At 43.2% G+C, this 144179-nt stretch overlaps 2 protein-coding genes across 7 annotated transcripts in view; one reads left to right on the top strand and one right to left on the bottom strand.

Annotated features, from left to right (window-relative positions):
• LOC144499270 (uncharacterized) overlaps positions 1-17915 on the top strand; it is a 22076-nt gene extending 4161 nt beyond the window's left edge. Inside the window, exons 3-8 of the mRNA XM_078221385.1 lie at positions 1295-1413; positions 4121-4175; positions 5587-5740; positions 6121-6266; positions 14140-14250; positions 17371-17915. Coding sequence (XP_078077511.1) covers positions 1295-1413; positions 4121-4175; positions 5587-5740; positions 6121-6266; positions 14140-14250; positions 17371-17574 — 789 coding nt within the window. The 3' untranslated portion in view covers positions 17575-17915. The remainder of the gene's footprint in view (positions 1-1294; positions 1414-4120; positions 4176-5586; positions 5741-6120; positions 6267-14139; positions 14251-17370) is intronic.
• A 62674-nt stretch (positions 17916-80589) lies between these two features.
• LOC144498905 (nucleobindin-2-like) lies at positions 80590-140512 on the bottom strand. Of its 6 annotated transcripts, none has more exons than XM_078220785.1 (13): positions 140165-140512; positions 130575-130712; positions 111329-111436; positions 106043-106175; positions 105032-105135; positions 104651-104836; positions 100901-100991; positions 99297-99355; positions 96968-97060; positions 93532-93621; positions 90069-90239; positions 87950-88034; positions 80590-84813 (listed from the first exon to the last, which is right to left on the bottom strand). In XM_078220785.1, exons 2-13 carry the CDS (start codon positions 130710-130712, stop codon positions 84713-84715), a joined length of 1359 nt encoding a protein of 452 aa, XP_078076911.1. In that variant the 5' UTR covers positions 140165-140512; the 3' UTR covers positions 80590-84712. The 6 variants fall into 6 exon arrangements, with proteins under 6 accessions (XP_078076911.1, XP_078076913.1, XP_078076912.1 ...); XM_078220787.1 differs by having other exon boundaries at positions 106049-106175; XM_078220786.1 differs by having other exon boundaries at positions 140270-140512.
• Positions 140513-144179: the final 3667 nt, after the last annotated feature.

Below are 144179 nucleotides of genomic sequence, written 5' to 3'. Positions count from 1 at the left end.
CAGCTAAGATACAGCAATATAAAAGCTGTGTGGATTTATTGGTAGAAAGGGCTTATAAAAATTCAGGTAAGGAGGAACAAGCACAAACAGGAGTAGATATCAAGTGAATTTGACTCACATTTCTCTAATGGGGTTGTGTACTGAAAAGAAGCTGAAATGACTGTGAATGCAGTTTCTCAAATGGAGGTTTTCAGTAAAAGTACAGGCCACCTTGACTACTGTCTATATCTATTCTCCCTCTCATGCTGTTGCTGCCTTTCCATGGGGAAAGGGACATAGCCTCAGTGGCCTGAATTGTGAACTGAAGTCTGATTAATGAGGCAAATCCACACAGCTTTTATATTGATGTATCTTAGCTGAGTTAATTTGTGATGCTTTTATATAAATATTTGAGTCAATCTGATGAAATTGTGACATTTTATATATGTGGTATTTGTGTGTGTGACTTGGTTAAATGTTGCATTTGAGGCACGATGGAATGTGTGTCATTGTTGTTAACCATGTTAAGTACAAAACCTTTAATTATCGATAAAATAACTTAAAATGATCTGGTGGTGTGAAGGTTCATTGCTGTGGCAACAGAAAGGCCTGAGTCTGTAAAAGATCTTGATTGTGGATCAGGTTCAAACAAGCAATGTAACTTTGTCCCAGCTTCCTTGTGAGGAAAAGGTGACCAATTAGATGGACATAGGTTGGGGAATCCAGTTAATTCATCAGTTGCAGCTCAGCAGCATCAGATAATAATCTTCTTCTGCCACAGAATCAATGGTGGTGCAGCCTGCTAGGTGCGCTGGATTTGAGGGGCGCTCCCAAGTATTAAATTAAGCCTACAACTGGTTGTGTCACTCTTTTTTCCATTTTGAGAGTCGCTGACCTGTCTTTGTAATTTAATAAAATTCTAAACAATTCCTAATTCGCTGGAAACATTGAGAGAAGAAATATTTCACAAACTCATTTTCAATATCGCTATGCTATCTAGAGCAACTAAAGATTTTTTATGTCCTACAATTTCCCTTTTCCTATTCTTGATGGATCTTGCTTTTGCCTAAAAGCAGAGAAGATGAAAATTTAAGGCAGTGGTGGGGAATGTTAAAATAGCTGGAAAACGGAAAAACCACAAGAAAACCAAAAAAAATCACAGAGCAGAAAAAGATGAGCTGAAAGAGATAATAAAGTAATCAGGGTCTTGTGCTTATAAAAGTGCAAATGCTAAAGTTTATCAATGCTGTGAAATCTCAGTCTACGTGAAAGATAGAGCACGTATTTTATACAATTCCAAACAATTGCTCCTCAGGTATTTAAAGTGATGGACATCAGCAGGAGATTCTTTCAGCTTCCAAGGGACATTAAACAACAGTATGTCCGTTCAACAGACTCTGAGACTCCAAGTCAAGGGTGGATTGAAACAGAAATGTAAGGTTCCCTGAAAAGCTTCATCCAGTGCAACCCAAATATACATCAATCCCAAGTGCACAATCTTAAAATAAAGAGCCTTGAATAGAAGTTGCATTAAGCTGTTCCCTGAAGATTACTTTGTCATCATATGGGCCGGGATTCTCCCAAGAAAATTCTAAGTACCCTATTCGCGTGAAAGTGGGAGTAACTCCTGCTGGTTTTTTTAGTAGGATTTTCAGATTGAATCTCCGACACTCTGAACATTGCAGAGTGCCCTAGTGGAATTCCCTCTGAAAATCAGGGGCGGGGCCTATTCCTCCTGGAGAGGGCGACAGCATAGCATTGAGCGGACCACTGCACATGCGCTGATCTGTCAGAGCGAAGATCGGCGCATGCGCAGTAGTCCCGTAATGTCGGCCTCCAGATCGTTGGCCAGCACCGCGACCTCCCATCGCTGGCCTACCAATCCCCCCACCCACTGATCGCTTGTCTCCAGGACCTCTCCGGGCCAACCCCAATGACCCCCCCACCCAGGCCAGCCCTGATTGCCCCAACCACCCCCCAGCAGTCCTGACCACTCCCTACCTGGATAACCAGCCCCATTGTCTTCTCCCTCCCTCTGACACCGATCCCAGTGCAGAGTGGCAGCAGGATCCCACAATGATCTCCCACCTATAGGCCCTGCCCCCAATAGGCCCTGTCCGCTCTGTCCCCGCCCCCTTGGCACTGCCCGATGCCCAGTGGGCAGTGCCAAGATGCCCTTTGGCCATTGCTGGTTTGCCCCTTGGGCAGTGCCAGAGGGCCAGGCTGGCACTTCCCAGAGGGCACCACCCCTTACCCCTGACCTCCTGAAGGGGCCTCTATGGCCTCTGTCCCTCCAGTGGGATCGGCCGCTTGTTCCCCATCAGTGGGGAGCAGTAGTAAATCCCACTGGAGAGAACCACTGCTGGTAGGGGCAGGAGGGGGGGTGCCGAACGCTAGTGGGCCCAGAGACTTCAGTCCTGGGGCCCGCTAATGAAATGCAAATAGAGATTTCAATATTGAAATCAGCTCCACGCTGATTTCTAGCACCGGGCTGAATACTCTAAAAAGCTTTGCCACGGAGATGCACGGAGGCTCGGGTGCCCAGCAAGAAGTCCTTGAAACGGTCTCCACTGATGTTTCCTGCCCATTGTGCTGATAGAACAGCGCAGCAGTCTGGGAGAATTGCCCTCATGAACTTTAGCGTTTTTTAACAATGGAGGCCAAGCAATATTAATGCAGGACTGTTCCCTCAGTGAACTACTTTAAATTGAGTAGTTTATTGATGGGTTTAAATTTTGTCATGGTAAATGAAAGGAGTAGGCTTGAAGATGAACTGAATAATAATTCTCCATGATTGTTTAATAAATGAATGGTTCTGTTCTTCACAGCTTAAATTCAACATATTTTGGGGTGGGGGAGCGGTGTCCTCAAAATACATTGGACAATCGTCCTCAGAAGTTCCCTGGTAAACATTAGCAACACAATCTCCAGAGAAAAATTGGTTGCGCCGTAATCCATCAGACAAAATTATTTGAATTACCAGCATTTGATCGTTCCACCACAAGAATCCCCACAATCCTCCGAACATCCAGGGAGATCCCCCATACCTGATTAACCAACCCAGTGCACCAACTGTATGCTTAACCTCCAAAGCAAAATGGATTCTCTTCATAAAAACACCTCCTCCTCCACCCCCACACGGAATCCCCAATATCATCCTGCGGACCCAAAGCCTGGTCTGGCTGCCTCATTTATATGGCCGAATACAGAGCAAAGACTACACGCTCCGTGAAGGCAACGCGAAATACCGATCCACAAAACCCAATTCCACCATTCACTACACTGAAACGCACCACTCACAGTTCACAATTTCCACCTTCCAACATCCACCGAACTCGCACGTAACCACAGATCAAATTCCCGTCATCTGGAGTCCCAGTCGGAACAGGCATTTTAGTGTGACACTACCACAGTCCACCCAAACACTGGACAACATCGTCTCGACCTGAGATCTCCCCTCACCCGCCGCTTTCCGTCCATTAACAAAGAGTACGCTGTCCTGGGGTAATAACGGTCGAGCACATTTCTTTGGAATGAGAGACAATGGATTCGAAAGTTCAGATGGAAATTTCGACGTCAGTGAAAATTGCAACACAAATATCAACTTAGATATGGCACAGTACCTAGTAAAATATTGAGTAAGAATAAAAAAGTGGTGACAATCCAAATTAACTGGAATAAGAATAGGCCTGTGTTGTTCACGCCGTCAACAAAGGATTAGCAGGAATAAAGTGTCACTGGAGAACAGTCGACCTTCAGAGATGGGATAACTACAAGAAGTTCATGACGCAGAAAAGAAATGGAATGGAATAGCAACTGAATTGACATCTTCCTGAACAAACAAAAGCGAAAGAAAATGGGAGGAGGATAGCAGCGTGCCTCATAGTGCCAGGTTTCAATTTGAGCCTTGGGTCACTATCCGTGTGGAGTTTGCACGTCTCTCCCTGTGTGCGTGTGTTTGGTCCATTTGCTCCGTTTTCCCCCACAGCCCAAAGAAGTGCAGGTAAGATGGTTTGGCCAGGCTACAATTCACCTTAGTGCCCAGGATGCGTAGCTTTGGAGAAGTCACCATGGTAAATGGTTCGGCACAGACAAGAAGGGCCAAAAGGCCTGTTTCTGAGCTGTAATTTTCTATGGTTCTATATTCTGGAGACCTGAAGGAAGTCTTTAATCTAACAACAATATCTACAAGTGATGTAAGATCTCTAAATGTAGATTGATTTTTTTTTCCTGTTATATCTTATCTCTCTGACGGGAATGAGATTTGTAGATGCAGTTTATTTCTCGTACAGATTTATAGGAGATTCTTACAGATGGCACAGACAATGATGTGGAGGCTTCAGGAAGTCTCAGATTTTATTAGCAGTGAGGCCAAACCTCAACTTTCCTGGCTTTATTTTGCAATAATCTATTATCTCCTTAGCCTGGAACCATTAAATACTGTACCTTTGATGACATTTACCTTCAGTTTATATTAACTTCTATTAGCTCAGCATGCCAGAGGCTCGCTATCTCTGCAGAAGAGATTAATAGTCTTCACTCATGGAAGTCTATGGTGGGAGTGTAAGCTGCCTGCCTAACCACATTTAAAAAGGGTAAAAGCAACCTCTTATATGGTTTGGCACAGGTCGATTATTTGGCTAAAAAGTCAGAAGTACACAAAGAACAATAACTTTCTTGATGATTCCAGGATGTATCGGCCATGAAGAAGATTTGTTGGTCTGAGTTGATCTGGACATGTTCCAGATGCCACACGCCCCTCCCCCCCCCCCCCCCCCCACCCTTACTTTAGCAGTGTGCTGCAATAACATAATGGAGTCATTTGCAGAGGTTGGAACCCAACCCAACATAGTGTAGTTTCTATAACACTGAACAGTAAAGAGAATTCACAAATGGACTTCAAAAGGACATATACAAGCTGGTGGAATGGGAAAACACACCGGAAATGATGGTTTGATACAGGGAGGTGTGCAGTGAAACATTTTGGCAGAAAGAATGAGGAGAGGCAAAATGAAATAAAAGATACAGTTTTAAGGGAGGTGCAAGAACAGAGGCCTGCGAGTGTATGTGCACATATCATTGAAAGTGGCAGGATGGGTTGAGAAAGTGTTGAAAAGGCTTTAAGGACTCTGGAATTCACAAAAAGAACAGAGTTCAAAAACAACAAAGATACGATTAACTTTAGAAAAGACTGGTTTAACCTCAACTGGAGTAACGTGTCCAATTCTGAATACTGCACATTAGGTTGGATGTGGAGTGTTGAAGCACTGAAAAGATTTACGAGAAATGGTTCCTGGGATGAGCTACTTCAGTTACATGGATAGTTTGGAGAAATTGAGGTTTTTCTGCTTCGAGAAAAAAAAGGTGTTCAAACTCATGAATGATCTAACCTAGTCAAAGTGGTTCGAGAGAAACTGTTCCCATTAGCAGAAGGATTGAAAATCAGAGAACACCAATTTAAGATGATTGGCAAAAAAAAAACAATGGCATGAGGAAAAACATATTTAACACAAGTGAAGTGGCTTGGATGGATTGTGCATGATATATTTCTTTTTGTTTCAATGAAGACAATTTGAATGAAAAAGTCCCTTTTTTCATTTATATTAGAATTGGCCTATCAAACATGCTCCTGAGTTTACAAAATGTATGGAATCATTCTTCAAATCCTGCCACCAGCTGACCATTCGAATTCTGAAAGCGATTGCAATGGGCCTGGGTCTTGAGTCTGATTTCTTTATCAACAAGCACAAAAAGATAGGCAGTAAGTACCTGTTTTGACAATAGTAAAATCTACTGCGATTTCCTCCATGGTTAAATATCCTGTAAAAGCTTTCACAATCATGGCTGACACGAGTACACATGAACAGTGGCCACTCAATCAACATATATGAATGTGCCTGGCACCAGACCCCAATAAGGAATCAACAGCTTCAAGAGATATGGGAAGCAGTAGGAATAGAGAGAAAATTGGTGAAAAGAGATAGTGTAATTATATGTCAAAAATTCAGCAGGAAGTAGAAGAGTGACAAATATCATCTGTTTTAGATTTTGCTGGTGGAAAACAGTTTTTTAAGATATAACTTAGCCTTTCAGCATGATTAATAATTTCTACATTATAACCTATTGTGTAATCTCTCAAAGGTAATCAAAATCCTACAACCCTGAGAACTGCATTCTACCCACCAATACAGAAATCCTCTGTGAAAGAACATCAGACACGATGTGCAGAGCATTCCGATTTTGGAACATTCACTTTACTTTTCCAGGATGAAAGTGGAGGTTTAGAGGTAAATGTAAATCATTAAAATATGATCCTGTTTTCACAGAATCATAAAATCCCTACAGTGCAGAAGTAGGCCATTCAGCCCATCAAGCCTGCACAACAACGATCCCTATAACCCCACGTAGCTTTCAGATTCCATTTTTCTATGGGCTGATTTTATGGTCAAAAAACTACACTCCCAGTTCTTGTTTAAAATACGGTGTGATGATGTTGGGTCGGCAATCCAATATTGTTGTGTCAGTCTCCAATTATGTGGAAGGCAAATGGGCACTGAAATCAGAAGCCTGCCTGCTATCTGGGGGAAAAAAAACAGTTAGGGGGCTATTGAGCTTGTTAAAAAGGCAATTGAATGCAATTTTATAATCCATGGTGGGATTCACTGACGCCGTTCACTGTTGTGGGAATCCAGACACCCCGTAGAATGGGGGTCCCAGATCGGACGGGAACTCAATGATCATGCAAATCCGGTGATTTGCATTTCATTAGCGGGCTGGAAGCAGTGAAAGGCAACCCAGTCTGAATGTGAACACTGGTTTAAGTGAAATTTAACTTTCTGTGTCCAGTTCTCCCTAACTAAAGCCATGAGACTACACCCATGCCACCGCAGTGGTTCTGCATCTTCCTAATCTTATGCTCCCTCCCACCCCTTCAGAAGTGGAAGCGGCCTGCTGCTTCGCACCCTCTGTCCTGTGATGCCCTCGGCCTGTGAGGGCCACGGCTGACTTTCATGTGTCACCGTGTCACCCTGTTCTGCCTGCTGCCTAGGAGATGATGTGTGTCAGGAGAGGAAGAATTCAGTAGGGCTGGGGATTGGCAAAGTCTTCCTGGTGGAAGGCCCCAGGTTGGGCTCCCGCACTTCTTTGTCCTGTTGGGTGCTTGGTGGCCCCCAAGTCACTCCATGGGACGGAGGCGCAACCAGAATGAGCTCCAAAAGCTTCAACATTACCTGGCAATGCCAGTCACGGAGGCCCACCCTTGTCTGGAACATGCTGACGATGTCCCGAGCCACGGTCCGGTGTGACTGGTCCAAGCTCTGGAGCGTTGCTGCAATGTCCAGCTGCATCTGCAACATGTCCATGTGTGACGGGGCCTTTCTGTCCTGTGCCTCAGTCATGGACATCACAGAGTGGGCCAAGCTTTGGAAGTTGTCAGACATGGCTCGAACCACTGCGTCGCCACCCTCGCAGTGTTGGTCTGGGTACTGCAGGTTGCTAGCACCATCTCCTTTGAGAGAAGGATTCTAGACTCCTCCAGATGGCCTTGCACTTTTTGGAAGGTTGCTCCTGTAAAGCGTGGCATTGCTTGTACATCTGTACCAGTGCTTCGATGACCTTTTACAGTGGATCAACATCTACCTTGGAGGCAGCTGGTTCCTGGGAGCCAGCAGACCGCTGAATGCCAGCTCACTTGGAAGCTCCTACCTCCACCTGATGTGCAATGGCAGCTGTGTGGTGCTCACCAGAGAATGTCCCAGGAGCCTGACTGCTAACTTGTCCCACTGAGGTGAGTGTCTCAATGCTGGTGGGTGGTGCTGGTGAAAGCAGTGCCAAGAATTTGGTGTCCTCTCCGGGGTTCTCAGGGGGAGAAGGAGGGTCATGGGGGGGGGGGGGGGGGGGGGGGGTTGCGAGCCCAGATGGCCCGTCCTCATCTGATGGCAATCCTGGAAGAGAAATAGCATGGGGTCAGCTTTTGGGAATATCAAGGGCGTGCAAAATGAGAAACTCACTTAAGATAGGTCATCTGGATAAAGATGCGTTGGACTCTCCCTACTTTGGGCATTCCGACCTCGCTGTCAGCCAGTGCTCGTTCAAGAACGTCCCTCATGATTACCAGGGCCCTTTCCTCAAAGGATGTGAGGACCCATAGCTCAGGAATGTCTCCACCCATCTTCCCACACTCCCTCCTGTTGTGGGCTATCTTGTTCAATGGGGACACGAAGAGGATATTGTGAGATGATGGCCTGGCAGCTTTTGGGGGACTTCACACCAGTGGACATGTGTGGGCACAGCAACTAGCCTATGAGAGGTAGAACATAAAACATAGAAAAAATACAGCACAAACTGGCCCTTCGGCCCACAAGTTGCACCGGTCATATCCCTACCTACCTAGGCTTATATATAGGCTTACTTATAACCCTCAATCCTATTAAGTTCCATGTACTCATCCAGAAGTCTCTTAAAAGACCCTATCGAGTTTGCCTCCACCACCACTGACGGCAGCCGATTCCACTCACCCACCACCCTCTGAGTGAAAAACTTACCCCTGACATCTCCTCTGTACCTACTCCCCAGCACCTTAAACCTGTGTCCTCTCGTAGCAGCCATTTCAGCCCTGGGAAAAAGCCTCCGAGAATCCACCCGACCTGTACCTCTCAACATCTTGTACACCTCTATCAGGTCACCTCTCATCCTTCGTCTCTCCAAGGAGAAAAGACCGAGCTCCCTCAACCTATCCTCATAAGGCATGCCAACCAATCCAGGCAACATCCTCGTAAATCTTCTCTGCCCCCTTTCAATAATTTCCACATCCCTCCTGTAATGAGGCGACCAGAACTGAGCACAGTACTCTAAGTGGGGTCTGACAAGGATCTTATAAAGCTGCATCATTATCTCCTGACTCCTAAACTCAATCCCTCGATTGATGAAGGCCAGCATACCATACGCCTTCTTAACCAACTCCTCTACCTGCGAGGCCGATTTAAGAGTCCTATGGACCCGGACCCCAAGGTCCTTCTGATCCTCTACACTGCTAAGAATCTTACCCTTGATATTATACTCCTTCATCCCATTTGACCTGCCAAAATGGACCACTACACATTTATCCGGGTTGAAGTCCATCTGCCACTTCTCCGCCCAGTCTTGCATCCTATCTATGTCACGCTACAGCTTCTGACATCCCTCCAAACTATCCACAACACCACCAACCTCCCACATTGGGAACAACAGACTGGCCTCACACTCATAATTTCCCTTCTTATTTCAAGGAACACAGAGAAACGTACTTAAGAATTAAACTTACCCAGCCTTGCCCTTTCCGCCTAAGCCCTTAGAGCCAAAGCCCTTCAGCTCTCACTCTGCTCCCTTCTCACTCCGCTGCCCGCTCTCAACGCTGCCCGCTGGATACTGTGGCCTGCTTTTTAAACCTCCCGCGCGCTTAAAATAAGATTCAAAAACCCTTCCCACAACACCCCGCGCAGAACTGTGTAGTTCGGGTATTAGAATGTTTAAAGTTTAAGTTTGTTTTATTAGTCTCACAAATAGGTTTACATTAACACTGCAATGAAGTTACTATGAAAATCTCCTAGCTGCCACACCTTTGGCACCTACTGAGGGAGAATTTAGCTTTAACCAGCACATCTTTTGGACTGTGGGAGGAAACCAGAGTACCCGGAAGAAACCCACGCAGACACGTGGAGAAAGTGCAGAATCCGCAAAGACAGTGACCCAGGCTGAGAATCGAACCCGGATCCCTGGCACAGCAGTGCTAACCACTATGCCGCCCCGAAAGGTTGTAAAGGTTGAAGGTGAGAAGCCAGAGGTTAGAGATGGGAGTGGTGTCAGGGGCAGACAGGCAGGTACTCATCCTTGCAGCTCAGAGCAGGTCATTCAGCTTATTTCAGCATTGATGTGTGGTCCTCCTTGTGACGCTGTTGCTACTGACTGCCTGCTAATCACATTTAAATTACATTAAAATTAGATTAAAATAACTTACCTAGTGTTCCCACCCGTTTTCAGCGTGAATCAAACTGCGCCGGATATCCCGCCCGGGAAGATGCGTGTGTGGCGGGAACACATGCGTGAATCCCGTGAATTGGTCAAAACACGATTCTCCCGGCCCGCTGCGCTAAATAATTAGTGTGGTGGAATGGGAGAATCACCCCTGATTTCTGCAGCTCACAGCTTCAGTGGTTTCTTAGCTCTCAGCTTCAGTGATGTCATTGTTGCCAACTTGACTAGAATTGTCCTTTTATTGCTTCTTAAGTTTCTTAAACGGGGTTGTTTATGTTTACTCTGGGATTAGTTTTACTATCCTGCATTGTTGGGAGAAAAGGTCATGTGTATATGGACAGTTGTTTTTCTTTCCAGTGAGTATTCGCGCATGCGTTCCCACCACACGTGCATCTTCCAGCGCGGGATATCCGGTCCAGTTTGATTCACGTTGAAAAAGGTTTCAGTTATGAGAGTTCTGAGGCTGCAGTTTAGTTTTTAGTTTTAGCAGGGGCATCAAGCAAGAAAGAAACTGAAGTCTCTCTCTCTCTGTCTCCCTGTTTTATTTGGAAATTCTGTTGGTTATCTCAAGGAAATGTTTTGCCTTCTGGAAGGAAAGTGCAGGCTTCGAAAAGACTCAATTCTAGTCAAATGAGATTTTAATCTATGCTGTGTTAAACCTGTGAAAAGGGTTTTGTCTATGAAAGGTTTTGGTTTGTTGGAACAGCTTTAATATTCCATTAAGGGTTAATAAATAAAATAACCAGAGTAGTGTATGTTTTTTTGTTTACAATTGATAAAAGATATTGCTAATTTTCTTTCTATACATGTTAACAATATTCCTAAATAAACTTTGTCTGATAAAAATCTTTGGAAGGTTGTTGAATCATATCTGAAGTGAAACATATCATGCTCACCCTAGCCAAATTCAAGATGCAAAACTTATGGTTCGGGCAGTCTCCATAAACTACTTTGGAGTTTATAACCTGGCCTATAACATTAATACATGTGACAATAATAAATCAAATGAAATCAAATCCAGTGAGGCGAAGCAGACAGAAAAGGCCAATTATCTGGTAATAGCTGCTTCCTGTGATCCAGGCAGGTGAAGGACCTGCTGTTGTGTAAGAGCCAGAACAAGATCGACAATAACAACAGCTAGTTTGTGGTAGGATCAGACACCAGCATGTAAGAGAGTCTACAGGCAAAGGATGAATTACCTTCAGTTCTCACAGTATCAGTGTTTTCTAACACAGTGGTCAGGATTCTCCAATCTCACCCACAACTGGGATTCCCCAATCCCACTTCTGTGAATGGAGAATTGGCTGAGCGCCAGATTCTTCTTTCTCACTAGCAGAGGTGATGGGGCATACAACATTGGAGAATTCCGGCCACTGCTTCTCCAAGGACGTAGTGAACTCTCTGAGCAGGATTTTACCAGTTTGCCCCGACCATCAATGGGTATAGCGAGCTGGTAAAATTGCATGAGAGCCGAGAAATCAGGATCGCGCCTGATTTCTTGGCTCTCACGATCTTACCAAATCTGGATTTTAGGCGAGATCAGCCGCTAGCACATTTCCGGCAAGAGGCAGAATAAATTATTTAACTTAATTAAAATCTTCATTTGCATGGCATTTTCAAGCCCGGCACTCAATCATCCAGGCTGACTTGCCTTTGCTGCCTCGCCAGGAGAGGTTCTGTCAGGCGAGGAAAACACCTGCTCTCCATGAATGGGGAACAGTCCTGTTGGCCTCACCAGTAGAACTGAAGGCCATTGAGGCCCCCTGGGGAGGCCGAGGGCAAGTGGGGTGCCCATTGGTCAGTGCCAGCCTGGCACCTTGGCAATGCCCACCGGGCACCTTGGTAATGCCCAGCAGGGCCAGGGTGGGGGCGGTCCGATCACAGAAGCGGGTTCTGCTGCCAGTCTGCCTGCAATCGGTGGTGTGAGGGGGGGGGGGGGGGGGGTAGCTCACTGCCGCTCTGCATCAGATCGGTGCGGGCCAGGGGTGCACGATCGGTCTAGGTGGTGGTGGGCGGCACGGCAGGGGCTGCATTTCATTTCTGGGTGTTGTGGGGCTCACAATTGGCCGTGGTGAGGGGGAGGGGGGTTGGGGTGGTGGAGTTGATTGAGGCAGGCTGCCACAGTAGAGGCCTCACAGCTCTCTCTCTGTCAGGCCTCTGCTGTTGTGATTGCGCATATGCAGCATCAGAGGTCTGCACATGTTCAATAGCTCACTCTGCTGCTGGCTGGCGATTTAAACCCATCCACTGCCTGCAGCAACTAGAAACAGTCTAGCCCATTTTATCATGCACTATTTGCAAAAGACTGGGTGTAAAATCTCACCAAAAAACAGATCAGCAACTCTCCCATTTTCACGCTAGCTGGACACTTAGAATTATTCTTGTAAAATTCTGCCCTCTGTGAATTGCTGGCTGGGAAGATCAGCTCAAATTACAATGGTGGCCACTCTCTGTCTCTCTCAAAATGACAGTGGTCTTGATCGTTTATGCACCTGAGGCATTCCAGACCTCTGTGTCATATTCCAAGCTTCAGCTCACCATTGCATAAAGATAGTCACAGATCCAGTGTTTAAACAAGCAATGACTTGAGTTAATTCACCATTAGGCTGAAAGAGCCAGAGGCTTTTTGTATATTGTTGGATTCCCGAAAGTTCACGATGTAATAGATTGTGACCATCAAAATTCCACTGAGTCATTTGTCAATATTAAAGGTTTTTATTCCATCAATGTCCATCTTGTGTGTGATCACGGTCAAAAGATCGGGTAGGTGTGTGCCCACTTTCCTCGAAGTAATTACGACATTTACATCCTTAGACATTTCTCCATGCCACAGGCTGGAGATGGATGGTTTCTTGGAGATGAGCAATACCCATTGAAGCATTGGCTCATGCCACTGCTGAGAATTCCGCAGACTGAGGCTGAGATGCGTTACAACACAAACAACACATCTTCCGGGCCATCACTGGGCAGATCACTGCTCTGCTCAAATTGAGATTTTGATGCTTTTGACCATGCAACATTCTCCAGCTTGTGTCTCACTCTGCCACATGGCCTGTTGTTCCTTACACAACCTGAGAGGGGAGGCCATGGCTGAGCCTAATCTAATGAAGTCAGTCACATCCTCTGACAATGAGACTCAAGACTAGATTGAGGAGACATGCCATTCAGCAGCAGAACCTAGTGTGTTCAATTACATAAATGCAATACATGTTGCCATTGTTGGCACCGCAAAGTCTGAGACTTCATATAATCAAACCAGATGTTCGCTGTCAAACACTAATTTAAAATGCATTCTCCTATTTCTTCCCTGGTGTAAATAAATATAGATAAGTGAATGATATTCTGCCGCTCAAGTGCCACTTGCATTGATTATGTTGGTGCCTTATTGCTTGTAACTTGAGAGCAAAATTATTCATAGTGTAACAGATGTTGATTTCCACTACACATGTTGGAATTATTCATATCAAGGCAGTTTGACAGGAAATATTGTCAAAGCGAGACCTAAGCTCAGTACTCCTGAAATTGTAATGGTAGGTAGGACGCAAATAATATGGAGATTCTGAATCACTTATGGTGCCCAGAGTTTCTTGAGCGTGATGCTACCTTTATTCAAAATAAAGATTCATTGTTGTGTTATTAATATTGTGGTGAACCATGCAATTTCCAATTTACCAAGTATTTAGTGTATTCATCAACAGATGTTCTAAGGCTGCAATGTCTGCAACAAGGTATTTTTTTTAAATGGAAAAAGTGGAACTTGCAAGATTATGCAATGGTTCAGAGAAAATGTGGCAACGAATCATACAAGGCCAGGAATGTCCCAAATTCAATCCCTTGTCTGTTAGGTGACAATGGGGACATTGCAATTAGTCACAGAAATAACGGCCGAGAAAGAAGTAGTCAGCCTCACTTTACTGCTATACAATGGCCTCTACTGGAAATTTGGATTGGATAAGAAAACAATTGAACTTGACCCTAATGCCTTCCAAAACAAAATTACCCATTATTTCTCAGTGTCCAGATTGAAACTTAAGGAATTGTATGAGGATTGGCAGTATCCTTCCCCAAATTGGGAAAAAAGGATGAACCAAACATGAAATGATGTGATTGCTGATGGTGTTCTAACACTTTACAACATTTGTATTTTAGGTTATGCATAAATCAGGCCAATACATTGCTGCTCCTTACGTTCCAAACACAGTTCTACTCAACATAGCTAACCTTCTGCAGAGGTGGACATCTGATGCGTTGATTTCCACGGTGAGGTGACACTCATTTTAGTAAAATAATGAAAATTAAAATCATAGCAATTTACTCATATTCATTTTATGCATTGAATTATTAATTAACAGTGGATAGTGTTATAAAGTGGAGGTTGATCCCCCCTCTGAGAACTAACATCGAAACACTCAAAGAGGAGTACCTTGCTCTATAATCTGTAAAAAGCGTGTGAGAAGCGGTGCAACCTGCTCTTCAGCAACTGCTAGTGGTTAAATAAAAGTAAATCCCTGACACTCTCTCTAAAATCAACATGTAACAATTTATTTATCTAACAGTGAACAAATTAAACTATTAACAAACCGAATAAATCCCTTCTAACTATGAACTATTCCTGAATAAAACAAGATTCTAATGGTAAGCTGTTCCAATAAATACAATTTCCACTCATTAACAAAAATAGAATTTAGCCACTCTCTAAATTACAACCAGGTTTTGTGTCTTCCGGAATATTCTGGGCTTTCTCTGTTGATTCTTCTGTCTGCAACATCTTTCTTCTTTGGTACCTTTGCTATCTAAATGATGCTTTCTCTAAGACATAGATGAAGCTATGTGAGCCAGCGATTATCTCTCTCTCAAGAGTTGAGAGCTGTGAGCTGTTATCTCTGGCAGGTGGCAATTGCTCTTTTCTCTTTATTCCACTGCCCCCTTCTTTTATACCCATGATGACATATCAATTGTTCCCACAATAAGATTGGTCCTAGGTTGTCAAAACTATCAGATTTAAATTTAATAGGTTTTTGGTATCTAAGTGCCTGATTCAAATTGATTGCCTAAATTCAAAAGCCTGTTGTCTTGATAAAGGCTGCTGCATGGCCTTTCAATACTAATGTTTCAGTTTGGGGCTCTCTATGTACTTGCATTTTTAAAAATCTTTAAGTACAGAAAAAGCACCATAATTTGAAGGGACCGTGCAATGCTTTCCCCCCTAGCACTTTACAATTTTACAATTTTTACAACCACTAAAATTCTAACTTCCTGTCTCCCAATCTACAATTACCCAACTTCGCAACAGTAGCACACTGCCTTTGAGCCAGAAGCTCAGGGATCAAATTACACTCCAGGACTCCAGGCAAGGAAGGTGTTTTTGCTGGATGTCATGATGTGGAGATGCCGGCGTTGGACTGGGGTAAGCACAGTAAGAAGTCTCACAACACCAGGTTAAAGTCCAACAGGTTTATTTGGTAGCAAATACCATAAGCTTTCGGAGCACAGCTCCTTCGTCAGATGGGGTCGATATCTGTTCTCCAACAGTGCACAGACACAGAAATCAAGTTACAGAATACTAATTAGAATGCATCTACAGCCAGCCAGGTCTTAAAGGTACAGATAACGTGGGTGGAGGGAGCATTCAACACAGGTTAAAGAGATGTGTATTGTCTCCAGACAGAACAGCTAGTGAGATTCTACAAGCCCAGGAGGCAAGCTGTGGGGGTTACTGATAATGTGACATAAATCCAACATCCCGGTTTAGGCCGTCCTCAAACCAGGATGTTGGATTTATGTCACATTATCAGTAACCCCCACAGCTTGCCTCCTGGGCTTGTAGAATCTCACTAGCTGTTCTGTCTGGAGACAATACACATCTCTTTAACCTGTGTTGAATGCTCCCTCCACCCACATTATCTATACCTTTAAGACCTGGCTGGCTGTAGAGATTTGCATTCTAATTAGTATTCTGTAACTTGATTTCTGTGTCTGTGCACTGTTGGAGAACAGATATCCACCCCATCTGACGAAGGAGCTGTGCTCCAAAAGCTTATGGTATTTGCTACTAAATAAACCTGTTGGACTTTAACCTGGTGTTGTGAGACTTCTTACTTTGCTGGATGGCCAGTGTAGACCAGATTGGCACCAGCGGCCTGGGGATTGAATCCCTGTTTCTGGCTGGGGTGGACCTGCTGATTTACCATATCTGTGGTGGGCAATGTGGACTGAACCTGTCTTTGCCTGGAGAACTGAAGGAAATTACCAGAAGTTGAAAGGTTAGGCGCAAGGAATTATAATGAAAGACAAAATGCTGTTAGTTTTGTGGTATGAGAACGTTTTTGAATTGGTCTGAATTGGACAAAATAGGGGTTGAAATTAAGAGAAGGGCCAGTGGACACATAAATTCAATGAGTTAAATGGCCTTTCTGTGCATTTCACTTTATCTTATGCCTTTACAGTGTGACTTGCAAGTTAAAAAACCACCAATATAGAGCTTAGAATTTCCCAAGACCTACTGTTGCACTGAAGGTTATGCCAATAAATTAATGCAGTAAGAAGTTTAACAACACCAGGTTAAAGTCCAACAAGTTTATTTGGTAGCAAAAGCCACACAAGCTTTCGGAGCTCCAAGCCCCTTCTTCAGGTGTGTTTACCCCAGTCCAACGCCGGCATCTCCACATCAATAAATTAATGTACAGACACACCAACCTAAAAAAACATGGAATTATAGAGCAATAGCACAGAAGGAAACCATTCAGCTCATTGCATTACTGGTTTTTGCTAGAGCTATCCAATTAGTCCTATTTCCCTGCCCTTTCCACATTGTCCTGTTTTCCTTTTCAAGTATTTATCCAATTCCCATTCAAATCTACTTCCACCGCCCTTCCAAGCAGAATATTCCAGATCCGAACAGCTTACACCATCTTGCCTCTCATTCTTTTACCATTTACCCGTGGCTACCAATCTTTTTGCCACTAGAAACAGTTTCTCCTTATTTACATAGAAACATAGAAAATAGGTGCAGGAACAATAATCATAGTTTCTCTCCTCTCTCCATGGAGTTGAAGTCCCACATCCCTGCCAGCCTTCCAGTAAATTTATTTGCACCCTCTCTAAAATCTCTCCATGAACAGCTTCTAGTTAATTATTTCACATGACTCCAATGGCCTCCTTTCAACCATCCTCCCTGATACCTTCTTCGATGTTTGATCTCTGAATGGATACTGCTTCACATCTATCCTAGGTTTGCCTTTTACAATCCTGAGCCCACTCCTGTGCCCTGATGCTTCTGAAAGAATTGAATTTCTCACTGCATACTCACATTATTATAGAGATCTTTATGCATATATTATATGGAATATACAAGTCAAGTAAATTGTTTCTTTTCCTCAGAAACATAGAGTTCCACTTCCGCAGACTGATGACATGTTGAACAGCCCTAGACAGTCAGTGGCCTTTTTTGTTCATCCAGATCATAATGCAATACTTGCATGCTGTGATGGATCGGACAAATACCCAGTGATCAGTTCTATTCAGTACCTAAAGGAGATTCACGGTGACCTATTTCAGAGGGAATCCTATCCAACTGGTGATTGAACAGATTGCCAGCTAGCAGAGAAACATGAATACTTTCCAAACTGCAGATTCAAATTGATTAAAAAGATTTATCAAAATATTAATGAGTTTATTAGTGGAGTTGAAGCAATGTCTTTTATCTCGTAGTAGGTTCTATCTTTTATTTCCTAAATTCCCAATGTGCAGAGCATTGTGTGCAGAACGTAATTAGGAAAATCAGAGAAAATGAGTAATTCTGCCATGGCTAGGTAACTCCTGGCTGCAAGGAGAAGGCTGCCATGATGGCTACAGTTGAGAAAAATAAATTAAAAGGCAATATCTCTCTGAATACACTCAGAGTAATACACTCTGATTTTCTGGAAATCAATTCCCCGCTCTTAGCATCTCATTTAAAAGTTTGTATTATTTTTGTATTCAAGAATACCTTCTTCCTTGCTGCCATCAGACTTTTGAATGGACCTAACATATATTAAACTGATCGTTCTCTATATCCCAGCTACGACTGTAACACTATATTCTGCACCCCTCCTTTCCTTCTCCTGTGTACTCTATGAACGGTATGTTTCGTCTGTATAGCATGCAAGAAACAATACTTTTCACTGTATTCCAATTCATGTGACAATAATAAATCAAATCAATTAATAAAAATTCAGTTTTGAAAGGAAATATTTTGTGCATTTTTGAACAAATTACTTTAAAACAGCAATACTATGATTTCTTTGAATGCAATCAACTGTTTAAATGTCCCAGGAAAGTATTTTTGTTTTATTCATTCATGGGTTGGAGATGTTACTAGACAACATTATAGTCTAATGATACTCTCAATGTTCTGACTTGTACATGAATGTTAAGTTAACCTTCATGATACTGAAGATTTGAAATGCAGAAGGGAGAAATGAGAAAAAAAATTGAAACATGCCAGTGTCATTGGCATCCTGTCTTGAGTGAACCCAAAACATAATTCAAAGAAACTTTCATATCAACCAAAAAGCTGGCATTGTAAGCTAACAGAACATAAAGCTATTAAGGCTGGTGCTGCTTTTAAGGCTGGTGCTGCTTTTACTATACATTCCACATTCACTAACATTTTTTTGTCATGCTGGAATTTTTTTTCTCCCTCTGGATGTAAACAAGGCTAGTACAATCTCATTTATTGGCCTAAGCAAGTGATGGTGAGTCTTTCCCTTGAACCACTCATGTCTGTGGGTGACCGCGCTTTCTCCTCCATTGGAATTAAGTAAGGAATTACAGTTAGTAATCAGATAATAAAAAGCACTATGTGTGTACCTACACCACAGGGACTGCAATGGTTCAAGAAGGCAGCTCACCACCACTTTCTCAAGGGCAATTAGGGATCGGCAATAAATACTGGCCCAGCCAGCAACATTAATCCCTATCAATGCATCTTTAAGAAAAAAATGAAACAATGGGCCCGATTTTACCATTGCGTCACACCCGTTTTCGGGCACGAAAACTTTGGTAAAGTCGGGCGTGAGGCAATTAGCACGATCCGCGCAGATGCCCACTTTACCAAGGCCCGAAAATGGCTGCATTCTGAACCGCGCCCGAAACGTGCGGAACGTCAATTCAAATGCGTTTGCATGCATTTAAATTGCCTTAATGAGAGGGACGCCCAATCTTATCGGCAATTCCCCCTTTACCATCGCATTCGCTCATCCAGATTCGGCACAAAAGACATGCTCAGCAAAGGTCTGTTTTGGGCGCTCCAGCTTCTGAAGAGGTAAGTTCAGAGCTTCTAATGGCTCTTTAACTCAGGTCGGTGGTGGTGGTGGTGAGGGGGGGGAGGCGGGTCAGATCGCTTTCTGGTGGGGGGGGGAAAAGAGGAGGAGGAAGGGAGGCGGCCCAGGTGTATCTCTGGTGGAGAGGAGGGGGTGGGAAGAGGATGGAGGCCAGCTCGCTCTCTGGTGGGGGTGGAGGAGGGTGGGCCAGATTGCTCTGTGTGGAGGGGGAGGGCGGGGAGAAGAGGCCAAATGGATCTCTGGTGGGGGGAGCGGGGAGGGGTCCGCTGCCACTTTGTGGGCGATCAGTGGAGGGGGGAGAAAAGGGGGCAGGGGTCGCAATCAGTATGGGTAGCAGGTGGTGGGTGGATAAGGGGGACAGTTATGTTGTGGGGGTGGGACGATACCTGTGGGGGCGATTGCTCCCAGGCCGCTTTATCCACTTTTTGCAGCCCAGGAGCGATGTGACAGGGGAGTGTTTTTCAATTTTTTTTTATTGTGCATGCGCAGTTCAAAGCTCCGATCGGTGCAGCAGTGTTTCAGGTGCGATAAGCCCCGCCCACAGCGCGATTATGGCTCGCGATTTTTATTCCAGGCTAAGTGCATATGGAGGCACCTGTGAACAGGTTTCCAAGTCAGATATGAATTGTGCCCAGATTCAGCACTTCGAATCAAAATGATAAAATTGCCCCCAATATGTCCAAACCAGATCATGGTGCTTCCATGCCATTGTTACCAAAAAGGACAAGAGCAGTAAAAGTAGAAGGGAGAGAAGTGTTAACCCTAATGCAGAGATCTAGTGCATCCTGTAGGTTATACATTTGGTAGCAAAAATGTGCAGTTGGAGGATGTTCCAACCAAAACTGCTTTGTTCTGAATGGTGTTGAGCTTGGACTGCAGAAGATGTATCTGTCATGTTAATTTTGCGCATTTTAATGACTTCACCCCTGTCCATGATGGATAAGCTTTGAGGGGTTATGGAAGTGAGCACTTACTGCACAGCACTAGGTTTCTGTCCTGCTCTTCCATGCAGTTATATGTACAGTTAATGATAACCCCCAGATTGTGCATGGTGGAGATTTCAAGATGGTGGTGCAATTGAAAAAGACAGACAGTTGAGTTTTCTTTTATATAAACTTAACATTATCTGGCATTGCTCAAGACCTGCTGTAGGCCTGCTCGAGTCGCTTCATTACCGGAAAATGGAGCAAAGCGTAATGGAATAGTCAATCCCACCTTGGCTCTACAATGAAGAGAAGTCATTGAGGTAACTGATGGTTGGGTGTTAAGGATGTATCGTTGGTAACTGGCCTCAGAGAACTCTGTTGTTGTTAGCCTATCTTCACACCCATACTGTTTCTTACCCTTTGGGGAATAGTGGAGGAAGTGGTGGAAGGATTTCCAAGCTGATTATCAGCCTGTTGAACCACGTTGAACACTCTTTTCATGGCCAACAAATTCTGCCATTGGACTCAAACCTGGAACTTCTGGTCCAGAGTTACAGGGGCTACAACTGCACCACATGGCATCCTAACTGACAACACCACATTCCTATAAACACATATCTTTTATTCTCTTGAGTCAGACATGACACCAGCCTTTGGGAGGTTTTCCCTTTGACTGTCCCTCATTGGTTTCAATTTTGCTAGGGCTCCTGGGTACCGGATTCAGGACACTGTGGTGATAAAGAACAACAACTCTCATCTTTCCTCAGACATTCAGATCTTGAGTCAATGTCTGAATCCAATGCTTGATGAACAAAAGGATGTTGATGGAACACAAACAGAGCATTGATGAGCATGTGTAGGTGTAATTCAATGACTTGTTAATTAATCTTTCCATCCATTTACAAATTTTTTGGGGAAAAGCTGATGACAAAGTAATTTGTAAGCGTTATCATTTCTTTATAAAGGATATACCTGGCAAACTTACACGTTGTTGTGCAGAAGCCAATATCATAATTAGACCAAACCAGCTGAGTGAGAAGAGCATTCTATATTCAGCATTACTGCTTGTTTTTAGTGCATTTAGCAGCTTCTTAATGTTGCAAAAGAAACTGGAATAGGTCATTTGGCCCCTCAAACTGGGTCCGCCATTCACTAACATCATGACCAATCTGATCATGGTCACAACTACACTTTCCTACCTATGCCCTAACATGAACTTTAACATGGATTAAATCATATCAGCTGGACACTGGTATTTGTTATGGTAGCAAATTAGGATAGACTTTCAGCGCATTTCGTTGAAGGCTTCTGCAACCACTTCAGCTTTGTCACTTGAACTCATGTAGTATATTTCACCATAGTTGAGGATGGAGATTTTCACAGAATTGTCTCTCTCCTGTTAGTTGCCTAGTTGTTCATCACGAACTGGAGCTAGTTGCTTTAGAGATCTTTGCTCTGATCTGTTGATCAGAGCTTAACTCTGTTTGTAAATTATTTTTTCCATTTATCATGTTAATAGCCCTGTGTAGTAGCCAAAACCAAACACGTTTAGAAGTTAATGATGGTGAGAGACATTTACTGAAAGAGGAATGAAGCAATGTCTCAAGGACAGGCTCAAATAAGAAAGAGGAAGCACATTAATAATTTAAATATTCTGCTTTATGCCCAAATGCAATTCTTTTATAAACCAAATCTTACCAAGAAATTAATAGAGAACTGAAACATTTTTATCTACAAATATTGCACCATAAACAAAATAAAAACAGCACAATATTTAAAAAAAACAACTGCAACACAAAATAGATTCTCAAAACAGATACCTTCTGGGCTGACAATGAACTTAAATTTGAATGTTAATACTTAACAAATTTCAAATTACAATTGGAATACCTGTACACACAGCATTGGCAAAGGGATCTCTTTGGACAGGCTGTACTTGGTGAGTGAGCAGACAATGAAACATTGCACTTATTAATTCAAGAAATGTTGAATATAGTACACAATTAAACTGAAGGACATTTCTATTCCAAGCTACAAACAATATTTCCTTAATGTATGCTGAATTTTATGTTCATCAAGGTGAGGGATGTGCTAAGGTATTTCAGACTTTACAAGTTTGGATACTCAGTGCCAGCATTAAACATTCCCAGGTCAGCTACAATATAGATAAATGCAGAATACAGCTCTCCTTAAAGTCCCACCAATAATGGGGACACTTCTCTCCCAAAAGATTAAGTGCCCAACAGGCGGGAAAACATAAGTTTTTCACCTGTTTTTTGGGCATACTAAGTTGAACAAATCTCTGGCACTCTCTGCTCCACAGAGTGCCTCAGGTGGATTCACACCAGTAATGGAGGGGGAGGGCCTCATCCCACTGGAGAGGCCAGAGTCAGCGCACTGAGTGGGCCACTGTGCATGCGCTGATCTGTCAGTGGGGAGATCGGAGCATGCGCATTGGCAGCCCCCACCTAAACTGGCCTCCCAATCACCATCCACCTGATTTCTTCCCTGGCCCCTTCTCCTGATCACCGGCTTCCCAACCCCTGTGCCCTCCTAATCACCAGCCTCCCCTACACCGTTCCCCCCCCAATCGCCAATCTCCCCAAACACTGACCCCAGCCAACGCAAATTGCCAGCCCAGATTTCCTCCCACCCCCATGTGCAGCCCTAACCCCTCTGTCATGTGCAGTCCTGATAACCACCCCCCGCCATGTGCAGACCTGATCGCCCTCCTCCCTCCCTCTTCTATCGATCCCTAATGCAAATTGCACAGTGCCCACCTCCCCCCACCACCAATGGTTAACCCCACTCCCAGTAGACCCTGCACACTCTGGCCCCACTCCCTTGGCACTGCCCGGTTCCCAATAGCAGTGTCAGGGTGCCAGACTCATTTCTGGCACGAGGCTAATTACATTTAAAAAAAATGGATGGGAGATTCGCGATCAGCCAGACGCTGGTTGTGAATCCCACTACAGGCCCCCCACTGATGTATCCTGGCCCACTACGCTGTAGCATTGCAGGCCAGGAGAATTACCTCCAATATCTTCAGCCAAAGGCACCCAAGAACACTGAATGTGTCTGTATAATATTTTGTCTTTCCCATATCCGTCAGTGAGAAAGAGTGCAAATCAGAGTCACATTAGGGACAAATCTGTGCTGTGAATCTACACCTACTAGAAACTAGAAGTTGTCAAACTCATTTCACATAGGGTTCTCACTGACCAACAGATCTGCAGTTTGGATGGACTTAAAGTCAATCTTTTTATCAAACAGTTCACAAATAGAAAATACATTACACTTTCAAATTACAACCCAGAATACAGTACCATCTCACAATAATAAATTATAGAGATAAAACCCGATATAACACAATATCAACAATAAACATACCATTTTTAATACAATAGCACAAACAACATAACACAGTAACGAGTAGCTAGTATGCATCGCGGATTATCCACAACAGGCCTTCCAAGATTGCAAACAACTCACAACGACTATAAACCAGCAAGTTATAATATACACTCAATACCGGCAGCTCATTGATCCACTGGAGCAAGCTGAGAGGGGTGTTTGAAAGCAGCAGTGCTGGTAAGAGATTAATTGGATTAATTGAATTGTTTATTTATTTAATTAGTCAGCTAGTGTGTGTATTTTTTTGGCCTTTACTTTAACAGCAGTTTTTCAAGTTTAAAGTGAAAACTAGAAGTGGGCAGCAAAGGAGTCTGGGAAGGGTTTTTATTTTAACTTTAAAAGTCAGTTACCTGGGAGGTTCCCCCTCATTGATCCACTGGAGCAAGCTGAGAGGGGTGTTTGAAAGCAGCAGTGCTGGTAAGAGATTAATTGGATTAATTGAATTGTTTATTTATTTAATTAGTCAGCTAGTGTGTGTATTTTTTTGGCCTTTACTTTAACAGCAGTTTTTCAAGTTTAAAGTGAAAACTAGAAGTGGGCAGCAAAGGGGTTTGGGAAGGGTTTTTTAAGCGCGTGAAGTATAAAAGGTAGGCTGCAGTATACAGCGGGCAGCGTCGGGAGCGGGCAGTGGAGTGTGTGGGAAGCAGAGTGTGAGCTATAAGACTTTGGCTCACAGGGCTTAGGCTGAAAGGGCGAGCAGGGGTGAGTTGAATTCATTTTTGCACTTTCTACCTGGTACTGGCAAGGTATCTCGAGGGGATGGGTGTGCAGGCAGTGCAATGTTCCTCTTGCACTATGTTTGAGGTGAGGGACGACGACAGTGTCCCTACTGATTACACCTGTGGGAAGTGCACCCATCTGCAGCTCCTCCAAAACCGTGTTAGGGAACTGGAGCTGGAGTTGGAGGAACTTAGGATCATCAGGGACGCAGAGATGGCCATAGACACAAGCTTTAGGAATACAGTTACTCCGAGGATTGAAAACAGATGGGTGACGGTGAGAGGGGCTGGGAGGAAGCAGTCCGTGCAGGGATCCCCGGTGGTCGTTCCCCTTAGCAACAAGTATTCCGCTTTGGATACGGTTGAGGGGGATGACATACCAGTGAGGAGCCGCAGTGAGAGGATCTCCAGCACTGTGTCCGTCTCTGTGGCTCGGGAGGGAAAGGGGGAGAGCGGGAGGGCGATAGTTATTGGGGACTCGTTAGTTAGAGGGATAGATAGGAGGTTCTGTGGCAGCAAAAGAGACTCACGGATGGTATGTTGCCTACCGGATGCCAAGGTCCGTGATGTCTCAGACCGTGTTTTCCAGATTCTGAAGGGGGAGGGGAAACAGTCACAAGTCGTGGTGCACATTGGTACCAATGACGTAGGTAAGAGAAGGGACGGGGATTTAAAGCAGGAATTTCTGGAGCTGGGCTGGAAGCTGAGAGCCAAGACGAAACATGTGGTCATCTCTGGTACGTTGCCGGTACCACGTGATAGCGAGTTGAGGAACAGGGAGAGAGTGCAGTTAAATATGTGGTTGCAGGGATGGTGTAGGAGGGAGGGTTTCAGATACGTGGATAATTGGAACACGTTCTGGGGAAGGTGGGACCTGTACAAACAGGACGGGGTGCACCTGAACCAGAGGGGCACCAATATCCTCGGAGGGAAATTTGTTACGGCTCTTCAGGGGGGTTTAAACTAATTTGTCAGGGGAGTGGGAAAGGGAGTTGTAGTCCAGAAGTCAGTGAGGGTGGTGAGGTATTGGGGAAGGTATCAGGGTCAAGGGTGGGTACTGGTAGACAGGAAGGTGGGTTGAAGTGTGTCTACTTCAATGCAAGGAGCATCCGGAACAAGGTAGATGAACTTGGGGCGTGGATTGGTACTTGGGACTACGATGTTGTGGCCATTACGGAGACGTGGGTAGAACAAGGGCAGGAATGGTTGTTGGACGTTCCGGGGTATAGATGTTTCACTAAGTGTAGGGAAGCTGGTAAAAGAGGTGGAGGAGTGGCATTGTTAATCAAGGATAGTTTAACGGCTGCGGAAAGGCACTTCGTGGGGGATCTGCACACTGAGGTAATATGGGCTGAAGTTAGAAATAGGAAAGGAGCGGTCACGTTGCTAGGAGTTTACTATAGGCCCCCAAATAGTAATAGAGATGTGGAGGAAGAAATTGCTAAGCAGATTATGGATATGTGTGGGGGTCACAGGGTAGTTGTCATGGGGGACTTTAACTTTCCAAATATTGATTGGAACCTTTATAGGTCAAATAGTTTGGATGGGGCAGTTTTTGTGCAGTGTGTGCGGGAGGGTTTCCTGACACAATATGTGGATGGGCCGACTAGAGGTGAGGCCACATTGGATTTGGTACTGGGAAATGAACCGGGCCAAGTGTTAGATTTGGTTGTGGGAGAGCAATTTGGAGATAGTGACCACAATTCGGTGTCTTTTGTTATTGCAATGGAGAGGGATAGGGCCGTACGGCAGGGCAAGGTTTACAATTGGGGGAGGGGTAATTATGATGCGATTAGGCAAGAATTAGGGGGCATAAGTTGGGAACAGAAACTGTCAGAGAAAGGAACTAATGAAAAGTGGAATTTTTTCAAGGAACAAATACTGGATGTCCTTGATAGGTATGTTCCTGTCAGGCAGGGAGGAAATGGCCGAGTGAGGGAACCATGGTTCACAAAAGAAGTGGAATGTCTTGTGAAAAGGAAGAGGGAAGCTTATGTAGGGATGAGGAAACAAGGTTCAGATGGCTTGATTGGGGGTTACAAGTTAGCAAGGAATGAGCTGAAAAAGGGGCTTAGGAGAGCTAGGAGGGGACATGAGAAGTCCTTGGCGGGTCGGATCAAGGAAAACCCCAAGGCTTTTTACTCTTATGTGAGGAATAAAAGAATGACCAGGGTGAGGTTAGGGCCGGTCAAGGACAGTAGTGGGAACTTGTGTATGGAGTCAGTAGAGATAGGCGAGGTGATGAATGAATACTTTTCTTCAGTGTTCACCAAGGAGAGGGGCCATGTTTTTGAGGAAGAGAAGGTGTTACAGGCTAATAGGCTGGAGGAAATAGATGTTCGGAGGGAGGATGTCTTGGCAGTTTTGAATAAACTGAAGGTCGATAAGTCCCCTGGGCCTGATGAAATGTATCCTAGGATTCTTTGGGAGGCAAGGGATGAGATTGCAGAGCCTTTGGCGTTGATCTTTGGGTCCTCGCTGTCCACGGGGATGGTGCCAGAGGACTGGAGAATGGCGAATGTTGTTCCTCTGTTTAAGAAAGGGAATAGAAATGACCCTGGTAATTATAGACCGGTTAGTCTTACTTCGGTGGTTGGTAAATTGATGGAAAGGGTCCTTAGGGATGGGATTTACGACCATTTAGAAAGATGCGGATTAATCCGAGATAGTCAGCACGGATTCGTGAAGGGCAAGTCGTGCCTCACAAATTTGATAGAATTTTTTGAGGAGGTAACTAAGTGTGTTGATGAAGGTAGGGCAGTTGATGTCATATACATGGATTTTAGTAAGGCGTTTGATAAGGTCCCCCATGGTCGGCTTATGATGAAAGTGAGGAGGTGTGGGATAGAGGGAAAGTTGGCCGATTGGATAGGTAACTGGCTGTCTGACCGAAGACAGAGGGTGGTGGTCGATGGAAAATTTTCGGATTGGAGGCAGGTTGCTAGCGGTGTGCCGCAGGGATCAGTGCTTGGTCCTCTGCTCTTTGTGATTTTTATTAATGACTTAGAGGAGGGGGCTGAAGGGTGGATCAGTAAATTTGCTGATGACACCAAGATTGGTGGAGTAGTGGATGAGGTGGAGGGCTGTTGTAGGCTGCAAAGAGACATAGATAGGATGCAAAGCTGGGCTGAAAAATGGCAAATGGAGTTTAACCCTGATAAATGTGAGGTGATTCATTTTGGTAGGACTAATTTAAATGTGGATTACAGGGTCAAAGGTAGGGTTCTGAAGACTGTGGAGGAACAGAGAGATCTTGGGGTCCATATCCACAGATCTCTAAAGGTTGCCAGTCAAGTGGATAGAGCTGTGAAGAAGGCCTATAGTGTGTTAGCTTTTATTAACAGGGGGTTGGAGTTTAAGAGCCGTGGGGTTATGCTGCAACTGTACAGGACCTTGGTGAGACCACATTTGGAATATTGTGTGCAGTTCTGGTCACCTCACTATAGGAAGGATGTGGAAGCGCTGGAAGGAGTGCAGAGGAGATTTACCAGGATGCTGCCTGGTTTGGAGGGTAGGTCATATGAGGAAAGGTTGAGGGAGCTAGGGCTGTTCTCTCTGGAGCGGAGGAGGCTGAGGGGAGACTTAATAGAGGTGTATAAAATGATGAAGGGGATAGATAGAGTGAACGTTCAAAGACTATTTCCTCGGGTGGATGGAGCTATTACAAGGGGGCATAACTATAGGGTTCGTGGTGGGAGATACAGGACGGATATCAGAGGTAGGTTCTTTACGCAGAGAGTGGTTGGGGTGTGGAATGGACTGCCTGCAGTGATAGTGGAGTCAGACACTTTAGAAACATTTAAGCGGTTATTGGATAGGCACATGGAGCACACCAGGATGATAGGGAGTGGGATAGCTTGATCTTGGTTTCAGATAAAGCTCGGCACAACATCGTGGGCCGAAGGGCCTGTTCTGTGCTGTACTGTTCTATGTTCTATGTTCTATGTTCTAATCCTTTAACCAATAACAAACAACTCCCTTACAATAAGAAAGGAGTTCATTGCAAGTTATCTACAACTTTCCAAAGGGTTTCACCTCTGGGGCTCTGCTCTCGGGACTGCATTTTCTGAGGCTTAGAAGGACTTAAGTGTAGGCTTCAAGATTATCGGTTTGTAATTACTTCAATCAGGCCATTGAGGTTGGCCTATTGGAATATGAACTCCCTGATTAAGGAGTCAATTGATGGGCCAATCAGGGAGTCTTTTCCTTGTATTTAACGGGGAGTGTCAGTTCCTCTGACACTCAAGAAGGTAGACTGCTGACTGATAGCACTCTGTTACTGCTGTTGGAATTGTAAATAAAGGGATTTTGGTGAAGGGACTTCTGCCTCCAAAGGCTTATTACAGTGGCGATGAGGAAAAAGGAACTACCCGAAGGAACCTGTCTGTGATCAGCCGCTATACGTTGGGGTAAGCCATTGTCTGACAAACATGCCTCTATTCAGGAGATTGGATCCTTTTGACCCTGCCACGGAAGACTGGGCCCAATATGTAGAACGGATGAGGTATATCTTCAGAACTAATGACATAGCCTCAGATGAAAAGCAACGGGATATTTTGCTGACCGTTTGTGGACTGGACTGCTTTCCCTGTTATGCGCAGTTTAACCTTTCTGGAGGCACTGGACACAAAAACTTTCCAGGAATTGATGGACTTAGTAAAAAAAGTATTATGACCCTAAGCCACCTCTGATCCTGCGAAGGTACCGGTTTTACTTAGCATTCAGAGAGACGGGGGGGGGGAGTCAGTCACTAATTTCCTGACGAGATTAAGGCGATTGACAGAGGCTTGCAAATTTGGATTGACATTAAATGTGATGCCCCGAGACCGATTGGTGTGTGGAATCAATAATATGACCATACAAAAACATCTGTTGGCGGAGGCCAAGCTGGACTGCAAACAAGTATTACAGCTGGCTCTGTCCTTGGAAAAAGCGGTGAGCAAGCACATAAGTTACAGGGTATTCCGATGGAGGTAGACACTCACACCAGTGCAACTGAGTTAAGGAACCTCTACTGTGGAGCAGGCAACTATATAGCTGCCCTCAGGAAGGATTCCGATACAAGGGACCCAGGTCTGCCTGCATAGCCGCTCCTAAACAAGGCCAAATTAGGACTAGACAGACAGTAGCCCCTGCAAATCCCAACCAGCAAGATATTGCAACTGTTGCCAGTATCCAAAGGCGGAGAAGAAAAACAAAGTTCCAAAACCGACATTTCGGAAAACGACATGTAGGCTACGGTATAGGAGAATGCACACCTTGGAAGCTCAACCTACCTCAGATGAGGAAGAACTACTTTGCATACCAATGACCAAATTGGAACCATTAAATTATCCATAAGACTGAACGGACGTCCAATAATAATGGAGGTCGACACAGGCGCAGCCGTATCCCTGGTAGGGGAAACAGTGTTCAACAAAATTCGCACTGGACTCCAATCCCGATCCCTAACCGAGACTTCGACAAGACTGAGGACTTAGACATTGAGAGTGTTGGGCACGACCCATGTTTATGGAAAGCAACTGGTTAGGCTACTATTGATGGTAGTGGAAGGTTCGGGAACGGAGCCTATTGGGACAGAATTGGCTGAAGGAGATTCAACTAGTCTGGGTAAACATTTTTCAGTTGGAAAACGGTCGCCTGAGCGAAGTCCTGCTCAAATACCCGGAGGTCTTTCGCGAAGGACTAGGAACAATTAAAGGAGCAAAAACGTCATTACAGGTTAATCCAGAGGCAGTCCCAAAATTTTGCAAGGCCCGGTCGGTACCATTCGCATTAATGGAAGAGGTGGACACGAAAATCAAAAGATTGGAGCGCAAAGGCATGATAAAACCAGTCCAGTTTGTGGAATGGGCGGCACTCGTGGTGCCTATTCTAAAGCCAGATGGCTCGGTTCGCCTTTGTGGAGATTTCAAGCAGACAATAAACCGCTTTGCCAACTTGATAAATAACCGATTCCCCAGATTGAGGATCTATACACAAAGCTGGCAGGAGGACTCTTATTCTCTAACCTAGACATGAGTCACGCATACCTACAGCTGAAGCTGGACAAAGATTCACAAACATTTTCCACAATCAACACACTGAAGGGCCTTTTTCAGTATCCAGGATTACCCTTTGGGATATCGCAGCCTGTGTGATATTTCAGAGAACTATGGAGAACATACTACAAGGGTTAGCACAGGTCGCCATTTACCTGGATGATGTCCTCATCACTGGGAAAATGAGGGCAGAACACCTGCAGAACTTGGAAGAAGTCCTTAGAAGGTTTTCAGCAGCAGATGTGTGCTTAAAGAGGGAGAAATGTGTTTTCTTAGTACCCATGTAACCTATCTGGGTTACAAAGCTGATAAGGCAGGCCTACATCCTCTGGAGGATTGCGTGTGGGCAATCGACGACGCCCTGGCCCCCACCACAATCCAGGAATTACAGTCATTTTTTAGGGCTGGTGACGTATTATGGGAAATTCATATAAAACAGGGCCTCCATCTTGGATCCCCTAAATCAGCTACTAAAAAGGGACAAGCCTGGGAATGGTCTGCCACCAAGGCCTTTAAGAAAATCAAATAACAGTTCTCCTCAGCAAATGTTTTAGCGCATTATGACCCCAGGAAAGAGTTGGTGCTCACTTGTGATGCATCTCCATATGGCATTGGTGCAGTTCTGGCACACAGGTAGCAAAACGGAGAGGAACGCCCAATAGCATATGCCTACAGGACCCTAGCAATAGTGGAATGGAAGTATGCCCAGATTGAAAAAGGACTGGTTGTAACTTTTGCGGTAAAGAAATTCCACCAGTACCTATATGGGCGGAAATTCACGATCGTCACTGATCACAAACCATTGCTGGGTTTGCTAAAAGAAGACAGCACGGTGCCACCAATAGCATCAGCCTGAATCTAGTGCTGGGCATCATTACTGGCAGCATACCAGTATCAGCTGGAGCACTGGCCGGGAACTCGAGTGATAAACGCCGACGTCCTAAGCAGGCTACCATTGCCAGAGACCCCACCGTTGGTAACCGGAGTAAAAGAAACGGTGATGACGCTGAACTTTCTGGACACCCTCCGGTGGCCACACACAACATACATCTGTGGACACAAAAGGACCCGGTACTAGCTAAAGTACAACACTTGGTACTAACAGGGGAAATGGAAAGACCGGTCCAACCACAATTCCACCCTATTGAAGCAGGAGAGAGCAGATCACCATCGAAGATGGGATACTGCTATGGGGGACACAGGTCATAGTCCCAAGTCAGGGCCGTCGGGCCATACTGGCCGAATTACATCATAGGCACCCAGGAGTGTCCAAGATGAAGATGCTGGCCGGAAACTATGTCTGTGCCGGGTTTGGACACAGATATAGCGGCATTGGTGGGTTGGTGCTAGGAATGACAACGAGGGCAGAAGGTGCCACTGGCAGCCCCGCTGCACCCGTGGGAATGACCAAGCAAACCATGGACTCAATTGCACGTCGATTTTGCAGGCCCGTTGATGGATTCCATGTTCTTGGTAAGAGGAGACGCCCAAAATGGTTGGACGTCTACATGGTGAATTTGGCAAACACAATGACAACCGCCAAGAAGCCATTTGCCTCGTTCTTGACACACAGAATTCCAGAGGTGCCAGTCTCAGGCAACGGATCGGCTTTCACCAGCCAAGAATTCACCAGATTTATGAAACCGAATGGGATTCGACACATCAGGACGGCACCGTATCATCCAACGTCGAATGGGCTCTCTGAGAGAGCTGTCCAGACTTTAAAAGCCGGGCTAAAGAAACAGCCAGTGGCTCAATAGACAACAAACTCTCCTGCTGATTGTTTGATTACCAGACAACCCCACACACCACCACAGGAATAGTACCAGCGGAACTACTCATGGGCAGATGACTCTACACCAGGCTGAGCTTGCTATTCCAAAACCTTGGGGGAGGTGGGGAGGGTGGAAAAGCACCAATGCAGGGGCCACAACAACAGTCGCCGAGAGAGGCATTTTGATGCGTGCAAAAAAGTCTGGGTGAGGAACTTCACAAATGGTCCTGTGTGGATAGCGGGAACAATTGAGCCCAAGATAGGACCTGTATCCTACTGGGTACATGTGGGGGAGGCCGTCTTTAGAAAGCACTTAGACCAGGTGCGGGGCTCAGGTTTATCGCCCGTCCCAGAGCCAACTCCGCCCAGCGGTCCAAGGACTGATGAGAGTCTTCTCCAACAGACCAGCCCCACCTCTCCAGCACCCCTGGAGAGAACCTCGGAGTCCGAGATGGACAAGGTGGACGAAGCTGTGGCTGTCCTCCTACTGCCGGAAGAAGAGGGCAGACTGGTCCTCCAGCATTCATCGACGGAAGAGGCAGCACCTAGCAGCTATATACTTTCCTCGTCAGATGCCGAATTGGAGGACCCGGACCTGGTGCGGAAACAAAGTAAGAGACCCGTGAAGCGCCCGGACCATGGGGATTCGGACTTTGGAGGAGAGGAGTTTAATGACTTCAATCAGGCTATTGACGTTGGTCTTTTAGAATATTAACTCCCTGATTAAGGAATCAATTGATGAGTCAATCAGGGAGTCTCTTCCTTGAATTTAACCGGGAGTATCAGTTCCTCTGGCATTCCCAAAGGTAGACTGCTGACTGATAGCACTCTGTGTACTGCTGTTGGAATTGTAAATAAAGGGATTTTGGTGAAGGGACTTCTGCCTTCGAAGACTTATTACAAAGCCAAAGCTACAATGCAACACAATATAATACTCAGTCCCTCGAAGAATAGAAAACTTCAATTCCTAGAAACATTTAAGACACTTTTTTTGTGTTATGAACTACGAATTCAACCTCCTATTGTGTTCAACTTATTGGTTCCTCTGTTCCGAAAAGGAGCTCCTGCACCGATGGTTGGTTCTTACACTAATGACAACATATCAATTTGGCAGCAAATTGTAAGCATTCATGGGTTTGAAACAGATTTTTAAAAATTGCTTTCTTGGCCACTGTTGCAGCATTTTCTGTTGAGAAGGAAGATGACTTCCAGACTTCTGCCAGCACCATTCTCTATGTGCCTGTATGAGGAGGTGAGCCTCATTCTAGTTTCTCCCTACAGAGTATCTGGACTCCATTTGACACCACCTCAAAATGGCACAGTTAATTCCAACACGTTGAGCAAGGGATCACAAGTACAAATCCTCACCCACAGCACTATTATATAACAGTGCATTGGTGATTCGCTACCTCAAGCCAAACAATGAGGTTCATTAAAACAACTCATTTCTCAGAATGGAAACACAGTGAGAAACAGCTTCTTAATTTGAATAAACTTGGAAATGTTAAAATAAAGTCAATCCATAATCATTCAAGTCTTTAGCATTATCCTACCAAGTGTTTGCACATGGCAAAATGCAACATTCAAAATCGATTACGACCGACTTAATAGCTGCACATTATAAGAACAGCAGTTTACATTCCCATAATAGCAGAAAAGTATTGAGTAATCCAAGCTGTACCAGTAAAGGCAAACTGGCATTGACTCCCACACAAATAGTCATTGCCTTAGCAGAATACAGATACAGTAGTATTACAAGATACATTGCTTGATTCTTACTCCAAAAATCAACCAAAAATTATTTTCTGAATCTTTCAATTGCTGCACATTGTAAAATAGAATCAAAGAATGATTGGGCAATTCTTAATTCACAATATTCTCTGAAAACAATCAGGAAATTATTAGATTTTAATGTTACACTTGCAAACATTTTTTGAAAGAAGGATATATATTTAACTTTTGACAACACTTGGTGGTTCTGTCATGTACATTCATAATTTACTGCTAGCCACATTTGCATTTTATATAGTACCAAGTTCGTGTTTCAATACTGGCATCTTTAATACCAAACCTATCTCAAAATAATTAGCAATCGCTTGATTTTAAAAGAAAAAGGAAAGATAAAAGTCTAGCAAATAGCGTGATTCCCTAAATCTATTGCCATGTTATTGATTCTTAACTACAAACTTTAGAAAGTTACTCAGTTGTATTCAAGGAGGTGGGTAGAAATCACAACTGCACATTGTGGAAGACAAGGATTAAACTTGTCTGAAACAAAATAAATGTATCCTTCTTTGTATTGTTGACTTAATTAAGCATGTAGGTCCTTTAAATTTTAGTGTGGTAAAGTATGCAAGGTAACTTAATGGGGCTGTCTTTTGCTCAGCCTGTGGAGACTATCAGATTGCTGCACAGCTTAGAGGAACATTGAAGAGATTTCTATTCTTCAGCCTCAGGGTGCAACTGGCAGTAGATCTGGTTGTATCCTGGCAGAGATTTTAATGGGCTGAAAGATCATTTCTGTGCCGTGACATTTTATGTTCACTAGGCCTCCCCCTTGTCTTGAGCAGCAATCAAATGCTTTGTATTTTTGCCTCCCTGCCTGTACATTTTGCATCAACCTCATTGAGAAATTCCTTGATGGCCTTCTCACTCCCAGCTCTGCAATCTCTTCCAGAATACAACCCTCCACCAATATCTGCAATCCTCCAATCTGGACGCTTCCGCATTTCCAATTTTAATCACTCCGCCAAAGGCAGCCATACATACCTTCATCCCTAAAACTCTGTAGCTCACTTCCTCTAAACCTTTCCATATCATAATCACCAGTGGAGTGCCCCAGGGATCTGTTCTGGGACCCTTGCTGTTTGTCATTTTCATAAATGACCTGGATGAGGAAGTGGAGGGATGGGTTGGTAAGTTTGTTGACGACACCAAGGTAGGTGGTGTTGTGGATAGTTTGGAGGGATGTCAGAAGTTGCAGCGAGACATAGATAGAATGCAAGACTGGACGGAGAAGTGGCAGATGGACTTCAACCCGGATAAGTGTGTGGTGATCCATTTTGGCAGATCCAATGGGATGAAGCAGCAGTATAATATGAAGGGTACCATTCTTAGCAGTGTAGAGGATCAGAAGGACCTTGGGGTCCGGGTCCATAGGACTCTTAAATCGGCCTCGCAGGTGGAGGATGCGGTCAAGAAGGCGTACGGCGTACTGGCCTTCATTAATCGAGGGATTGAGTTTAGGAGTCGGGAGATAATGCTGCAGCTTTATAGGACCCTGGTTAGACCCCACTTGGAGTACTGCGCGCAGTTCTGGTCACCTCATTACAGGAAAGATGTTGAAGCCATTGAAAGGGTGCAGAGGAGATTTACAAGGATGTTGCCTGGATTGGGGGGCATGCCTTATGAGGATAGGTTGAGGGAGCTTGGTCTCTTCTCCCTGGAGAGACGAAGGATGAGAGGTGACCTGATAGAGGTTTACAACATGTTGAGAGGTCTGGATAGGGTAGACTCTCAGAGGCTATTTCCAAGGGCTGAAATGGTTGCTACGAGAGGACACAGGTTTAAGGTGCTGGGGGGTAGGTACAGAGGAGATGTCAGGGGTAAGTTTTTCACTCAGAGGGTGGTGGGTGAGTGGAATCGGCTGACGTCGGTGGTGGTGGAGGCAAACTCGTTGGGGTCTTTTAAGAGACTTCTGGATGAGTACATGGGATTTAATGGGATTGAGGGCTATAGATAGGCCTAGAGGTGGGGATGTGATCGGCGCAACTTGTGGGCCGAAGGGCCTGTTTGTGCTGTGGCTTTCTATGTTCTATGTTCTATGTTAACCTGAGACAGTTCATAGAACATAGAACATAGAACATTACAGCGCAGAACAGGCCCTTCGGCCCACGATGTTGCACCGACCAGTTAAAAAAAAAACTGTGACCCTCCAACCTAAACCAATTTCTTTTCGTCCATGAACCTATCTACGGATCTCTTAAACGCCCCCAAACTAGGCGCATTTACTACTGATGCTGGCAGGGCATTCCAATCCCTCACCACCCTCTGGGTAAAGAACCTACCCCTGACATCGGTTCTATAACTACCCCCCCTCAATTTAAAGCCATGCCCCCTCGTGCTGGATTTCTCCATCAGAGGAAAAAGGCTATCACTATCCACCCTATCTAAACCTCTAATCATCTTATATGTTTCAATAAGATCCCCTCTTAGCCGCCGCCTTTCCAGCGAAAACAATCCCAAATCCCTCAGCCTCTCCTCATAGGATCTCCCCTCCATACCAGGCAACATCCTGGTAAACCTCCTCTGCACCCTCTCCAAAGCCTCCACATCCTTCCTGTAATGTGGGGACCAGAACTGCACACAGTACTCCAAGTGCGGCCGCACCAGAGTTGTGTACAGTTGCAACATAACGCTACGACTCCTAAATTCAATCCCCCTACCAATAAACGCCAAGACACCATATGCCTTCTTAACAACCTTATCTACTTGATTCCCAACTTTCAGGGATCTATGCACACATACACCTAGATCCCTCTGCTCCTCCACACTATTCAAAGTCCTCCCGTTAGCCCTATACTCAACACATCTGTTATTCCTACCAAAGTGAATTACCTCACACTTCTCCGCATTAAACTCCATCCGCCACCTCTCGGCCCAACTTTGCAACCTGTCTAAGTCTTCCTGCAAACTACGACACCCTTCCTCACTGTCTACCACACCACCGACTTTGGTGTCATCAGCAAATTTGCTAATCCACCCAACTATACCCTCATCCAGATCATTAATAAATATTACAAACAGCAGTGGCCCCAAAACAGATCCCTGAGGTACACCACTTGTTCGCACCACATTTAGCTAGAAGAGTTTTCTATTTCACATCATCAGTTTAGAAAACAAACAGTGCCCTCTGCTGACCAAAGCGAGAAATCTAGGGCCAAGAGCTTTATTCCTTCCGAGTCACTATAGCTTCACCAGTAATGTATGCTTTGAACCTGAAGCTCACTTTCATGAGGAGCAGTTGAGGTGAATAGGACAGTAGAATTTAAGGGGAAACTAGATAATCTCAAGAGGTTCACCTGTTGGAACTCCAATTTCTGGGCCTGGAGTTGGTTGTGTTGAAGCTGCAGCTCTTCATGTTGCTTCAGCAGATCGTCCGATTTTATCCTCAGTTCATGCTCCTGCTGAGACAGCCGTTTCTCAAACTGCTGTAGCTCATCTTCTGAATAAAGCTCCTGCTCATCTAGAGTCTGAACAACAAAAATGCAATAAAAGCACAAGGCAGTCAAATTAACAAGCATTTCCCAGTAATTACTGGATATGGGAGAAGAAACGTTAAACAATTACAAATTGTTATTTTGAATTAAATTTTCGTTGAAATTTTATTAGGGCATAATTGCTGGCATATTTAAAATCACATAAGTGTTACGGCGCAGAAGTAGGTAATTCAGCCCACTGTGTTTGCACCAGCTCTCCAAATGAGCATTATGACTTTGTGCCATCCACCTGCCTTTTCTTTGTACCCTTGCACATTCTTTCTATTCAAATAATCATCTAATGTACCTTGTACAGTTGCAGCAACACCTGTTGATTTTCATACTCCAGGCCCCTTGAATTACAAGTCAACATTCAATTTGGCTTCCCTATTACCTTCTGCACCTATACTAGCTTTCTGGATTTCATAAACAAGGACCACAAGTCCCTTTGTGCTACAGCTTTCTGCAGTGTCGCTCCATTTAAATAATAATCCATCTTCTCATTCTTTCATCCAAAATGAAGAATCTCACATTTTCCCGCAGTGAATTGCATTTGTAAATTTTCTACCCATCCTCTTAACCTGTCAATATCTCTCTGTAAATTATTTATATCCTCCTTACAACCTGCCTTCCCTCCCCAATTTGTATCATCCACAAATTTGGCCACAGTACACTGTTCCTTCCTCCAAATCAGTAATACATCTTGTGAAAAGTTGTGGTTCCAGCACTGATCCACTGGCTACTGTCCTCCAACCTGAGAAAAACGTCCTTATCATTACTTTCTGTTAGTTAGCCAATCCTCTCCTGACCAGAATATTACTTCCAACACCATCTTGCATAAGTCTTTTGTGTGGAATCTTATCGAATGCCTTTTGGATATACAACATTGTGTAGTTCTCATCTATCTACTCTGGCTGATAGCTCCTGAAAGAACTCTAGTAAATTTGTCAGACATGATTTCCCCTTCATGAAACCATACTCATTCCACCTGATCAGATTATGACTTTCCAAATGCACTGCTATTCTCTCCTTACTAATCAATTGTATTATTTTTCCAAGAACTGAAGTTAGACTAACTGGCCCATAGTTGTCTGCATTTTTGCATCCTCCCCTTTTTGAACAAGAGTATCACATTGGCAGTTTTCCAATCCTTTGGCACAGTTCCAGAATCCAAGGATTTTTTGGAGAATGACTACCAATGCATCCATGGTCTCTGCAGCAACCTGCTTTAAGATCCTGGTGTACAAACAATTAAGTGCAGGGGACATGTCAGTCTTTAACCCCATAGTTTGCCAAAAAATAAATTCTCTGGTGATGGCGACTGTTTTTAGTTTCTCCCCTATACTTTTTACTCAAGTCTTGGACATGTGATAGGGTGCTTTTGGGTCATGCTGTTCAACTAACAAGGCTCCCTGGTTTAAACTAATTTGTCTAAACTTTCCAGTCTCACCTGGTGTGGAAATCATTACAGGTGGGACTGATACTTTGACAGACTAGAGAAAGATCCATTGACTTTGGGCAGGAATTTCCAGTCACGAGGCGGGCATAGCGGAAAATCTTGCCTATCATGTTTAGGACCATTAGTACTAGATTGGAGAACTGCTTTTTTCCATGGCTGACTGGGGCAGACATCTCATCTGTTGATCCATTGTGCGCGCTTGGCTGGAATGTTTATACGATGCAAGGAGTGTTGCGTTCAATGAGTTTGATCTAGCATCCTTTGTCCCTGTTTAAACTGTTCAGACTTTCTGAACTAGCATCATGTAATCAACTGTGGCTGTTTTATCAACCCAGCAATTGTCCATTTTGAAACACCAAATTTAAACAAGGGAATATGGAAAAGTAACACATTTTTAAGATCTTGTTAATGTGTTGTGGCATGATGATCACCAAATTCTGATCATATGTAAGGCATATTTGAAGATGGAAATAGGAAGGTTTAGTTTACAGCCTCACAGTATCAAAGCAGAGAACAGACTAAGTCACTCAAGCTTGGGAATCACAGACAGCTCAATGGTCTGACAGTAAAGTGACAGAACTCACCATATTAACATCTCATGAGGGATTTAAGGAGTTTAACAGTTTTAAAGCTTGAAGAAATATGAATGCGAGTTGTCTTTATTTTCAAGTGATTCTAAGGACATTGTAAGTGTTATATCAGACAAATGGACTGAGCCCAACTGCAATGTTTTTCCCACCTACTTTAATCTTTATTCCTGCAAGAAAGGAATGACTGAAAGGACTTGGCATGCAATTGTAATAATCAGTATGTATTAGAAAAGTATCATTTTCATGGAATAATTACCTAGGTGATGATACCCAGACCAACACTGCAAGGGTGTCATCTGCAGTGGAAACTCCAGGGCAGGAAATGGTTGCCATGGATGGCAGGGTCCAAGTCATGGCCGAATCCTTGCAGACCTGGCCGAGTCACAGCAGGCCATGGCTGAGGGCCTCAGGACAATTCTAGAGTGACAGCAGACCATGGTTGAGGGGCTCGAGAGCATCCTGGAGACACAGTGGCTCATGGCCCAGTCACAGCAGGCCATAGCTAAGGAGCTGCTGAGCTTGGCTATTCTTAGGGGGTACTTGCTGCGGGTTTAGAGAGCTTGGCCCTGACTCAGAGGGCCATCGCCAAGGGCTCACACAGTGTGGGGCAAATGCAGTTGGGCCTCCAGGACTGGCAGGACCAGGTGACACCGGAGCTTCTGGATCTAGGTTCAGCTGCTCCAGTGCTAACCACTGTGCCACCATGCTGCCATCCCTGGGCAGCATAGTGGCACAGTGGTTAGCACTGCTGCCTCACAGCGCCCGGCACCCAGGTTCGATTTTAATATTTCAATATGTTTACTAACAGTGCTTATTAACTATGTGAATGCAGGCTTAATTAACTGGTATATGTGTTTTCTTCCTTTTGTGTCAAAATGTCAATGTAAAGAGTGACATTTCAACTACTCGACGATAAACCCAAATATCAGTGTTGTACGATCGCTGATGCGTTAGAGGTTTGATAAAATCATTAACTAAAGGAACAATTTACGAGCAATTATAAGTGATATCCTGAGAGCACACTTCTGATATTTGAACATGTAATTGATCTGTTTTTCCATTAAAATTCTTTATATGAAGAGATTGTAAATTATTCAGCCTGTAACATATATTTCACAAGAAATTGTGCATTCATCCTTGCAAGTATCAATTTAATGTTTTGCTTTTACTCAGATGCTCATATAGATGGTCTCAACATCTCTATGTGATTACTTCCTTTCAAGGGCCCTGACCAACATCTTCTGAGGAAACTCCATAAATTCCCAGCCCATCAAAATATCTTGACATAAAATACTGCTTTAAACAGCTTGCATGTTATCGTTGTTCCAATGTTCTTTGCTGTTTCTAATTGATATTCAATAACCACACAGTACAATATATTTGAAATCCTTCTGCTTCTCTGCCTCCCTAAGGATCCTACTTGAAGCGTGTAAAGAAGGATTAACTGCATATGCTGACAAACATCTCCTTTTCATCTTCCAGCTTGCATTTTTCCTAGTCCATAAAAAAGATTGGGGGGGGGGGCACAATCTTACCAAAAACATTCTAATGCCGAACGAGCGTGAAAATGGGAGAGAATCGCGCCCATTTTTTGGGTGAGCTCCCAGCTGCAACCTTATGGCATTTTTAAAAAAGAATGAGACAAAGTGTCATTATCACCAGCAGGGGGAGTGGCAGAATCTATTCATGCCGGGAAACTGGCTGATGACTGCTGGAGGGTGCTATTGCGCATACAACCTATTCTCCCAGTGCACTGTGTAAAGTGTACACAGGGCATTGGGAACCTGTCACTCACTCCATATCCCCCCCTCCCCCGCCCCAGACATCACACCACCATACACTAATCACCCCCTAATCACGAGACCCCTGATTCCTTCCCCCACCGATCGCCGCCCTGGAGATCCCCAATGCAGGGTACCCAGTCCCTATTCAGGCCCCACCACCTTCACCACCTGCCCAGCCCTCCTCTTAGGTCCTGCGCCTTGGCACTGTCCAGTGACCAGTCAGCAGTGCCAGGTTACCTGGTGGACATTGTCAGGGTGCCCAGTGGGCACTGCCAGCGTGCTAGGCTGGCAGTGCCAGGGTCCCAGGCTGGTAGTGCCAGACTGGCACTGCCCAAACGGCACTGCCTTCCTCTGCCCCCAACCACTCGGGGGGGTTTCAATGGCCTCCGATCCAATCAGCGTGGCCATCACATCTGGTTCCTGTGGGAAACCATAGAGTCATAGGAGGTTTATAGCATGGAAACAGGCCCTTCGGCCCAACTTGTCCATGCCGCCATTTTTTTTAAACCCCTAAGCTAATCCCAATTGCCCGCATTTGGCCCATATCCCTCTATACCCATCGTGCCCATGTAATTATCCAAATGCTTTTTAAAAGATAAAATTGTACCCGCCTCTACTACTACCTCTGGCAGCTTGTTCCAGACACTCACCACCCTCTGTGTGAAAAAATTGCCCCTCTGGACACTTTTGTATCTCTCCCTTCTCACCTTAAACCTATGCCCTCTAGTTTTAGACTCTCCTACCTTTGGGAAAAGATATTGACTATCTACCTTGTCTATGCCCTTCATTATTTTATAGACCTCTATAAGGTCATCCCTCAGCTTCCTGCGCTCCAGAGAAAAAAGTCCCAGTCTATTCAGCCTCTCCTTATAACTCAATCCATCAAGTTCCGGTAGCATCCTAGTTATTCTTTTCTGCACTCTTTCTAGTTTAATAATATCCTTTCTATAATAGGGTGACCAGAATTGCACACAGTATTCCAAGTGTGGCCTTATCAATGTCTTGTACAACTTTAACAAGACGTCCCAACTCCTGTATTCAATGTTCTGACTGATGAAACCAAGCATGCCGAATGCCTTCTTCACCACTCTGTCCACCTCTGACTCCACTTTCAAGGAGCTATGAACATGTACCCCAAGATCTCTTTGTTCTGTAACTCTCCCCATTAACTGAGTAAGTCCTGCCCTGGTTCAATCTACCAAAATGCATCACCTCGCATTTGTCTAAATTAAACTCCATCTGCCATTCATCAGCCCACTGGCCCAATTGATCAAGATCCCGTTGCAATTGGAGATAACTTTCTTCACTGTCCACTATGCCACCAATCTTGGTGTTATCTGCAAACTTACTAACCATGGCCCCTATATTCTCATCCAAATCATTAATATAAATGACAAATAACAGTGGGCCCAGCACTGATCCCTGAGGCACACCGCTGGTCACAGGCCTCCAGTTTGAAAAACAACTCTCTACAACCACTCTCTGGCTTCTGTCAAGAAGCCAATTTTGTATCCATTTAGATATCTCACCCTGGACCCCGTAAGATTTAACTTCCTGCAACAACCTACCATGTGGTACCCTGTCAAAGGCCTTGCTAAAGTCCATGTAGACAACATCAACTGCACTGCCCTCATCTACCTTCTTGGTTACCCCTTCAAAAAACTCAATTAAATTTGTGAGACATGATTTTCTACTCACAAAGCCATGCTGAATGTCCCTAATCAGTCCTTGCATCTCTAAATGCCTGTAGATCCTGTCTCTCAAAATACCTTCCAACAATTTACCCACCACAGATGTGAGGCTCACTGGCCTGTAGTTCCCAGGCTTTTCCCTGCAGCCCTTTTTAAACAAAGGCACAACATTTGCCACTCTCCAATCTTCAGGCACCTCACCCGTGACTATCGATGATTCAAATATCTCGGCTAGGGGACCCGCAATTTCCTCCCTAGCCTCCCACAACGTCCTGGGATATACTTCATCAGATCCCGGGGATTTATCTACCTTGATGTACTTTAAGACTTCCAGCACCTCCTTCTCTGTAATATGTACACTCCTCAAGACATCACTATTTACTTCCCCAAGTTCCCTAACATCCATGCTTTTCTCAACAGTAAATACTGATGAGAAATAATCATTTAGGATCTCACCCATCTCTTGTGGATCCGCACATAGATGATCTTGTTGATCCTTAAGAAACCCTACTCTTTCCCTTGTTACTCTTTTGCCCTTTATGTATTTGTAGAAGCTCTTTGGATTCTCCTTTGCCTTATCTGCCGAAACAATTTCGTGTCCCCTTTTTGCCCTCCTGATTTCTCTCTTAACTTTACTCCTACACCCTCTATACTCTTCAAGAGATTCACTTGATCCCAGCTGCCTATGCATGTCATGTGCCTCTTTCTTCTTCTTGATCAGGGCCTCAATATCCCAAGTCATCCAGGGTTCCCAACTTCTGCCAGCCTTGCCCTTCACTCTAAGAGGAATGTGTTTACCCTGAACCCTGGTTTACACACTTTTGAAAGCATGCCACTTACCAGACATCCCTTTGCTTTCCCACAGACTCCCCCAATTAACTTTTGAAAGTTCCTGCCTGATACCATCAAAATTGGCCTTGCCCCAATTTAGAATATTAACTTTTGGGACAGACCTGTCATTCTCCGTAGCTTTCTTAAAACTAATAGAATTATGGTCACTGGTCCCAAAGTGATCCCTCAGTAACACTTCTGTCACCTGCCCTTCCTTATTTCCCAAGAGGAGGTCAAATTTTGCCCCCTCTCTAGTCGGGCCATCCACATACTGAATGAGAAATTCCTCCTGAATACACTCAACAAATTTCTCTCCATCCAACCCTCTAATACTATGGCTGTCCCAGTCAATGTTGGAAAAATTAAAATCTCTGACTGTTACCACCCTATTTTTCTTGGAGCTATCTGTAATCTCCTTACATATTTGCTCCTCAATTTCCCGCTGACTATTTGGGGGCCTATAGTACAACCGTATCAAAGCGATTTCCCCCTTCTTATTTCTCAACCATACATGATCCTTGCCAGTGAGGACCTCCACCAGCGAAGCTGTTAAGGCAACTGAGTCCGGACAATTGTGTCTCGGGCTCACTAATAATATTTAAATAGCCAACTGAATATTTAAATCAGCCTCTCGCTGTTTCTGGGTGTGTGACTGATTATGCTGGCAGATCAGGGCAGTTAACATCGTGAGAGGTGAGAAGCCGGGGGCTATTGTGCATCCACCATGATCTCCCAGTACACTGTGTAAAGTGTACACAGTGCACTGGGTATCTGTCACTCCCCCACACCCACCACAGACTTTGCACCACTATTCCCCCGATCGCGCCCCGATCGCCACCCCCAATTGTGACCTTCCTGATCGATCGCTACCCCTGCTTACACCCTGCCAATTGCCATCTCGGCAATCCCCAATGCAGGACACAGCCCCTATTCATGCCCCGCCCTCTTCAGGTCCCATGCTTCCCCTTAGGCCCCACCCCTTGGCACTGCCAGTGGGCAGTGCCAGGGTGCCAGTCTGATACTGCCAAAGGAGCAGTGCCCACCCCTGCCACCAACCATTCGAGGGTCTTCAATGGCCTCTGATCTAACCAGCAAGGTCATCGTATCTGGTCCCTGTTGGTGAGGGGATCATACGTGATCCTTGCCGGTGACGACCTCCTTGTGTCCTGGGCTCACTAATAATATTTAAATAGCCTACTGAATATTTAAATCAGCCTCGCCCCCTTCCCAGGCACGAGGCTGATTTTGACAGATCAGGGCCAGTAATATTGCGAGAGGTGAGAAACCGAGCGTGAACCCAGTTTTTAGCCTCTCGTGCGATCTTGCAGGCTCGCCACACCGATCAACCAGCAGGACTAGCCAGTAAGATCGCCTCCCAGGAATAACAAAACAGAAAATCACAACAGAAAGAAACTGATGATTAAAATCTAGTGAGATGCTAATGTTGCTAGTTCAAAGGAGCAAAACATATTTCATCATGTTTAAAATATAATTACTCCTTAAGTAATTGAAATGATGTACATCTGCAAAAAATTCTTCATTCTTCCAAGTGGCATGTGCTGTATTAATAAGGGCATAGAGTACAAGAGCAAAAAGGTTATGCTGAACTTGTATAGGGCACTAGTTAGGCCTCAGCTGAAACATTGTGTACAGTTCTGGGCACCACACAATAGGAAGGATGTGAATGCATTGGAGAGTGTGCACAAGAGGCTTACATAGTGGTTCGAATTATGAGATACTTTAGTTACAAGGATAGATTGGAAGGGTTGGGACTGTTCTCCTTGGAGAGTAGAAGGCTGAGAAGAGATTTTATAGATATATTCAAAATCATGAGGAGGCTGAAAAGAGTAGATAGGGAGAAAGCCCTGACATCATCCCCCTCCCGGCCCGCCCCAATCTCCACTCTCCACCCTCCCACGCAGCCCTGACCCCACAGCAGGCTGCCCTCACCTGGATGGCCAGCCCTGATTGCTGGCCTCCCTCCCACGCTGAACTCAACTACAGAGTGGCAGCGGGACTCCCCACCCCTACCAATTGCCCTGTCCCGTTGGCACTGTCCGATGCCTGATGGGCAGTGCCAAGGTGCCTCTGGGCATTGGCACTTTACCCCTTGGGCAGTGTCAGGGGGCCCAGACTGGCACTGCCAAGGTGCCAATGCCCGGGGGGGCACCCCACAGCACCCGACTCTCTGGGGGAGCCAAGATTGTCCCCTCCTTCACTCCAGCAGGTTCGAGCCGCCAGCTCCCCAAAAGTGGGGAGACCTCAGTCCTGGGCCCGCTAATAGCATTTAAGTTTGATTTAAATTAAAATTTACATAAATTATGGGCTCCGCGTCTATTTCCGGTGCGGAGCTGACGACGCCAGATGTCCAGCGCTGGGAGACGCGCTCGGGACCGACGCCCAGCACGGATCCCGCGGCCCAAATGCCCGGCCCGCTGCACTAAAAAAATAGTGCAGCAGGATGGGAGAATCGCTCCCAAGATGTTTAAGAAGGCATTTGGGATGCTTGCCTTTATTAGCCGAGACATCTAATATATGAGCAAGGAGGTTATAATACAGCTGTATTAAACGCTTATTAGGCCACAGCTAGAAAACTGTGTACAGTTCTGGTCACCACACCATAGAAAGGATGTGATTGCACTAGAAAGGGTGCAGATGATTTTTACCAGGATAAAAGCAAATTACTGCAGATGCTGGAATCTGAAACCAAGAGAGAAAATGCTGGAAAACCTCATGAGGTCTGGCAGCATCTGCAAGGAGAGAAAAGAGCTGATGTTTCAAGTCCAGATGACCCTTTGTCAAAGCTAAAAGGCATAGAAAGTGGGAGATATTTATACTGCAGGATGAGGAAATGACCTCACCCTGCAGTATAGACTAGTTGAAGTGACATGCCAGACCCACTTTCTGTTTGCTGTGGGTTAAAGCCCTATCTGCCTCCTTAGGCAGGAAAGCAGGGGAAACTATTTTCCCCTTTTGAAATTGGGGAAAGGAATGCAGACAAGTCCTGCATCTGCCGATGAGCAGAATCCAGGCTGGGCTGAGAATACTTCTGGTTCAAGAGTTTTCTTTCCTCCTTTCTGCAGCCACAGTCTTTCAGTTGGGGGCAGGATCTAACCTAATTGCGGGGCATACAAAAAGCTATTCCATTTGCCCAATGATTAGCCCCTGTGTTCATATCCCATGATCACTCATCCCCTAACATTCTTATTTTCTCACCACATTTATACTCTGTTCCTTGCCTTTGCTCTTTCTCCACTTCCCATTGCCTCATCCTGCCCCCTATTCATGTTTTCTCCCATTTTCATAATCTCACTGTCCTCACTACCCCTTCTCAGTGCCTACTTCCTATTTTGCCTCCCCTTCCCATTCTGCCATTTCTCTATTCCAGATTCCTTTTAACTCTTTCTCTAATCAGCTTGTTACCTCTTCTTCTGCCCACTACCAATTTTCACCACCCTGACATCTTTCATACCCATCATCTCCTCACTTCTTCATTTTTCTTTCCCATTAATCATTCACCTCAATATCCTATTGCTACTCCTCTTCCTCAATCATCCTTTCAGCTTCACTCCCCTCCCATTTCCTTGTTCAACTTTTAGCTTGCCTCCCCTTCCTGCTGTCTGCCCAAATCCCCAGAATATTAGCTGAGTTTCTGGATTAATAGTCTAGCGATAATATCACGAGGCTTCTCGGCTTCTCCCGAGCAGCACGGTGGCACAGTGGTTAACACTGTTGCCTCACAGTGCCAGGGACCTGCGTTCAATTCCTGGCTTGGGTCAATGTCTGTGTGGAGTTTGCACATTCTCCCTGTGTCTGCGTGAGTTTCATTCGAGTGCTCTGGTTTCCTCCCACACTCCAAAGATGTTTGGGTTAAGTTGATTGGCCCCGGGCAGAATCCGCTCGACAGTTTCCGGTCTTCACAAGCCTGTTGTGATATCATGTTGGCAAGATTTCAATATTTTCTGAGGGGAAGGCGATGGTCTAGTGATATTATTGCTAGACTATTAATCCAGAAACTCAGCTAATGTCTGGGGACCTAGATTGGAATCCCGCAATGGCAGATTGCAGGCGGAATTTGAATTCAATAAAAAAAAATCTGGAATTAAGAGCCTACTGATGATCATGAAACCATTGTCAATTGTCGGAAAATACCATCTGGTTCACTAATGTCCTTTAGGGAAGGAAATCTGCTGTCCTTACCTGGTCTGGCCTACATGCGACTCCAGAGCCACAGAAACGTGGCTGATTCTCAACTGCCCTCGGATGGACTATTGGGGATGGGCGATAAATGCTGGCCAGCCAGCGATGCCCATGTCCCATGAACGAATAACAAAAAATATGGATGGGAGGACCTTTAAACATGCAAATGCATTAAAATGTACTTAAATGAGGTTCCTGCACTTTCTGGGCTGGAACCTCATTGCGCCTGTGGAGAGGGGTGGGGAAAATCAGGAAATGCGATCTCACCAGCGAGAATTGCATTTCCCAATTCTGGCCATATTTTCCATCTGTATCAACGTTCGCACTGACAGTTAACATGGGCTGAAAATTGCCCCTACCATGTTTCATGTACAAGGACAGCTGTGCTTCATCAGTGTGTACTCAGTGAAAGCCTTCATTGAACTGGTTGGGAACGATAGCCTATAGTACTTGCCTCCTAGCAACATGTGACTATAGAAAGCCAGTACAACTCAGGTAGTACAGATTGTGTTTCCAAAACCCAAACAGGCACTGAGGTCAAGGCAAATCTAGAAACAAATGAATCACCAGATTAGCATGGCCTCAGATTGAATGAGGTAGCAAAATGAGTCAAGAAGCCCCAGAAGATCAGGTCATGGATTTTCAGGGATTACCATCACATCAGCCTTGTCAAGGGATCTGAAGTGATGACAAGCCGAGCTTCGTAACTCAGTGCAGCAGCTCGGTATGAAAGATCTAAATTATTTTCAGTCAAATAAAGAAAAACCTCACTTTTCATTTTAGTCAAGAAAACATGATTAAAGTCCAGTTATTTCCACTTACATATTTCTTTAGAAATGGCCTTCCATCAACCATAAGCCTGAGTTTAGGGAATGTATGGAATCATTCTTCAAAATCTGTGAGCAGCTGACTGTCCAAATCGTGGAAGTAATCACACTGGCCCTGGGTCTTGAGAGTGACAAAAAGATGGGCAGTAAGTACTTGTTTCATAAACAGTGACATCTGGCTCTGGTTCCTGTAACTAAAAATCTCTCCTGGATTTAAAGATCGGTTAAAGAAGGTCAATCGTGTAGGGAAATCAAAATAAACACAGGTGGCTGGAGGATGATAGAAATCCATTGATTTGACAGCTAAATTATTTATGAAGCACTGCACATTGAACTTGTTACAGATTAAAGGCTTCAAGTGCAATGAGATTTCTGCATGCTGGGTAGCCTCAGCAACTTCAAATCAAACTGTGTGCATACCTTGGGGCTGAGTGCACAGCTAGGCAGACTGGAACCCCCCCAGGTGAAATTGACATCTCCTCTCCTCTCTGTCAGAGGACTTCAAAGGAGTCTGTTCTTGCCTACAGCTTCTGATAGGGAGAAAGGAACATCTCTACTGCAGAATGGAGTGCTGAAATGATTTAGAATCCTGCCAGGTACCTGAAAGGCATGGAGGTCAAAGTTACCCCGCCACTTCAGAATTTGCACAACTGAAAGACAGGAGTGCAGAAATTGATCACAGGGTTCCCAGAAATCCCCATGCCAAGGGTGATCTTCAGGTCTGCCAGTACTAGAAGTGGCAGTCCAACCATGATACCCCCATCCAGGTGGAGAGTGGCGAAGTCAACTCCATGGCACCAGTCCAAGTCCACCAGCACCTAGGACCCTTGAGGGACACTTCCACTGGACCTATCGCCTTGACTCCACTTGGGGCCCAAGGTGACAGGCCACTCAATTGAACTTCTGTGGATCTCTCCTCAAATCCCCTCGATGATTATTATACTGTGATTGATCTTACTGGACTCTGGCTTCAACACCAGTGTTTCCAAACACCATTCTCAAGAAGACACACCTGAGAACCTTCTTCCAAACAATGCTTTCCCTCAGCTGTTTTCAGCAAGGGTCCAATTCCAGGATTTCAAACTCTCCTTTCAATATTCCTCTGCCTTGATTTGCCACCTACATTCAAGCTTCCACACAATATGTCAGGTACTCAGCCATGCCAATATATCACTACTGCTTCATGGGCCATTGTAAGATATCACCAACTTCAGGATTGTACCAGATATTTGGTATCTTGCTAACCAACTTCGCCAGCTCTGTCTTTAACTTGCAGCTCCTCTCAGCCCCTGTAACTTCAATGAACAGTGCCTTGTTCAAATTACAGTTCCTTCTGTCCCTTTGAATTCAATCTTCCTGGGACCTTTCTTTTCATTCCCTGAATTCCTTGAACAATCTGTTCTTTAGTTTCTGGAACTTGCTTTCTTACCATTACTCCATTGTCCTGCCACTGTTTCTGCTGTTGGTAGAGCTGTGAGAGCTGATTCTCTCAGATGTCAAGCTCCAACTGCCTTGGGTCTAGTCAAAATTAAACTCAAAAATCCTGCCTAACCGAAAGGTGGCCCTGGTTACTCAGCAACAGCCAGTCCTTTCTAAGGTCTATTTGCTTTTCAAGTTCTACACTCTCTAATGTGTACAGTGGCAGAGTGGTTGGCACTGCTGCCTCACAGTGTCAGGGAACCAGGTTCAATTCAGGCCTTGGGTGACTGTGTGGAGTTTGCACATTCTTCCTCTGCCTGTGTGGGCTTCTTCCAGGTGCTCTGGTTTCTTCCCAAAGTCCAAAGATGAGCAGGTTAGGTGGATTAGTCTTGGTAAAATTACTCCTTAGTGTCCCAAGATGTGTTGGTTAGACGGATTAGCCATGATAATTGTGTGGGGTTACGGGGATAGGGTGGAGAGAGGACCTGGGTAGATACTCTGTCAGAGATTTGGTGCAGATTCGATGAGCCAAATGGCTTCCTTCTGCACTGTAGGGATTCTATGATTCTTCTAATCACAATACACACAGTTTGACATGAAACCATTACATGCAAACACCTTTGTTTAAGATGAATCTAACTAGAGCTTTAATCTTTCCTTACACAGAAGCACTAAATCAAACTCATTTAAATCTATATCTTATTTCTAATATCTAATAATAAAAACATAGATTACTAAAAGCTACCTCTGCTTCCTAACATCATCCTTTGGTTGCTTAACAGCTGGAATCTTCCATTCATGGTTTGATTAGAATTGCTGATAAGATTACAACTGATTTACCTTATTTAACGTGTGTAAATAATTGCTTTTTTTTAAAAATAGGTACATCGAGTGCTTCTTCCACAGCTGGATGACAAGATGTGCTGACCTAGACAGTCACTGGTTTTCTTTGTACATCCAGATAATGGTGTTATTATTACATGCTTTGATGGATCTCAGCAGTATCCTCCCACCAACCCTCTGCAGTTCTTAATGAAACATTTCAATTCCACATACAATATGTAACAAATTCTGTTCATTCAATGAGTGAGCACGACACCAATAATGAGAAACTTCATGATTACATAGAGAAGTCACAAAAATAAAGAGGATTTTAATGGATTTCTGGACACTATCGTGTGATCATTTAAACTATAATTTTTGAAAGCTGGTGGCAGAACATTTTGGGAAACATAAGTGAAAGTGAACCGTGAAAGTTTTGTCTCTTATTTCACTAAATTCCCAGTCTCATCCATGCTTCCATGAGGAGATACAATGAAAGGGATAATAGTTTATTAGCACAAGTGAAGGAAATTTGTCACTGGACATTTGTGGTTGTTATCTGAGACCTAGAGGAAGACTGACAGCTTGGCTGCAGGGAGTGGTTGGTCCAATAAACGAGGAAACAAGAATGGAGTAAATTAGAAAGTAATGGCCATTGAAACAACAAAAGCAGCAAACTGCAATTCCTACATATTTAAGAATTAGGTAATTAAGAACTAAATTCTCAGCTGTTTTATAATCCAAATCAAATATGACTTTGTTCACTTTCCTCTCTTTATCACACCTGTATCTTACCTGTTAATATTTTCAGTAAGAACGACATCTTGGCCTTTTGTGATCGAAGTGACTTTCATTGAGGTTTCTCCGATGGTTTGATGATTTTACCCAATCAGTAATTCACAGAGGAGAAGGACCTGGGTGGATCTACTGCGGGCTTGCGGTGGGCTGAAAAGATTGAGTATGTGGACTTTAAGAAAGAGGTTGTGCTGGAATCTTTGAATGGCATCAAGATAGATAAGTCGCCGGGTCCAGATGGGATGTACCCCAGGTTACTGTGGGAGGCGAGGGAAGAGATTGCAGAGCCTCTGGTGATGATCTTTGCGTCATCGATGGAGAGGTGCCGGAGGATTGCGGTTGTGGTTCCTATTTTCAAGAAGGGGAATAGGGATAGCCCAGGAAATTACCGACCGGTGAGTCTAACCTCAGTGGTTGGTAAGCTGATGGAGAAGATCCTGAGGGAGAGGATTTATGAGCATTTAGAGAGGTTTAGTATGCTCAAGAATGCTCAGCATGGCTTTGTCAAAGGCAGATCGTGCCTTACGAGCCTGGTGGAGTTCTTCGAAAATGTGACTAAACACATTGACGAAGGGAAAGCGGTAGATGTGGTTTATATGGATTTTAGCAAGGCGCTCGATAAGGTCCCCCATGCAAGGCTTCTAGAAAAAGTGAGAGGGCATGGGATCCAAGGTGCTGCTGCCCTGTGGATCCAGAACTGGCTTGCCCAAAGGAGGCAGAGAGTGTGTATAGATGGGTCTTTTTCTAAATGGAGGTCGGTCACCAGTGGTGTGCCCCAGGGATCTGTTCTGGGGCCCTTGCTGTTTGTCATTTTCATAAATGACCTGGATGAGGAAGTGGATGGATGGGTTGGTAAGTTTGCCGATGACACGAAGGTTGGTGGGGTTGTGGATAGTCTGGAGGGATGTCAGAAGTTACAGAGGGACATTGATAGGATGCAAGACTGGGCGGAGAAGTGGCAGATGGACTTCAACCCAGATAAATGCGTAGTGGTCCATTTTGGCAGTTCAAATGGGATGAAGGAGTACAATATTAAGGGAGAGACTCTTAGTACTGTAGAGGATCAGAAGGACCTTGGGGTCCGGGTCCATAGGACTCTAAAATCGGCCCCACAGGTGGAGGAGGTGGTTAAGAAGGTGTATGGTGTGCTGGCCTTTATCAATCGAGGGATTGAGTTTCGGAGTCCGGGGATAATGATGCAGCTATATAAGATCTCGTCAGACCCCACTTGGAGTACTGTGCTCAGTTCTGGTCGCCTCATTACAAGAAGGATGTGGAAATGATTGAAAGGGTGCAGAGGAGATTTACAAGGATGTTGCCTGGATTGAGTGGCATGCCTTATGAGGATAGGCTGAGGGAGCTCAGTCTTTTCTCCTTGGAGAGACGTAGGATGAGAGGAGACCTAATAGAGGTATATAAGATGTTGAGAGGCATAGATTGGGTGGACTCTCAGAGGCTTTTTCCCAGGGTGGAAATGACTGCTACGAGAGGACACAGCTTTAAGGTGCCGGGGGGTAGGTACAGGGGAAATGTTAGGGGGAAGTTTTTCACTCAGAGGGTGGTGGGCGAGTGGAATCGGCTGCCGTCAGTGGTGGTGGAGGCAAACTCAATAGGGACTTTTAAGAGACTCCTGGATGAGTACATGGGACTTAATAGGTTGGAGGGTTATAGGTAGGCCTAGAAGGTAGGGATATGTTCGGCACAACTTGTGGGGCCGAAGAGCCTTTTTGTGCTGTAGTTTTTCTATGTTTCTATGTAACTGAGCTAAAAAGACCAATGGCGTTCCAAATTTGCTCACTGGTCTGTGCTAAATTAGCCAATCTCAGCCACATACTAACCCTAAAATAGACAATTGAAAATTGGCAAGCTTTGCTGCATCTAATCAACACGTAAGCACCTGCTGTAAGTTTAAATGTGGACATCATGCTAATATAGGATTGGCAATCACTATGATGGTTCCCTTTACACACATATATATCAGGTAAGTCTTAGAGGTGCTAACTGGGACAATGGTAAGGTGACTCTACCCTAGGTCAGAGCTAACATTTCTAACTACTGCGCAGTGACAAGTATGGTACGTAATGTATGTTGTTGTGCATTTGTGTGTCAGAGTGTGATAATGATGGGTGGGAGTGAAGTCTCTAATCCTAACTCTAGACACTCCCCAACCCAGGCTTCTCCACCATACAATTACCTTATCCATTCAGAAAATGTTGCTGCTATGGTTCAGTTGAAGTAGGTTCTTTCAGTAGAAACTTCTTTTGTTTCAGATTTCACTCCAATTGTCCAAAGATGTGTACACTTTCCATATGCACCAGCCTGCAGTCACACAGTAACCAGACAGGTTTTAATCACAACGTCTCGGATACGGATATGCCCTGAGGTCTCTTGGAAGGAGGAATATATTTAGAAATTGAGAACTGTGTTTACTAGCAGTGAAGTTTTTGTAGGCCTCACTCTTGAACCATACAGCACAAACTTGTCTTATGCTCTTCACTGAAGTATAACCACAAGAATTATTCCATGGCTGTATACAATTTATGGATTAATTCATGATGCAGCCAATGGACCAGTGGTGTAGTCTGACCTGATGCCCATCTCCTCATCCTCTTCCAAAGGTAAATGGCACTGAAGGAAGCCATTGACATTTTGACTATATTTTTGTATCACAACAATATAGGCACACCACAATTTTCCAAATCTGTATTCATAGAAATCCTACAGTACAGAAAGAGGCCATTCGGCCCATCGCGTCTGCACCGACCACAATCCCACCCAGACCCTACCTCCATATCCCTACATATTTTACCCGCTAATCCCTCTAATCTACGCATCCCAGGACACTAAGGGGCAATTTTAGCATAGCCAATCAACCTAACTCGCACATCTTTGGACTGTGGGAGGAAACCGGAGCACCCGGAGGAAACCCATGCAGACACGTGGAGAATGTGCAAACTCCACACAGACAGTGACCCAAGCCGGGAATCGAACCCAGGTCCCTGGAGCTGTGAAGCAGCAGTGCTAACCACTGTGCTACCGTGCCGCCCTTCATTCATTGAACTTGTGAATGTAGCAACTTGCATGGTTGAGTGAAGCCCATGAGGTCCTTTAGGTCCAGCACTTGCTAACATTTTTGTTGGTTTCCACAAGAAAAACATTTTTGATTAAATGAACACTGACCTCTAATCCCATGCTTATTTCTGATACTTAGATAATGCATTTGCGATCTTTGCATCTGCAGCCATTAATACACTCCATTTGTGCTCAAATTCACTTCTGATGTGGAGCAGTCTAATAAACTCCCTTGCCTCAACATGCTAGTTGAGAAATCCGTTAATGGGTTCTCCATTACTGTCTACCACAAACCTACCGTCACTGATCAATTGGCATTGGCATTCTCATAGCTTCATGGCCTATAAAATTGACATCATCAGCAATTTGCTCACCTTGCACGATGGATGCAGAAATAGAACATATCAAAGCTATCCTGTGGGACAATGGCTATCCTGCTCAGATCATTGCTCCCTTTAGACTTTTCGATGGCCAACACTTGCATCCAATGTATATCCTGTCTAAAAGAAAACTGTGAGAGCGTGCTTACCTTAGCCCCACTCGGCAGCTACTGCTTGTTATAATGTAAAACAGTGGAACATTCACCCCATACAGTCTGACATAACACAAGCACATTGTAATTCCCATTCTGAATCACACTGAGTAGGGAACTCTGGTCAAGGGAGATATAAATGATTAGTTGCAGCATTGTTGACTGCCGAATATTTTTCAGGCTCCGAGTCAAATGTTATGTAATACATATTTGGCCCAATTGCTAATCCAATCAACAATCCATAACTAAGGGTTATAATGGTTTGTTGATCAGGTTTGTTGACAATTCCTAAGTCCTTCTCATTTTGAAAACAGAAATTCAAAAGATGAAGAATGATGTTAAGTGCTGTGAAGCATTTCATAACATTGATGAGTGGAATCTTGGAAGATAAATAAGCCTCTACGGATATTGCCAGACCAGCTGAATTTATCTTTTTTACTTCAGATTTGCAGCATTCTGCTTTTATTTATAAAGATGAGTAATTCTGCTTGTCTTAATAGTATGTTGAATAGTATGTTGATAGATCAATCTAAGACCCCCGCTTGTTGAATTGCAGTTAAGTGGGAATAGGACCAAGGCAACAGGAGGTGGGTCTTAAGAACAAGTTAAGCCCAGAGAGGACATGACGAGAAATGTAAGTACAGGAATAGGGCAAGTACCAACAATGAAAAAAAGTTAGGTCAGGCAGGCTGGAGCAATTTTAATGTGCAAAATATCCTAATGGACTTCACAGAAATGTAATCAAATGAAACTTATAACAGCCAAAGAGTTAACTATAACGTGGATGATAAATAGCTTCATTAAAGACTTAAAATTGTATTTAAATTTTAAGAGTGGCTAACTTTAGAGAGGAAATTTAAGTGTTCTGGGGACAGGCAACTGAAGGCACAGCTGTCAAAAGTGGGACAAAGGAGTGATGACTGCATAAGAGGCTATCATCATAGAATCATAGAAACCCTACAGTGCAGAAGGAGGCCATTCGGCCCATCGAGTCTGCACCGACCACAATCCCACCCAGGCCCTACCCCCACATATTTACCCGCTAATCCCTCTAACCTACGCATCTTAGGATTCTAAGGGGCAATTTTTAACCTGGCCAATCAACCTAACCCACACATCTTTGGACTGTGGGAGGAAACCGGAGCACCCGGAGGAAACCCACGCAGACATGAGGAGAATGTGCAAACTCCACACAGACAGTGACCCGAGCCAGGAATCGAACCCGGGACCCTGGAGCTGTGAAGCAGCAGTGCTAACCACTGCGCTACCATGCCGCCCTCTATCGCTAGACCAACTGAGATTTCCCTGAGGTTTATAAGACTAGATGAGAATACAGAGTTAGAAGTGGATGAGACTATGAAGAGATTTGAATATGAGAATGAGAAATTTGAATTGGAGGTAATGATAAAGGGAAGGGAGTGAAGAACAGTAGGCCAATATATCCATTTCTCCCCATCATCTCCTCTTCCACGAAATACCCTCTCCTTCTACTTCTCCCATTTTCTTTCCACACCTTTTTCCATCTCTTGCCCTCCAATTTCCTCTGATATCATTTCTTCCTTTCTTTCCTCTCCATTATCCTGTCTGTCCATTTCCTTCTCTATCTACCGCTTCCCCGTCTCCCTTCAATACCTCCTCTGCCACCTTGATTCAGTTATTCCACCTCACTTAGAGTAAGAAGCAACTGATCTAAATCTTAAAGGGTGGATGTGGCGAGGATGTTTCCTCTTGCTGACATGGACTTGGAAGGTGACCAAGGAGGAAGGCACAGGTGTCAAAGGGCAGTAAGAGTTCAGTGGGTAGATTAGAGTCTGGGGGAATGTGCAGGAAGGTCTGGGTTGTGAAATCTCCATGGAAAAGGGTGCATCCAGAGTTCCCAGAGATTGGCCACACGCAGTGCCTCAGTGAGGCAAGTGTTCATAGGCGATCTACCATTGTGTTGGCACAGATATTTAGCGAGGATACTATGGGCCCGATTTTACCAAATCTTCGCGCCCGAAATGGCTGTAAAGTTGGGCGTCGGGCCTATGCCGCGATCCGCACCCGATTCCTAGCGGATTGCGCCTTTACCAACAGCCGATTCGGGCGCCGTTTCAATGCGCGCCCAAATCGGCCGGCGCGACGATTTAAATGCATGTGCATGCATTTAAATTGACTTAATGAAGCGCGCGCCCAACTTTACCATCAATTCCCCCTTTACCAGCGTAAGGCCCAATTCGCGTCTGCGCCTTTACCGACCTGATAAATAAAAGTCCAACTTGTACTTTTATTCGGCAGGGAATCACCGAGGTCCACCCTTCGCGGACACCCCCTCTAACCCCCCTACAGACCACACCCCGGGGATCGGACCCCTCTGGGAGGCAGGCCCCCCCCGCCCCGGGATCAGACCCCTCTGGGAGGCAGTCCCCCCCGGCAGAGCACACCCCTAACCTACCTCGATTGTGGTCTCCCTCCACCATCCTTCCCACTCACCTTCAGTCCTTCGACAGCCTGCAGCACGTTCCTGGACACTGACTTCGAGCCACGGCTGAAGTGACTGGGCTTCACACAGGTCCGCTGGCGTCTGCCGGCGGAGGGGGGCAGGCCCAGTTGGAACTCTGGTGGGGGGGTTGGGGGGGATGAGGAGAGGGGGCGGGGCCCACATCGCCCTCTTGGGGGGGCGGTGGGATGGGAGAGGGTGTGACTTATCATCCCCTGGAGGGGTGGGAGGGGAGAGGGGGTGTGACATCTCATCCTCTGGGGGGGGTGGGAGGGGAGAGGGGGTATGACGTCTCATGCTCTGGGGGGGTGGGAGGGGAGAGGGGGTATGACGTTTCATCCTCTGGTCGGGGGGGGAGAGGGGGTATGACGTCTCATCCTCTGGGGGGGTGGGAGGGGAGAGGGGTTATGACGTCTCATCCTCTGGGTGGTGGGGGGGGGGGGGGGGGGATGGAGGGGGTGTGACTCTTATTCTCTGGTCGGGGGGATTCCGCTGCGTGTCTGCGGCCGATCCCTCCTGGCACCATCACTGGTACACTACCAGCCACAGCCATCTCTCCCGCTCTCTCGCACCTGCAGGGAAGAGTAATCTGTGGCTGGTAGTGTCCCAGTGATGGTGCCTGGAGGCATCGGCCGCAGACAGGCAGCCGACCCCCACTCCCCCCCCTTCCCCCCCCCGCCAACCAGAGGATAAGAGTCACACCCCCTCTCCTCCCCCCCGCTCCCCCAGGGAATGAGATGTCACACCCCCTCTCCCCCTCCCCCCCCCAGGGGATGATAAGTCACACCCCCTCCCCTCCTCCCACCCCACCCTCCTCCCCCCACCCCCCTCACCCCACCCTCCTCCCCCCCCACCCCACCCTCCTCCCCCCCCCCCCCCCCCCCGACCAGAGGATGAACAGCAGAGAGGCTCTCTCCGCTCTCTGCTTTTTTTTTTGCGCCTCGGCGGGTTCTGGCGGTTTTTTCCGAACTGTGCATGCGCGAAAGATGTGCTGGTTAGGTGCATTGGCCGTGCTAAATTCTCCCTCGGTGTACCCGAACAGGCGCCGGAGTGTGGCGACTCCGGGGATTTTCACAGAAATTTCATTGCAGTGTTAATGTAAATCTACTTGTGACACTAATAAAAACTTTAATGTAGCATATTCGATAAAAAGGAGCAAGTGGCAGGAGTAAAGAACAAACTCACTGCGGTGTCTATTTACCTTTTAACGTTCAGTTCGGTGATGGGTGCGCTTTCTCTTCGCCCAGTTGGCACGTTCCCACTGCTGTTTAACGGTCACTCAGATTTGATTGACAGTGGGCGGGGCTGGGCTGGAGGCTCCGCCCATCGGAGCTGGCCGGCCAATCGAATAGGCCGACAGCTCTCGAACGCAGCGCTGCAGCGGCTATACACGGTACTGCAGCCCTCCGCCAGGGACTCAGTCCCAGGACTCTTTCGGAGCAGTTAAGTCAATTTTGGGAGAGAACGATCTAGACTTAGAAGGACCTGGGGGAAAGATGCCCCAACTCTGGGCGAACCTTCAAAGTGAGGCGCGCCGCTCGCCTCCCCATTCCCACCCGAGATGGGGAAAAGTTTAATAAATCTCCGTTTCCCACCCTCCCCGGGCTGGGCTGAATAAGGGAAAATGCGGGAATCCCATCAAGTCCCCTTTCAGACTCCGCCTTTGTGGGGGGTGCGTAAAATTCTGCCCTTAGTATTTATTGAAAGTTTGCAAAAGGATTTTTCTTTCGTTATCTTTTTCTTTTGACGGGAAATTAGTTTCTGTGCTTGTTTACAATCCCTGCAACAAGTCCGGAGAGACAATGACCTTTCACCGCCTTGTCAAAAGTCTTTGAAAAGTTCTCCTGCCTCTAAACTGACTGCCTTTCAATTTTAAGGAAGCCTTGCAATTCTAATGAACATCAACCAACAAAAAAATCTCAGCAATTTTGAGTTCATGCCTACCTTTCAGTATCTTGTTAATCAAGGATCTATCTAACTCTGCCTTAAAAATATCCAAAGAGCCTGTTGAGGAAGAGAGTCATCATGTGGAGATGCCGGCATTGGACTGGGGTAAACACAGTAAGAGTTTTAACAACACCAGGTTAAAGTCCCTTCTAGAGACTCGCAACCGTCAGAGAAAAAAGTTCTCATCTCTGTCTTGAATGAGTGACTGCTTAGTTTTAAAAGTGATCCCTAGTTCTAGATTCTCTTGACAAGTGGAAACATCCTCTTCACAGCACCCTGTCAATAGCAATCAAGAAGTTTGGTTCAATCAAGTTGCCTCTTTCTCTTCTAAACTCGAGTGGATACAAACGTAACCTCTCCAAACTTTCCTCATAAGACAACCCACCCATTCCTGGAATTAGTCTAAAAACCTTCCCTAAACTGCTTTCCTAAATAAGGAGCCCAATACTCCAAATGTGGTCTCAGCAATGCCCAGTATAGCTGAAGCATAACCATCGCCAAAAACAATAACATTTTATTAGCTTTCTTAATTGCTTGTTGTACCTATGTATCAGCCTTCTACAATTCATACACTATTATACCCAGATCCTTCTGCACCTCAGAGCTCTGCAATTTCTCAACATTTAGATAATATGCTTTTCTATTCTAACTGCCAAAACTGAGAATTTCACATTTGCCCACATTATACTCAATTTGCCAGATTTTTGCCCACTCACTTAACCAATCTATATCTTTTTGAATCCACTTTGCATCAGCTTCACAATTTACTGCCCTACCTATTTTTGTGTCGTCAGCAACCATGCCTTCAGTTCCTTTATATACATTGTAAAAAGTTGACATCCCAGTGCTGACCTCTGACACACCACTTGTCACATCCTGCTGACTAGAAAAAGGCCCATTTATGTCAACTGTTTCCTGTTAGCTGGCCGATCTTCAGTCTATGCCAATATAGAACATGGAACATAGAACAGTACAGCACAGAACAGGCCCTTCGGCCCACGATGTTGTGCCGAGCTTTATCTGAAACCAAGATCAAGCTATCCCACTCCCTATCATCCTGGTGTGCTCCATGTGCCTATCCAATAACCGCTTAAATGTTCCTAAAGTGTCTGACTCCACTATCACTGCAGACGGTCCATTCCACACCCCAACCACTCTCTGCGTAAAGAACCTACCTCTGATATCCTTCCTATATCTCCCACCACGAACCCTATAGTTATGCCCCCTTGTAATAGCTCCATCCACCCGAGGAAATAGTCTTTGAACGTTCACTCTATCTATCCCCTTCATCATTTTATAAACCTCTATTAAGTCTCCCCTCAGCCTCCTCCGCTCCAGAGAGAACAGCCCTAGCTCCCTCAACCTTTCCTCATAAGACCTACCCGCCAAACCAGGCAGCATCCTGGTAAATCTCCTCTGCATTCTTTCCAGCGCTTCCACATCCTTCTTATAGTGAGGTGACCAGAACTGCACACAATATTCCAAATGTGGTCTCACCAAGGTCCTGTACAGTTGCAGCATAACCCCACGGCTCTTAAACTCCAACCCCCTGTTAATAAAAGCTAACACACTATAGGCCTTCTTCACAGCTCTATCCACTTGAGTGGCAACCTTTAGAGATCTGTGGATATGGACCCCAAGATCTCTCTGTTCCTCCACAGTCTTCAGAACCCTACCTTTGACCCTGTAATCCACCCTACCTTTGACCCTGTAATCCACAGATATATTGCTCCCTACACCATGAGTTTTTATTTTATGCAGTAACCTTTGATGTGGCACCTTCTGGAAACCAAAGTATAGTGCATCCACCAGTTCCCCTTTATCCACAGCACATGTGACTCCTTCAAAGAACTCTATTAAATTGGTTAAACAAAACCATGTTGGCTCTGCCTGATTGCCTTGAATTTTTCCAATTGCTTTGCTATAACATCCTTAATAATGGCTTCTAACATTTTCCCCATGATAGATGTTAGGCGAACTGGCCTGTAGTTTCTTGCTTCCTGATTCCCTCATTTCTGAATAAAGGAGTTATATTTACGATCTTCCAAACTAATGCAACCTTTCACGAATCTGGAGAATATTGCAAAATTAAAACCAGTGTATCAATTATCTAATTCGCCACTTCTTTCAAGACCTTGGGGTGAAGTCCAACCAAACCCTGGGATTTGTCAGCCTGCAGACCCAACAATTAATGCAATAGTGAGGAAAGGTTTTTTTAAAATTTCATTCATGGGACATGGGTGTTGCTGGCTGGCCAGCATTTATTGTAAGAAGTCTCACAACACCAGGTTAAAGTCCAACAGGTTTATTTGGTAGCAAAAGCCACTAGCTTTTGCTCCTTCGTCAAGTAAGTGAGAGTTCCGTTCACAAATAGGGCATATAAAAACACAAACTCAATTTACAATAATGGTTTGAATGCGAGTCTTGACTGGTAATCAAGTCTTAAAGGTACAGACAATGTGAGTGGAGAGTTAAGCACAGGTTAAAGAGAGTGTATTGTCTCCAGCCAGGACAGTTAGTTAGATTTTGCAAGCCCAGGCAAGTCGTGGGGGTTACAGATAGTGTGACATGAACCCAAGATCTCAGTAGAGGCCGTCCTCGTGTGTGGAACTTGGCTATCAGTCTCTGCTCAGCGACTCTGTGTTGTCGTGTGTCGTGAAAGCCGCCTTGGAGAACGCTTACCCGAAGATCAGAGGCCGAATGCCCGTGACCGCTGAAGTGTTCCCCAACAGGAAGAGAACAGTCTTGCCTGGTGATTGTCGAGCGGTGTTCATTCATCCGTTGTCGTAGCATCTGCATGGTCTCCCCAATGTACCATGCCTCGGGACATCATTTCCTGCAGCGTATCAGGTAGACAACATTGGCTGAGTTGCAAGAGTATGTACCTTGTACCTGGTGGATGGTGTTCTCACGTGAGATTATAAGAACATAAGAAATAGGAGCAGGAGTAGGCCATCTAGCCCCTCGAGCCTGCCCCGCCATTCAATAAGATCATGGCTGATCTGACGTGGATCAGTACCACTTACCCGCCTGATCCCCATAACCCTTAATTCCCTTACCGATCAGGAATCCATCCATCCGCGCTTTAAACATATTCAGCGAGGTAGCCTCCACCACCTCAGTGGGCAGAGAATTCCAGAGATTCACCACCCTCTGGGAGAAGAAGTTCCTCCTCAACTCTGTCTTAAACCGACCCCCCTTTATTTTGAGGCTGTGTCCTCTGGTTTTAACTTCCTTACTAAGTGGAAAGAATCTCTCCGCCTCCACCCTATCCAGCCCCCGCATTATCTTATAAGTCTCCATAAGATCCCCCCCTCATCCTTCTAAACTCCAACGAGTACAAACCCAATCTCCTCAGCCTCTCCTCATAATCCAAACCCCTCATCTCCGGTATCAACCTGGTGAACCTTCTCTGCACTCCCTCCAATGCCAATATATCCTTCCTCATATAAGGGGACCAATACTGCACACAGTATTCCAGCTGCGGCCTCACCAATGCCCTGTGCAGGTGCATCAAGACATCCCTGCTTTTATATTCTATCCCCCCTCGCGATATAGGCCAACATCCCATTTGCCTTCTTGATCACCTGTTGTACCTGCAGACTGGGCTTTTGCGTCTCATGCACAAGGACCCCCAGGTCCCTTTGCACGGTAGCATGTTTTAATTTGTTTCCATTGAGATAGTAATCCCATTTGTTATTATTTCCTCCAAAGTGTATAATCTCGCGTTTATCAATGTTATACTCCATTTGCCATATCCTCGCCCACTCACTCAGCCTGTCCAAATCTCTCTGCAGATCTTCTCCGTCCTCCACACGATTCACTTTTCCACTTATCTTTGTGTCGTCTGCAAACTTCGTTACCCTACACTCCGTCCCCTCCTCCAGATCATCTATATAAATGGTAAATAGTTGCGGCCCGAGTACCGATCCCTGCGGCACGCCACTAGTTACCTTCCTCCAACCGGAAAAACACCCATTTATTCCGACTCTTTGCTTCCTGTCGGATAGCCAGTCCCCAATCCACTTTAACACACTACCCCCAACTCCGTGTGCCCTAATCTTCTTCAGCAGCCTTTTATGGGGCACCTTATCAAACGCCTTTTGGAAATCCAAAAACACCGCATCCACCGGTTCTCCTCCATCAACCGCCCTAGTCACATCTTCATAAAAATCCAACATGTTCGTCAAGCACGACTTTCCCCTCATGAATCCATGCTGCGTCTGATTGATCGAACCATTTCTATCCAGATGCCCTGCTATCTCCTCTTTAATAATGGATTCCAGCATTTTCCCTACTACAGACGTTAAGCTGACCGGCCTATAGTTACCCGCCTTTTGTCTCCTTCCTTTTTTAAACAGCGGCGTAACATTAGCCACTTTCCAATCAACCGGCACTACCCCAGAATGCAACGAGTTTTGATAAATAATCACTAACGCATCCACTATTACCTCTGACATTTCTTTCAATACCCTGGGATGCATTCCATCCGGACCCGGGGACTTGTCCACCTTCAGTCCCATTAGTCTACCCAGCACTGCCTCTCTGGTAACATTAATTGTATTAAGTATTTCTCCTGCTGCCAACCCTCTATCGTTAATATTTGGCAAACTATTTGTGTCCTCCACCGTGAAGACCGACACAAAAAACTTATTTAAAGACTCAGCCATATCCTCATTTCCCACTATTAACTCCCCCCTCTCGTCCTCCAAGGGTCCAACATTCACTCTAGCCACTCTATTCCTTTTTATATATTTATAAAAACTTTTACTATCATTTTTTATATTAATTGCTAGCCTAGCTTCATAGTCTATCCTTCCTTTCTTTATCGCTTTCTTAGTCTCTCTTTGTTGTTTCTTAAATTTTTCCCAATCACTTGTTTCTCCACTATTTTTGGCCACTCTGTACGCAGCTGTTTTTATTTTAATACTCTCCTTTATTTCCTTCATTATCCACAGCTGGTTCTCCCTTTTCTTACAATCCTTGTTTTTTGCTGGAATATATTTTTGCTGAGAACTGAAAAGGATCTCCTTAAAAATCCTCCACTGTTCCTCAGCTATCCTACCTGCCAGCCTGCTCTCCCAGTCTACCTTAGCCAATTCATCCCTCATCCTATCATATTTCCCTCTGTTCAAACAGAGGACACTGGTTTGGGACCAAACTTTCTCCTCTTCCATCTGAATCAGAAATTCGACCATATTGTGGTCACTAGACCCAAGAGGGTCCTTCACAATAAGGTCCTTAATTCTACCTACCTCGTTGCACAATACCAGATCCAAAATAGCTCGTTCCCTCATCAGTTCCGTAACATGCTGTTCAAGGAAACTATCCCGACAGTATTCTAAGAACTCTTCCTCCATTCCACCCTTACCGACTTGAGTCTGCCAGTCAATGTGCATGTTGAAGTCCCCCATGATTATTGCCGTTCCGTTTTTACACGCATCCCTTATCTGCTTGTTTATAGCCCTCCCTACCTCAACATTATTATTTGGGGGCCTATATACCACACCTACTAGTGTCTTTCTCCCTCTACTATTCCTCATCTCTACCCATAATGATTCCACGTTTTGTTCCTCAGAGCCTATGTCATCCCTCAGTACTACCCTGATATTATCTCTTATTAATAGCGCGACCCCACCACCTTTTCCTTCCTGTCTATTCTTCCTAAACGCCTGATACCCCTGGATATTCATCTCCCAGTCCTGGTCACCTTTCAGCCACGTTTCTGTAATGGCCACTAGATCGTACCCACTTGTGCTGATTTGCACCATCAACTCATTTACCTTGTTCCGAATGCTTCGTGCATTCAGGCAAAGTGTCCTTATTCCAGCTTTTATCTGGACCCGCTTTGATGAGTCGCGAACACCCTCTCCCTCTACTCCCTTATCTAAATTACCGCATTCATTCACTTGCACCCTCTCCTCTACCATTAATTTTGTACTTCCCCTTACCCCTGCATCCTCCCCCCCATCAATTAGTTCCTTGATCCTAGTCAACTCTTCTAGCTCCCCTCCCCCCAACCTATCTAGTTTAAATTCTCCCCAGTAGCCTTAGCCAACCTTATGGCATCCATGTCGATGATCCGGCACGTCTTGCAGAGGTTGCTGTGGCAGAGTTGTGTGGTGTCGTGGTCACTGTTCTCCTGAAGGCTGGGTAGTTTGCTGCGGACAATGGTCTGTTTGAGGTTGTGCGGTTGTTTGAAGGCAAGAAGTGGGGGTGTGGGGATGGCCTTGGCGTGATGTTCGCCTTCATCAATGACATGTTGAAGGCTCCGGAGAAGATATCGTAGCTTCTCCGCTCCGGGGAAGTACTGGACGACGAAGGGCACTCTGTCCGCCGTATCCCGTGTTTGTCTTCTGAGGAGGTCGGTGCGGTTTTTTGCTGTGGCATGTCGGAACTGTTGATCGATGAGTTGAGTGCCATATTCTGTTCTTATGAGGGCATCTTTCAGCGTCTGGAGGTGTCTGTTGCGATCCTCCTCATCTGACCAGATCCTGTGTATACAGAGGGTTTGTCCATATGGGATGGCTTCTTTAATGTGTTTAGGGTGGAAGCTGGAGAAGTGAAGCATCGTGAGGTTATCCATGGGCTTGCGGTACAGTGAAGTGCTGAAGTGACCGTCCTTGATGGAGATGCGTGTGTCCAAGAATGCAACCGATTCCGGAGAGTAGTCTATGGTGAGTCTGATGGTGGGATGGAACTTCTTGATGTCATCATATAGTTGTTTGTGATTGTTCACCATGAGTCCAAAGGAAGAAAATGTCATCAATGTATCTAGTCTATAGCATCGATTGAAGGTCCTGTGTGGTGAAGAGGTCTTGTTCGAACCTGTGCATGAAGATGTTGGCATATTGAGGTGCGAATGTGGTCCCCAAGGTTATTCTGTGTGTCTGGATGAAGAACTGGTTGTTGAAGGTGAAGACATTGTGGTCCAGGATGAAGCGGATGAGTTGTAAAATTGCATCTGGAGACTGGCAGTTGTCGGCGTTGAGTGCTGAGGCAGTTGCAGCAATGCTATCGTCGTGGGAGATGCTGGTGTCGAGTGCCAAGACATCCATTGTGACGAGGAGTGCTCCTGGTTCAACTGCTCCATGTGTGCTGAGTTTCTGTAGGAAGTCCGTAGTGTTGCGACAAAAGCTGGGGGTTCTTTGTACAATGGGTTTCAAGATGCCCTCGACGTAGCCAGAGAGGTTCTCGCACAGGGTCCCATTGCTCGATACGATGGGACGGCCGGGTGTGTTTGCCTTGTGTATCTTCGGGAGGCAGTAGAGATCTCCATTGCGGGGAATACGTGGGATGAGAGCACGGAGGGTGTTCTGAAGGTCCGGATCAAAGGTCTTGATCAGTCTGTTGAGTTGACGGGTGTGTTCTTTGGTCGGATCTGCAGGTGACTGCCTGTAGTGTTCCTCGATGTTCAGTTGTCGGTACACTTCTTTGCAGTAATCCGTTCTGTTCAATATGATGATGGTCCCTTTGTCTGCTGGTTTGATGACAATGTTGCGGTTGGTCTTGAGAGCGCGGATGGCGTGGTGTGGTGTTGTGCTTGGGTGGTGTTCGGGGCTGTCTTGCGAGTGCAGCTGATGAATCTGGTGTTGACGCACCTCCTGACGGCTTGGGCATACATGTCAAGTCGAGGGCAGCGGCCTTCCGGAGGAGTCCAATTCAATTCTTTCCTCTTCAGTTGCTGCACTGCGGATCTCTCTGTCGGCTGTTCCGGTTCATTGGCTGTCTCATTGTGTTCGCTGTTGGCCTCTTGGGGTTTGTGGAAGAACTCCCGCAGCCTCATTCACCTGATGAATTCCTCTGTTCTGCTGCGAGACTGATGGGGTCTATTTTGGTGGTGGGGCAGAAATTGAGCCCTCGGCTGAGAACTTCGATTTCATCTGGTTGAAGTGTGTAGTCCAACAAGTTGACAATGGATTTCCCTGCAGTGGTACTGTTTTCTACTGTGGTACCGGGGGAGGCTTGGTTGCTGCTGGTGGTGATGCCGAGTTTCTCAAGTTTCCTGTTCTTGGTGCGCATGTAGATGGCGTAGTTCCTTTGTCTCATCTGCTTGGCAGAGTTTCGCAGCTGGTCTGCATCCTGAGCGCAAGCTGACACCACACAACCCGCCAAAGCAACCTCTGCAAGATGTGCCGGATCATCGACACGGATGCCATCATCTCACATGAGAACACCATCCTCCAGGTACACGGTACATACTCTTGCAACTCGGCTAACGTTGTCTATCTGATACGCTGCAGGAAATGATGTCCCAAGGCATGGTACATTTGGGAGACCATGCAGACGCTATGACAACGGATGAATGAACACTGCTCAACAATCACCAGGCAAGAGTGTTCTCTTCCTGTTGGAGAACACTTCAGCGGTCACGGGCATTCGGCCTCTGATCTTCGGGTAAGCGGTCCATTTCAGAGGGCAGTTGAGAGTCAACCACATTGCTGTACCTCTGGAGTCACATGTAAGCCAGACCAGGTAAGGACTACAGATTTCCTTCCCTAAAGGACAATAGTGAACCGGATGGGTTTTTCCAACAATCGACAATGGTTTCATGGTCATCATTAGATTCTTAATTCCATATTTTTAAAAATTCAAATTCCACCATTTGCAATGGCGGGATTTGAACCCAGGTCCCTGGAACATTGGTTGAGGTTTCTGGATTAATAGTCTAGTGATAATACCACTAGGCTATTGCCTCCTGTCAGCTCTGGTGATATAGAATCTGTGTAGATAGAGGTGATAAACACGAAGGGGCAAAAAGTGGGGGTTGTATGTAGACCACAAACTGTAATGTTGATGGTAGGAATGGCATTAAACAGGAAATTAGAGATGCATGTGATAACATCTGTAATTATGGGTGACTTTAATCAACATATAGATTGGGCAAATCAAATTAGTCACAAAACTGTAGAGGAAGAATTCCTGGAGTGTATATAGGATGGTTTTCTGAACCAATACATTGAGGAACCAACGAGAGAATAGGTCATCCCAGGACAGGGTATTGTATAATGAGAAAGGAATAATCGGGAATCTATTTGTTTGAGACCCCTTGGAGATGAGTGACCATAATACGATAGAATTTTTCATCAAGGTGGAGAGTGATGAAGTTGATTCCGAGACAAGGGTCTGATTCTTAATAAAGGACAACTACGATGGTAAGAGGCATGAGTTGGCTGTGATGGAGGGATGACGGTGAAAAGGCAATGACAAACATACAAAGAATGCATGAGTGAACTGCCACAATTGTTTATTTCTGTCTAGCACAAAAGTAAAACTGGAAAGGTGGCCAACCATGGCTTACAAGAGAAATTAGGGATTGTATTAGAACCAAGGAAGAGGCGTACAAATTAGCCAGAAAAAAACAACAGACTTGAGGATTCGGAGCAGTTTAGAATTCAACACAGGAGGACCAAGGAATTGATTTAAGAAGGGGAAAATAGAGTATGAGAGTAAGCTTGCAGGAGACATAAAAAAAAGACTAAAAGTTTCTGTAAGTATGTGAAGAGAAAAAGATTGGTGAAGACAAATCTGGGTCCCCTTCAGTCAGAAATGGGAATTTATAAGGGGGAACAAAGAAATGGCTGACCAACTGAATACATGTTTTAGTTCTGAATTCACAAAGCAGGACACAAATAACATTTCAGAAATGTTGAGGAACACCGGGTTTAGTGAGAGGGAAGAACTGAAGGAAATCGGATTAGTAGATAAATGGTGTTGGATCATACTACTTTATTTCTATTTGCACTATTAGTTCATTTGTTTTGTTTCGAATAGTACATGGATTCAGATATAGAGCCTTAAGTATTAGCCTTTTATTATTTTTGTAGCATCCAGCCATATCTGCTGATTTACTCTTTGATTTGTATTCTCTGACAATCCTGTGTTAGGGCTTATTGTTTTTGTTTATTCAATCGTGGGGCATGGATGTTGCTGGCTGGCCAGCACTTATTCCTCATCTCTGGTTGCCCTTGAGGAAGTGATGGTGAGTTGCCTTCTTGAAACGCTGCAGTCTACATGCTGTGGGTTGACCCACAATGTTGTCAGGGAGGGAATTCCAGGACTTTGACCCAGCGACTGCAAAGAAATGGTGATATATTTCAAAGTCAGGATGGTGACTGGCTTGTTAAACTATGAAGTGATATGACTTGCATTCATAGCTACATAGTAAAATGCCACAGAATGAAGGCATCATGACTGCAACCAGGATGTGGGCATTGACCTCTGTGTATGGTCACACTTGAGCTGGACTTTGAGGGAGGACAATTACTTTCAGATGAACATGCAGCAGTCTCGAAGCAATGTGCATGAGTTCAATGGCATCATGCTATACGGTTAAACCTGCAATCCAAGTGACGTCCTGCATTTACTCTGCCTTACACAACAATGGAATACAAACTGTAAGATATTGTCAAATATCTCCAGCTCCAGTTTGAAACATGCCAGACATATAAACACTCATAGCCGTGGTCAGATTTGCTTCCACTGATAATGTGGCCCAAGCCCAGCTCTGAGGTTGTAGTTGTGAGTGCAGCAGGTGGGAGATTTCAATGAGGATGATCTTACTGAAGCATCTCGCACATTGGCTGGAATTTTCCAGTCTTTCACGCCAATTTGAACAGAGATTATAGTGGCTCGCTGGCCCCATGAACCATTGGGGAAACCTGCAGCAGGTAAATTCCAGCCATTGTTCTTCATTGAGGATCAGATTAGAGAATTGCTCCTAAGCACCTTTAGCAGACATAGTTCCATGCTTGGAGACCTTACCACACCCTCCTTCACCTCCTCCCTCTTCCAGAAGCTTGTCCAATTCTGCATTGCATGTGTTCATTCTCTAAGTCAAAAATATTGAAGTCAGCAAAAAGTCCTTCAGCACTTGTCACATTGCTCACTGTAGACCTTTTTGCATCTTAAAACAACGGTAGAACACACCAAACATTTGTAGAATTGTATCAATAACCAGATGCAGCTAACCAGCAAGTAGTTCATTGTTTTAAATAGCATTGATAAGGGATCTTTCCTGCTACTGAACATGTACACAATTGTGTGAGGTTAAGAGAGAGTTTTGGTTGGGAGCAGAGGTATCAGTCAGTTTTACCTATTAATTGATGTTGTGACCTATCGCCTTTCCATACTTCTGATGGAAATTCCATGTGCATGCTAACATCTACACCAATACGATGTCCCATGTGTTTCACTCCACAAGTAAACACACATGTTGCAGAAACCATTTTGGAGTTCTAAGGGCATTCATAGCACTCAAAAAACAAGTGGTACTGAGCCCAATTTCTCATACATTGTATTTAGTGACAATTTTTGATAGATCTGGTTGAATTTATAGTTTATTAATCATAGAATCTCTAGAGTGCTGAAGGAGGCCATTGAGCCTGCACTGCCAACAATCCCACCCAGGCCCAATACCATAATCCCCTGTATTTACCCTGCTAACCCCCTGACACTAAAGGTCAATTTAGCATGGCCAATCAAGTTAACCCACATATCTTTAGATTGTGGGAGGAAACCAGAGCACCAAGAGAAAACCCATGCAGACATGGGGAGAATGTGAAAATTCCAACAGTCACCCAAGGCTGGAATTGAACCCAGCTCCCTGGCGCTGTGATGCAATAGTGCTAACTACTGTGCCACCTATATTTTTAACCTAAGCAAACTTAGTTCAATTTTTACTTTTAGCCAATTCTATTTAAATCATTTTTGTTCTACTTTTATTCATTGAAAGCTCTGAAGAAGAGAGAACCCTTAGAATAAGATGAGCATTAAAGTGGTTGATTTTGGCTTATTCGGCTTGGGAAAAGCTGAACCCTCGGTCATTGAAATGGAACGAATATCCACAGAGCTCTTAAGTGCCTCCCGTGATATTGGTTTTGTGTACCTCAAAAACACTGGGATTGAAGATGAAAATGTGTGCATTCATTTTATTTTCTCATATGTTTTTATTGTGTTTCCCAACGGTATTCTAATTTGCTTGTTAAATTGTATAAGGTGAGCAGTCTTGTTCTGTTAAGTAGTTACTCTATCAAAATAAAGGGCAATTAATATCAACAATTGTGTTTTTGGATTATGCCATGAAAACAGGACACTATTCTGAACTGTTAATTTGCTTAAGTGATTATAATTAAAAGTTTTGTATTTAACATGGTTAACAACAATGATACACATTCCATCATGTCTCAAATGCAACATTTAACCAGGCCTCTCACACAAGTGTCACATAAAGTATATGTTCACAATTTCATCACAGATGAACTCAGTATAAAAGCTGTGTAGGTTTATTGTCAGAAAGGGCTTTTAAAAATGCAGGTGAGGAGGAACAAGCACAGACATGAGAAATATTGAGTGGATTTGATCCACATTTTGCATGTGGAATAGAGTACTGAAAAGAAGCTGGAATGACTGTGAATGCAGTTCCCCAAACGCAGGTAACATCGTAACTTTGTTCTGGCTCTCTCATGGAGGAAAAGTGTACAAACCTCTGTGACAAACTAAATGGACAGGGACTGAGGATTGTAGGCAGGTCGACAATTTCAAAAAATGTCCATCTTCTGCCACAGAATCAGTAGTGCAGCATCCTGCACAGGTGCACTGGATTTGATGGGTGCTCTGGTGCAGTGTCTTTCCATTTTGGAAGTTTGCAAAACTCTCCTGGCAATTTAAAATTAAATTCTGAACCAATGCCAAAAGAACATATTTACAATTTTCCTGAGCATTGAGATAATAAACATTACACAAACTCATTTACAAAATCACTGTGCTATTCAGAGCAAGTGAAGTAGTTTTGTCCCACTTCCTGTTCACAATTAATCTTGTTTTTGCCTAAAAGAAGCGAAGATGAGATTTTAAGGCAGAGGTGGGGAATATTAAAATCGATGGAAAACTGAAGATCACAAGAAGAAAACCAAAAAAAAACATAGAGCAGAAAAAGATGGACAAAGTGACCAGGGTTCTGTTCCTACAAAAGTGCAAATGCTGAAGTTTACTCCAGTGAAACCCCAAGGTTCCTATATGAAAGATAGAGCATATATTTTATACAATTGCTCCTTAGGTGTTTAAAATGATGGACATCAGCAGGAGCTTCTTTCAGCTTCTAAGGAACATTAAACAACAGTATGCTTGTTCAACAGACTCGGAGACTCCGAGCACAAGGGTGGATTGAAACAGAAAGGTAAGATTCCCTGAAAACCTTAATCCAGTGCAACCCATATATACATCAATCCCAACTGCATGATCTTAAAATAAAGAGCCCTGAATGGAAGTTGCATTAAGCTGATCCGCTGAAGATGACTTTGTCCTCACAGGTACAGTGAAGATTTGACACCACAACAACACATTAACAGCAGTTGAAAAACATGAATTTATATTTACACTCATTTCTTAAACCAGTCCAGGATCACTTGCGTTATATCTTTCGGACAATCAGCATATGAACATTGGTTTACACTTGGGAACCAAGGACTGCAGTGGACTTCTCTAATTGAGTAGCTTATTGATGCTAGACATTTTGCCAGGGAGTAGATTTGAAGATGGACAAAGTAATAATTCCATGTTTAATAAATGAATGGTTTTGTTCTTCACAGCTTCGATTCCACAGAAACAGAAGACGTGAAAGAAGTCTTCAATCTAGCAACAATATCTGCAAGTGATGCAAGATCTCTAAATTTAGATTGAGATTCTTTTTCTCTGTTGTGTTGTTGCTCTGACCGGAATGAGATATTTAGATGCAGTTTGCTTCTCTTACAGCTTAACAGGAGATACTCGCAGATAGCACAGACAATTAGTGTGGCCACACCTCAGTTTTCCTGACTTTATGTTACAATAATCTATTATCTCCTCAGACTGGCACCATTACATAATCTACCATCGATGGCATTTACTTTCAGTTTATATTAACTTCTATTAGCTCAGTATTCCAAAGGCTCGCTATTTCTGTAGAACAGATTACACGTCTTTACTCATGTAAGTCTATGGTGGGAGTGTAAGCTATCTGCCTAACTACATTTCAAAAGGGTAAAAGCAACCTCTTATATGGTTCAACACAGGTCAATTATTTGGCTAGAAAGTCAGAAATGCACAAAGAACAATAGCTTTCTTAATGATTCCAGGATGCATCAGCCATGAAGAGGAGCTATGCTGGTCTGAGTTGATCAGGATATGCTCCAGATGTGACACCCCCACCCTTCCTTTAGCAGCATACTGCAATAACATAATGAAATCATTTGCAGAGATTGGAACCCAATCATAATCTTATGTAGTATAGTTTCTGTAACACTGGAACAATAAAGAGAATTCACAAATTGACTTCAAGGGGACATATACAAGCTGATGGAATGGCCAAAGACACAGGAGATGACTTTTGATATGGGGAAGTGTGAAGTGAAACATTTTGGTAGAAAGAATGAGGAGAGGCAAAATGAAATAAAAGATACATTTTTAGGAGAGATGCAAGAATAGAGAGACCTGCGAACATGTGTGCATAAATCATTAGAAGTGGCAGGAAGGGTTGAGAAAGTGTTAAAAAGGCATACAGGACCCTGGAATTCACAAGTGGAATAGAGTTCAAAAGCAAGTAAGATACGATTAACTTTATAAAACACTGGTTTAACCTCAAATGGAGTACATGTCCAATTCTGAATCCTATACGTTAGGTTGGAAGTGAAGTGTTGAAGCGCGGAAAAGATTTACAAGAATGGTTCCAGGATTGAGATACCTCAGTTAAATGGATAGTTTGGAGAAATTGAGGATTCAGTTTGAAATTCAATTTTCTTCGAGGAAAGAAGGTTGAGAGGAGCTTTGTTCAAGATGTTCAAAATCATGAATGGTCTAGTCTAGACAAAGTGGTTAGAGAAACTGTTCCTATTGGCAGAAGGAAAGAGAACCAGAGAACACCAATTTAAGGTGATTTGGAAAAGAAAGTGTCATGAAGAAAAACATTTTTAACACAAGTGGCGAGAATCTATACTGCACTCCCCAAGAGTGTGTGATTCAAATGTGGCTTTCGAAAGTGAATTAGATAAGCACCTGAAGAGAAGGAAATTGCAAGACCGCAGGAAAAGGGCAGAAGAGTGGAACTAACTGAGTTGCTCTTGCAAAGAGCTGGGACAAATGGTCTGCTTCATTGCTGCAACCATTCTATCAAGCTATATCAGACTGCAGCTCTTAAATATAGAGCTATGGTATCATCAATTGCATAGCCTTCCTCAAACAGCGCCATGGAGGCTTATCACTTGGTAGGGTCCACGTGAGTGCCAAAAGACTTTAAATATAGTCCAACCAGCAAAATTAGATCATGCCAGTTAGTTAAACAGAATTGGTGGAAATGCCGTGCGTTGTATTTGAAGGTGATTTTTGCCACATTCTGAGGAAATGGAATGGAGGAAGTTCTGTGAGAGTGAGAGGAGAAGGGTGGAGAAGCTACCATGTAGGTGGGAAGGACTATACATAAGTTTTATTAGCTTCTTTGATTAAAGACAATTTGAATAAAAAGGTCCCTTTTTTCATTTGAATTAGAATTGACCTGTCAAACATGTTCCTGAGTTTACAAAATGTATGGAATCATTCTTCAAATCCTGCCAGCAGCTGACCATTCGAATTCTGAAAGTGATTGCATTGGGCCTGGGCCTGGGGTCTGATTTCTTTATCAACAAGCACAAAAAGATGGGCAGCAAGTACCTGTTTTGGCAAGAGTAAAATCTACTGTGATTTCCTCCATGGTTAAATATCCTGCAAACTTTCACAGTCATGGCTTAAATGCAAGTACGCATGAACAGTAACCACTCAATTGAAAGACAAGGTGGTACCTGGCACCATACCCCAATAAAGTATAAACGGCTTCAGGAGATACAGGAAGAAGTAGGAATTTGAAGAGAGGAGAGAAATTTGGTGAAAATAACAGTATGGTTAAAAAATGTCAAAATTTCAACAGAAAACAGAGTGACAATTACCTGTTTTTAGTTCAGTAAGAAGTCTCACTACACCAGGTTAAAATCCAACAGGTTTATTTGGAATCACAAGCTTTCGGAGCGCTGCTCCTTTATCAGGTACGATGTGAACCTACCTCCACTCACCTGATGAAGGAGCAGTGCTCCGAAAGCTTGTGATTCCAAATAAACCTGTTGGACTTTAACCTGGTGTTGTGAGACTTCTTACTGTGCCCACCCCAGTCCAATGATGGCATCTCCATCACCTGTTTTAGTTAGTGGTAGAGGAAAAAAAAAAATTTTTTTAAATATAAATTTGCTTTTCAGCATGATAATTTCTACATTATAAACCATTTTGTAATCTCTTGAAAGTAATCAAAATCTTACAACCCTGAGAACTGCATTCTACCCACCAATACAGAAATCCTCTATGAAAGAGCACCAGATGCGATGTGCAGAGCACTCCGATTTTGGAACATTCACTTTACTTTTCCAGGATGAAAGTGGAGGTTGAGGTAAATGTAAGTCATAGAAACCATAGAAACCCTACAGTGCAGAAACAGGCCATTCGGCCCATCGAGTCTGCACCGACCACAATCCCACCCAGGCCCTACCCCCATATCCCTACACATGTACCCGCTAATCCCTCTAACCTACACATCTCAGAACACTAAGGGGCAATTTTAGCATGGCCAATCAACCTAACCCGCACATCTTTGGACTGTGGGAGGAAACCGGACCACCCGGAGGAAACCCACGCAGACACGAGGAGAATGTGCAAACTCTACACAGACAGTGACCCAAGCCGGGAATCGAACCCAGGTCCCTGGAGCTGTGAAGCAGCAGTGCTAACCACTGTGCTACCGTGCCGGTCATTTAAGTCATTAAAATATGATCCTGCTTTCAGATTCAATGTTTCTGTGGGCTTATTTTATGGCACAAATCAGATGGTCTACTTACCCCGTTCTTGTGTAAAATATGGTGTAATGATGTTGGCCCAATACCACCCCACCAGTCTTTGATTATATGGAAATTTGAAATTGGAAGCCTGCCTGCTGTTTTGGATTAAAAAACACAATGGGGAGGCTATAGAGCTTCTTAAAGAGGTGATTAAATGCAATTTCATGTTACTCAATCCATTTCTCAGTGGTCGCGTGGGAAAAGCATTGGAAGTGATTTATGCCACGTATGATGTGGCACAAGGGCAGGTAAAACGGACCAGATGGGACCATGGCTGCATGTAACGGCAGCTAAAGTGGCAGCATTTGGTTGTAAGCAGATTTTATTTCTTCAGTTTTTACAGGCTGACTTTACAAATCAGGAGAGAATGATAGGGAAGGAAGCCTGGAGACAGGGCTATAGAAGAGGGCGAGGACTCCAGCAGAGAAACCCAGAGGCTGCTGGTCCCATGGGGATTGTGCACAACATCAGAGGAAACTCCTCCAGTAAGAAGAAACAGACAGGGAAGGTCAGCTAATCAGGATCAGCTATGTCCTGTGTTCCAGGTAGGTAAAGGTCCTACTGCTGTGCAAGGGCCAGAACAAGACCGACAACAACAGCTAGTTTGTGGTAGGATCAGACACTAGCATGTAAGAGAGTCTACAGGCAAAGGAAATATTATCTTCAGCTCCGAGTGCCAGTGTTTTTGAGCACTTCATCTCTCCAGGAAGTCAGTGAACTTTGTGAATTGCCGGCTGGGGAAGATCATTCAAATTGCAACGGTGGCCACACTCTGTCTCTCACATGGTGACTGCGGTCTCGATTGTTTATGCATCTGAGGCATTCCAGGAACCAGCCAGGGACCTTTGTACCATATTTCAAGCTTCAATTCACCATCGCATAGAGATAGTCGCAGATCATTGTTTAAACAAGCAATAATTTGAGCTAATTCACCATTGATGATCTTAGGCTGAAAGAGCCAGAGGCTTTGTGTATATTGTTGGATTATTGTACTCATGTGACCAAAGCTCCATCATGTCATTTGTCAATCGTAAAGGTTTTTATTCCATCAATGTCCATCTTGTGTGTGATCATTGTCAAAAGATCGGGCAGGCGTGTGCCCGCTTTACAGGAAGCAGTTACATTTACATCTTTAGAAACTTCTCCGTGCCATAGGCCTTCTGTCCACCACAGACATTGGATGGATGGCTTCTTGGAGATGATCGACACCTGCTGAAGCGATGGCTCATGCCACTGATGAGAAATCCACAGACTGACGCTGAGATGCGTTACAACACAAACCACACATCTACCAGGCTATCACTGGGCAGACCAGTGTTCCGCTCAAAATGAGATTTTGATGCTTAGACATTGCAACATTCTGCAGCCTATGTCTCACTATTCCCCATGGCCTAATATGCCTTACATATCCTGAGAGGGGAGGTCATGGCTGAGCATGATCTCATGGAGTGAGCCACATCCTCTGATATTGAGACTCAGGATGAGTTTGAGGAGGAGTCATGCCATTCAGCAGCAGAACGCAATGTGTTTAATTCCACAAATGCTATACATGTTGCCATTATTGGCACTAAAAATTCTGAGCTATGCTGTAATCAAACCACATATTCTCGGTCAAAAATTTTAAAATGCACTCTGACATTCCTTCGCTGGCGTAAATAAATAGATATGTGAATGATATTCTCCAGCTCAAGTGCCACTTGCATTGATTACGTTAGTGCCTTATTGCTTGAAACTTGAGCAAAATTATTCATGGTGTAACAGATTTTGATTTCCACCGCAAATATTAGATTTGCTCGTATCAAGGCAGTTTGTCAGGAAATGTTATCAAAGCAAGACCTGAACAAGCTTAGTACTCCTAAAATTGGAATGCTGGATCCGACAGAGACAAGCATAGACACAAGTAATATGGAGATTCTGGATCACTTATGGTGCCCAGACTTCTTTGAATTAAGGTAGCATCATGCTCTAAGTAAAGATTCATTGTTGTGTTAATATTATGGTGAACCATGTAGTTTACATCTATTGAATATTCATTAAAGTGTTCCAAGACTGTTGTGTCTGCAACAGATTATTTTTTAAAATGTGAAAAAGTGGAACTTCCAAGATTATGCAATGGCTTAGAGAAAATGTGGCAATGAATCATACAAGGCCAGGAGGGTCCCAGGTCCAATCCCTTATCTGTTAGGAGATAATGGGACATTGCGATTAGCCACAGAAATAATGGCCTAGAAAGTAGTCAGCATCGCTTTACTGCTCTACAATGCCCTCTACAGGACATTGTCAATTTTGGATAAGAAAAGAATTGAGCTTGACCCGAATGCCCTCCATAACAAAATGACCTGTTTTTTCTCATTGTCTGAACTTGCCCAAATGTCCATTCCTCAAGTGTAAGGTAATATGATTGGCAGGATCCTTTCACATTAACGTTGGGCTTTTTAATGACTTGATACCTGTGGACGATGGATAGGCTTTGAGGATTTATTAAAGTGAGCACTTATTACAGAGCGCTAGGTTTCTGTACTATTCTTCTACTCAATTTTACAAACAGCCAATGGTAACCCCCAGAAAGTGAATAGTGAGGCTTCAATGATGGTGGTGTTCTTGAAAGGCTGGGCTTCCTTTCATACAAACTTATTATCTTAAACTTGTTCAAGGTCTGCCGTAAGCCTGCTTGATTTGCTTCATTATCTGAGAATGGAGCAAACCACAACCATCTTGGCTCTTTGATAAAGAAAAGTCACCGAAGCAACTGAAAATGGTTAGGTTAAGTGTGTTTCATTGGTAACCAGCCTCTGATAACACTAGATTCTTATAAACACAAGTTATTTTTCTTGATTAAGACATGAACCATTAAAAGCTTTTCCCTTTGACTGTCCCACATCATTTCAGTATTGTTTTGGCTCCTTGATGCCAGATCCAGGATCTTGCATCAATGACTGGATGTGACTTTCACTGAGCAAAGAGATGTTAGTGGAGCTCAGAGCAAATTAGTGAGCAGGTTATTACTAAGTAGGCGTAATTAAATGCCTTATTAATTACTCTTTCCATCCTTTTACTGATTTTTGAGGGGATAGCAAAGTAATTCACTAAGTAAGATATACCACTTTTTAATAGACTCCCATATTGTTTTGCAGAAGTCAACACCGTGAGCAGACCGAATCAGCTGGGTTAGGAAAGCAACTAGTTATACTGCATGAGTATTCAGCATTACTGCTTGTCTTAGTACAATTACTAGCAGCTTAATGTCACAAAAGAACTGGAACAGATCATTTGGCCTCTCAAGCCAGGTCTGCCATTCAATAAGATCATGACTGATCTGGTTATGGTCTCAATTCCAATTTCCTACCTATGCCCCACAACATGGATTTTAATCTGGATTAAATCATGTCAACTGAACACTGGTATCTGCAATGGTAGGAATCTCATGTGCTAATAAATTAGATAATCTTTCAATATATTTGGTTGAAGGCTTCTGCAACCATTTCAGCTTTGTCACAAACTCACGTAGTGTATTTCACCATGGTTGAGGATGGAGATTTTCAGAATTGTCTCCTGTTACTTGCCTAGTTGTTCATCACCAACAAATGTGGTTGCTTTATAGATCTTTGCTCTGACCTGTTGATCACGGAATAGCTTAGCTCTGTTTGTAAATTATTTTTTCCCATTTATCATGTTGATTGCCCTGCGTAGTAGCCAAAACCAAAAAGTTTAGAAGTTACTGATGGTGAGAGACATTTACTGAAGGAGGAATGAAGCAATGTCTCAAGGACAGGCTCAAATAAGAAAGAGGAAACACATCAGTAATTTAAATATTCTGCTTTATGCCCAAATGCAATTCTTTTATAAACCAAATCTTACAAAGAAATTAATAAAGAACCGAAACATTTTCATCTACAAATATTGCACCATAAAACAAAATAAAAACAGTACAATATTAAAATAACAACACAACTGCAACACATAAAATATGTTCTCAGAACAGATACCTTCTGGGCTGACAATGAACTTAAGTTTGGATGTTAATGCTTAACCGATTTCAAATTACAATTGGAATACCTGTACACACAGCATTGGTAAAGGGATCTCTTTGGACAGGCTGTACTTGGTGAGTGAGCAGACAATGAAACATTGCACTTATTAAAGCAAGGAATGTTGAATATAATACACAATTAAACTGAAGGACATTTCTATTCCAAGTTACAAACAGCATTTTCTTAATGTATGCTGAATTTTATGCTCATCAAGGTGAGGGATGTGCTAAGGTATTTCATACTTTACAAGTTTGGATACTCAGTGCCAACATTAAGCATTCCGAGGTCGGGTGCAATATAGATAAATCAGAATAGAGCTCCCCTTGAAGTCCCACCAATAATATCTTCGCACAAAGGCACCCAAGAACACTGAATGTATAACATTTTGTATTTCCCACATCCATCATTGTGTAAGAATGCCAATTAGAGTCACAGTAGGGACAAATCTTTGCTGTGAATCCACACCTACTAGAAACCCAGTCAAATTGTCAAACTCATTTCACATAGAATTCTCAGTGGCCAACAGGTCTGCAGTTCGGATGAACCGAAGTCCAGGCTTCAAGATTAGAAGCAAACCAGTACATCACTCAGTCCTCAAAAAAAATGGAAAATTTAAATTCCTGGAAACAATTAAAAGTCCTGTGTTGTGAACTATGAATTCAACCTCCTGTTGTGTTCAACTTATTGGTTCCTCTGCTCCCAAAAGGAGCTCCCTCACCAAAGGCTGATTCTCACACTAATGACAGCGTATCGATTTGGCAGCAAATTTCAATAATTCATAACTTTGAAATATATTTTTTAAAATTGCTTTCTTGGCCATCATTGCAGCAGTTTCCATTGAGAAGGACTTCCAGACTTAAGTTAGCACTATTCTCTATGTGCCCGTATGAGGAGGTCAGCCTCATTCTAGTTTCCCGGTACAGCAGAGTATCTGGACTTCATTTGACACTTCCTCAAAATGGCACATTTCAATCCAACATGATGAGCAAGGAATCACAAGTGATCTCAAGCTAAACAATCAGGTCCATTAAGACAACTCGTTTGTCAAAATGGAAATGCAGTGAGAACTACAACTTCCTAATTTGAATAGATCTGTAAATGTTAAAATGAAGTCAATCCATAATCATTCAAGTCTTCAGCATTATTCTACCAACAGCTTACACATGGTAAAATGCAACATTCAAATATCTGTTACTGCCCATTTAATACCTGGACATTATAAGTAGAGCAATCTACATTCCCATAATGGCAGAAAAGTTTTAAGTAACCCAAGCTGTGCCAGTGAAGGCAAATTGGCATTGACTCCCACACATTGCCTTGGCTGAATACAGATCCACTAGTATTACAATTGCTTGATTTTTACTCCAAAAATTATTTTCTGAATCTTTCTCATGTTGCACTTGTTAAAATAAATCATTGGGCGATTCTTAATTTGCAGTATTCTCTGAATACAGACAAGAAATTATTAGATTTTAATGGTGCACTTACAAACATGTTTTTTTTTAAAATGGATCATATATTTAACTTTTAATAACACTTGTACATAGGTGGTTCTATCGTGTACATTGATAATTTACTGCTAGCCACTGAATGCTGGAGTTCCTTTACATATCTAAAACACTCAAAACTTACAACTTGCTTCAAGTTCATGAGAAAAGGATGTCCAACATCAAAACACCCATATTCGACATTGAGCATTTATTCTATTTAACTTTAGCCTAAAATTTAAATTAATCTTTTTTGAAATATTAGTCAACTTATTTTATGGAGTAAATGAATGTGGTTGGCAGTTGCTGAATCAGTAACTGCGATTTGGCAATTCATTAAAATCCATGAATAATTTTGTAGTGTTTGTTAGTTATCAACTGATTTGGCTATCAGTCATGGCATTTGTATGAATTTAAGCTCAACTGCGGAAGTGACAATCTCAAAATGTTTTCATGAAGTGGATTGCCTCCAGCACTCAGGCTGGCAGAGTGCCTGTGGTATTGACAGACCTTAGCAGCAAATCAGGGGTTAAAAGGAAACACCAAAGTATCGGGACAACTGGACACAATTTCAAGCAGCACTCCCAAAACTCCCTCCAAATCCATCAACAATGACAAATCAATTTTTAAAAAATAATCTTGAAAGTATATCCATTTACATAAAAGTCGTCACTGCCCACCGCCTCCCCCCCCCCCCCCTCCCCATCTTGCAGCTGAAATAATGATTCTAAAACATCGCTGACCATGTCATCCATTGCAGACCCAAAAACCCAAAAGTGCAGGAAATTTGATATTAATGCACTTAACTATTTCCATGCACCAGTTTTGCCCTGCACAGGTATAGAGTCCCTACAGTGCAGAAGGAGGCCATTCAGCACATCGAGTCTGCACCGACAAAAATCCCACCTAGGCCCTATCCCCACGTATTTACCCTGCTCATCCCCCTTACAGCAAGGGGCAATTTAGCATGACCAATCAACCTAATCCACACATTTTTGGAGATATGGCATAGAAGACCAAAATGAGAGAGAATACTGAGAGCTGGAGTTAGCTAAACTGGCAATGAATAGCCATGAAAGTGAGACTGGACTAACAGAGTGATCATACACTAAAATCTCTACCAAAAATGCTTCACATACAAGATGAATAATCTTTCTACTTAGAACCCCAAAATACTAATTTAAATTTCTCATCTTGTATGCATTAACTGGGAGGTGATCTTACCAAAAAAGTTCTAAGTGCCAAACGAGCGTGAAAACGGGAGAATCACGTGCAATTTTTGAGCAAGCTCCCAGAAACAATTGTATGGCTCTTAGAAAAAGAGGTAAAATGTGATTCTCACCAGTAGGGGGAGTGAAGGACATCCATTCACATCAGGAAGCCGGCCGATCACCAGCCCCGGTTGGTCACAGACCCTGATCCTCGCCGATCACCGTCCCTGTTCCCCATCCCCCACCCCACAGTCGATAGCTGTTCTGGCAATCCTTGATGCAGAGTACGCAGCTCCTATGGAGCTCTCATGCCCTGCCTCCCCTTCAGGCCCTGCCCCTTGCCATGGCTTGGTGAGCACTGCCAGGGTCTCAGGCTGGCAGTGCCAGGCTGGTAGTGCCCAAGGGGCAATGCTCCCACCCACCCAGGGGACTTCAATGGCCTCCAGTCCCATTGGCGAGGCCATCACATCTGGTCCCCATTGGTGAGGACCGTACATGGTCCTCACCGATGAGGACCTCCACCAGCGAGGTCGTTAAGGCAAGTGAGCCTGGATGATTATGTCCCGGGCTCACTAATATTAAAATTAGGTAATAAATATCTAAATCAGCCACACATCCTTCCCGATTACAAGGCTGATTACGCCAGCAGAACTGGGCTGGTAATATTGCGAGATGCGAGAACCAGGCGCAAACCCAATTTTTCTCCTCTCGTGCAATCTTACCTGCTCACTATGCTGATCAACCGGCGTGACAAATTGTAAGATTCCACCCCCCCAAATCTTCTGAACCATCTCAACCTTAATTACTCACACACTAAACATTCTCTCTCACATCCCAAAAAAAGAGCTACACCTAAAACAGGATGAAAGTATTTTCCAAGAGCTCACAACCCAGTTCAAACCAGGTTCTATTATGATTCACAAGTAAAGCTCAGTTCAGGGGTTTTAAGTGTAATTCTGTTCAAGGTTCTGCTTACTATATTAAGCAAATCAACTTTGCTGGATAACTGAATATCTGCACAGGAGAGTTTCAGTAACCTCCCTGAACAAAACACTTGCAACCATAGTGGTCTCCATGTATTGTGCAACATTAACAGGATTAAACAGTGACAAAAATTAAAGGATTCGAGCAATGATCATTTGGACCCAAAAAGCCAAACAGGAACTCCCTGTGTTGGCCCAGGTCCTGGAGGCACAGATGATTATTGATGCCCAGGCGCAGCTGGTTGATGTAACTCTTGTGCTTGGTCATGGCCTGGAGGTAGAGCTTCAGCCTTCCCAGGAGGAGCTGCCTGTTCTGTTTCTATTGGGGGGCGGCGGGGGGGAGGAGAGAAACATGCAACACAAATTAATTCAGCTAGGACATTAAATTTTTTTTTGCAAAAAGTAGGGGTCAATTGGAAATAAACACTGCAAAAATATGCAACACAAGGGCCTTCTATATTGCTGATAACAGCTAAAGTTTAGATCTTCTGGAACCAGTTGCAAGCTGAATATATTGGACAAAAGCACAAGCCAGGTGATAATATTGCACTCTGCCGAACTCTCTTTGCCACTGAGTGACACGAACAAGATTTTTCAGTTTGGACCCCAGATACAAGTGTATGTCATTCAGCACCTTGAACGGATTCCTTCATTTACTTAATTCATGGCTATAGTAGCGCAACACTATTTACCCACCTATAAACCCTATTCTTCGATACCCTGAGTAAAATAAAATCTTGAAAATGTAACTCACCAAGAAATCACAGCCTATTAGGGGAAGAAAATTCCAATTTTTAATAAACTATGGCTTTACTCCTTGCTCTGGATTCCCCCAACAGAAGAAATAGCCTCTCTGCATCTAACCCCAATCAAGTCCTTTTATCATTTTAAACAAGTCAATTAGATCACCCCACAATACTCTCAATTCAAAGGGTGCAAGCCAAATTCACAGTCTAATGAATCTGAGCTGTGCTCTCTTCAAGACTGATCTATCCTTCACATGGTGCAATGCCAAAGATCGAATGCAGTAACCTAGTGGGAGCTGCTGCACTGTACAAGTGAAGCATCACTACCTCAGTTTCCGTTTCAAATTCCTTGAGATATTGGCCCACATTTTAATAACCTTTGCTTAGTGTTTTGTGCACCACCTTTTAGTGATGCTTAAGGGAGGTGATGGCCTAGTGGTATTATCGCTAGACTATTAATCCAGAAACTCAGCTAATGTTCTGGAGACTCAGGTTCGAATCCCACCATGGCAGATGGTGGAATTTGAATTCAGTAAAAGAGTATCTGGATTTAATAATCTACCGATGACCATGAAATCATTGTCGAAAAAACTCATCTGGTGTACTAATGTCCTTTAGGGAAGATAATCTGCTATCCTTACCCGGTCTGGCCTATATGTGACTCCAGAGCCACAGCACTGTGGTTGACTCTTAATTGCCCTTCAAGGGCAACTAGGGATGGGCAATAAATGCTGGCCAGCCAGCGACGCCCATGTCCCATAAATGAATAAAAACATCCAAACCCATTGCGTACCCAATTCCTTTGCTCATCCACAGTTTCTGATCTCTTGCCCATAACACATTTAAAGAGAGTGGAATAGAATCATACAGTGCAGAAGAGGCCCTTCGGCCCATCAAGTCTACACTGATATGTGAGAAACACCTGACCCCCCCACTATCCCATTTACCAGCAGTTGGCCCATAGCCTTGAATGTTATGTGCCAAGTGCTCACTCATCCAAGTACTGTTTAAAGGATGTGAGGCAACTCGCCTCCCAGGCAGCACATTCCAGACTGTCAACACCCTCTGGGTAAAAAATGTTTTCCTCATATCCCCCCTAAACCTCCTGCCCCTCACCTTGAACCTATGTCCCCTCGTGACTGACCCTTCAACTAAGAGGAACAGCTGTTCCTTATCCACTCTGACCATGCCCCTCAATCTTGTACATCTCAATTAATCAGGTCATCCCTCAATCTTCTCTGCTCCAATGAAAACAACCCAAGCCAATCCAACCTCTCTTCATAACTTATATGTTCCATCCCAGGCAGCATCCTGATGAATTTCCTCTCCACCCCCTCCAGTGCAATCACATCCTTCCTATAATATGTCTCGACTGATAAAGGCAAGTGTCTCATATGTCTTTTTCACCAACATACTAACATGCCCTTTCACTTTCAGAGATCTATGGACAAACACGCCAAGATCACTTTGTTCCACGGAACTTGTATCATGCTGTTTATTGAATACTTCCATGTCAAATTACTCCTTCCAAAGTGTATCACCTCACACTTTTCAGGGTTAAATTCCATGTGCCACTTATCTGCCCATTTGACCATTCTGTCTATATCTTTTTGTAGCCCAAGACACACAGCCTCACTGTTGACAACCTGGTGAATCTTTGTTTCATCCGCAAACTTCCTAATCATACCACCCACATAGTCATCTATATTGTCTATATAAATGATGAATAAAAGGGGACCATCTATATAAATGATGAATAAAAGGGGTACACCACTTGACACTGGCTTCCAGTCAATCCTGTCATCACCCTCTGTCTCCTACAACTGAGCCAATTTTGAATCCACTTTATCAAATTACCCTGCATCCCATGTGCATTTGCCTTCTATGAGTCTCCCATGAGGGACCTTGTCAAAGACTTTGCTGAAATCCATTTAAACTACACCAACTGCACTATCCTCACCTACACACCTGGTCACCTTCTCAAAAAAGTCAATCAAATTTGTTAGGCATGACCTCCCTCTGACAAAGCCATGTTGACTATCCCTGATTAAGCCTTGCATCTCCAAGTGGAGATAGGTGCTCTCCTTCAGAATTTTCTCCAATAGTTTCCCTACCGCTGACATGAGACTGATAGTTCCCTTATTCCTACAATCCTTCTTAAATAGTGGAAAAACATGAGCTGTTCTCCAGTCCTCCAGCATCTCCCCTAGCCAGAGAGGAATTAAAAATTTGAGTAAGAGACCCTGTAACCTTGTCCCTTGCCTCCCACAGTAGCCTGGGACACAATTCATCCGGACTTGGAGATGTGTCCACTTTTAAGCCTGCAAACACCTCCAATACCTTGTCCTTTCCTGTGTCAATTTGCTCAAGAACCTCGCAGTCTCTCTCCCTGAATTTCATAACTTTATGCTCATTCTCTTGGACGACGAGGGATGTGAAGTTTTCATTCAATACTCCAATGTCCTCTGGTTCCACCCACAGATTGCTGCTCTCTTCCCCCCGCTGCCCCCCGGTCCCTACTCTTTCCCTGGTTATCTGGCATCTTTTCCTCCACCCTCACACCAAAATAATTGGTTTTTACTAATGTAAATAAGGGATCAAGAAAAATCCTGCACTTGACGGTAGATTTAAGAAGCCATTTTATTTAAGCATAGTTACGAAAAAAAAGAGATTTATTGGTCACATTGATCTTATCAGCAAGCTACAAACCTTGGTGGAACTGGAGTTCTCCATGAGATCCTGCTGGAGGATGGACCTGCTGGCTCTGTTTCTGATGTTCCAGTTGCTGTACGGCCTATTGGGTTTCATATCAAAAAAGTTAACTTCTTAATTTTGTTATCCTTTTGGTGATTGGGCTAACTGGAAGTCCCATCCCGTGCCCACATTTATAAAGCACTGTAATTGGATTTAATCAAGGTGAGGAATGTAAGTACAGACGTGGAAATATTTTTTCAATTTTTCATAATTTAAGTGCTTCCAGATCAGGAATAAAGTCCAATACATGGTGCAAATAATATCATCGGCTCAATATAGTTCTCTATATTGTGTGTGTCAATCACGCAATTTCCTACATGAGACATTCTCATTGACTCTGAATCTTGTACTATGGCCTAATATCAGAAGTTGGGATTAGAGAGGGGAATCTCCTATCGATATGTGTGAGGGCTATTACTATTCAAGTGGTGAAATGAAAGGACAGAATGATATTGCATAATACCATATCAACCAATCCTCAAAATTTGGTGCAATCACTTGATTATAGAAAATAAATGGAAAGACAAAAGTCTAACAAATAGCAAAATACTGTGGATGTTGGACTTGTGAAATATGAACAAAAATGCTGGAAATGCTCAGCACATCAGGTAATATCTCTGTTCAAATAAATAAAGTTAACATTTCAGATCAATGACATTCCATCAGGACTGGAAAAGTTAGAGATGTAATGTTTTTAAACAAGTACAGAGGCTGGGAAAGGGGGATAGAAGGTAAAAAACAAAAAGGTAAGGTCCAAGATCGGGGGAAAAGCAGGAGAGATTAAACGTCAAAAGGACAATGGGGAAGAAAGGCAGAAGGGTATTATAATGGAACAAGTGAAAAAGAAACAAAATACAAGTCTAGAGCACATAATGATTTCATTATAGGTAATGATTCTGCTATTCAATTTACATCTCCTCTAGGCCCATCTTTGTTAATTTATTCCATATATTGTGGAATAGTGTTCATATTACTCATCTAATAATCTAGAGACCTGGACAAATGTTTCAGAAACACTAAAAGTCCCACCGTGGCAGCAGAGCAGACTAACTTCAATTAATCATCTGAATAAATAGCATCAGTAACCGTCACTGTGAAATGACTGGATTGCCATAAAAATCTATCTGGCTTCCTTTAGGTGAGGAAATTTGCCATCCGTGATCCCAAATCCACAGCCATGTTGTTGATTCTTAACTGCAAGCTCTGGAAAGTCTCTTCGTTGTATTCAAGGTGGTGGATAGAAACCACAATGGCACATTGTGGAATACAAAAATTAAACTTTCGTATGCACAGTTTCACATTTAAGTGTGTGGGCTTCCTATTTTTTTTTGTGTGGCGACGTATGCAAAGGGACTGCCTTTTGCTCAGTCTGTGGAGACTTTGGGATTGCTGCACACCTTAGAGGAGCATTAAAGAGGTTCCTATTCTTCAGCCTCAAGAAGCAGCTGGCAGTGGAGCTGGTTGTATCCTGGCAGAGATTTTAATGGGTTGAATGATCATTTTTGTGCTGTGACATTGCATGATTTTATATTCACTAGGCCTCCCTCTTGTCTTGAACAGCAATCAAATGCTCTTGTGTCTTTACCTCCCTCCGCTTGTACATTTTGCATCAACCTCATTGAGAAATCCTTTGATGGCCTTCTCCTTCCCCAGCTCTGTCATCTCTTCCAGTCTACAACCCTCCAAGGATATCTGCAATCCTCCAATCTGAACACTTCCACATTTCCAATTTTAATCACTCCACCAAAGGCAGCCATACATACCTTCACCCCTAAAATTCTGTAGCTCTCTTCCTCTAAGCCTCTCCATATCATAACCTGAGACAGTTCGCACCACATTTAGCTGGAAGAGTTTTCTATTTCACATCATCAGTTTAGAAAACAAACAGTACCCTCTGCTGACCAAAGCTAATGCTCAGCGAGAAATCTTGGGCCAAGAGCTTCATTCCCTCTGAGTCACCATAGCTTCACCAGTAATGTATGCTTTGAACCTGAAGCTCACTTTCATGAAGAGCAGTTGAGGTGAATAGGACAGTAGAATTTAAGGGGAAACTAGATAAGCACAAGAGGTTCACCTGTTGGAACTCCAATTTCTGGGCCTGGAGTTGGTTGTGTTGAACCTGCAGCTCTTCATGTTGCTTCAGCAGATCATCCGATTTTATCCTCAGTTCATGCTCCTGCTGAGACAGCCGTTTCTCAAACTGCTGTAGCTCATCTTCTGAATAAAGCTCCTGATCATCTAGAGTCTGAACAACAAAAATGCAATAAAAGCACAAGGCAGTCAAATTAACAAGCATTTCCCAACATACGAATAGCTACTGGTTATGGGAAAGGAAATGTTAAGCGATTATTAATTAATATTTTGAATTAAATTTTCTCTGAAACCAAATTAGGTTATTATTACTGGCTTTCTTAAAATCATTAAATCACAGAATTGTTATAATGCAGAACTAGACCATTCAGCCCATCTTATCTGCACCAGCTCTCCTAACAAACATTGTGACAGTGCCATTCCTCTGCCTTGTCCCTGCACATTGTTTCTATTCAAATAATCATCTAATGCCCTCTTGAATGCTTTGATTCTTTTGCAATTCACATTAAATCTTTTCCCGCTCGTTCTCGTTACTTTTAATGCGTGGGAACAGTTTTTCCGTATCTACTCTGTCCTGTTCACTAACAATTTTTAATACCTCTCTCAAATTTCCCCCATCTTCTCTCCAGGAGAACAGTCCCAACTTCTCCAATCTATCCTCATAACTGAAGTTTTGCATCCGTGCAACCATTCTTATAAACCTCTTCTGCACTCTCTCCAATGTGTTCATATCTTTCCTATAGTGCAACATCCAGAATAATATACAATACACCAGCTGATGCCAGCTAGTGTCTTGTATATGTTCAGCATAGCCTCCTTGCTCTTGTACTCTATGTCCCTATTAATAACTCTCAAGATACTATATACATTATGAACTATTCTCTCTCCATCTGTCCTGCCACCTTCAACAATCCATGCACATATAGACCAGGTCCCTCTGTTCTTGCAACCCCTAAAAATTGTACCGCTTAATATTGTCTCGCTATGTTATTCCTACCAAGATGCATCACCTCGCGTTATTCCTCATTAAACTTTATTTGCTAATTATTTGCCCATTCCACCAACTTGTTCATGTCCTTTTGAAGTTCTACTCTGTTCTCCTCAGTTTACAATGCTTCCAGGTTTTGGGGCATCCACAAACTTTGAAACTGTCCCCTGCACACCAAGATCAAGATCATTAATATATATCAGGAAAAGCAAGGGTCTCAAAAACGACTTCTAGGGGACTCCACTATTAACATTCCTCCAGCCCAAAAAATATCCAGTGAACATTACTGTCTCCTATCCATTAGCCAATTTTGTATCCATGTTGCTACTATCCCTTTTATTCAATGAGCCATAGCTTTCCTCAAGTCTGTTGTATGGTACTGTATTGAATGCATTTTGAAAGTCCATATACACCACACCAACAGCATTACCCTCAATGACCCTTTCTGTTACCTCTGCTAAACTGTGGCAAGTTGTTAAACACAATTTCCCCTCACATTTTTCCATGTGACTACTAATTCTATCCTAAATAATGGTTTCTCAATGTTAAACGGACTGGTCTGTAATTAACTTTTTACGATTTATATGCCTAAAGACGACTTTGAGAGTGCCCTTTACGTTGGCTGCCAATATTTTCTCGTAATCCCTCTTTGCTTCCCTGATATGCTTTTTCACCACCTCCCCTCCGAATCTTCTGTATTCCTCTTGGTTCTTAATTGTATTTTCTACCCGACATCAGTCAGAAGCAAACATTTTCTTCTTTATCTTAATTCCTCCCTCCTTTTTTCATCCAGGGAGCTCTGGATTTATTTGTCCTCCCTTTCCCTTTTGAGGGAATATTCATTGACTGTGCCCAAACCATTTCTGTTTTGAAGGTAGCTCCAGTTTATCCTGCCAACCTTTTGTTCCATTTTGTGCCATCGGGCGGCACGGTAGCACAGTGGTTAGCACTGCTGCTTCACAGCTCCAGGAACCTGGGTTCGATTCCCGGCTTGGGTCACTGTCTGTGTGGAGTTTGCACATTCTCCTCGTGTCTGCGTGGGTTTCCTCCGGGTGCTCCGGTTTCCTCCCACAGTCCAAAGATGTGCGGGTTAGGTTGATTGGCCATGCTAAAATTACCCCTTAGTGTCCTGGGATGTGTAGATTAGAGGGATTAGTGGGTAAAATATGTAGGGATATGGGGGTAGGGCCTGGGTGGGATTGTGGTCGGTGCAGACTCGATGGGCCGAATGGCCTCTTTCTGTACTGTAGGGTTTCTACGATTCTATGATTTCTATGATTCTTCTATGATCTATCCTGCCCAGCTCCAATCTTGAAGTCAGCTCTTCTCCATTAATTATTCAATCTCTAGACTGCCCATTGTCATTCTCTACTATCATTCTAAACCTAATGATACAATGATTACTTTCCCCTAAATGCTTCCCCCTGAATTACTTGGCCCACCTCAATTCCAAGACCCGGGTTCAACAGTGTATCCTTTCTTGTTGGACTGAACACATTCTGCTGCAGAAAAATTTCCTGAACACAATCTAGAAAAGTTTGCATCTCTTCGCCTTTTATATTACCACTGTCCCAGTCTACATTTTGGGTAACTAAGGTACCCCATTATAACTACTCTGATAATATTTGCACCTCTCTGTAATTCCCCTGCCAATTTGCCTCCACATCCTTCCCATTATGTGGCAGTCTATAAACTACTCCAAGAAATGTAATTCCACCCTTTGTTCCTTAGCTTCAGCAAAATCGATTCTCTCCTTAATAATGAATTCACAGGTATAAGAAAACACAAAAGCTCATTTCTATCTGGGTTCATCTTCAACAAAGGTGATAAGGCAATGCACAGTGGTTAGCACTGCTGCCTCACAGCTCCAGGGACCCGGGTTCATTTCCCGGCTTGGATCACTGTCTGTGCAGAGTCTGCACATTTTCCCTGTGTCTGCCTGGGTTTCCTCTGGGTGCTCTGGTTTCCTCCCACAATCCAAAAGACATTCTGATTAGGTGCATTAGCCATGCTAAATTCTCCCTCAGTGTACCCGAACAGGTGCCGAAGTATGGCGTCTAGGAGATTTTTCGCAGTAATTTCATTGTATTGTTATAAGTCTACTTGTGATAAATAAATAGATAAAGGTTTAGAAAGCCAGGTGATCAAGCAGTACCACTTCCATCTTGTTTTATTCTCCAACAGTCTACTCCTTCCCCAAGGCCGTCAGTAAAGAGCATGAAGGAAAAATGAAAACTGGGCTAAAACACTAATGCAATATTGCAGACAGACAGTAAATAGAACTACCATCTACAGAGTTATCATGCTACCATGCCAACAATGAATGAGTGTTTACTCCCCCCCACCTCACCCCCAACAACTGGGACGAGTATCAAAAGCTGTGGTCATGTCGAAATATATTAGGTGCGAATGACAGAGTTCACCAGATCTTTTCCACTTGTGTCACTTGACGCCTCACCTCCCAATTGTCTGCATTCACAAATTCCTTCTTTTCTGAAGCATGTAGAAATTCATCCATGGATACCAGTCGATCCTTATTACTATCAATCTGAAAAGACCAGTAAATTACATTTGGTGCAATATCCATAGCTTAAACTATGTTGAATGCAATTATAACTTACATTTATATAGTACGTTGAGCATAAAATATCTGAGTTTACAGAGGAAATTTTAAATAAAAATGTAACATATATTGAGCCATGCTGGAAGAGTTCAATAACAATTTGAGGGTTTTAAGAAGGATTTTAAAGGTCAAGTGTGAAGCAGCAAGGAAAAGTTCCACAAGGTGAGGTCAAGGCAACTAAAGGCTCTGCACAGGAGGAAAGGAATAAAAAGAAAGTGCGAGTGGCAAAGAGAATGGTGCAGGAGGAGATACAAGCTGCGAAAGTTTGCCTGTAGAGGCTGAGATAGGCCAAGATGTATTTGAAACTGAAGGTCAGGCATTCAAGTTCAGCACATTGACAGAATGGTGTAGATCAGCTAATGTTCAAGAAAGACCAAATTGGGTATAAAAAGATATTTTTTACTGAGCCATTAGCAGGTTGGAGTCTATAAGGTGGAGATCAACAACAGAAGAAATCAAGTCTAGAGGCTATAAGACACGGATAAAGATTTCCGTGATAAAAGGGGGTGAGGTCAGGGTAGAGGCAGGTGAGATTCAAAAGATAGAAGAAAGATTTTGCTGATAGACAAGACAGGGGAGTTTAGAACATCTTGGATAAAAATCAGTAACAAGGGAGTAAATTCTACAATGAGGGCTTCAAACATTCTATTTAATCTGTCCAACATTCAGATGCAGGAAAGTTTGCCTAATGCTTGAATGCAAAAATGATGATGGGATCAAAGGAAGTAGTGGGTAGCTAGATATGGGTATTACAGTATACCCAGGATGGTCTTGGTGCTGGAACTGAAGTGTAAGCCCAACCAAAATGCATCTTAGGAAAAGAGACTATGAGCTGGGGTGATTGGTCAAATAAATTTAAGATGAAAGGGAATTTGTGAGGCAGATTTAAGGTTTAAAAAGTAGTCCAGGTTTGCATGGGGAAAGGATTAAAAGAGCAAGAAGTCAGCTTCACAGAACAGATGATCTTGGAGAGGGCAGACAGAAACTACAGCGACAAAAACAGGAAATGCTGGAAAACTCAGCAGGTCTGACAGCATCTGTGGAGAGAGAATAGAGCCAACGTTGAGTCTGGATGATCTTTGAGTCATTGGCTCTATTCTCTCACTACAGATGCTGTCAGACCTGGTGAGATTTTCCAGCATTTTCTGTTTTTGTTTCAGATTCCAACATTTGCAGTATTTTGCTTTTATATTAGAAACTACAGAGAGTTGGGGGAATCGGAGTAGTCAAGAGCTCAGTGGGTGGCAGTGAGGGTTGCGTGTGAGGAGGGAGGGAGAGAGGGAAGCCAAGAATATTTGAAAAATTATCTCCTTGTAGTTAGAGATGATGGAGTGAGGGGCAGAAGTTTTAAAAGGCAGTGTAACATGAAGAAAAGATTTGTCCTTCCCCACTTGGTTAATGTGAAAGTAATAGAATGATCCAACAGAGGAATGGGTGTGTTTTGAGAGAGTTTGAAGAATCAGATTTGATCAAGAATTAGGTGAGTTCGTTATTCTCCTGTTGTCTTCAAGCTTGTGTCTGTAACTCCAAGGGACAAAAAGGTGGAACATTGACATCTATTTCAGTATCATCATTAATATGTAATTTGATAATTAAAACAAATTATTTTAATTGCAATTCACCTACACAACTCAAAACTATTTGGATAAGGAACAAAATAAGCTCTGCAATTCACCATTTCAAAATGTTAAAACATCTCGGACTAAATTTTGGGGAGGCGATGGCCGAGTGGTATTATCACTAGACTATTAATTCAGAAATTCAGCTCATATTCTGGGGACCTGGGTTCGAATCCCGCCACGGCAGATGGTGCAATTTGAATTCAATAAAAAAATATCTGGAATTAAGTGTCTACTGATGACCATGAAACTATTGTCAATTGTTGGAAAAGCCCATCTGGTTCACTAATGTCCTTCAGGGAAGGAAATCTGCCATCCTTAACTGGTCTGGCCTACATGCGACTCCAGAGCCACAGCAATGTGGTTGACTCTCAACTGTCCTCTGAAATGGCATAGCAAGCCATTCAGTTGTATCAGTTGCTACAAAGTCTCGACAAGGAAATAAAATCGGATGAACCATCGACCAAGGCACCGGAAATGACAATGGCAAAACAAACAGCCTTGTCAACCCTGCAAAGTCCCCCTTACTAACATCTGGGGCTAGTGCCAAAATTCAGAGAGTTGTCTCACAGACTAGTCAAACATCAGACTGACATAGTCATTCTCATGGAATCATACCTTACAGATAACACCCCAGACCCCACCATTACCATCCTCGGATATGTTGTGTCCCACCAGCAGGACAGACCCAGCAGAGGTGGCGGCACAGTGTATACAGTCTGGAGGGAGTTGTCCTGGGAGTCCTTAACATCGACTCCGGACCCCATGAAGTTTCCTGGCTTCAGGTTAAACATGGGCAAGGAAACCTCTTACTGGTTACCACGTACAGTCCTCCTTCAGCTGATGAATTAGTACACCTCCATGTTGAACAACACTTGGAGGAAGCACGGAGGGTGGCAAGGGTGCAAAATGTACTCTGGGTGGGGGATTTCAACATCAAGAGTGGCTCGGCAGCAGCACTACTGATCGAGCTGGTCGGGTCCTAAAGGATATAACTGCTAGACTGGGTCTGCAGCAGCTGGTGAAGGAATCAACAAGAGGAAATAACATACTTGACCTCATCCTTACCAATCTGCCGGCTGCAGATGTATCTGTCCATGACAGTTTCAGTTAGAGTGACCAGTGCACAGTCCATGTGGAGACAAAGTCCCGCCTTCACATTCAGAATAACCTCCATCGTGCAATGTCGCACTATCACTGTGCTAAATGGGACAGACTTTGAACAGATCTAGCAATTGAAGACTGGGCATCCATGAGGTGCTGTGGGCCATCAACAGCCATGGAACAGTACTCCAACACAATCTGTAACCTCGTGGCCCGACATATCCAACACTCAACCATCCTGGTTCCATGGCGAATGCAGGAGGTCATGTCAGGAGCAGCACCAGACATACCTAAAAATGAGGTGTTAACCTGGTGAAGTGACCAAACAGGACTATTTGCATGCCAAATGGCATAAACAGCAAGTTATAAACAGAGCTAAGCGATCCCACAACCAATGGATCAGATCTAAGCTCTGCAGACCTGCCACATCCAGAATAAAAAATATTTCCCTCTTAAAGGGAAGCACATTCCTTTTTTGAAATTATTTGGAAAGCATATCAAACAAGAGCATATGGCAATTTTTTCCTGCTCATCGTACAGTGCAATACCTCATTCATAACATGTTCCCTCATCCTTAATCGCTCTTCCTCCATCTCCACCATATCATCTTCTTCATTGTTAGGGTCATAAATCTTTTCCAGCTGCAGCGTTAATAAAAAGAGGAAGCAACTTAAAATTGAACTTCTTATTTTGCCACTCATCTAAGTGGACATCAGCAAAGCCAAAACCCAATACCTTTAAGGGAAGCATTTTGTAGCACAAAATTTGTTGTTAACCAATTTGAAACTGAAAGTACCCTTCAGGCATTCTGAATTTCCCTTTTCTATACTCCCGCATTCACTGAAATATTAAAAGTGGAAAGGTGGATAAACATGCAAAATGTTAGCAGACAGGGTAGGGTAGCAAGTTTGAAAATGTACTATTTGATCAAATTAAATTCCTCTTTCTACTACTTTCATACAGTTGCTAGTTAGGATAACAAATGCTTAGAATAGTCTCATGGCACCAGGTCAAACATGGGCAGGAAAACCTCCTAGTAATTATTATGTACCTTCCCCCCTCAGCTGATGAATCACTGCTCCTCCAGGTTTTAACACCACTTGGAGGAAGCACTGAGGGTGGTAAGGGCTCAGAGTGTACAGTGGGTGGGAGACCAATCAAGAGTGGCTCGGTAGTACCACCACAGATGGTGGTACTACTAAAAGGACATAGCCACTAGACTGAGTCTACAGCAGACGATGAGGGAACCAACAAGAGGAAATAATATACTTAACCTCTTCCTCACCAACTCGCCTGCCGCAGATGAATGAATCATGCTGAGGCACTCTGTGATATACAAAGTGGACAATTAAATAACTCACCGGTGGAGCCATTGATTCCATATATGGTGAGGCTATGTTACTTTCATGCAACTTGGTACAAACATTTGGGAGTTGTTTACGAGTAATTCCAATAACTATAATCGAACATTGTGATCAGTTTCTGGTGATATCATTTCTGGTGAGTGTCAGAGAACCTTCCAGAAAAACGTGAAAATTTTAGGATAGAAGAGGTACTTTGAGTCTTTGTCCTCAGCGAAAACTTGGAAATCACATTCACAACATGTGCCCTGAAGATCGCCTTCAGAGAGGGCAAAGGAATCACAAGAAAGATTCATACCATTGTGGGCGGCACGGTAGCACAGTGGTTAGCACTGCTGCTTCACAGCTCCAGGGACCTGGGTTCGATTCCCGGCTTGGGTCACTGTCTGTGTGGAGTTTGCACATTCTCCTCGTGTCTGCATGGGTTTCCTCCGGGTGCTCCGGTTTCCTCCCACAGTCCAAAGATGTGCAGGTTAGGTTGATTGGCCATGCTAAAATTGCCCCTTAGTGTCCTGGGATGCGTAGGTTAGAGGGATTAGCGGGTAAATGTGTAGGGATATGGTAGTAGAGCCTGGGTGGGATTGTGGTCGGTGCAGACTCGATGGGCTGAATGGCCTGTTTCTGCACTGTAGGGTTTCTATGACTTTCTATGAAAAGGCAAACCTGGCCTGTTCATTCAAGCAGGTAGTATTTGTTTTCAGTCAAATGAGTTAAAGTTAGAGTTAAAGTTAAGGTTGAAATTAAATTAAGTTAAAGTAAGTGTTGCAACTAATGTAGATTTATGTTGAGTATTACTACTTAAAGTGTAAATAAAAAGAAAGGTTTTGTTTACGTGATATCTGAGTTGACACTGTCTTTTGTTGGTAACACAAGGGGAAAATATCTGGGGAAAAGGTTCAAGTATTTCAGTCAGCTAACAATATTGATAGCTTGTCTCGTGTGGTAGCCAAGAGTTGGAGAGCAGATGGTTAATGCAGGGAGAAGGGAAGGTTGGTAAAGAAGGAGGGGGGGTGGATTCTGAAAAAGGGTGTGTGTGATAGGGGAAGGTAATTAAAGGGGAGAACTGGGGTGATGGCAGAGTAAAGTTTCCTGCAATTGGCTTTGTGGGACTTGTTTCCACCTGCCTTCTGCCATTGGAAACTAGAGCAAAAAAAACTCAAGCATCTTCAAGTTGGTCTACCCTAATATTGAGAGGAGGTAATTGATGTTAAAAGAAAATAATGTGGAAATGCCGGCGTTGGACTGGGGTAAACACAGTAAAAGAAAATAACACATAGAAAGAGTGGAAAATCAGTGAACTAATGGTGGCCATGATTTTTTACATAATGCCGCATAAAGGAGGTTTCACTAGCAACACATGTGCCTCCAAATCTGCATTCCAGCTCTGAATTTGATCATGGAATACATATCGGATTAATGAACAAACTGGCGACTCCAAATTTAACTAACTTTACATGTTTTAGTTTAAAAACATTGGAAAATACTTTCTGAAAACAATTAGAATTTTAATTAATACCTCTTTGGTAAATAATGCTTCCATTTCCTGCTCATCCAAAAATCCATCACCATTTGTATCTGCAAAGAAAAATATTCCTGCAGTTAATAAAATATATTTTGTAAATGTGCAAACAGAAACCTGTAACTAAAGTCCCCACTCTCTCCTCAGAACTTTTCCAACTGATTTCAACTCCAAGCACCAGTCAATCATTTCTATAACATTGCCCTCTATTTTAAAATTAAAAAGTTAACACAAGAAAGAATTTCAGTTTCATCATGTGACCTTGAACATGACAATCACAACTGTGAAAGCGGATCTAGGCAAATAGCTTATCAAAAAACAATTGCAGGGATATAGGGAAAGAGTGCGTGAAATGTAGCCTGCTGTACTGCTCTTTAAATGAGCCACCACAGATTTGTTGGTTGAATGGCCTCCATGCTGTAGTATTCTATGGGCAGGATTTTCCGGCCACGTTCACCTCAAAGCCGGAAAATCCCACCTGACATCAACAGACCGTTGCATGGTCTGTGTCCCGTTTGCTACAATTCCCATGGTGGGCGGGATGGGAAAATTCCACCCTATGTTTTTATAAAGCCTTTTACAATTGCAAAATTGCAGCTCCTAATTATGGTCAGAGAAGAAATTGTGCTGTGATTGCCTAACGTTGGCAAGGTTGTGCTTATTACAGTGGGTGGAGGGTGGATGGGGAATCATTCAGATCAGTTAATGCATGTAAACGCATGTAATATGTCCGTCACAGACAATTCCAAAAAATCAAATTTAGCAGTCAAATATTTGCTGCCAGTCAGTCTTTAGACTTTTACGTAAAACATCGCATCCATGTTGCTGGCCATAATTCAACAGCAATTGAAGTTCAAGAAAGATGGGGGCAACAGGGAGAAAAAGCACTTGTTCCCAGGTATTGCAGGAAGATAAAGCTAGTATAGGATTGATTAACTACTTACATTACTCATCCAAGTGGTGGTAATTTCCCAACACATAAAACTGCGCTCAAGCACAGATGATTCTAGACCATGAGGAAGTGGTGGAGGGAGGGGTAAAAATCTAGAGGGAGGGCGGGTGTTGTCATGCCTGTCATCCTGGCATTGTCATTAGAGGGAATGATGGAAAAACGCCCTCCCACTCAGAGGCCAACTGAGTCACTTAAGTTGCCACTTAAGGATTCTTTCTGCTGCTACCGGCATTTTATTAGCAGTGGATGGGACTTCTATCAGGTGAACCCAGGCACTCTCCTTGCAAGGTCATGGCAGGCATGTCTTCCTGGTTGGGCTCTAGCTCACTGCGTCCCCCGACTGCCAGTTGTGGCACAATCCCCAATTTGCCTTGCTGGGACTGAAGAGCTATTGCCCATCATTTGGACATGGATTTTTAATCCCTTAAGCTAACATGGGTGCCCTGACGGCAACTCATTAGCTGCTTCATGGACATAAAATGGGTCAGATCTCCCCCAAATGGCCGAAGCAGTGTTGCTCCCAGCCCATTGCGGGAGCCGCTGCCACCCTGACAAAAATCTGACCAACATCCCAACTGCTTGGTGTTCTTATCGGTGTTATCTGGCCCAGATACCAAGGTGGTGAGAAGTGACTCATTCACAATCTTACCATGCAGCTTGAAGAAGGTCTTGGTATCAAAATCTTCAGGATCAAGGCCATCAGTTTCCTCCCAGACTTCTTTCAACTGATCTTTGCTTCCCTGAGAACAATAAACCACACAGCAGGTAAAATGTAGCACCCCATGGAGGTTAAAGTTACAGCCATTTTTCCAAATGATCATGTTGCAGGCAGGAAAGGGGGGTAATTTAAACAGCCTTGATTTCTCAAGTCACTATTTGGCCATAAACAGAAAGCTGTTTTTGACTTTCCCTTTTATAAGTGGTGGTGAATTTTCCTCACCCTTCAATTCTGAAGTGGTCAAATCCTCTATTAATAACCCCAGAGCAAACTCAAGATAAGATAAATAAGAAGATTGGTTTATTTACACACACACAGTTTTGCAATATTTGCTCCTTTTGCATTCGTACAATAAAAGAGGGATAAGGGAAAAGAAAGTTGGTCAGGGTAAACACTGCAATAAAAATAAGTATCATTATTTCATGCAAGTTCAGAGTCCAGTAAGTCAATGTTCTCTGAAAGGTTTTTCATTTGACTTTGTCTGGCAGAATTCCAGGTCTCGATTCTAGAAACTCAACAAATATGCTTGTATCCTTGAAATTATTTCACTCTGTAGGTTCTTTCTGGAGATCAGACTTTGAGAGAGCTGGAGATCAAAGGCAAGCTGTAGCCTGGAGTCAGGTGAACTACAACTGAAGATAAAATTCAAAAGCTGTATGATTAAAGGAAATCAAACAGTTCAAGTCTCGCTCATGTGACAGGGGTGATTTTGAGTGATACTATTCAGCCAATGAGGCCACCTGGTTAAAATCCATTGTGTTTTGGAGCAGGTAACTGTAGGACAGTTCGTGCAATGTTGGAGGTAAGACAAATAGCTGCCTTGTCCATAGCTGACTGGTTATCTGCTAATCCATTGTATTGGCTTGGCTGGAATGTTTATAAGTGTTACATTTCAGGGTGCCGTTTGTCAATTTTTAAACTGTTCAGACTCCCAGAACTACCATCATGTGATCAGCTGCAGCCACTATCAGTCCAGCAATTGTCCATTTTGAAAAACAGAACTTAAAACAAGTGTATATGGAGCATACACCATCCAAGTCAAAGCAGTCCACTTGATTGCTACCCCTTCAAATATTTAATCCACCATTGATTAACAGTGGTAACCACGTGTACCATTTACAAGATGCACTGCAGGAACTCACCAAATGTTCCTTAGACAGCACTTTCCAAACCCACAACCACTACCACCTAGAAGGACAAGAGCAGTAGATAATTAGGAACACAACCACCTGCAGGTTCCCCTTCAAGTCACTCGCCATCCTGACTTGGAAATATATTCGCGTTCTTTCAATGTTGCTGGGACAAAATCCTGGAATTTTCTCCCTAACATCACTGTCAGATTATCTACATCTCAGGGACTGCAGCGGTTCAAGAAGGCAGTTCACCACCACCTTTTGAAGAGCAACTGGCCTAGACAATGCTGCCCACATCTTAACATGACACGCCTCCACTGTTGGGAGAAAAAAATGAATTCCATTAAATTTTTTAATACGTATATGGTCTTAAGAATGAAGAATAGGATGTAATGAAATATACAGGCATTCTTTCCTTCATGCTAGCACATCAGACGCACATTTAGCAGAGGAAATAGCAGTTCCTTATTTCTTCAGGTTTAAGCTCTGGGAAAGTTTCTTCAATCCCAGAGCTCCGTGTTCCTCTGGGATCAGGCATTTCAGCCTCATGATGAAATATCTTTGAAAGGGTGTGGGGGATTCACAGGGTAGTTAGCAGTCATGGGGTAATGGTCAAGCTGCTCTGAACATCTCACTCTGTGGGTGCAGACCCTGGGGATCATAGGGCTGAGCTACTCTTGTCCAGCTTAGCTCTTGCCTGTCCTGGGTTAGCTGGGTAGGGCTCAGCTGGTAAGGCTTTCAATTTATTGGTGAGGGTTCTTCCACATTCACGTCATGGACAGCTATTGGGGTAGCCTCCAGCGGATCTCCACAAATTCCCTCAAATTTCCTGAGCAGGGTGGCCACATGCTCCCCCAGCTCTTGGATTAGGATTGTTGATTGGGCATTGAGATTCTGAGCAGCATTAGTACAAGGCTTGAAATGAGGAGTCACAAGTAGCTGTCTTTGGCTATAGCTTGTTGGGGCAAACATTTTGTCTGCTAATCCACTGTGTTGACTTGGCTGGAATATGTATATGATGCAAGGAGTGTTACATTCCAATGTGGTGCCATCATGTGGTCAGCTGCAGAAGTCCATCAATTGCCATCTGAAAGGCAGAATTTAAGCAAAAGAATATGGAAGAGAAACAGACTTTTAAGATCTTTTTTATGCCTTCTTTGCATGACAATCACCAAATTCTGATCACAGGTAAGATCTGTGTGAAAATGGAAATAGGAAGGTTTAGTTTACAGTCACACAGTATCAAAAGCAGAGGACAGAATAAGTCAGTGATACTTGGGAATCACAGACAGCTTAAAAGTCTGGCAGTGAAGTGACTGAGCTCACCATAGTAACATCCCATGAGGGATTTGAGTTTAGCAATTTTATAGCTTTAGGAAAGATACAATGCAAGTTGTCTTTAATTGCAAGTGATTGTAAGGACATTGTAAGTGTTACATCAGACAATGGGCTAAACCCAATTGCAATGTCTTTCCCATCTACTTTAATCTTTATTCCTAGAAGAGAACTACTCAAACAGCTTAACATGCAATTGTATTAAGCATTATATATTAGAAATAACCTTTTTCATGGAATAATTGTTCTTCCAACATCCATTATTTCATACAGTAAATTACTGTTCTGCTTGAGGGCATTTTAGCAAATTTGGCTTCCATTGCATTGCTCCTACTCTTTTTTCCAAGGATTAAGAATTGTGGAATTTTTATCTCTCAAAATTCATTCCTCCTAACAATGTTATTGTGCATCAATTGTGGCTAACAGTATGCAGATTGTTAGAAAAACACAGGCAGTTTTAAGAGGAGGAGATTAAAGGAGTACTGCATCAAAATCCAACTTTTCATGTTTAATATTTTTTGTCTTGTTGTTAAAACTAATTAGCAATCCTGTGACTCTGTTCCGTCACATTTTCTTAAAAAATTATAAAAGCTACAGTCCTTTGGGCCAGAGTTCCATTCTGGGATCTCCCCATCCAGTTCCATCAACTGAGATCATAACAAGACAGTGACTGGGCCGTTACTTGAGCACATACAAGAACAGACTTACTGACAGTAGGGCAAGGGTTGAGTTAGGAGGTATATTCTTGTAATGCATCATTCTGGGAATAAATTTAAACTGATTGTCTTTGGTTTCAGTTTTTGACTGGCTATCGGGAGTTTAGCATTATAATCGATACATTTGTAAAACTAGTTCCATTATCATTGCTTGGTTCATTTCAACCACACTCCTATGTTTTTCAGTTTGGATATTTAGTCTGATAAGTAAGTGTTTATCCTCTGAATATCTACAACTTCTGTATGAGGTGCGATTTGCTATCTGATTACTGCGCCTTTGCATGATTGTCCCAGAGAGGCAATGACGATGATGATCTGAAAGAGGATCTAATCAATAACAAACTCATTTGCCAGAACAAGTCACAAGTCCTAAACAATAGGCCTTGGTCCTTGTGGTTTCCTCATTTTAACAATATTCAAATTAATTCCAGCAGGGTTACCAAGCACTCCAACAGCACGACAATCTATTTTTCAATTTACTGTGAAGCTTCTCTTACTGGATGATTAACTTTTGGGTGATCCTGGTGTTTCCTTTTCATCTCATCAAATCGAGCCTCCTCCTGTTTCCTCTTTTCTTCATCTAATGTTTTCAAATATTCCCTTCTCTCATGTTCCTTCAGCATCTCATACTGTTTAAACTCCTCATGCCGTTCCCGGTCATAGTTTTCCAGGTCATTGGTGGCCTGTAAGTATTAAAAATAAAAATAAAACTAATCCAAACACAACAGCCACAAAATCCTTGGCAAGACCTGGGATGAGGGTGGAAATAGAAACATTGTGGTTTCCTGAGCACAACCAGATTGGTCTGCAACGTAAATATTACATTAATCAACGCTTTGAAGGTTCAGATTCATATGTTCAGATTATACAACACTTACAGTTTTAATCAATAATTCCAAATCTTCGGGCTCAAAGCTATGAGGGTTTTGATGATTGAGGTGCTCAAATTGTTTCAACAAAGCATGATGGTCGATTCCTGCGTCTGAAAGGTGACAAAGAGGAGAGATTAGTGCGCAAACCACCAACTTTTAAATTTTAAAAATGACTGAGTCACTGATGGCAATACTTTCTCTGAAACAATGACAACAGAGTACATTTAAAACTTATTAAATAAAAAATAGACCGAAATCAAAATACAATTGTACCCAGAAGAGTCAGCCTATTTGTACCACAGGAAATATAGTCTGTGCTGGAAGGCATATGTACATTCTGAATTCAATAAGCATTTCCATTAGTTCAGCAAGTTCCTTTCCCCTGATTCTTCTGTTCAAAATCAGCTAATAATAATTTAATCTGAGATCTCCTCTGTCCATTAAGATTCATAATTTCTTTGCCAAATCCATCCCCATGACATACTTGGCACATATCAATCACCTAACCACAGTAACATTTTCTCTGTCAAATTTCTGAATATTTTTGCTTTAATACTAAAAGCCAGTCATGTGCAGGAACTGAATTAAAAGTAAAAATCAGCCGTGAAACAAGGATGGTTTAACTAATGTACATGTTCGAGTGCGAGTCACTGGAGACCTATAAAAGATTTTCAGCTTTCCTTAAATTCTTTTTTGAGAGAGAGTCAGGATCAAAAGAATCAATAATAGTTACATCTCAAGGAAAAAACAAGGTAATATTGTTTATTTCATTGTGTCTGCCACTTGGATGCATTACATCTGTCAAAGACATGGTCAAACACAATAATTGCAACCATATTTCATGTCTGGTTCAAATCATTTTATATTTGGGAATGGTTCTGCAGGACATCAAATCGAAACACAAAACCTGTTCAGGGAGTACACTTACCAGGTCTTTATATTCTAGCTTGAATTTACTTAACCAACAAAGACTGACATAGTGGGGAAACAAGGCAACAATCTGTTTCTGTACAGTACCTTTACCTTGTTGTGCATCTATTTTGGCTTTAATAAGCATTCGTAGCCGGGACACCTCCTGTCTTTTCAATTCATCCAATTTGGTTCTTACAAGATGACTCACTAAGTTCAGTTCTTTAGCCAGTTTTCCATTCTTCATTAAAGAAAATAAAGAGAAAAATTAACAGAACCATCCAAAGAATCAATTAAATATCACAGGGATCTCAAAATCTTTACTGATGAAGGATGCAATTCAGTCCCTCTAGCTAAAATTCCCACAGAAGACTACAATCTCCCACACAACCAACCACCCTTCCCACAACTCCACCACCACAAATGCCCATCACTGCATCCAACAGGGCTGTTGGTGTTTGAAAGAAAATAAATTCAATAACCAATCGTGCCACAATCTATCCCAGACACCGCCATTCAGAGTTGGCAAATTTGCAGTAGAAACAGTGATTTCAGTGAAATCATGGGAGGGAGAAAAAGAAACAGAAGCTCTCTGTAAGACTGACTCTCTGTAAGACTGTGCTGACTGGAATACCATGAACAGTTCTGGTCCTATTATATAAAGGGAAGATATACTGGCACTGGAGGCAATCTATAAAGGTTCACCTGGTTGATCCCAGGTATGCAGGGATTTTCTTAAGAAGAGATTGGGTAAATTGGACCTGCACTGTTACGACGCCAGTTGATGTTACTACTGCATGGGGAGGTCCCAGGATGGAACGCTGGCTCAAAAGACCATAGCTTTACTTCTTTTTAAAGAAAACATGCATGAGCAGAGTCACAGGACAGCCAACTAGCTTTTAGCAACAGAAAAAAAAATTAAACATGATAAGTTTGACTCTAATGCAATATTTCTTCACCCCACCTACCTCTTCCCAAATATATGTAGATTTTTAAGGACAGTATAGGTTACAAAATATATCTTGTGCTATAATGTTCTCAGCAAATAAAGAGGCCCTGTAAACCAATAGGTCAACTGTGGTCAGACACACACCCCTCTAAAACCTCGTGGCAGATGCCACCCAATCGAACTTCTATGGATTTCCACTCAAATCCCCCCAGATGACTATTACACTGTGAGCCAACTGGTCACACTGGACTCCGGCTTCCACAGCAGTGTTTCCCAAACACCATTCTCTTCTTCCAAGCAATGCTTTCCCTCGGTTGTTTTCAGCAATGATGCACTTCTAGGATTCCAACTCTCCTTTCAGTATTCCTCCATCTTGAATTGCCATTGGCATTTAAGCTTCCAGACAATCTCTCAGGTACCCAACCACGCCAATAGAATGCTATTGCTTCACAGGTTGTACTGAGATGTCACCAAACTCTTGATTTACTGCAGACGTCTGGCTCCCTACTTTAAATCTGATAACTAGAGCTGTCTCTTTTATTCGGAGCACTTTCCCTGCCTTTTACTTGAATTCCAATGAACAGTACCTTGTTGGAATTCCAGTTCCTTTTGCCCCTTTGACTTCAATCTTCCTGGAACCTCGCTTTTCATTCCTTGCTTTCCACAACTATCTGTTCTATAGTTTCTGGAACTTGCTTTCTTCCCATTACTCCATTGTTCTGATTCTGCTTCTTGCAGAGCTGCGTGGGCTAATTTCTCTCTAGCTGCTAAGCTCTTATCGCCTCGGGTCCAGTAAAAACTTAACTCAAAAAGCCCTCTAACTTAGCCTGTGGTTGCTTAGCAACACCTTAGTCCTTCTCTAAGCTCTGTTTGCTTTTAATGTCGCAAGCTCTCAAATCACAATGCAGACAGTTTGAAATGAAACCAAAACCCCCATACATGCAAACACCTTTGTTTAACATGAATCTAATTAGAGTTTTACCCTTTCTTACACAGAAACACTGAATTAAACTCACTTAAAATCTATACTTTATTTCTAATACAAACACAAATTGCTTAGAAATACCTCTGCTTCCTGACAGTACATTGGAGTTTAGAAGAACGAGAGGTGACTTAATTGAGACATAAAGGATTCTCAGGAAGCTTTCCAGGGTAGATGCTGAAAAGTTGTTTACCCTCGAGGGAAAATCAAGGATCAGAGGGCATAATCTCAAAGAGTAAGAGGTCATCCATTTGAAACAAAAATGAGGAGGAATTTCTTCACTTAAGAGGGTAGTGAACCTGTGGAATTCTTGACTGCAGAAGGCTGTAGGGGCCAGATTGTTAAGTACGTTGAAGGCTGAGATAGACAGATTTTACCTCAAGGGAATCAAGGGTTCTGGGGATAAGGCAGGAAAACGGAGTTGAGAATCAGTCATGATCTCATCGAATGGCGGAGCAGACTCATTGGGCTGAATGGCCTACTGAATGGCCAAGTCTGTGGACAGCATAGGAAAAGCTTTCTTTTACGCCAAAAATATATGTCTAGTCTCAGATTTGCTGTTGTCATAAATCCCAGCCCTATCAACCAAAGAAATTTAAAGTTGGACCAACAAAGGAATTGGTTAATTTTATAATTGGCAAGTGGTTTCATTTTCACACACGAATTGCAAAGAAAATGACTGACAAGGCACGTCCCCTCACAGAGCAAATCAAATATTTTGTACGGTGGAGGGAAGGTTCTTTATTCACTAGAAATATAACAGAATGTATCACAGACTGCACAGTACAAAATGTTGATTGTTTAAAATGTATCACTTTGTTGTATTAAAATATTTCCACATCTTTTGCCAATCTAAGTATCAAAATCAAGCTATCCACTCTTTCCTCCCTTTCCCAATCCTAAACATGTCGATAAATTGCAATAGGGCACTGCTAACACCAGGGGCGGGATTTTTGCTCATGACCCGGGTTTGATTCCCAGCCTGGGTCAGTGTGTGTGGAGTTTGCACATTCTCCCCGTGTCTGCGTGGGTTTCCTCCGTGTGCTCACTCTGGGGATGTGTGGGTTGGGTGGATTGTCCATGCTGGATTGACCCTTAGTGTCAGGGGGACTAGCAAGGGCAAATTCATGGGGTATGGGGATAGGGCCTGGGTGGGATTATGATCGGTGCAGACCCGATGGGCCGAATGGTCTCCTTCTGCACTGTAGGATTCTATGATCACGTCAGGTGGGTTTGGTGGCCAGAACAGAAAATCTCGCAAAAACAGCCAAATTGCATTTCACGTCAATGTAAACACACAATACGAGTGTCCTCTATCCCAGTCAGTAACAGGGTGCATCTCCTGACGCTCAATGTTGGAAACACCATTTGATTTAATTAACATATTATCAGGTCTTGAACCCCAAATCATCTCCCAACCAAACCCTCACCCGCCAGAAAATCCATCTACATTGGCATGAGGACAGAATTGGTCCCCCATGATCCTGGTGAGAAGAGCTCAAGTGAGGACATTGCTTGGGGGTGGTGGTCAGTGCGGAGGTGTAGTGCCTGGGTGAACTCCTTAGCATTGAGGTGTCCTTTAAAAATGGCACCTTAATCCTCAAGGGACCAAATTGTTGGCAGGGGAAGTGAATCAGAGGCTGCCCCGCTGGCAATACATCACAGGACCCGCCTCTTGGTATTTTTGTCCTGCACGTGGGTCTATACGGCGGAGAAAACTACCGTTGCTGCCTCTCCTGTCTGCTATCGGTCTTTGCCGACTTCCGGGATTATTCACCCCCATTAGTGTCTAAAACAAAATAAAGGTCAGAGCATAGAATTTTATTCAAAATGGGTAACAATTATTCTCTGCAACTGCCTTATCACTCTGCAGATTAATATCCTCACTATCTTATCTGCACACCTACATTCAACAAATTAAAATTAAAAATGTATCCATTTATAGCCATTATTTTGCAAGTTTGCATATTTGGTAGTGCTACCCAAGTTTTGAAATAATAATTAGTAGAGATTACAGCTACAGCACAATCAATTACATACTGCCCAATCACAATTTACAGTGAGATTGAAAATGAGTTGTTTGGAAGCCCAGCTTTGATGTTGTTAGAAGCAGTGTATTTCCGAAGGAGTTTCACAGGAGCATAATTAAACAAAATGTTGTGACTGATGGCCAAAAGGTTGGTCAAGGGCGACATAATGGCACAGTGGTTAGCACTGCTGCCTCACAGCGCCAGGGACCCTGGTTTAATTCCAGCCTCGGGTCACTGTCTGTGTGGAGTTTGCATATTCTCCCAGTGTCTACGTGGGTTTCCTCCGGGTGCTCTGCTTTCCTCCCACACTTCAAAGATGTGCAGGTTAGGCTGATTGGGCATGCTAAACTGCCCCTTAGTGTCAGGTGGATTAGCAGGGTAAATACATGGAGTTATGGGAATAGAGTCTGGCAGGCTTGTTATCAGTGCAGGCTCGATGGGCCGAATGGGAACTATAGGGATATATATGGAATCTGCACTATAGGGATTCTATGAAAGTTTTAAGGAGTCTTAAAGGAGAGGTACAATTTCCCCGGAAGCTTAGGGAGGGGGTGCCAGAGGTTAATGCCAAGGCAGCTGAAGTGCTAGCGGACCATGCTGCCATGAGGAAATCAGAGATCCACAAGATGTCAGAATTGGAGGAATACAGAGTTCTCATAGGTTTAGCAAGAGATTACAGTAATAGAGTGGAGTAAGACTCCACAATAAGTATTGAGGATTTGAACATTTGAGGATTTTAGATATGAGTCGTTGCAAGAACAAAAGGCCATGTAATCAAAAAAGTGATTGGTGAACAGGGTTTAGTGCCAGTTAGGATATAAGTGGCAGAGCTTTGGGTGCACTGAAGCTTACAAGATGAGAAGGTCACCAGGAGAACACTGGAACTGTCAATGCTGGAGTAACAAAAGCACGGGTCAGGTTTCAGGAACAGTTATATGAGGCAGAAGCAGTGACGGCTGATATTAGAGGTGAAAGAAACAGAGTCTTGGTAGTGGATTCAATGTAAATAGGGAAACAGTTCAAATAGGACGTCAACATTGCAAATTGTTTACTTGGCCTCCGCAAATGCCAGAAAGCAAGATGGAACCGATATACAGGAAAGAAAGCATTGTGGGAGAGGCTGAAGACAATGGCTTTAGTCTTCCCAATATTTAATTGGGTGACTTTACAGCTCTTCGGACATACAACACAACAAAGTGGATAGCGTGGGATCAGAGGTGCTGTTCAGTGAGAGCTGGGGCATCATGCCAAACTGAAGCTGATTTTTGTAAAGCTGCTGCAAAGGCACAGCATGCAAATAAGAAATAGAAGGGGACCAAGTAAAGGTTCTTGGTGGACTTCAGAGGTAATAGTACAGGGACAAGAAAAATAGTATTTGCAGTACAGTCTCTGGCTGTGACTCTATAAATAACAATTATTAATAGGCAGCATACCTTTATTTCTTCTATATTTGCTGTCTGGAGCTTGTCACGGAAGTGCTTGTCTGTTTCCAACACATCAATTACTTCACGGAGGTAGCGATCATAATACAACCCAGTGTCCTGCAGAAAATAGGCAAAAAAAATGAATAGAATTGTGGCAAAGTAAATGGAATTTTATCAGTGATGAAGCTTACAGTCCACTATTCCATGATGTCACAAGGCAGACTTGGCAGATTTGAAAAAAATACACAAAACCTGTTCACCACCCAGACAGCCAAATACTGATAACAAATGTCCACCTTTTTAAAAGCCATTCCACAAAGAGACAAATTGGACGTTGAATTAGTTCAGGGAGGTAACTGAAGGTGTGATCAGATGGACAGATTTTCAAGAGACTTTTGAAAAGTAGAGGAAGATGTAATAGGATAGAGATGCTTTGGAATAAATTTCTAGAGTTCACACCTGCAATAACAGAAGGTCGACATTCCAAGTAAATTATAAGTGCATGCAAAACCACAGCATAAAAATTTATAATCCAGTATTATCCTGTTGGTATTATCAATGGGATTTCTTGAAAGCCAATGGCAGACATAAGAAATTTTCACGCTGCATTCTTTGAACTCTGAAAAAGCAACCAGAAGAACATGTATAGATTTTGTCCTACAAAACATGTGTTGTACTTGGAGAGAACATTTTGAGCTGGATGAAGTCTGGTGGTTACAATTCTGTTGTTGTAATTGTAGGAACAATGCGAGATGATTCATGAGGAATTCAACCCAAGAAACCTAAATTCGTAACTTTCGGTAACTTGACTTGCATGGATTTTTTCTTAAATGGCATCAGTACCAATAAACTAAAGAAGCCTCATAACAAATACACAGGTATACTCGGATAGAGTGATATGGAAAACGAACACTGCTCGGTGCTCGACTAACTTCACAATGAGGTATAAAGGTACCAATTCCTTTGGGTGGCACTATTTAACAATCCATGCTTTTTTTTAAATGCATGTTAACAAACATTTTTCCAAACCTAAGCAAAGCATCACCAGTAGAGTCCATGGCATAACACATACATTTGGCCTTGAGGCATTAAGATTTCAAATGAAACATTAGTGAGGTCAGTTAACGCAACACTAATCATGGATTGGCCCTTAATCATGAAAATGTACCGCAAGTATCTCTGCCATCTATCAAGTCTCTCTGCAGTAAAGCTTTCCTATTATGGAAACTCCAAGCATAAGGAATTTAAATGGCCCTTTGGCAGCAAAGACATGTTGTGAAGATAGGAAGTGGTACACTTGAGCCCGCCTAGATTGGAGAGGTTAGGTTTGTATCCACTAGACTTTAGAAGACAAGAAGTGACTTGATCAAAAACTTTTAAGATCCTAAGGGGTATTGAAAGGGTGGATGTTTCCTCTTGGAGAACCTAGACTAGCAGTCACTGTTTAAAAATAAAAGGGTCGCTCATTTAATACAGAGATGAGGAGAATTTTTTTCTCTCAGAGGGTCGGGAGTCTCTGGCACTCTACCTCAAAAGGCAGTGGAAACAGAATCTTTGAATATTTTTAGGGCCGAGCTAGATAAATTCTTAATTAGCAATGGGGTGAAAGGTTATCAGGATAGGTAGGAATGTGGAGTTGAAGTTACAATCGGATCAGCCATGATTATGTTGAATGGCAGAGCAAGCTCAAGGGGCCAAATGGCCTTCTCTTAATTTGTATGCTCATATGTCTACTTCCTAGCTTTGCCATTATTTGCAAGTGTGCCACATTTATGTCTTTTTATTAATTTTTAAAACTCCCTGGATTTTAGGAATGAATATGTATGTGCAGTATACAGGGCATAAGGGCAAGATCAGATCCTTCAAATTATAGAAACATTTCCAATTGCTCTTACTTAGTTAGTGCACACAGGCCAATGGGAATCAAATGGAAACACTGGGTAGGATTTTTAGGCCATTGGCTGGGATCTTCCTGTCCTACTGACACAACGTGCCCCCCTCCCCCGCGGGTTTCCAGGCGGCAATTTCAGTGTTCGTTTTCATTCACAGCTCCTCCAATAATTAAGGAACCAATGCCAGCTTGTATCTGGATGACATCCAGATTTTGACTGACGAAGCAACAGATAATAGTCGCATCACAGAATTGTTAAGCAATTATCAGCTCCTAGAAGAAACTACCTAACGGTGTCTGTATGGCCTTCAAATCATGCCACTACAGCACAATTCCTCCGTTGTTAGCATAGAGCTAGAAGGTTTACATTAGTTCAAAACAAAAAAATGGGGAGTGGTAGAAGTTACAGGGAGTGCTCAGAGAATGAGAAACTAAAAAAAAATGTGCAGTGCAAATGAGAGTGGAAGAATGGCTTACTTATACTCCTTTTTTTTGTCCTCACCAACAACATAATGACTGGAAGTAAAATGACCTCATCATATCAACACTGACTGCAAGTACATGGCAGAAGTTGAACATTCTACAATAACTGATTTGCCTTACCTTTCAAATCCTTTCCACTATCTACAAGCTCAAAACAGGGAAGGAATGATATTCTCATCACTTGCCAAATGGTTGCAGTGATAACAATACCAAAGGCGGCAAGTGAAAAGAATTTGTTTGAATAATAAGCCTGCCATTGACCTTGATAGTCACCCTCCCCGTTATCGCAGCACCATGGTTACAATATACGATGTGTAGATATATTAAGCAGCTAAATGGGAGCCTGATATCTTACATAAACATAAATAGCACTGTGGTAGTCCAAGGAAGGGTGGGTCAGGCAGGGATAAAAGTGCAATTTCTGTGTAGCCCTAAGGCAAGGTTGATGTACAAAATTAGCACTTTTCATCAGTGTTTAATAGAGAAGAGGATGGTGTCAATGGAGGAGGATAAAAGTAAATAACAAAAAGGTACTTAAAAGGTTGGCAATTCTCAAATTCTCATTTGGGTGGAACACATCCTCTGCATGTCGGCAACACAGCCAGAGACTCAATCCACTTTGGATATGGGGCTAGTGCTAGACAACTGGTGGTTGTAGACATTGGACACTTTTTTTTAAGAAAAGAGGGGGAGAGGAATATAAGCAACAACCTCTAGTTGGAACAGAGAAATCAGGGTCTCTGCAATCACAAGTGGCAGGACAAGTTGAGAGGGCTTTTATAAAAAGCATATGGAATTCTAGGACTTTGAGAATGAAATACAGAGTAGAAAAGCCAGAAAATTATGCTAAATCTTTATGAAACACTGGTTATAAGCTTCATATGGTGTTTAATCTGGGCACTATACCATGCAAAGATTAGCTAGAGTAACTTAATAATATATTGTATAATAGTCTAAATTCTCAATTTTTCTTAAAGAAATCCTAGGACAATAATCCAATTGGTACCAGGAAGCCCTAATAACAGACACTGTACATGACCAAAGAATGGATGCAGGAATTCAGGTTTGAATTCTCCTGAATTCTTGATCCAAGTCATGCTGTACCGAGCGATGATAAATAGAGGCCAGCAATTTCTCAGACAGCAAGAACTCAGTAATGATTTCCATAGAACTGCAAGCTCAGGCATAGGAATTTTTATGTCTCAACAGCACAATTTAATTTTCAGTTTCTGAGTTTTTAAAAAAATCCAACTTGTGCTGTTTAACTGCTGAAGTTTCAGTCGTAAAATAAACCTTCTTCCATGACTTGGTTCTAATTTTTCAGTTTACAGCTACAATCAGCAAGGTCCATTAGATCCATTCTAACCTCAAAGTAAATTCTGTTGACCTTGTGCAACCAAACACACCAATTGCCTCTCAACCCAATTCAATGACTCTACAGTCAGCACTTCCTTTTTGTGATAACCCACACGAAGTCCATGGGGAATCACTGATTGATCTCCCTGTGGGGCTCATTGATTGTGAGCTCCTGTGGTAACAGGCAGCGGCCTGCCCAGCTAGGACTCATGAACTGAGCTGTTTATAAAGCAGGCCAATGACTGGGTCTGCTGAACTGTATTTGAGGCAGGGATTAGTAGCGGCTACCTTTGCGGCTGGGTGTCCCTGGAGAGGGAGCATGTGGTGTCCACTGGCACCATTGAGGCCTTCCGTGCCTGATGGGCACCACAGGAACTGGAGTGTGTTACTGACCATTGTAATCACCTTTTGATTTGATGTATGCTTTATTTTGTTTCAGGAGGCTCCCCTTTAACGGCTGCCCTTTTTGCTTTGTCCCGCAATTTGTTTAATTTAGTTTATTTGATTTGCCAAAAAGAACGCTAGGGATTAGTGTGTGTGGTAATGGCTTTACTTTGCATTCTGTAAATAAACTCTGTTCCTTTCCAGTTGGATTTCTTGAATAATTACACTTCGATGTAACAATTCTGGCATCAATACAAACCACATTAGCAGAGTAAAGAATCAATATTTAGCTTTATATGGTCTGAGCTTTAGGTGTTAGGTGACAGAAACAAAAGATTATTTCAAATTAAACCCTTAGTGCAAATAAGTGCCTGTTCTCAGTGATACAAGTTTAAGCATTGATCACATAATGAATGCTATGACTGTATCTGACCATTGAATCAATATTTACAAAGGTAGGGAGAAGGGAGGTTATAAACAGGGAGAATTCCATTTTGAATCCCCAAGTCAGAGTTTTTGATCTAACCTGTAACTATTCTTCCTAAGGTGGAAGCTAGGAATCTCTTCACTGCAGTAGAAGCGGAAGGGGAAATTCATACTGCATTCTCTACTGGAATAAAAACAGAAGATGCTGAAAAAGCTCAACAGGTTTGGCAGCATCTGTAGAGAGAAACAGAGTTCATGTTTCGAGTCAGTGCGCTTCTTTTTGTTTTAAAGAGACCTCTTCAGGTCTGGTTTTGCAGAGTACCTAGAAGCCAGCCAAAGACTATTGGATAATTAATTGACTACAAAACTGTCCATTCACAGACAGAGGTTAATAAGACATATAGGTTACATTTTAATCTTAACAATTGTTTGACAGGTGGACCTATTATGGTCATAATTGGTGTACAGTTTCTTGTTTACTGATTAATGCATCAGGTGTGCTGTCTTTGCAGTAAGGCCACCAAGGACAGGTTGTAGCTTCAATCCCTGTGCTCTGCTGAAGTAGTTGATGTCAGAGATAACATTCCCCCTATATTTTTTGGGAGTTTACAGACAGTTTAACTGCATGGCCCCTTCGAGTTATTTTGTACAACTGTGTATCGAAGCCGATTTGTGTGTGGCCTGTGTGGGAACTTTCAAGCTGCTATACAGCTTAGAGAACATTTGTCAGAGCTACAGATGGAATACACAGTTAACACCAGCAAGATATCAGCGATAACCTTCACTGCTGATCACTTAATTCCAGAACACCTGTTGAGAAGTCTAAGTGTATAAACTTCAGGCAATGACACCATTGGATTTGGCTATGACCATAGTTCCTTTCATTTGTTCTGGGAGAGTGAATGAAGTTGGCAAAGCCACATTTACTGCTCATCCTTAGTTTCCGAGAGGAGGTCTTGAAGCCATCTTGAACTGCTGTTGTGCCAGTGATAGAAGGAGGGGCACCAATCAAGCAAACTGTTGTGTTCTGCATGGTTTTGAGCTATGTGAATGGTGCTGAAGTTGCACACATCTAAGTATCCGGTTTTGATCCTTGTCAGCTGATATCAAATGGTGTATTTCTCGGAGTACATTGGTTTTGCATGCTTGCAAATAAAAATCCTCTCTACTAAAATAGGGCACAATCACTAACTTGCTAAGAGTATAAAAATTAAGACCAGGAGTGGACCAGTCAGGAATGATTTGCTCCACCATTCAATTCACGTAAAGTGCAAAACTTCACACTTCCGTGAATAACTTCACACTTTATTAAGTTATTTCTAAACAATTGTTGTGCCATGCCTGACCAACTGCATTGGCACTGTGCAGCTAATGACAGCTCCAAAATAAACTTGCCCAATTTGGTACGGCCAAAATTAAATGTACTCGTAGCACATTGGCCAAAACCAATCTGTTAACCAATATGCTAATAGAGGAAATAAACCCGTCACAGTCTGAACTCACATGTGGACCTTTAAATTGAACAAGACAAAGGAGTCAGGAGAAGTGAATTTTTAGTTAAGTGCACACATGTACAGTTGACAAATCTGTGATAGCCGATTTCCAGATTTCGCTGAATCTCTCCACTCATCCAGATCAGCAAAATTCAAGTCTCACTGTAAATATGAATTGAGACTGATACATTCCAAATACAGTCATTCACTTATGGAACCAGCTTGTGTGGAGTTTATGTACTCCAGAGAGTATACAGAAAATAAAAAAGAAATCTAGTATGGCATCAATTAAGCAAACCATAGTACAAGTCCACCCTGTAAACAACTAGCAAGTCTAGTTTATTTGAACCAATCACATTTGTAATCAAAGCCATATCCTAACAGCCATGGAGGATAAGAACTTCAGGACCCATGCTATTTAACTGCCAGGCTGAAAATTTATATGAAAATAGACCTCCCATGGTCTATGGTGGTCTGAATCCAGAAATGCTATCGGAACTGTGTCAATACTCAAGACCATTTTTGCTCAACAGTTTCAGCAGGTTGTTTCCTTGCGAGTATTGTATTTAATTATCAAAAGCTTGTGTCAATTTTACCAAGAGATGTGGAATGGAGAGACTCAAGTTTCAACTCTGGCCTGGTTTTTCCATGCAAACCCAGCTGTCCTCACTTTTCTAGTTCGAAGGAGGGCAGCTAGCTGCATTGTACTACTAGAATCTGTGGATCATTGTTTGGAAGGTGGTCAACTCACATGACTCATGGTTGGAAGCAGAAAACAGAGCCAGCCCTTTCATACATTCCCCGAAAAGGACTGCTGAGGACCCAGAAACAACAGTAATAACATTTTTTTAAAAATTATACCAGATGAAAGTTTACATTTCTCTGAAAATCCCCTTGCACAATGGACTGCTATCAGAAACATTTGAAATAGATGCAATTCAGCTTAGAATCATAGAATCCTTCCAGTGCAGAAAGAGACCATTCAGCCCATCGAATCTGCACCGACTGTCAGACAGAGCACCTTTACCCAGGCCCTATCTTCGTAACCCCATGTATTTATCCCACATGGTAATGGCATTAATCCCTCTAACCAACAAATCTTCGGACACGAAGGAGCAATTTAACATGGCCAATCCACATAACCTGCACATCTTTAGACTGTGGGAGGAAACCCATGCAGAGACGGGGAGAACATGCAAACTCAACCTAGTCAATCACCCAAGGCTCGGATTGAACTCGGGTCCCTGATGCTGTGAGGCTGCAGTGCTAACCACTGTGCCACCCATTTTCAGCTGTTGTGAGAAGGATATTACATTGCCAGGCTAATCCTAGCCCAAGATGTTCTTCCCACAGACTGGGTGACAAAATATCACCTCATCCAACTCAACATTTCACATGACCACAAAATTATTGCAATCAAAACCCAATACTATTTCATACATTGCTTTCATTCTGTCCTAACATGTGCCACACCAAAAAGTTATTTCCTCTCCATCAAGCCCGATCATATTGCCACCCAATGAATCATGTTCACCTTAAAACTCAAGACACAGCACAGAATGCCTTCAAGGAGACCATGGAATACAGTCTAGTCCACTAGGGTGTGAGATTGGTGCGGAGGCAACGACTGAATGCAACGTATGTTCTGGTCAGGTTAAAATTAAAAATGGAACACACTGTCTTCTCTGATCTCAGAAATCACACCAGATTGAATAAACCCGCCTCAAGGGTGACTGCTGAAGGGGATTTAGAGAAAGCTTCTGATCATGCCTATGACTACAAGAATTCTCTGTCATGTTCTGACCTGGGTTTGAACAAAATTAGGTCTATGTTTCCATATTGCATCATCCACTCTCTAGTGAGTTAAGAGGCTGCATTCTCTAAATCAAGATTCTCTAAAGCCATTTTTACAGAACGTTCTGCAGCCAACTGCAACAAATTCTGCGAAAACCTTATATATAAGTGGCCAGAACTACAGAAAGCAAACAGTATGACAGACCTACAGAAAGCAAACAGTATGACAGACCAACCACAATGTGGGTGTACACCTCTGCTGTCAGATTACGGTCAACACACTAAAGATAGTGAACTGGTTCCAGCTGTCAGCACCATACTGGAATATATTAAATTTGGATCCAAGTGTTATTCAAGGGCTTTTCAAAAGCTCCGTTTGTTATTCAGTACTCTACAGCTTCATAGAACTGAGCCAAAAAGAGACCAGAAAATTCAACATTCGCAGCCCTAATGTGACTAGGTTGGTTGATTTTAGGTGGACTGCGAGGAAGCAGGGGGAAGAAAAAGCAAAGCTGGGGATCCTACCTACTCCTGATACTATTCATCAACTACTGCTTGAAGATGTCCTTATACAGACTTTAGATAAGAACACACTAAGCTTGTGGATAAGGCACCCACTGACTCCTGGCCAGCACTCATTATTGAACTGTTCACCAAAAATAAACCACATATGCAAGTAATTCAGGGGATTCTAGCACCTGTGAAACATTATCCGAGAATAAATCGTTTCTCTTCAAGAGAAACAGAGAAAATTATTCGTTTTGTACTATTCTCTCAAATTCTTGAAGCATCAACTTAACTGGGTTGTTTTGACATTTTTGTTAGAGGATAAATTATGCCATCATTGGCATATGCTGAAGCTGAAAACAAAAATTAAATTTGAAAGTGCAAAATGATAACATGGTTCTGTTCATATTTAACAGAGGACTGAGTTTTAATTTATCGGCTTTTCAGCTGGTTGAACTTAATTTGCAGCAATCAAGCTAGTAAGCGAGAGATTCCTGAAAAGTCAAGCATACCTCGGTCACTTTCAGATGGTCTCGATCATTTCTTTATTACCTGCAATGCTTCTGCAATTGGCTGGCCTTGTTGGTCTGAGATAGGCCTTTCTTAATGAAGAGAGGATCAGCTGCCATACAAACAAGGTTTTATATGACGAGTCAGTCAGTGTCTTAAATTATATTGATCTACAGCATGCAGTAAATCAGTAGAAGCCAGGGGAAGAAGCTTCCAGCTTTTGAGAATTCATTTATGGAATGGGGCATCATTGACAAGACCAGCATTTACTGCCTATTCCTAGTTGCCCTCGAGAAGGTGATGGTGAGCAGCCTTCTTGAACTGCTGCAGTCCCCAAGATGTAGGTACAGCCACAGTGCTGTTAGGGAGGACATTCCAGGATTTTGACGATGATATATTTCTAAGTCAGGATGATAAGTGACTTGGAGGGGTACCTCCAGGTGGTGGTGTTCCCTTGTGTCTGCTGCCCTTGTCCTCCTAGATCAGGGCTTTTCAAAGTGGGCGTCGGAATCTGCACATGGGTCACTGGGATGTTGAGAATAGGGTGCCGGATATCTTTTTTTTTTAAAAACGCAGGGTGTTCTATGGTTCTTTTCAAAACACTGCCAAGATGTTCTGTGATCCTGTTCAAAAAAAAGGGATGCTCTGTTTATAATGCATATTTTGTAGAAGGCAGTATGACAGTGAGGATCTCTCGATTTAGATGATGACATAGCCAGCATGAAGAGGAAATGCTCAGTATTGCCTGATACAATTCAAGTTATGTGCACTTTATGAAAGGAAAAGGTAAGATGTATTTTTAAATGTGCAGTAAATCCTGTTTAGACTGCGACTGTAGCAGCAGTCCTGCAGCTTACCTAGTCAGTGGGTCATGAGAGGTGGCCGTTTTGTAAAAGTCGGGATGGTGAGTGACATGGGAGGGGAAACTTCAGGTGGTGCTATTCCCAGGTATCTGCCGCTCTTGTCCTTCTAGATGGTAGTGGCTGAGAGTTTGGAAGGTGCTGCCCAAGAACATTGGGGAGCTCTTGCAGTGCATCTTGTAGATGGTACACACAACTGTCACTGTTCATCAGTGGTGGGGGGATAGCGATCAAGTGGGCTGTTTTTTCCAGAATGGCGTTAAGCTTCTTGAGTGTTATTGGAGCTGTACTCTTCCAAGCAAGTGGAGAGTATTCCATCACATTAACAGGTAGACAATGGCAGGCCATCCTCCAGACTGAGGACCCCTGTAGACGTAAATGCTGTTTGTGGGGTGAGGTCTCGTGAGTTGGGGGTGGCTGTCCCATGACCTCAATCATGCAGAGTTTAGTGCAGATTGAGGGAGTCCCTCCCACCAGCTAACATGCGGCCTGCACAGTTTTTCCAGTCATACAGGTCCCCTTGGAGCTGGGAATATTGTAGCAGAGGCAGGAAGAGGCCCTTCTGTGATCATTAATCACTTAAGGGACTTAAGTGGAGGCCAGATAGGAAGGTCAACCATCCCACCCAGAACTTTTCCGGTGGAGAAGTGAAGGCTTTACGGTACTGGTCCTGGTGCTAACCCACCATATTTTCAGGCCTCCTTCCTCACTTCCTTTGGGAACAAAAGATTCTGGCTCCGATCTGAAACACAATTTACGAAGAAGTGTTCTAACTGAGCAAAATGAATGGATCTTTTTTGGCAATAGTGACATTTACATGAAGCTATTATGCATGAATATTTTAGGAATTGTTCAGAAAAACACATACACATTCACCAGCCATTTAGTGAAGGCTAGATGGAACGAATATAAGCGTCTGTTCTTTCAAGAAAATGTCTGCAATCCAGCCAAACATGGAAAATGTTCTGATTTCCATTGCCTGTATGTGAACAAGTTAGACAGGAGACAAATCACTAAAATTAGGACATTATTCTGAATGACAGTAAGCAACTGAAGAGAACTATTGTGATCATCCCCCAGTTTTCTCCCGTGTGGTACTCCCAAAACTTTGCAATAGTGGGCGATCTTACCGGCTCGTCATGTCAGCCGATCAGCGGGGCGAGCTGGTAAGATTGCGAGAATAGGTGAAAAACCAGGTTCGCACCCGCAATCTCATGATATTACTGGCTCTATTAAGCTGGCGTAATCAGCCTTGTACCTGGGAAGGGTGGGAGGTTGATTCAAATATTTCTAAATAAATTGAAATATGATCAGTGAAACCGGGGCACAATCATTCAGGCTCACTTACTTTAATGGCCTCGCTGGTGGAGGTCCTCACTGGTGAGGATCACATATAGTCCCCACCAATGAGGACATAATGTGATGGCTTCGCCGGTGGCCATTGAAACCCTCTGGGTGGCCTGAGGCAGAGGTGGGCAGTGCCCCTTGGGTAATGCCAGCCTGGCATCTTGGTCCTGCACACGAAGTACCCTGGCAGTGCCAAGGGGCAGGGCCTGAAGGGGAAGCAGCGCGTGAGGGCTGCTGGAAAAACAATCTCCCAGTGCATTGTGAACTCTTGATATAGTGCACTGAGACAAGAGGACGCATGCACAAGTGCACTGAGAGAAAAGGACGCATACACAATAGCAGACTCTAGTAGTCAGCAGCTGGCTTCCCAGCATGAATAGACACCATCCACTCCCCCTACTGGTGAGAATCACACTTTGCCTTTTTTCTAAGTGTCATAAGATTTGATTTTTTTCTCTCGCCGAACAGGTCTGAAACTCCTATTTTTACACTCGGTTGGTGCTTAGAATGTTTTTGGTAAGATCGCCCCCAAAATCTTCTAACAGACATTGATTTGCTGAATATATTCTAGAAAAGTGAATAATTTGTAGGTCAAATGAGATCTGCAACTCAACAAACTCTCAGGAATTGCCCCGATGGGACATTTATATATCAAGAGTTGAACCTTGTTTTTAAATATTGTCTTGCCAAAATCACATGAAGATTCATTTGAGGATTTTTTTTTACATTGTGTCCATTAAATTGAGTCATTAATATGGACCTCATTTGGACATCCAGTGTCAAACACTCCCAGATCAGGTATTGTACAGTTCCAACTGTGGCAATCAAAACTGCTCTCCCATAACAACTTTAGAACAGCATCCCTTAATGCACCAATGTGAGATTCTGTCTCCCATTATGACCCCCCTCCAAAAAACAATGCCAATTATTACCAATACTCACTGGAAATTAGATTAAACTGTACCAACTAATTTCATAACTGGCAGATAAATAAACACATAAATCCCATTAGTCTGCAATATTCACCTTCCTTGTGTTTGCTTTCTTCATTATACATCACCAAACAATGAGAAACTACAGCTGAACCCCAGAAACCATGGACCAAGTACAAATAAAACAATTGTAAACATTTACTTGTACATATTCACCAAAGCCTTGATGTTATTCAGTTCATGTGCATGTGGGTATGCAAGTGGCAAGAATCATTCATACCAGACAAGCAGCACCTCTTAAACTCACAACCTCCATCATCCAGAAGGGCAAGAGCAGCAGGTGCACGGGAACACCAATAGCTCCGAGTCACAGATTATCCTGACTTTAACATATATTAGCATCCCACCATCAAAATCCTGGAATTCCCTGCCTAATAGTATCGCCAGAGCACCTTCCCCACATTGATTTCAGTAGTTCGAAAAAGTCTACCATCACCATTTTCTGAAAGAGCACCAGGGATAGACAGTAAATGCAAGTCTAGTCAGTGACGACCATATGAATAATGAATTCCAATTTTGGACAGAAGAACTGGGGAAAATATTTGATTATGTGACTTATCAAGTGAGTGCACAGATGGGCAGTGAAACATAACACTCAAAATCGACATCCAATTTGGCTTCCACGTATTCTGTCACTCCTGATGATTCCAGGAAACTTGATTTGTGGAAAGGTTCTTACCCATTTATATGGTAGCTATATATAGTACGTCCGAAGTAAATAAATGCTAGATTAAATTTATGTTCTTCACAATATACATCACATAACTTCTGGAAGAATAGCATTGTGTTCCCATTCAGTGTGCAATGTGCTGTTCTGTTCTCCAGGTGATAGCCACAAAGTTCAATTGCCACTCAGCAAAAACTGGGCAAGGTCAAAGTTTAAATGATTTTCCTGCAGGTCACACCCAAACTTCCTTCAGCTAGGTGGTAGGTCAGAGCTTATAAATATTCTGGCTGTATAAATTAAAGTAACTTAATTTGCTCTGGTATCCTGCTCACTGCTACTTCATTACTTTTCAAAAATGACAAAAAAATTCCTTCCAACAGAAAGCGAATGCTGAACATATCACATTTATTATACTTGAACTCATGTCTTCAGATCATTAGTCCACTTCCCTGGGTTACGAACACAGTAACGTAACCACTTTGGTATCATTCTCTGAGCTAAGTGATTTAAACCATATGAGTCACATCACTGTATGACTGCTAACTTGTGTCTTTTCAGATGAGTCAACAACAATCATGGATATGATGTAGCATAGTATAGATACAGTTCAAATTCCATCAAGCCACGTAGGAAATTAATCAGTATGATGATCAAGAAACTATCAGACTCTCTCTAAAATTCAATGAGTTCATTAATGCCTTTCTGGAAAGAAAACCTGCCCCCTTCACCTGATCTGGCCTATATATGACCCCAGGTCCCCAGCAATGTCATTAACTCTTAGCTGCCCTTTTGAATGGCCTAGCAAATCACTCAGATGGATCAAACTACTACTACAATGAACACCAAGAATAAAACCAAAGGGAGCATGCAACATCAACCTCAGCATCCGACTCAAACACAAAACAGGCACACCAAAGTCTTGACTCACTCACCCATAATGTTAAAGCTTTTTGCTGGCTAGAGAGATTCTGTTCTAAAGCATTATGTTCTAAGGCATTTATTTCAGCAAGTTACATATGTTTCATATGAAGCAATTTTTAAAAGCGGCATCTCGGCCTTTTGGCTAAGATGCAAATGAGCCCAAGTCTTGGAGGAGGAACCTCCCCCTACTCCAATCAGCTTGGCTCATGTAGATCGGGCCCAGGACAGGGTGGCTTAGTCACCCGCCCTGTCTTGTCAGCCTGGATCGGAAATGTCTCAACTTGTTGAGACTCTGAATTGGATTGATTTGATTGAATTGGAAAAGTATAAAAAAAAAAAAATTATTTCAGCAAGTTATAGCTTTCTCTGTCGACTCTGTTGAACACAACTTGGAAGAATTAACAGGGACACAAACTGAAATCCTTCATTCAGAGTACAATGTCCATCACCAAGAATGGACCAACAGTATCAATATTGACAAAACCCTGAGGGAAAAAACTGCCGGGATCTCTGGCAAGGTAACCAAGATGTGCCAAAATTAACTTGCCATCACCAATCTACCTGGCAAAGATGTATCTGTCCAGAAAAATATTGGTAGAACTGATCATTGTGCAATCTTCAGACGGAAAACACTCTTCATCGTGATCTGTGGCACGACCACTGTATTAAATGGGATAGATTCAGAACTGTTGCAACAGCTCAAATCTGAGCATCCATGAGGTACTGTAGACCATCAGAAGTAGCAGAATTGTATTTCACCACAAACTGTTGAGTCCTGACCTGGCAGAGTCCTCACGCTACAACTATCAAATCAGGCGGTCAACCCTGGTTCAATGAGGAGTGTAGAGGAGTTTGAGGTCCAGCATCAGGTGCATCTAAAATTGAGGTGTTGATATCATGCTATAAACAGAACTGAGTGATGGTGCAACCAACGATCAAAGAATAGTCCTGTTGCATTCATGTGAACTATTAAACAACTAGTACAAGGACAAAGCTGTCTGAACATCCCCATTCTCAATGGTAATGTTACCAGTTTAGAGCAGAAGATGAAGTTGAAGTATTTGCAACCATCTTCAGCCAGAAATGCTGTGTGGATGGGCCATCTGGTCTCCTCCTGAGGTTTCCTACATCATAGATGCTAACCTATAGCCAAATTAGATTCACTCCACAATTAAGAAACAATTGGGCCAGTGACATAGAGAGGGCAAGTATTGAGGTCCCACTGTCAGGTTTTCAGGAGCTAAAAAGTTGAATCTTGAAGGTAGCAATCTCCAAATTACTCCCTGGTCACATACTATACAAGGACATGGATGATTAATGCATGGCATGAGGTACAATTCAGGAGAAACGGCTTTAGATTCTTGGGGATTAGGACAGGGGGTATCTCTTCCAAAAGTTCAGGTTGCGTAACAGGATTGGGATCAATGTCCTTGCAGGGAGGTTCATTAGTGTGGTTGGGGAGGGTTTGAACTAAATTGTCGACAGTGGGGGCTACACCAGCATATAGAAGTAAAAAAAAGAGGAATAAGGTGCAAAGTGAGAGCACTGGATAGTAATGGAGAAGTTAGTACCACCAGATTAGATACGGGCAAACTAAACAAACGAGGAAAAAAATTCATGTTCTGAATGTGAACGTAGAGTGTGATGAACAAGGCTGGTGAGTGCCGAACACAAATAGCCTCATGAGAATATGTTAACAGTGTCAATAACGTAAATGTGGTTTTAAAAAAAGATAAAGACCATGTATCTTTGAAAAGTAAGTGCCATGATAAGGAAGGAAAAAAGGGAGGTGGGTAATCATAATGATTAGGGAACATATTGCAGTGTTGGAAATAAAGGATGACACTGGGGGCAAGCGCAGAATCCATTTGGTTACATCTGAGAGGCAAAAAGGGTATGACCACACCACTTGGGAGGGGGAAGACGATAACTCTACTGGCCTCCAAATAGTGACAGAGAAATAGAGGAGCAAATCAACAGAGAAATCATACATTGTGCAAGAACAATAAAGTGGTGACATTGGGGGCTTCTATTTACCCAAATAACAATTGGAATACTGTTAAAGTAAAAAGAAAAGAGGGGAAGAATTTCTGAAATGTGTCCATAACTTCCTTGATCAATGTGCTCTCAAGTCTAATTATGAAGGTGGCATTGCCAGACATGGTGCTAAGGAATGAGGTGAACCAAGTAGGACGACACAACAAGGTGAGTCTTGTTAAATGATTGTTTTTTTTAAAAGACTAGATTGAATGAACATACAAGTGCCAAATGGAATCTAATGCAGAAATGTGAGATAATACATTCTGGCAGAATGGATAGGAAAAGGCAATATAAACCGGAATTTTTCAGTCCGGCCTCCTAAGCTAGATGATTCGGCATGAGGGGCCGGAAAATTCCGAACATAGACTTAAAGGTACAGTTCTAAAGAGAGTGCAGGTACAGATGGATCAGTAGGTTCATGTGCAAAGAACTTGAAAGATGCCAGGATATATTAGAGGATAATTAGCAAAGCACATGGAATATTGTGCTTTGTAAATTCAGGTAATCAATACATCTATAGGGATGTAATGCTGAATCTTTATGATGCTCTGTTGAGGCCACAGCTAAATTAATCACCACACCAAGAAGGATGTGAGAGGATCCTCGAGTAAGTGCAGAAGAGATTTACCAGAATGGTTCCTGGGATGAGGGACTTTAGCTGCAGAGTTAGCAAGGAAAAGCTGGGGTTGTTATCTTTGGAGCAAAGGAGAGAGAAAGGAGGTTTGATCAAGGTGTGCAAGTTTATGAGAGGTTTGGATGAGTGGAATGTATTTAATTCATACTTTTGAGTATGGAAGTAGTAAAAATTGTCCTAAGTTAAACTGCAAAATATCACCTGTTATCAGTTACAGCACTCGATTCTGTGGGGAAGAAAATTCTTATCGGTCATTTTTCTTGCCAAAACTGCAGTTATTTTCCACAAGTCATTCACAGGAGGAAATTCACTGTTTGAAACCACAATAATGTTATAACAAAGTAATTTTTATGCAGTTGATCACAGTTTAGATTAAGATCACAGGGCGGTGGTAGACATGAGTTTAATCACAGAATTGTTACAGCACAGACAGAGGTCATTTGGCCAGTCATGCATATGCCAGATCTCCGCAGAAACAATTCACCTCATTCCCACCTCGCCCCGTAACCCTGTACGTTCTTTCTTTTCAGGAATTAATCCCATTCTCTTTTGAAAGTTTTGATTGAAACTGCCTCCCCCACAAGCTCAGCAACACAGTTCAGGTCTTACCTGCTCGGAGCGAAAAGGTTTCTCCTCTCGTCTCAATTGCTTTTGTCATCAATTGTCTTAATCTCTTGATCTTAATCCTTGTACCAGTGGGGACAGTTTCTCCTTATCTACACAGTCTATCCCCCTCATGGTATTTTGAATACTTTTACTAAATCACCTCTCAAACTTCTCCATGGAAAACAATCCCACCTTCTCCAATCTATTTATGTATCATGTGAATCTTTTCTGCATGCTCTCCAGCGTCTTCACGTCTATCCTGAAGCGTAGCTCCCAGAACTGGATGCAGTAGTCCAGTTAAGGTTGAACCAGTGTGTTATACAAGTTCAACATACTCTCTTTTGCACTCTATGCTATCGTTAATAAAGCCTAGCATACTGTGTGCTTTATGAGCCATGTTCTCAACCTGTTCTGCCAGTTTTGATAACTTATGCACATATAAACACATTAACATAAACATCCCATGATGAGATACTTGTGCAGAAATAGAAGACTTGGTGTCATCTGCTTACAACATACAAAATAAAACTGCCAATAGTATTTGGCACTACTTTCTTCATTGTAATTGGATATAAGCAACTGCCATCAGAAAAAAGTACAGATATTAATTTAAATTCTGCTAAATAGGCTTCACTGCATGTTGAAGAGAAAGCTTCAAACCACAGTGCAAATATTTGTTGATGTTTGTATCACCCACTCAATGAAAAGTATAATTATTATAATAAGATGCATAATAGAAAAGAACAGCAGAGTATGAGCCATGTTTAGTTTTGAACAGTTGTCAAAGAACATATTGCTCAACTCTACTTTCCATCCACTTTGCTACTAGCATTCCATTAACTGCATGATTCAAAGATATTGATAACTTCTCTCCTACTTTGTCAGAGGCAAGAACAGGTGAGATTTAGGGACACATTTGCCCAGGGCATGAACTTGATTTGCAATGATTTAATTTAATTTAAATATAATGGAACAGCTTTACTCCATTTCATTATATTGGAATGCTACCCCACCCACTGGCGGTGTGACCAGCGCAATTCACTGCTGGTTTCCAAAATCGAAAACCAGCTGTGTTGACCACGCTGGTGGTGCAGAAGTGCCTGGAAACTCTGGACGTTAAAGGCCAAGACTGGACGCTACCCCCGGCACCCAGTCAGCGCAAAGGGTCACTGTAAAGGGGCTACCCTTCTCACTGAGGGAAGGGGGGGGGGGGTTTCCCTGGGGGAAGGGGTGTATACTGACAACAAACCGCAAGGTTGGGGGGGGGGGGGGGGGATAAAGAAAAACGTTGATACTTCCATGGTGGAGGAGAAATCATCCTGAGATTTTTGTGTGGGTGATCCAATGCCTTGGAAAGGGGGTTGGGGGGGGGGGGGGGCTGTTCTTATCACAGATCTGGCCTCCCTTTACAAATAGACTTGCCAGCTCTATCACACCCCACCCTGCCAGAGTGACAGCACAAACCACACCCCTGATTTTTTTTTGACAGAGTATCAGAAGTTCTTTTGAGAAAACATGGCCACTTTTGGACAGAAACACACACCTATTTTCAGTCAGAAACATTTTGAACGGAATTTTCCAAAACGAACAGCAAAGTGTTTCCTAAAGAGACATCAGGAGGAATTTCAGAATTTAGAATCTGAGGTTGCAGGAGCAGAATATAACTTGTGCCAACGTGTTCCTCTCCAGTAACTGCATCAATGTTCCCTGGTGAAATAGCAGATTGTCACACTCAAATCCATTTGTTCTCCTAAATGTAGTACACACCTTAAGCTTCAAATGGCTGCTGATAAGCCACAGGAATCTCCAGTGGCAGATGTCCAGCCATTTGACATCACATTATGTCCTGTGGTATCATTGCTGTTCTGTCACTCCACCCATGACTCATATCCATTTGCAAGAAATCTCTGCTCACCATGCATCAGGACAAATATTTGACTATCACTGCTTCCTGCTACATGAAGCAGGGACATGTATGCACCCAATAAACAAATGATTTTATTCCCTTGGAAACTGTATTTACTTAATCTCAACAACTATTTTACTCTTTCACCATTAGATACACTGTCCTCAGCTGTTCATTGCTCTTGGTTAATTTTATGAATGGATAGCTTTTATGAAATTAACATGTGCATTTGGAGAAGAGAATAAAGTCTTGCATAACTAATTAAGGATTAATTACATTGCTGCATACAGATGATTCACTGGCCCATGTTTATGCTTTACTCAACCATAAACAAACTCAAAACGACACAGAACTTCTAACATCTCCAATGCAACCAAACTCTCAATGATTCGATACATTATAAGTTTTTTTTACCTGTGGAACGATCGGAATACTTACTGGAGTTTCAACTGTAGCCTGCTCTACTGGCTCTTCTACTTTGTTCACCTTTATTTTATCAATTGGTACACTTTCAACAGCAGCAAGGAGACAGAACAGCAACCAACAGTGAGACACTGACACACTCTTCCAGTCCATCTACAGTTTAGAAAGAAAAGTAGCATCAGAAATCTTCCTCATAACAATTCAAAATGTATTTATTCATCTCCAACATTTCAATTAGATCAATCAAGCAGTAGAAAGAATGCTGCAGGATCATTCCTAAAAGCACAAGAAATTGTGAAGTCAGAAAACTGACAATCGCATTGCACCATAAACTCTTAAAATACAGCAGTTTTGTTCATCAATATAAACATGGTGCCCATCAGTGTGACATTTGACTGATTACTTTGAAACATTCTATAGAACAGTGACCAATTCATTACATTTCATTAATAAGCTGAAGCAATAAAATGCTCACTGTAATCTTAAAGAACATGCTCCCCATTTGGTTATAAATACATCAAGGCTGAAAATCCCATGCTACTTCATTGAAAATTAGCATACAAATCCATATGAATTCAACAGGACCCAAAAAGTCCACCGTTTTACTGCTGCATTCGTTTTAGCTTAAATAGTTAAGTATGGAGCTGAACTATACAGATGAGGAAGTTCCCAGCCATGGCAGCATTACAGTGACAGTAAATGGTTTTGATATTCCTGGGCTGGACAAGGGGACGAATAGTGAGGTTTTCATTCTTAATCATGATCCACTAACCCTGTTAGTAAAACGTACATCTTTGGATAACATTGGACTCAGTTGCAATCCCAGTTGCCTTTTGAACTCGTGATCCACACTTAAACATAAAAATAATTTTTTTATGAGGTAGCGGGTTGTGGCTGTAATTTAGACATAGAACATAGATAGAACATAGAACAGTACAGCACAGAACAGGCCCTTCGGCCCATGATGTTATGCCGAGCTTTATCTGAAACTAAGATCAAGCTATCCCAGTTGAACATCAAGAGGACCAAAGTCATCTTCTGTCCCCTGGCACAAACTTCCTATTTCTTGTCAGTGATTCCATTGCCTATCCCAACCATGTCTCAGGCTGAACCAGACTGTACAAAGCCTCCATAGTACATTTGATGCTGAGCAGAGTTTCTGACTCCATATTTGCAAAGCAAAGATTGCCTACCTCAGCTATCCTAACATTGCCTTCCTCTATACCTAACTTAATCCATCAGCTGCTGAACTCTTACCCATGGCATTGACATATTTGTATTCAACTACTACAGTGCTCTCCCTTTCAAAATCCCATTCTCAACATTCACTTAATCACCATTTAACCAAAGCTTTGTAGCTATATCATGTGATCACCTAGTTCTGCTCACCAAAATTCACAGTCCCAACAACCTTAATTTGAATTTCACACACTGTTTGTTCAAATAACTCAACCTTCTTCACCTCTGTAACCTATTTTTGCACCACCACCCCTTAAAATCTTTATTGCTCTGACTCTAGCCTTCTGTGCATCTCTCACCCTACTTCACCCCATTATTGGTGGACCATCAGGTCCTATGCTCTGGAATTTCCTCATTAAATCTTTCCAGTTGTTCACCTTCCACTCCTCCATCAAGAAGCAGGCACCTCCAGGTAGCAACAGCACGTACCTTGAAGCCTGTCTCTGCTGAAAGATTGCCTAGAGAATTGACCCAAACTCTGTACACCTACTTCACCTTGTGGTCAGCACCAACTGAAAAGTGAATATTACAACTCGAGTCATCAGAACTCAAACTTCTACATGAAAGAAATCCTCTTTACAGTCTGGCTTTGGTCTCTGTAAATCACATCAGTGTGTGCAAGTAATAAAGCATTTGCTTTTCATTTCTTGCTGCATTTATTGAAAAAGGAATTGAATACAAAAGTAGGGAGGTTACACTTCAGTTACACAGAGCACCAGTGAGACCATATTTAAGGAAGGATGTAAATGCATTGGAAGCAGTTCAGAGAAGGTTTACATAACAACCATAATGGGCAGGTTGTCTTATGAGGATTATAAGGAAAGCTTGGACAAGCTAGGCTCGTATCCACTGGAGTTTAGAAGAGTAAAAGGTGACTTGATTGAAACATAGAACATCCTGAGGAGACTTGACAAGGTGGATGTGCAGAGGATGTTTCATCTTGTGGGAGAATTTAGAACGAAGTGTCACTGTTTAAAAATAAGGGATCACTCATTTAAAACGGAAAATGAGGTGAAACTTTTTCTCTCAGAGGGTTAAGAGTCACCTCTTCCACAAAAGGTGGTGGAAGCAGAGTATTTGAATATTTATCATAGAATCATAGAATCCCTACAGTACAGAAAGAGGCCATTCGGCCCATCGAGTCTGCACCGACCACAATCCCACCCAGACCCTACCCCCATATCCCTACAGACTTTACCCGCCAATCCCTCTAATCTACGCATTCCAGGACACTAAGGGGCAATATTAGCATGGCCAATCAACCTAACCCGCACATCTTTGGACTGTGGGAGGAAACCGGAGCACCCGGAGGAAACCCACGCAGACACGAGGAGAATGTGCAAACTCCACACAGGTAAGGTAGAGGTGGACAGATTCTTGGTAAGCAAGGGAGTGATAGGTGGGATACAGATTTGAGGTTACTATCTGGTCAGCCATGACCACATTAAATGGTGGGGCAGGTTCAAAGGGCTGAATGGCCTACTCCTGCTCCTTGTTACTATGTCTTACGTTCATGTTTGGCATGAGATGTTATTCCCTGGGCTTTTGTGAAATAAACTTTACCTTCTGAGTTAATCCCAACTCAAGTTTGATGTGCGTTATTAATGAATTGGATCACAAAAACCAAGGGATCAGGAAAACAGACCACACATTTCTTTAAAAATCAAACATTTTCTATTTACAGAAAAGTGGTGTAAGATTTTGATAATTCTACTAATTTTTCGGATTTGTTGTTGGTCCGTGACATCTATAGATTTTATTTCTTAGCCACTTTTAAAATGGTTTAGTTTGAATTTCTGTTAGTGACACAGTGGACAGTCAAGGTGGTTGGGATGCTTCACAACGATTGTGTTTGTGAGGAACAAACACTTAACTGTTTTACAACAAGTTGCCAAAGTGCATTTCCAGCAGTTCTGTTTGAAGAAATGGCTGGAAGCAATTTGTTCTTAGAATGACGCCTTAAATTCAAACAAACCATGCATTGCTTTAATTGATCTGGATCAGGAAGATATCTTTATTTTCTGATATTATGATAGGAAGTTTTTTTAAACCTTTGTTCTGATTGCTTTTGTATCTGTAGGGCTTGGGTTAAAATATGTTGACAAGAAGCTGTGGCTTTGTTTGTGACTGCTCTATATCTAGAGGAAATGCATCATTTGTACAAAATGGAATATAAAATTTGAGGGGCACAAGGAAACAAGGGGTGAATAGTTCTCTTTCGTCTATGGCCAGGAGACAACAGCAGGGGGTCTTTAACGAGGTTCACAATTGGTGTCCAGCCAATCGCGAGTGTCCCAGGTGTTTTTTTTAAAAAATCAAACATTTTCTATTTACAGAAAAGTGGTGTAAGATTTTGATAATTCTACTAATTTTTCCGAGCCGGAGGAGTTAATTATCATATGGAAATGTCATGGAAATTGACACTTCCATATGATTAGCGGGCCTGGGACGGTATTCTCTGGGGGCAAGGTTGGGGAGGAGGGTTGCCCCTCAGCAGTGCCAGCCTGGCAGTGTCAGCCTGGCACCAGCCAAGGGCAAACTGGCACTGCCCACTGGGCAGCGAGATCCCCTGGGGGGTGGAGGGACTCCTGCCACTCTACACTGGGATCGGTGAGAGAGGGAGGGAGGAGGGCAATTGAGGCTGGCCATGTGCTGGAGGACGGGCACTTTGCGTCTCCCCCAATTCTTCTGTTCTTCCACCTTCATATTCACCTGCCACTGTATGAAGTATGAACCTCATTCGTATCAGCCTACAGCTACTCTTTCTTCCACTCCTGGCATTCTCTGAAAGGGGAGTGCAAGGCACCTGCACTACTTCCTGATGAGCAGCAGCCCAAATTGCTTCACCTTTCCCCGTTGTTGACCTTCCTACTGATGGGGAGCTATCATTATCAAACTCCTTCCCATCCTGCTTACCCACACAATGCTGCCACGGACCAATTGCATTTCACTCCAATATGTCCTTTTTCCCATCAAAATTACCCTTTGTGATCTATGATCTTATTATGGAGAAGATTATTAAGCTATTACTTAAACTTGGTTCATGAGTGGCAAGTTATTGTTGACATACATTGGATCTATGCCCCACCCAACCCAAAGCCTTGAATTTAAAATTCAAGAATTTTCACTTAATCCCTTCATGGTCTTGTCTTTTCCCATCTCTGTACCCAACTCAAGTTTTACAACTTTCCCAAAGGAACTCTCATTCTTTTAAATTGGTCTGTCCATGGTTAACCATACAACCCTGCCACAGCAACCTCTGCAAGACGTGCCGGATCATCGACACAGATGCCATCATCTCATGTGAGAACACCATCCACCAGGTACGCGGTACATACTCTTGCAACTCGGCCAACGTTGTCTACCTGATATGCTGCAGGAAAGGATGTCCCGAGGTATGGTACATTGGGGAAACCATGCAGACGCTACAACAATGGATGAATGGACACCGCTGGACAATCACCAGGCAGGAATGTTCCCTTCCTGTCGGGAAACACTTCAGCAGTCAAGCCTCTGATCTTCGGGTAAGCATTCTCCAAGGCGGCCTTCACAACATACGACAATGCAGAGTCACCAAGCAAAAACTGATAGCCAAGTTCCGCACACATGAGGACAGCCTCAACTGGGATCTTGGGTTCATGTCACACTATCTGTAACCCCCACGACTTGCCTGGGCTTGCAAAATCCAATTACCTCAATAAATCACACAAGATTCTGGCATAGCGAATTTCACAGATTCACTACTCTCTCGGTGAAGAAATTTATCTTCACCTCAGTCTTAAAAAGGTTTACCCTTTATCCTCAAACTAGGATCTCTGGTTCTGGACTCCCCCACCATCGGCAACATTCTTTCTGAATCTACCCTGTCTAATCGTGTTAGAATGTTATAAGTTTCTTTGAGATTCCCCTTTCACTCTTCTAAATTCCAATGATTATAATCCTAACCGATTTAGTCTCTCCTCATATGACAGACCTGTCATCCCAGGAATCAGCCTGGTAAACCTTGACTGCATTTCCTCTATAGCAAGAGCATCCTTCCTCAGATTAGGACACCAAAACTGCACACAATAAATGTTTAATTTCCAGCAAATACAAGAGTAAGAGGCAGCTTGATTGAAACATAAAACACTCTGAGGGGTATTGGCAAAGGCGGATGTGGAAAAGATATTTCCTCTTGTGGGAGAATCTAACACAAGGGGCCACAGTTTAAAAATAAGTGGTCGCACACTTAGGACAGAGATGAGAATTTTGTTTCAGAAGGTTGAGAGTCTTTGGAACACTTGTCTTAAAAGGGCTGTGGAAGCAAAGTCATTGATAGAGTTTTGATAAGCATGGGGTTGAAAGCTTAACATGGCTAGGTGTAAATGTGGAGTTGAGGCTAAAATTAGATCAGCCATGATCTGATTGAATGGCAGAGCAGGTTCAAAGGCCTACTCCTGATTCGTACGTTCTTATCTACAAGATGTAGTGCAGCAGCTCACCAAGACTCTTTCAACTGCAACTCCAAAACCTGCAACTTAGGTATTCTAAAACCTAGAAGGACAAGACCAGCAGCTGCATGGGAACACCACCACCTGCAAGTTCCCCTTCAGGCCACACACCATTCTGACTTGGAACTATATCACTCTTCTATCACTGTTGCTGGGTTAAAATCCTGGAACTCCCTCCCTAACAGCACTGTGAGTTTATCTACACCACAAGGATGGCAGCAGTTCCAGAAGGTTGTTCACCATCCCTTCTCAAGGGCAATTAGGGATAGATAACAAGGCATTGGTGAGACCGCAGCTAGAATACTGTGTGCAGTTTTGGTCCCCTGACTTGCGAAAGAATATATTGGCCTTGGAGGGAGTGCAAAGAAGGTTCACCAGGTTGATACCAGAGATGAGGGGTGTAGATTGTGAGGAGAGATTGAGCAGATTAGGTTTGTACTCGTTGGAGTTTAGAAGGCTGAGGGGTGATCTTATAGAGGCATATAAGATAATGAAGGGGCTGGATAGGGTAGAAGTGGAGAGATTCTTTCCACTTAGAAAGGAAACCAGAACTAGAGGGCACAGCCTCAAAATAAAGGGGGGTCAGTTTAGGACAGAGTTGAGGAGGAACTTCTTCTCTCAGAGGGTGGTGAATCTCTGGAATTCTCGGCCCACTGAAGTGGTGGAGGCTACCTCATTGAATATGTTTAAGTCACGGATAGATGGATTTCTGATCGGTAGGGGAATTAAGAGTCATGGGGAGCAGGCGGGTAAGTGGAACTGATTCACTTCAGATCAGCCATGATCTTATTGAATGGCGGGGCAGGCTCGAGGGGCTAGATGGCCTACTCCTGCTCCTAATTCTTATGTTCTTATGTTCTTTTCTCCTTGGAGAAACGAAGGATGAGAGGTGACTTGATAGAGGTGTACAAGATGTTGAGAGGTATAGATCGGGTGGATTCTCAGAGGCTTTTTCCCAGGGCCGAAATGGCTGCTACGAGAGGACACAGGTTTAAGGTGCTGGGCAGTAGGTACAGAGGAGATGTCAGGGGTAAGTTTTTCACTCAGAGGGTGGTGGGTGAATGGAATCGGCTGCCGTCAATGGTGGTGGAGGCAAACTCGATAGGGTCTTTTAAGAGACTTCTGGATGAGTACATGGGACTTAATAGGATTGAGGGTTATAGGTAAGCCTATATATAGGCAAGCCTATATATAGGCCTAGGTAGGTGGGGACATGATCAGCACAACTTGTGGGCCGAAGGGCCTGTTTGTGCTGTAGCTTTTCTATGTTCTATGTTCTATAATAAAAATGCCAGCCTAGATAGCGATACCCACATCCTATGAAAGAATGATATAGTCCAGGGTGATAACATAAGAAACGCCTTGGCCAACTTCTCAACCACCATCACTAAAAACAAATTAAATAGTAAATCTTCTCGCATTTAACTGCAAAATAACTCCCATGTCATCAGTGCATGGCAACACTGTGGTTAATGCTGCTGCTTCACAGCTCCTGGGACCCTAGTTCAATTCAGGCCTTGGGTGACTTTGTGTGGAGTCTGCCCATTCACCCTTTGTCTGGGTGGGTTTCCTCTGAGTGTTCCGGTTTTCTCTCACAGTCCAAAGATGTGCAGGTTAGGTGGATTAGCCACGGCAAAGATGTGGTGTTACAGGGATAGGGCAGGGGAAGAGGACCTACGTAGGATACTCTGTCAAAGAGTCTGTGCAGATTCAATAAATGGCCTCTTCTGTGTTCACCTGGCAGTAAGGTTACTTGAATTGCAGGCAATGAAAGAACCAACTTCAGAAAGTAAAATCAAAGAAAATGGTTTAATAAAGAAACTTCATTACTCCAACACTTGGGACCATGCCCTGGACCATACAAGCTCCCCAAATTCTCATCTGCTTTCTATTTATAGTGTGTCAGCTGATCACCACTTCATTTTGCCATTGGTTACCCTGTCTACTGAGTCAGCTGACCCTCACAGCATATTGCCATTAGTTACATTATAACATTTTGCACTGTAGAGATTCTACGATTATATATAAAGATCACTTATGGTCCTATGGTATACTAAAGTTGTATTCAATTCCGTTAATAAGGCATAAGCTTGGAATAGTTGGTCCTCACAAGAAATAGCAAAATTAGAAAATCCAACATGAATAAAAATACACATTTCTCCTGATGTTACCAAGCATTTCTAACCAATGACGAAATGCCTCATCTGTTAAAAGCAGCGAGAGAGAAGATGAAGGGTAGAAACTAGCAAGCATACCAACCTTTAGTCCAATTTATGAAAAATTGAGTTAATACTGACTAAATTACATAAGCCAAAAAAAGGTTATCTGCAATATCAAAGCTCCAGCGAACATTTAGAACAAATGTGGTCTCAGGAATATTCTATGGCAGTTTCTAGCATTTCCTAGCAATCCTCTTACATAGGTAACTCTATTAGATAGCCTATTTGCGCAGAAATCGCTGGGAAATATGTAAAAATCGGCCATTTGTGGGAAGAGAGAATTATGGCACAAGATTCCCATTGAAAGTAATGAAATTAGTGGATTTATATTGTTAACCAAATAGAGGATATTGTTAATGACCTGATTTTTAACTCAGTTGTGGAGGTTCAGAAACAGAATGATGAAATGAGGAGTCATTCTTGCCACAGTAAATTGGTCTGAGTGTATTTTTTTTTTAAATAACTCTGACTTTTTCTTTTTGTTCCTTTCCTCGGCCCATCTTTTCCCCTCTCTTTCTTTCTATGTCTAATTTGACTCCACTTCACCCCATTTCCTTCTCTGTTCACACTATTTTTTCTCCATCCTTCTACTTAGCTGGTTAAGAGCACAGATCATTGGACCTGACATTCATGGTGGATGTCATTGTGTCTTTATGAATTCCAACAACCTGTGTGCAAAAACAGCCCCATCTGAAGAGAGGGGTAAAAAGTCCAATTCATTGCGTTTGCTGAGAGATGCATAATTCCAGCCATTTTCCAAACCATTCCAAACTATGTTTACCGACTAGATTTTTGTTAGTGTTTTGAGCATGTATTTTGGAAACACTAACTTTTCAATTTCATTTGCTTCATCAGCAACAACAGTCTCATTACTCGTGTTTCTGACCAAGAGAAACATAACTGTGATCAAAATTTTCCCTCTGCAAACATAGAACATGAAAATGGATACATTTATTTAATCTGGGTTGTATTAAAACAGCATGTACATAATCAGTATTTAACAATTATCTCAAATAAAACTATTCAGAACTCCATTCTCCAGGGTCACCAAATGTTCTGAAAATTGGCTAAAATGTTTCAGAGTAAGCATCTGTGTTGAAACTCAATTGTATAACACTACCAAGCACACCAATTTACTTACCCATAGTTATTGTTACAGTGTAGATTAAAAATCAAACTAAGTAATTTCATTCTGTTACTGTATCTGTAATCTGTGCAGCCTGATTCTAAAAGTTGGGGCAAATTAAAAGTAGGATCATTTTAACACTATTGGGATGTAGAACATTTCAAACAAGAGATAGTATTTATAAGCCTATATATTGTGCACAGAAATAAATATGAGTGACATTTAAGAATCAGAACTCTAATTTTAAGTGCTCATGATTTATTTATATTCATTTGGTACAACTTTATGTACCAGAAATGTTTTGCCATCATTTGCAATAAGCCTTTTAATAACCCTTGGTTATAAATATAACAAAAAGCTTGTAAATTAATTCCCTAAGTGTTGTGAAATGGAATTAAGAAACATTTTTGACATTTAACCTGCAGCATAAACATATGTTTCACGATTTGAGCAGACACTTTGCCACAGGGCACAGGCAAAGTATGAAGAATGAGACTGTCACCTGATGACAACGGCAGATAGGTTTAATACCTTCAAATCCGAAACAAGCTGCTCACCACACAACGATTCCGATACTGTAAACCAAAGAAATTTCACACAACGAACTACTGTTAACGGTGCTGCTTTCCTCCTTACCCTGAATAGCCAGGTACCTCCTACTTTCTGACAGGACTTTGGGTAATGAAGTCTTTCTTTTCCAATGGTGAAGTTGGATGTGGGAGCTGAGGCGGGAGTAGTCCTTGGCTTAACCCTGGGGCGCCGTTGGTCTGCGGAAAGATGCACAGCCCCGATTTTTCCCCTCACCACCCTTTCCAAAGATAGGAAGCTACTGTATGGACATCATACAGCTCAGCTCAACTCAATTCCGGTTGACAAACGGTGCAACCTACCCAAGCACCAGCACCTCCTATCGTTTTCATTGGTTAAACTGTACACTGATGCCCCGCCTTGCAGGCATACGCATCCCCTATTGGTTAGTTGTGCTGTCAGTCAGGAGGGAGCGTGGTTTTGGCAGCAGGGTAGGTTGAGGGGAGAAAATAAATCCACGTACGTGGCGTTTGGGGATCCGACTCCACTTGGAGGGGATGTGACGTCAATGTAGTAAGGGGTTATCTGTGCTGCATCTTGTTGGCATCCCAAATAAGCAGTGGGACTGAGAAAGTGGAGTGCCTTTTCGCTTAAGTTGAATGTTTGGAAGCCTGTGTGTATATATATAACTATCAACAGTGAACAGTTGTGCAGCTTGCAAAGAGATGCAAATCTTTCCAGCTGTGAGTTTATTTAAGAGTGAAAGACATTGGCCAGATCTTGGTACCAGGATTAGTATCATCAACATTCATTGGCAGTCTCTGCTCCTTCGAGGGATGATATAGATGCAAGCCTAGGGTTTCCGACTGACACACAAAAAATGAGGAAGGAAGGTGGAAAGTTTTCATTCTAGGCTCTTGAGTTGAATCCATTCATTGTGTTGTCGGGCATTGGTTTTCAAGGCGCGACCACCGGTAGTCCGCAAGGGGCGGGGGAGGCAGTCCATGTAGGTGGTCTGCCAGCTGATCCACAGATGCACAATGTGTCACGGCCGAGGCTGTTCAAGAGAACCAGCCACAACCCTCATCTCCACGACTTGCCCTGGTATCACAAACCCAGATGTGGAGATGCCGGCGTTGGACTGGAGTACCCCAGTCCAACGCCGGCATCTCCACATCATGACTACCATCGACACCGCAAACTGCCGGCTCCAAGTGGAGAGGATCTCCAAGAAGATCGCGCATATCGACACTACCCCAGTCACAAACCCAGGCCAGTCCCTGTGTTCAGGACGGGAGTCGTCATAGCCAGAGCAACATCTAGTTTGATAAGCAAGATTTAGGTCACTGTTTATTTTGTTTCATTAATATACATCTGAAATAAGTGTCCTGAGAATAAGTGTCTGAAATAGGTCCTGAGAAGATTACCATTTTTAAAACTTTTATTCCCTTCTCAGAGTTACAAAGCCAATGGGCAGAATTGACAAGGCAACCCATCTCCTTGCTTGCTCCAAAAACCAATTCAAATTGAATCCAATTCATGGTCCCCATGAAGGAGACATACTAGATCCAAGTTGACAAGGACTGGGATATTTGATTTATTATTGTCACATGTATTAACATACAGTAAAAAGTATTGTTTCTTGCGTGCTACAGACAAAACATACCATTCATAGAGAAGGAAACAAGAGAGTGCAGAATGTAGTGTTACAATCATAGCTAGGGTGTAGAGAAAGATTAACTTAATGCAAGGTAAGTCCATTCAAAAGTGATGGCAGCAGGGAAGAAGCTGTTCTTGAGTTGGTTGGTACGAGACCTCAGACTTTTGTATCTTCTTCCTGAAGGTGGAAGGGAGAATGTCCGGGGTGCGAGGGATCCTTAGTTATATTGGCTGCTTTGCCGAGGCAGGGGAAGTGTCAATGGATGGGAGGCTGGTTTGTGTGATGGATTGGGTTATGTTCATGACCTTTTGTAGTTCCTTGTGGTCTTGGGCAGAGCAGGAGCCACACCAAGCTGTGATACAACCAGAAAGAATGCTTTCTATGGTGCATCTGTAAAAGTTGGTGAGAGTCGTAGCTGACATGCCAAATTTCCTTAGTCTTCTGAGAAAGTAGAGGCGTTGGTGGGTTTTCTTAACTATAGTGTCGGCATGGGGGGGACTAGGACAGGTTATTGGTGACCTGGACACCTAAAACCTTGAAGCTCTCGACTCTTTCTACTTCGTCCCCATTGATGCAGACAGGGACATGTTCTCCTTTACGGTTCCTAAAGTCAGTGACAATCTCCTTCGTTTTGTTGACATTGAGGGAGAAATTATTGTTGCCGCATCAGTTCACCAGATTCTCTATCTCATTCCTGTATCTGATATCTGATTCTCCGATCTCGTTCACCCCGCCCCTGCTGCCAATGGGAACGGAGAATTTGGCGCTCAGCTAAAACTCGATTCACTGCAATGGGACCAGAGAATCCCAGCCACTGGCGAGGTTAGAGAATTCTGGCCAAGAACGGGCATTACATCTGATCTCACACCTGATCTTAGTCAAAATGCCAAGAAGTGATTATAGTGATTTCACAACACACATTAAAATGTTTCAAATTAATGTGTGTTATTGTATCAATTTTTTCTCTTCCTTACCTTCTCTCATTTTGTCAGGGGTTGCCACAATGCTGGTTGATCACCTTTCTCCATCCCCTCCTGCAATTATTCCAGTCCCATTGTGTTTAAGTCTTTGATCGCTGCATCTTTTAATTTGGCATTAGGTATTCTTCTTCTCTGCCTTCCTGGCAGCTCCAACTCTCTCTTGTGTGCGCACTCTTGATTTCAGTTGCTTCTCGGATACTTCATTTGATGCTTCCTGACCCCTGTGTACTGGCTCCTTGCATGTTTTTGCATCTGCATTTCATTAGTATCCAGTTGATGTTCCTCTCTTGTTGACATTTCGCAGGTTTCTGCAATATATAACAAGGCTAGCCTTGTAACTGTCTTGGAAATTCATCTTTCAGTGTTAGTGAAACTTTGCTGCCACATAAAACTCTATACTTTCCAATTACTCCTGCTGATTCTTTGCTTAATTTATATTCCCAAACTGACACCACTGATCCAAGATACTTGAAGCTATTCACTATGTCCAGGTCTTCTGCCTCAATATTTACACCTTCACTTCATTCCTCTTTGTTAGGCTCAAATTGACAGTCCCTACTATTGGATCTTTGGTCTGCTGATTTTCATACCCCTGTTTTCCTGTACTTTTCTCCTGTTGTTATGATACTCATTTTCTCATCATCTCCATCACCTAGCTCATTATCATTGGGCGGCATGGTGCCACGGTGATTAGCACTGCTGCCTCACAGCACCAGGGGCCTGGGTTCAATTCCAGCCTCGGGTGACTGTGTGGAGTTTACACGTTCTCCTCGTGACTGCATGGGTTTCCTCTGGGTGCTCCGGTTTCCTCCCACAGCCCAAAGATGTACAGGTTAGGTGGATTGGCCGTGGCAAATTGCCCCATAGTGTCAGGGGGGATAGCAGGGTAAATACGTGGGGTTAAGGGGATAGGGCCTGGGTGGGATTGTGGACGGTGAGGACTTGATGGGCCGAATGGCCTCCTTCTGCACTGTAAGGTTCTATCTGCAGTCAGGAAGAGGAAAGGGCTGTGTACTAATCTTTGGTGCAGTCTAACTTTGACCTGAAAACTTTCACACACCTCACACACACCCCCCCCCCCCCCCCCCCCCCGCCCCCCGGTCTGGAACATTTGTGCATGTCCTGTAATAGTTATACATACCTCCCAGGGACTCCATGAATTCATGAGCATCTCCAGACTTCTTCTCTGAACATCTGGTCATAAACTTTCTCTAGTTTGATGACTAGTTTGTTGCATTGAACTTCCCGATAAGTCTCCATTGTCCCAAAAGTTTGTGGTGCTTCTTTTGGACATGAATCTGAACTCATTTTCATAGATTTCCACTATTTTTCTTAGTCCCTGGTCCAGGACACTTTCCAATGTCTTGAATGTATTATG

This window comes from Mustelus asterias, chromosome 9 (assembly GCF_964213995.1).
Source record: "Mustelus asterias chromosome 9, sMusAst1.hap1.1, whole genome shotgun sequence".
In the NCBI taxonomy this organism is placed as follows: Eukaryota; Metazoa; Chordata; class Chondrichthyes; order Carcharhiniformes; family Triakidae; genus Mustelus; species Mustelus asterias.
Note: the sequence above shows the minus strand (reverse complement) of the source record. Positions and strands in the feature narration are given on the sequence as shown.

What these genes read in the sequence shown, in the direction of transcription:
- LOC144498905 (XM_078220785.1), bottom strand. Translation starts at nt 130,712, where the DNA reads ATGGACTGGAAGAGTGTGTCAGTGTCTCACTGTTGGTTGCTGTTCTGT. An exon ending in AGATGCACAACAAGGTAAAG is followed by an intron (nt 105,136 to 106,042) that starts GTACTGTACAGA and finishes GTCACCTTTCAG; the next exon opens with ACGCAGGAATCGACCATCAT. An exon ending in TGAATGCAGACAATTGGGAG is followed by an intron (nt 90,240 to 93,531) that starts GTGAGGCGTCAA and finishes TTTGTTGTTCAG; the next exon opens with ACTCTAGATGATCAGGAGCT.